The 142,106-nt window shown below is 45.0% G+C and overlaps 5 protein-coding genes and 1 long non-coding RNA gene across 40 annotated transcripts; 1 reads left to right on the top strand and 5 right to left on the bottom strand.

The window, feature by feature from the left end:
* Positions 1-8,387: 8,387 nt before the first annotated feature.
* Positions 8,388-15,351, bottom strand: LOC128342691 (zinc finger protein 813-like). 5 transcript variants are annotated; one of them, XM_053290409.1, is made up of 5 exons: positions 15,045-15,351; positions 14,384-14,693; positions 10,635-10,770; positions 10,171-10,284; positions 8,388-9,372 (listed from the first exon to the last, which is right to left on the bottom strand). In XM_053290409.1, the coding sequence occupies exons 2-5, from the start codon at positions 14,612-14,614 to the stop codon at positions 8,981-8,983; spliced, it is 873 nt and encodes a 290-aa protein (XP_053146384.1). In that variant the 5' UTR covers positions 14,615-14,693; positions 15,045-15,351; the 3' UTR covers positions 8,388-8,980. The 5 variants fall into 5 exon arrangements, with proteins under 5 accessions (XP_053146384.1, XP_053146383.1, XP_053146385.1 ...); XM_053290408.1 differs by having other exon boundaries at positions 14,384-15,351; XM_053290410.1 differs by having other exon boundaries at positions 10,183-10,284; positions 14,384-15,351.
* A 10,024-nt stretch (positions 15,352-25,375) lies between these two features.
* LOC128342681 (zinc finger protein 79-like) lies at positions 25,376-46,586 on the bottom strand. 6 transcript variants are annotated; one of them, XM_053290371.1, is made up of 7 exons: positions 46,060-46,586; positions 39,898-39,963; positions 33,658-33,807; positions 32,973-33,086; positions 32,579-32,692; positions 30,980-31,106; positions 25,376-27,252 (listed from the first exon to the last, which is right to left on the bottom strand). In XM_053290371.1, the coding sequence occupies exons 3-7, from the start codon at positions 33,715-33,717 to the stop codon at positions 26,564-26,566; spliced, it is 1,104 nt and encodes a 367-aa protein (XP_053146346.1). In that variant the 5' UTR covers positions 33,718-33,807; positions 39,898-39,963; positions 46,060-46,586; the 3' UTR covers positions 25,376-26,563. The 6 variants fall into 6 exon arrangements, with proteins under 6 accessions (XP_053146346.1, XP_053146350.1, XP_053146351.1 ...); XM_053290375.1 differs by having other exon boundaries at positions 32,579-32,689; positions 46,060-46,585; XM_053290376.1 differs by having other exon boundaries at positions 32,973-33,083; positions 46,060-46,585.
* Positions 45,601-125,731, top strand: LOC128342695 (zinc finger protein 286A-like). 10 transcript variants are annotated; one of them, XM_053290429.1, is made up of 5 exons: positions 45,601-46,137; positions 56,298-56,449; positions 56,827-56,883; positions 120,293-120,418; positions 123,974-125,731. In XM_053290429.1, exons 4-5 carry the CDS (start codon positions 120,298-120,300, stop codon positions 124,660-124,662), a joined length of 810 nt encoding a protein of 269 aa, XP_053146404.1. In that variant the 5' UTR covers positions 45,601-46,137; positions 56,298-56,449; positions 56,827-56,883; positions 120,293-120,297; the 3' UTR covers positions 124,663-125,731. The 10 variants fall into 10 exon arrangements, 8 of the variants coding, with proteins under 8 accessions (XP_053146404.1, XP_053146409.1, XP_053146408.1 ...); XM_053290434.1 differs by lacking the exons at positions 120,293-120,418; positions 123,974-125,731 and adding exons at positions 70,388-70,508; positions 78,658-80,325; XM_053290433.1 differs by lacking the exon at positions 56,298-56,449 and having other exon boundaries at positions 123,977-125,731.
* Positions 63,931-68,982, bottom strand: LOC128342694 (zinc finger protein 16-like). Of its 3 annotated transcripts, none has more exons than XM_053290423.1 (3): positions 68,763-68,982; positions 67,406-67,824; positions 63,931-65,126 (listed from the first exon to the last, which is right to left on the bottom strand). In XM_053290423.1, the coding sequence occupies exons 2-3, from the start codon at positions 67,785-67,787 to the stop codon at positions 64,690-64,692; spliced, it is 819 nt and encodes a 272-aa protein (XP_053146398.1). In that variant the 5' UTR covers positions 67,788-67,824; positions 68,763-68,982; the 3' UTR covers positions 63,931-64,689. The 3 variants fall into 3 exon arrangements, with proteins under 3 accessions (XP_053146398.1, XP_053146401.1, XP_053146399.1); XM_053290426.1 differs by lacking the exon at positions 68,763-68,982 and adding an exon at positions 68,622-68,726; XM_053290424.1 differs by lacking the exon at positions 68,763-68,982 and adding an exon at positions 68,434-68,579.
* Positions 72,828-82,746, bottom strand: LOC128342714 (uncharacterized). 2 transcript variants are annotated; one of them, XR_008315121.1, is made up of 4 exons: positions 82,614-82,746; positions 82,050-82,171; positions 78,668-78,802; positions 72,828-73,902 (listed from the first exon to the last, which is right to left on the bottom strand). It is a non-coding gene; the product is annotated as an uncharacterized LOC128342714 (long non-coding RNA). The 2 variants fall into 2 exon arrangements; XR_008315120.1 differs by having other exon boundaries at positions 82,072-82,171.
* LOC128342689 (gastrula zinc finger protein XlCGF71.1-like) lies at positions 95,279-106,778 on the bottom strand. Of its 14 annotated transcripts, none has more exons than XM_053290397.1 (6): positions 106,663-106,770; positions 106,083-106,204; positions 103,688-103,816; positions 103,162-103,296; positions 102,382-102,512; positions 95,279-96,911 (listed from the first exon to the last, which is right to left on the bottom strand). In XM_053290397.1, exons 4-6 carry the CDS (start codon positions 103,218-103,220, stop codon positions 96,208-96,210), a joined length of 894 nt encoding a protein of 297 aa, XP_053146372.1. In that variant the 5' UTR covers positions 103,221-103,296; positions 103,688-103,816; positions 106,083-106,204; positions 106,663-106,770; the 3' UTR covers positions 95,279-96,207. The 14 variants fall into 14 exon arrangements, with proteins under 14 accessions (XP_053146372.1, XP_053146373.1, XP_053146370.1 ...); XM_053290398.1 differs by having other exon boundaries at positions 103,688-103,813; positions 106,105-106,204; XM_053290395.1 differs by having other exon boundaries at positions 106,105-106,204; positions 106,647-106,753.
* Positions 125,732-142,106: the final 16,375 nt, after the last annotated feature.

The following is a 142,106-nucleotide window of genomic DNA, read 5'->3' as shown; positions in this document are numbered from 1 at the left end:
CCGTCTTATCCGGATTCAATTTCAGTTTGTTAGCCCACATCCAACCCATCACGGCCTCCAGCCCCCGATTCAGGACATCCACCGCCTCCCTAGGATCAGATGACAAGGAGAGATAGAGCTGAGTGTCATCCGCATATTGCTGACAACTCAGTCCAAATCTCCGGATGACCTCTCCCAGCGGCTTCATGTAGATGTTAAACAGCATGGGGGACAAGACCGATCCCTGCGGGACCCCACAGGCCAACGGCCACGGGGCCGAGCAGTAGTCCCCCAGCACCACCTTCTGAACCCTCCCCTCAAGAAAGGACCGAAACCACTGCAACGCAGTGCCTCCGATTCCCATACTCGAGAGGCGGCCCAGAAGGATACCATGGTCGATGGTATCGAACGCCGCCGAGAGGTCCAGCAGAACCAACAGGGACGCACTCCCCCTGTCTAGTTCCCGGCGTAGGTCATCCACTAGGGCGACCAAGGCAGTCTCAGTCCCATACCCGGGGCGGAAGCCAGATTGAAAAGGGTCCAGATAATCCGTATCATCCAAGACCCTCTGCAGCTGGGACGCCACCACACGCTCCATCACCTTGCCCAGAAAGGGGAGGTTGGACACAGGTCTATAGTTGTCCAGGCTGGAGGGATCAAGGGAGGGCTTTTTTAATAGAGGTCTTACCACCGCCTCCTTAAGGCACGATGGCATCCTGCCCTCCCTTAATGAAGCATTAACGATCACCTCCAGCCATCTACCTGTCCCCTCCCTGGCAGCTTTTATTAGCCATGAAGGGCAAGGGTCAAGAGCGCACGAAGTCGCCCGCACACTGCCCAGGATCTTGTCCACATCCTCAGGCCGCAGCAACCGAAAAGAATCCAACACAACGGGACCAGATGGTACCAAAGGCACGTCTGCCGGAACTGCCAAAACTCTGGAGTCCAGGTCAGCACGGATGCAAGCGACTTTATCTGCAAAGCGACAGGCAAACCGATCACAAAGAGCTGTAGATGGCTCCTCCCCCATTGTCCGGGGGGATGTGTGGAGCAAGGTTTTCACCACACGAAACAGCTCTGTTTGTCTGCACTGAGCAGACGCAATGGAGGCGGAGAAAAAGCATTTCTTCGCCGCCCCCACCGCCACGGCATAGTCCCTAAAATGGGCTCTAGCCCGTGTTCGGTCGGATTCGTGACGACTCTTCCTCCAGCGTCGCTCCAGCCGTCGCCCGAGTTGCTTCATCGCCCTAAGCTCCGAGGAAAACCAAGGAGCCGAACGGGCTCCACCAAGCCGGAGAGGGCGCTTGGGGGCAACCGTGTCAACAGCCCGGGCCATCTCTCCATTCCAGAGATCAACCAAGGCCTCGACAGGGTCACCAGCTCTGGACACTGGAAACTCCCCGAGGGCCGTCTGAAATCCAAGCGGATCCATAAGCCTCCGGGGGCGGACCATCTTAATCGGCCCACCACCCCTGCAGAGGGTAGACGGAGCAGTCAAACTAAACCCCACCAGGTGATGATCTGTCCATGACAAGGGAGTGGTCTCAAATTCCCCCACCTCCAGATCATTTATTTCCCGGTCGGCAAAAACCAGATCCAGAGTGTGTCCCGCCACGTGGGTAGGGCCCGATACCAATTGAGACAGGCCCATGGTTGCCATGGAGGCCATGAAATCCTGAGCCGCACCCACTAGGGGGGCCTCAGCGTGGACATTGAAATCCCCCAAAACAATAAGCCTGGGGGAACCCAAAGCCACCTCCGAGACCACCCCCGCCAGCTCAGGTAGGGAGACTGAAGTGCAGCGGGGTGGTCGGTACACCAGCAGAATCCCCAGCCTATCTCGGAGGCCCACCCTCAAGGACAAACACTCAAAATTCTGAGATTGCCTGACCGGGCACCTGGAAACGGGAAGAGTCTCACGAAAGATGACTGCAACGCCTCTTTACTCTCCTGCAACTGGTACTCAGAGGCATCCTGCTTTTGTGGCTGGAGGTGGCCTATAGACCTCCGACTAGTAGCCATTGATAGACCTCTCCTCCATGAAGTTATCCAATCCCCTCTTAAAGCCATCCAGGTTGTTGGCTGTCACCACATCTTGTGGCAGAGAATTCCACAAGTTGATTATGCGTTCTGTGAAAAAGTACTTCCGTTTGTTGGTCCTACATTTCTTGGCAATCCATTTCGTGGGATGACCCCTGGTTCTAGTGTAATGGGAGTGGGAGAAGAATTTCTCTCTGTCCACTTTCTCCACACCATGCATGATTTTTATAGACCTCTACCTAGTTCAAGCTAGGTAGCATGATGTAGAGGAGCAGAAAAACTGATCTAGAATGTCAGCCCACTATCAGGGTAGTTAAAGCCCCTCATTGCTACTAATCCTTGCTTCTCCAAAGCATCTGCACTTTGTTTCAGGAAAGCATTACCCATATTCTCTTTTTGGTAGGACTGTCTGAAGAAGACTCCAGTTACCATGTTTTTGCGTCGTCCCCCCCTCTATTTTTACACAGTGGGTTATCATTGTATTTACCCTCTTAGACTTCTGTGCAGGTTGCACATTTGACATGAAATGCTGACCTCTCCTCCCCCTCTTATTGCATCTGATCTTTTTGAACAAGTTATATCCTCCAGTTGTTACATTCCAGTCCTGAAAATCATCCCACCAAATCTAAGTTATACCTATCAAACTGTATTTATCGTTGGAGAAATCCAAAACATATGATAAATATCTGTTGATGCTGTTCTGCGTCTCCAACATAAACCATTAGGCAGTTTTAAATGCATTTAGGTGAATAAGAGTCAAATACAATCTAGACTGTAGTTAGAAAGGCTTTCCTCCTTCAATAACATATTGATCAGGCTTTTAACATTGTTTTTTCAAATCCATACAACTCATTTTGTGTAACTGGCTCCATTATATCCAATTCCATTTAAACCAAATGGTTCTTTTCTTATAGTTACTTTCAACAGTAATTGCGACCATTTGCCGATTACTCTTTTTAGATGTATCACTAAGTATTCTGCTTTCCCATGTCTCTGTACCAGAGCAATCCTAATATTTCTAATTTTAAAATATTGAAAACCTTGTGCTCCACTCCTGTTCATTCAATCATCTCTTAAGTTAGCATGTCACCAGTTTGCCAAAATTGTGAAAGAAATATTTCCCAAGATACCTGTCCAAATGAATTTTTAGGTTTAAAAGACAGACGTTAACATAACATAAGGACATAAGAACAGCCCTGCTGGATGGCCAAGGTATATCTAGTCCGGCAGCTTCCTGTTTCACAGAGTGGTCCACCAGAGAGAGCGCAGGAGCTTGCTGTTTGACTGAAGCTCATTCCTCATGGTGGATTTTTTTTTTTAATGATAAAGAATATTTATATTTGTTAATCAACAAAAAGGTTCTCAAAGTGATTTACATAGCAAAGAAATGAGAAGATAGTTACCTACAGGTGAAACTCGGAAAATTAGAATATCATGCAAAAGTCCATTAATTTCAGTAATGCAAATTAAAAGGTGAAACTGATATATGAGACAGACGCATTACATGCAAAGCGAGATAAGTCAAGCCTTAATTTGTTATAATTGTGATGATCATGGCGTACAGCTCATGAAACCCCCAAATCCACAATCCCAGAAAATTAGAATATTACATGGAACCAAGAAGACAAGGATTGAAGAATAGAACAATATCGGACCTCTGAAAAGTATACAGTGTACTATGCTTGATTGGCCAGCAAACTCGCCTGACCTGACCCTATAGAAAATCTATGGGGCATTGCCGAGAGAAGGATGAGAGACATGAGACCAAACAATGCAGAAGAGCTGAAGGCCGCTAATGAAGCATCCTGGTCTTCCATAACACCTCATCAGTGCCACAGGCTGATAGCATCCATGCCACGCCGCATTGAGGCAGTAATTGCTGCAAAAGGGGCCCAAACCAAGTACTGAATACATATGCATGCTTATACTTTTCGGAGGTCCGATATTGTTCTGTTCTACAATCCTTGTCTTCTTGGTTCCATGTAATATTCTAGTTTTCTGGGATTGTGGATTTGGGGTTTTCATGAGCTGTACGCCATGATCATCACAATTATAACAAATTAAGGCTTGACTTATCTCGCTTTGCATGTAATGCATCTGTCTCATATATCAGTTTCACCTTTTAATTTGCATTACTGAAATTAATGGACTTTTGCACGATATTCTAATTTTCTGAGTTTCACCTCTATCTTGGTGGTGTTGTACTCTATCTGATGTAATGTATGAACAGTATATTAACTGCTGGTCATTGCCTTGTAATAAAGTTCTAATCTGATCTAGTTACCTGTTCAAAAGGGTCCACAATCTAAAAAGAAACACAAAGGAGACCCCAGCAACAGCCACTGTTGGGCTAATTCAATGCGGCTGATCTCCCCCTACCCCCGGTCAATATTCCTCTAAAAAGTGCCTCCACTTAACTCATGGATTCTTTCCTGTGTGAACTCTCTAAAGTTTTTTTTTTTTTTAAGGCTTACTTTTTCACAAAAGTTTGTGCTCAAAAGTCTGAGGGTTTGTCTTTTCTCTGTGTGAATTCTTCGGTGATTGGAAAGGCTTGAGCTCTGACTGAAACTCTTTTCATACTCTGAGCATTTATATGGTTTCTCTCCTGTGTGGTTTCTTTGATGTACTTTAAGGCTTGATGTATCACAAAACATCATGCTACAGTCTGAGCATTTATATGGTCTCTCCCTTGTATGGATTATTTGATGAAGCTCTTCTCACGATTGGTGAGAAGAGCTTCTTCCGGGTCTGTGGGGAGAGCAGACTTAGCCCACTCTCCCCACAGATGATCAGAAGGAGCACACAGGGCATCCTGGTGAGACCCTCAACTGGAAGGCTGCTTGCAGCCTCCCAGTTGGGGATCTCCTCGTGTGTTGCCGCACACCGCAGCGACACACAAGCAAAAAAAAAAAATGAGGTTAATGGAGTGCTCGCTCCATTAACCTCATTTAAGGGGAGGGGGAATTAGGCGGGCTAGCCGCCTTGGGAGCACCGGGCTTGCCTGTGAGCCTGGTGGTTCCCATGATCCCTGGAAAGCAGGCTAACATAAGTTGTTATTATTATTATGTAACCACCATTTGATGTTGGGTGGAGAATGCCAGGAGGTTTCCCAGACAGTAGGCGTTACCATGGGTTTACTCCAAGGCTTTACCAGAATATGAAGTTGCCACCCAAAACAGAGGCAAAAAATTGATTTTTTAAAACCCCGGATATAAATCAGGCTACACGCATTCATGTGCAATGAAAAACCCGAATTGTGTGTGAACAATTGTGTTCTCTACCTGATAGCTTACAAGGACTTTAGGCTAGATTTGCCTGATATGTGGATGCACACCCTCCATTCTGGAGGAGATGCAAACTAAAAGCTGGGTGTGAAGAGATTTTACAGACAGGGTTTCTCTCCCCTCCACAACCCAATCCACTCCTGAATGGAGTGTGCCAGTCCCCATATCTATTTCCAGCAGCTTTTTTTTAACCCCTTCTGGGGCTTCTTTCTTTGAAGGTGTTGATGGAGGTGCTGATGGCTATGCGAATGGTCCATCTAATCCAGCCCTGCACAACATAAGGCCTGGAGGCCGGATCCTGCCCGCAAGGTCATTTTTGATGGCCCAGGTAGCCAGCAACAGCAGGAGCCCCCAAATTTTGTGCCCACTGACTTAGCAAGGACAGGGCTTATTTTCTGGCCACTATCCTTGGTTGCAACTGTGGGCCCCTGCAGGGAGGGAATGACCTACAACTAACTAGTAATTGCTTTAATATTTATCTTTTTAATTAAACTTACTGCAATTTCTCTGTGTAAACCGCCCTGAGCCATTTTTGGAAGGGCAGTATAGAAATCGAATAAATAAAATAATAATAATAATAACAACAACAACAACCCCCAGTGAGGCACTACCTTGGCGTGGTTGTGGGGCTTGTGTGCTCTGATGAAGGTGAGAGCTATGCCAGAGATCCAACCATACTGGACAGGTCTCACCAGAGGAGCCAGACAAAGAGTGCCTCTCCCATCAACAATATGGTGAGACGTAACTTTAATAAATCTATACCGGATTGGTCGTCGCCCGGGTCAACAAGGACCGCGCCAGATGCTATAGTCCCTGGACATCTGGTGGCAAGTGGGCAACAGGACTCAGGATCTTCAGTTGAGCAACCAGGGCTGGAGACAGCAAAGTTACTGGAAGAAACATCGCTTAACCGAAAAAAATATACGAAAAATGCCAACAAGGAAATAATGATCTGCTGTTACAAGTCAAGTCCAACTAGAAGAGGTTATTTAAAAAGAATGTACCAAATTTGGAAAGAGAAGCATCCAGACACAGAAATAACAGAACAAAGGCTAACAGACCAGAGAAGATTCATAATAAGAAATAAAGTATTCACAGGAGTTGAGCTGGAAGAACTGCAAAGAGCAACACAGGCTCAAGATATGGAAGAAGAATTATCACCAATTGAAGAAGTTGCTCAGGCACAGGTGGAGGAGGTGTTGGAAATAGAGGATGCCACTGTTGCTGAACTGTTTCAAAATCAAAACCAGGCAACCTCCCCTTTGCCTTCACCTCAAAAACCCAAATGCCGTTTAACAGAAAAGCAACAAGAACTAAAGCAAAAAATAACTGAGCACATGAACCAAACAACCACCAGGGTTCGACTTCCAGCTCTAAAAACAGTTGCCAAAAAACAACTTGCTCAGGCATTAAAAGATGTCAATGCTGCACTTGCAGAAATAACAACCAATAATTTGCAAGAAACAAACCAACTAATGTACAGTGCAGCAACAATAACAACACAAGAGCTCAGATATAAGATCAGTGGACCTGTCAAAAAAGAAAGCAGTACATCACCTAAATGGAAGATTAGATTAGAAAATAAAATCTCCAGGCTTAGATCAGATGCTAGTAAATTGAAAGATATGAAAGACAAGAAGCTGAAGAATGAAAACACCAAACAGTATCTGATCCAAAAATACCACCTAGATTCTAGGAAAATTAGAGAAGTCCTAGAAATAATAAAGCAGCAAATAACAGCAGTGTCAAAGAAGATTAGCAGATATGAAGCCAGAATTACACAACACAGGCAGAATCTCCAATTCCAGTCAAATCAGAGACGTTTCTACCAAACCATAGAAGGCGAAACTGCAAGAAACCTAGAAACACCAAATAAAGAAGAAACAGTGCAATTCTGGGGGAAATTATGGGACAATCCAATAGATTATAATAAAAAAGCAGGCTGGATGAAAGAGGTCAAAAAATGTAGCCAACAAATGCAAGATCTAATAATAACACCAGAATTAATAAGTGAAAGAGCAAAGAAAATTAAAAATTGGACTGCGCCAGGCGACGATGAACTGCATGGCTTTTGGCTTAAACACCTAACAAGCCTTCATAAACAACTATCAAAACAGTTCAATCACATTTTGCAAGGCGGTGATATTGAACAATGGCTAACAACTGGGAAAACTCATTTCATCATGAAAGACCCAGCAAAAGGTGCAGTTCCAAGTAATTATAGACCGATAACCTGCCTGCCAACCATGTTCAAATTATTAACTGGAATAATAGCAGATGAAGTGATGCAACACTTATTAACTAACAAACAGCTTCCAGTTGAACAGAAAGGAAATTGCCTGAACACCAGAGGCACCAAAGACCAGCTGCTGATTGACAAAATGATTTTAGAAAACTGCAAGAGAAGAAAAACAAATCTAAGTGTTGCATGGATTGACTACAAGAAAGCCTTTGATTCATTGCCTCACACATGGATACGAAAATGTTTAGAAACAACTGGTGTCAGCAAAAACATTCAGATATATGTTAAAAAAGCAATGAGCATGTGGAGTACACAGTTAAAAATCAATGGTGAGGCACTTGGACAGGTTAGCATTAGAAGAGGCATTCTCCAAGGGGACTCACTATCCCCTCTATTGTTTGTAATTGCCATGACCCCACTTTCACAAATACTAAACAAAACAGACCTCGGATACCCTCCAAGCAGGTTTTTGGGAGGATGGGGCAATTCGGCTTGGCTTTGAGGATGGTCTTTCAGGGGTGCTTGCTGGCATTTCCAAAATGTCTTTGCATCAAAGAGTCTTTGAGACATGCAATGATTTAAATAAACATTCTCTGCTATACAAACCACTTTGTGAGAAAGCAGAAAACAAATATTAGAATATTTGTTTTAATAGGTAGCTTGCCTCTGAAGGTCAAGTGCAAGAGGGACAAAGTCAGCTACCAACATCTTCAAGTTGCAACGGCTGGACCCTTTAATCATTTTATAGACCAATTTGGGCAGGGTGCATAAAGAGGGTTAACCAACTGGAGTTTGCTTACTATGTCTATCCTTGATTAGAATGGGAAATAAAAAAAGACAGATAAAATCATGCAGCTTTATTAATAAGCAGGGTGTACCTCTTCCAGAACTCACCGGTGCAAAATTACCAGCACAATTGCAGACCTGAAAAGCAGCCACAGCTACTGTTCCAGTTAGTGTACATTTTGAGTGACGGTCTTAGTCTAGTTGTGTACTGAATAAAATATGCAATTAGAACTATTCTTTGGTAGAGAGCGTCACATAGGACAGACACTAAAAATGAGGCAGAGAACGGTCGAAGAGGTGAAGAAGCACACATAGAAAGAACACCAGTCCTAGCTGCTGTCCTTTCTGTATGTGCAAGCACTAAAAAGGCCCCGCTTTACAGAAGTACCTTCCAATGCCCAGAAACCCCATCCGGCCACTGGTTTGCATGGAAGAGTCCCAATGGAAATTGTGTCCTCATATGAAACTCTGATTTAAAATAAAGATGTGTGCCATGATCGAGTCTCTTTCCATATTCCAAGCAGTTACATGGCATCTTCTCCTGCATCTCTCCTCTCATGTTTCTCACAGCTGAATTTGTCACCAAAGCTCTTGCTACACTGTGAATATTTTTACAGTCCACCCCCTAGCTTTGATGTTCTCCTATGCTTTATTGCTGTGAGGAACTCTTTTCACCTTTGAGGGGGCCATGTGGTTTAACTTCTAAATGAATTCTTCTCTGATGTTGTTGAAGATTTGATTCAAAATGGAATCTCTTTTCGCAGTCAGAGCACTGATATGGTTTCTCCCCTGTATGAGTTCTCTGGTGTAATCGAAGACCTGTTTTCGAAATGTATCTTCTCTCACACAGAGGACACCCATATGGTTTCTCCTCTGTGTGAATTCTCTTATGTTGAGTAAGGTTTCTTTTGTGAAAGAAGGTCTTTCCACACACAGAGCATTGAAATGACGGGTCCCCTGCATGAATTCGTAGATGACGAGATAACCCATACTTCGAACGGTACCACTTTCCACATACTGAGCATTTAAATTGTTTCTCCCCTGAAAGAGGAGAGAAAGAGATCCCATTAGGGCAATGTATGCTCCCTCCAGAACCCTAGGCCGAGAGTCGGGCGCGGGAGCGCTTGCAGCCGCCCACTCGGCCCGGCACTCTGTGGGGGCCATGGAGTCCTAAGCGAGAGAGGGGCAAACCTCTCTCTCGCTGCGTGGAGAGGCCGCGGCCATGGGAGAGGCGTGCTGGGGCCGCAGCTGAGGAGCGAGCTCGGTTTAGAGGAAATCAAATAAGCTAAAATAAAAAAGCCCTTGTTTTCTCTCCCCACCCTCGCTTTTTTTTGGTAGTGATTAGAGTGCTGGACTAGGACTGGGGAGTTCAAATCCCCATTCAGCCATGAGACTTGTATGTAGTACACTGCTCTGGGCTCCTTGGAGGAAGAGCGGGATATAAATGTTATATACATACATACAGGACTGAATTCAGCCTGCTGGGAGTTGGGGAGCTCTGGTTTCTATCACTTGACTGCACAGTCAGGCGTAAGCACGAACACGTTGCTAGTCTGTGCTGTGGCTGGTGGCACCTTAGAGAAGGCACCAGTGGGGGTCCTTGGCCAGTAACCCTCAGGTGTAGATTTCACCCCCCCGGATCCAAAAGGCCCAATACTGAGAAAGTTTCCCCCTCGGAGTTTGGACACAAACGGTGTGTAACTATTTCTTGGCTCCAAAACCAGGGAGCACCACGGTCAATGGGAACCTCCCCCAGAGATAGCAGAACCTGGAAGATGCAATGGCCCCATCCCAACAGGGGCAGGCAATTGCCAGAAAAGGAAGTGTCCCACCACACACCTAAGCAGCTACCTGCCAACCTCTCATCTTCCTCCTTGAAGAAAGAGGCAACTGGACCGTCTCCCTCTTCCAGGAAAGAGACCAGGTGATCGGGCTTGGGAACCAGAAGTTGTTCTGTGGAAGAAAGAAGCAGGCCAAATAGGACTTCACAAGGGCGGGAACTGCTGGCCATGTCAAGCAATTCATTGGGTTTTGTGAGTGGTTTGCTCCAGAGGTGGGATGATTCATCATAACTTGTGCAACAGTGCTGGAAAACAGCTGAGCTACTACTTTGCAGGATCAGACCTGCTAAGCCCAGTACTTGGTCTCTAATTCTAGCCACTCAAGATGCCCCTCCCAAGTTCCCTCTTTCCACTCTTTCCCCACCCCCCAAGTTTTTCTCATCACTCCACCTGCATTTAGATGCCTCAGAAATTGAGTTCTGACTTGTCCTGGATAATAACCACAGAGCTTTTATGTCTTACCAGTATCAATTTCCTTAAGTATCGATTTACCAGGGAGGTTAAGACGTTTCCCAAAGAACACGGGCATATTGGCATCCACCACTGGATGGGTTTCCTGCCGAGCTCCTGCTCTTTCCTGACTCACTGATGTGTTTTCCTGTTCAAAGAATTGCAATAAGTTATCTTCCTACACCAAATCTGCATCTGATCCTGCTTGTTCTCAATCTTCTGGTGAGAAATCCTTGAGAACAACAATTCCTACTTAAACTCAAGTTTCCTTGTATCATTTCTGGCAAAGCATATACAAGACCTAGATCATAGGCCAAGAATGAAACTTCAAAATAGATTGGATTACTAAGGGCTTCATATGAAAAATGACTTCAAAGTGCTTAATTCTAAACTCAGAGTCATTCCCACAGCTTCCCTCAAACTGCTCAGTGAGGAAAGATCTTTAAGGCTTCTTATGAAAAAAAGGTTGGGTCACTGCTTTTTTAAAAGAACGAGTGCTTGCCTGCTGAATAACTATACATGCATTCAGATCTGTATGTGCAGACATTGTACACAGATTGCTCATGTGCTGAACATGTGAGCAGGACATGGGAAAAGGGATCCAATGGCCCATTCGACTCCATTCTCCAGCGTGCAATTCATCCCTAATTCCTTTGAGTATAAATTTTTTTGAGAGAGAGGCATCTAAAGACAATGGACAACATCCAGATCAAGTTAGTCATGAATAAGTCCCATCTATATATTTAATTCTCTTAAACGTACCTGTTGCTAATCCCATGTGTGGCACCTCTCGTGAGAGTTTGTGAGCAAGCTGCCGATTAGCAACGGGGACAGGAGGAGGAGCGGCGTGCCAGGCAGCGAGGAAAAGCAGCCTGGCCACCGAGGGAGAATCAGCTGGTTGGGGTGGGGGGAGAGAAAGAAATGAAGATGGGGGAGGAGAGACAGGGAGAACTAGGGGCGCAGATGCTCTGTGCCAGGTCAGCTAGTTCAGATTAATTTGGCTTGGTGGATGGTGGTGTTTTATACACAGGGCTTTTCAACCCAATGTTCCCAAAGGGATTTCATGGCTAATTAGTCTCACTGATTTCAACGCTGCTTGCTCCTAACCAAGCAGTCTGGGTGTTGCCCACTATTCAACATTGCACGATGGATTAGTGGTGAGATGAAAAAGCGGACGGAGCTCTTGTCGCTTCAAGGGATGCCCAGAAGGGGAAATTTCAGCAGAAATTTTGTGCTGAATCTGCTAGACTTCCCGCTTCTGTCTACCTGCTAACAGTACAGGAGCCCTGTTTTCTTTCCTATCTGGCCATCCTACTCACGATGTACCTCTTAGCACTGTCTCCAGATCTCCCCAGGTCTCTAGTTTAATCAAGCAATTATATCTTTTTTGCCAGTAAGGAGCATAGCTACTGCAGATAGAGCACATGTCCTCGGAGCTGGAGGCTAGCTTTTCTCTGGCACAAGGGTAGTGTGGCCAGATGGAAGAGAGGACAGCACACCTGTATGATTAATCAACACACAGGAGCTTTTAGCAGGTGCAACTTTCCTCTTCTGTGCATCTGTTAAAGGTACAAGAGCGCTGTCCACTCTTCTATTTGGCCAGCCTACTTCAAGCTATTACGTTTCCCCTCACCTTTTATTCTTTACGAAGAGGTAGATCTCTGCAAGGATTGGTAGGTTTGTCAGGAATAAAAGAAAAGGAGGAATGGGAGAGAAGTGTTTAAGTGGAGAGCATTCACAATGGAGGGAAGTAAGAAGTGGGGTCCCCCAGGCATCTGTACGGGGACCCGGTACTTTTTAATTTATTCATAAATGATCTAGAAGTAGGGGTAAGCAGTGAGGGGGCCAAATTTGCTGATGATAGCAAACTCTTCCGGGTAGTCAAATCCAAAACGGATTATGAGGACCTCCAAAAGGATCTCTCCAAACTGGGTGACAAAATGGCAAATGCGGTTCAGTGCTGGCAAGTGTAAAGTGATGCACATTGGGACGAAAAACCCTAACATCAGGTATACGTAGATAGGAACTGAGCTGTCAGAGATTGACCAGGAGAGGGATCTTGGGGTCGTGGTGGACAGCTCGTTGAAAGTGTCGACTCAATGTGCGGCAGCTGTGAAAAAGGCCAATTCCATGCCAGGGACCATTAGGAAGGGGATTGAAAATAAAACTGCTATAATATTACAATGCCCTTATACAAAATGATGGTGCAACCACAACTGGAGTACTGCCTACAATTCTGGTCACCACATCTAAAAAAAGACTTTGTAGAACTGGAAAAGGTGCAGAAGAGGGCAACCAAGATGATCAAGGGGGATAGAACACCTTCCTTATGAGGCAAGGCTACAACACCTGGGGCTTTTGAGTTTAGAAAAAAGATGACTGCAGGGAGACATGACACAGATCTATAAATTCATGCATGGTGTGGGGAAAGCAGACAGAGAGAAATTCTTCTCCCTCTCACATAACACTAGAAACAGGGGTCATCCCATGAAAGTGATTGCTAGGAAATTTAGGACCAGTAAACGGAGGTACTTTTTCACACAATGCATAATCAGCATGTGGAATTCTCTGGCACAAGATGTGGTGACAGCCTACAACCTGGATGGCTTTAAGAAGGGTTTGGATAACTTTATGGAGGAGAAGTTTATCATCGGCTACTAGTCGGAGGGCTGTGGGCCACCTCCAGCCTCAAAGGCAGGATGCCTTTGAGTACCAGTTGCAAGGGAGTAACAGCAGGAGAGAGGGCACGCCCTCAACTCCTACCTGTGGGCTTCCAGTGGTATCTGGTGGGCCACTGTGTGAAAGAGGATGCTGGACTAGATGGGCCTTCTTGGGCCTGATCCAGCAGGGCTGTCCTCATGCTCTTAAGAAAAAGTCACCTTGCCTGAAAGGTGCTCTGGAGCCATTCACAGAGTCTCACAGCTTCTTCAGCTGTATTTAGGAATTGCTGCACGGAAGATGAATGTGCCTGGGGCTGCCTCCATGGTGCCTGCCAGCCAGCCTACCTTATTTTATTGCCTCAGGTTGCTGGCGAGAGCAAGTGCCGGGTGGAAAGTGGACGAGGACAAGGCCGGAGGAGCTGCTCAGCTGCACACAGGCAGCTCAGGGCCGAGTCGCCTTGTGGAGCAGAGCGCCAGCTTTCCGCCACCTCGGGTGCTGCTACAGCAGCAGCAGGGGCTGGCGGGCAAGCAGCACAATGAGACCTGGCTCTTTCTCCTCACAATTGTCAGTGAGACCCCATCCCCAGTCCCAGGCACTAGAAGAATCCCAGACGAGAAAAGGGCACATAGACACCGTATAGTCAGGGGCGTAACTACCATTAGGCAAGGGGAGGCGGCTGCCTGGGGGCCCCCCCGAGGCAAGTCACATGAGGCAAGTCACATGACTATATATTGTGAAGTGTGTGCACATCAGCGAGGGGCCCATTTTAAAATTTTGTCTCTGGGCCCACTCCAGCCTTGTTACGCCCCTGCGTATAGTGGAGGCACTAAGGCGCAACATTCATGATCAACACACTTGGCGGGGAAAGGTTCAGGGCTGTACAGGCAACACGAGAGTTTTCCCTTGCTCCCAGACCATGACTATGGAGTCCTGCAGACGATTAAGTTGTCTAAAGAGTCCCTCAGACGTGCCTACACGGACATGGAAGATCCCACCCACACAGCCCCTTGTGGATGTTTCCTGGGTTGGGCAGAGGACTCATTCCCTTGCCCATCAAAGATTCTGTGCCCCACAGGAAGATTGCAGTGAAATCATCTCACCTGGCTTTCCTGAAACTGGAGCAGTTGCTGTCTCGGGAGAGAATACGCGGCATTCCCTTGTAAGAGGGCTGCCTTCACTTTCTCATAGTCCTGTCTGTCACTGACCTCCAGGCTGCTCAGGAGGTGCTTGCGTTCTCCACCCAGGGTTGGCAGGAGTTGGGCCACCCATTCTTCCTTGGACCAACATTGGGCTTCAGCCATTTGCTCAAAGGAGGCCAGAAAGGCCTCCATGCCACCCAAGGGAAGGGGCTCTTCCCCAACCTGAGCAAGAGTCCACTGCTATCCTTAGGAACGCCTTCAATTGTTCTTCCTAGGGCAGAAATGAACCTTGTTCCAGTTTATCCCCGTCTGCTGGTATGAAACAGTGTTTCTTTACTTGCAGGCTGGACAATCCAATTGGCCTTTCCTGCTCCTTGCAACCTCTCCTCTGTGATCTTTCTTCTTCTCCTTTGGGGACCTCACAGGGGAGTCTCACACTACAGAAAACTAGATGACTCTCAGTGGGGGAATGCCACCTCACCTCTTGCATAACCATGGGGGTGGGGGCTGTCTTCTGTACCTTCTGCTTGCCATTCTGGCCACATATTCCCCTCCCCAGCCAGATATCTTCTTATATCTATTTCTCTTCTCTGAAAGGGCAAAGGCTTTCTTTCTCACTTACCCAGCTACCTATAGAGCCAAAGAAAAAGCACAACCATAATCCAGCCTCAGATCTAAAGAGTCCAGGTGAGGGAGAAAACACTCAAATGGGCAGCTAGGGAATTACTGTAATTTCCAAGATGGTCAGGGACAGAGAAGAAACAAGGACCCAAACTTGGAATTCCTTTCTGGAAGCTTATATTCTTAGCCTCCTTAAGTTCTTACTGGGTTCAAGTTTGGTGCTGCGAAAAAGAAAAAACAAAACAAAAAACCTCTTTCCCGGCTATGCACTTGTTTAAAGCCTCTCCTCCTGGTTTACACAAATTAAAGTCAGCTGTTGGTTATCCCTACTGGTTTTGCAAGGCCTGCTGGGAACAGTAGTTCAGAACAAAACTGCAGGGGGCAAGGCCCTCTCTTAAGAGAGAAATCAAAGAGTTTGCTTTCCACTTTGATCAACAACCTTCTAGATATGTCCCTGATGCAGTTGGTGTCTCTGTTTACACATATTTTCAGCATATGCGGTGTGTGAGTGGTCTTCTTTTGCTGGATCAAACTAGTTTGTTTGTTTGTTACATTTTATGTCCCACTCTTCCTCCAAGGAGCCCAGAGCGGTGTACTACATACTTAGTTAAGTTTCTCCTCACAACAACCCTGTGAAGTAGTTTAGGCTGAGAGAGAAGTGACTGGCCCAGAGTGATCCAGCAAGTCTCATGGCTGAACAGGGATTTGAACTCGGGTCTCCCCGGTCCTAGTCCAGCACTCTAACCACTACACCATGCTGGCTTCTGCTTCTTGCTTCCCTCTGTGACCAGATAGGTGGTCCAGGGAAGCACACAAGCAGGAGATGAGGGCAATAGCCTTGCTCTGTTGTTATTTCTCCAGGGACTAGTATTCAAAGGTACGCTGCCTTGGAAGGTGGAGGATTCACTCAGCTATCATGACTAATAGCTGTAGATAGGTCTCCATGAATCTGTTCTATCCCCTTTCAAAGACACCAGAGTTATTACATCTTCACATCTTGTGGCAGTGAATTCCATAAGTTAATTGTGTATTGCGTGAAGACGTGTTTTTTGGTGTCTCTTGAATTTACCACCAGTCTAGTCAGTTCAAGTTCTAGTCGTAGGAGAGATTTCTCCCCACCCTAATTTGTCCACAACTTGCATACATTTATAAATCACTACCACGTCCCTGCAGTGCGTAGTCATCATCTTTTTTTAAACTTGAAAGCCCCACATCAGCTTTTCCTCGTTTACTTTCGATGCTCCAATGACTTAATAATAGTCTTTATTTTTTCCATTTCTTATTATGTGAGAATCATTCGATACAAGTCCAGCAAAGTGTCATTTTAGCAACTCCTTTCTGTACCTTTCCCAGATGTGGTGACGATAACTATAAAGGTTGCATTTGATAAGCATAGTTTTCATTCGTGGCGACTACTGGAAGTCAATCCTCCCCAAGCTGAAGAGGCAACTGAATTCAGAAATTCTGGTCTCTGTACTGCTTGGTGGCCTCTATGCTAGGCTGCAGCTCCATAAATTGGATGAATTCATAGAGAAGAGGTCTCTCAGTGGCCAACAACTACAATTCCTAAATAGAGCCTCTGTATTCAATGGCAGTGTACCTCTGAATACCAGAGAGAAGACGACAACAATCAGGACAATTATTGCCTTTCAACCCTCTTCTCCTGATTTGCTCCACAGTTCTCAATAGTTTGCCTAGTGTATCTGATTCAGTCCTCCCAAAACCTTCAGTTTAAGATGAGAATCAAGATGCTTTCAGTTTTCACACATGCTCTGAAAAGCATGGAAATGGTAAGTTAAGGTGTCCCTCTTAACTTTGTACTTTAGGCTAAAAGGGGCTGTCCTATTCTTTTTGTATGTATACAATTGACTAACATCACCTGTCATGTTGATCTTATTTATATTTATATATTTTTTATTTATTTAAAATATTTCCACACTGCCCAAAACTTGCATCTCTGGGCGGTTTACATTTAAAATCATTAAAAACATTAAATCAATTAACAATTAAAATCATTAAATTTTTTTTTAAAAAACATAGAAAACATTTAAAACCCAACATTAAAAATATTAAAACTATAAATCTAATTAAAAGCCTGGGTCAATAAATGTGTCTTCAGCACCTTTTTAAAAGTGGCCAGAGATGGGGAGGCTCTTCTTTCAACAGGAAGCATATTCCAAAGTCCAGGGGCAGCAACGGAGAAGGCCCATTCCTAAGTAGCTGCCGAGCGAGTTGGCGGCAACTGCAGACGAACCTCTCCAGATGATCTTAACAGGTGGTGGGGCTCATGGCGAAGAAGACATTCTCTTCTTCTATATTTAGTTTGTCTTTGAGAATTTTTAGTAATCAAAAGTTCCCAAAGAAAACCTTTTCAGAACTACTATGAATATTTATATACTGCTTTGAAAATTTGTTGAAAGTGGTATATAAATACCCACATGGTAAAGTAAAGGTAAAGTTGTGCCGTTGAGTCGGTGTCGACTCCTGGCGACCACAAAACCATGTGGTTTTTCTTTGGTAGAATACAGGAGGGGTTGACCATTGCCTCCTCCCGTGTAGTACGAGATGATGCCTTTCAGCACCTTCCTATATTGCTGCTGCCCGATATAGGTGTTTCAGCAGGGATTCAAACCGGCAACCTCTTGCTCCCCAGGCAAGTTACTTCCACGCTGCACCATTAAGTGGCTACCCACTTGAGAGATCTCTGCTTATTCATAAGTAACGACTTTCTAGGAGTCCATTACCCAGATCAAACATTCATTTTGTTTTGATACCTCTGAACTGTTAATATCAGGAATGTAGAAGCTGAATATCAATCATGTTTATTTGCGGTCATAGACCAAAATTTAAGGCATACATAATAATACACATATAATATAATAATAATATATTCAAAGATCCAGTATTATCTCATCCTGATCAGCAGTTTCCAGTTTACATAATCTGGGTTACCATCTGTTGTCTAACATTCTTAGCTGCCTCACAGAACTTAGCAGCTTTAATTGTTACTTCCTCCTTCTGATCTGAGAGCAGATAGTTGACATAGAATACATCTGTATGTCCTCGGAAATCAGCCAATAATGGGGAAATATAACGAGATCGAAAGTCCCTATAAAAGAGGCAGCAGAGTAAAATATGAAAAATAGACTCCTGTTCTCCAGAACCGCAAGGGCATAATCTCTGCTCTTTTGGTATCCCTTTAAATGTATCTTCTAGTTCAGCTGAAGGTAGCACATTAAATCTGGCCAGTGTAAACATCCTGCGATACTTAGTAATCGTAATCTTATCCAAGTAGTTTGCAGGTTTAGTGTTATACATTTGTAATCCCAGAAAAAACTTCTTTGGAGATTAGAGATCGATCAATCTGCATTTCCATGTCATAGATCCTCTGCTTTAGTATCAGTCTTGCACGAGGGAAACCCATTTCTAATAGAACGTCCGGACTGAAGCCATATAAACTTATTTGACGGGATATTGACAGCTGCCAACTAGAATTAAAATTATCAATAAAAATTAGGTGAACAAGGCCTGTAGAGAAAAAGGACAACCTTAACCAATAGCTCAAAATGGAAAACCACATCCGGGTTTCCATTATAGGCATACCAGTTTCCACCCTCAATATTACGTTGGGAACACATCTAGGAATCTGTAAAATAGATCTCAAAAACTTCGTCTGAACTACCTATAAAGCTGCGCAGTTAGTATAAGGGCCCAACTGTGAATCATAGAGCAACTGAGGGCAGGCTTTGGCCATAAATAACTTAAGAGGAGCTGGTACAAACTGAGCCCCATCTTGATGAAAATATGATTGAATGGCCAATGCCGATTTACGTGCATTTTGGGTAACATATTGCAGATGTGCTTGGCATTTCATGGAGGCCTGGAAAACAACCGCTAGATATTTAAAGGTCTTAACCTGTTCTAATTTATGTCCAGCCAAAGACCAGTTCAAGGTCTTCGGGCCAGAATTTTGGTCTTGCTATAATTGATTTCCAGAGCATATTCGTGGCAAAAGGTAGCCAGAGATCAAAGTGCTCTACGAAGCCCAACAGGAGTGTGAGATAAAAGCTGAATAAATACAGAACCCTTTGCCCACCTCATTATATCCATGGAATGCATAAGAGTATTTATTCCTGTCATATGGAGTGGCTTTTCTTGGCATCTTTCTCTCTCTCTTTTACATTAAAATGTTAAGCCTCTTTGGAACAGGCAACCACTTTCCCAACTGTAAAAAGCCTTCTTTTCCCGATTGTAAAAGCCACTTTGTGGATTTTTGCTGCACAATGCATACCGCTATCGTAAACAAACCTGTTTGCTTGTAATATGTAACAAATCCCTGAAAATCAAGTGCAAGAGGAAGAAAACACCGTGAAAACACCGTTGATACCGTGAACGAAAATGATAGGCACATTCTTTGTTTTACACATATTGATTCAGGCAGAGTGCTTAGAGAGGGCTGGGATATAGAGGGCGGTATAGAAACTGAATTATTATTATTATTAATTATAATTATAATTATTATATAACTAGGATTAGTTTGCACATTCTGTCTAACCTTGCTTATAGCAGAAAACACAGACAAATAAAGACAAAACCTTATTAGTAATCCGAGAAAACACATTCCAGAACATACATGGAAAGAGCACTGAAGCAATTGTGTATCTAAAAGGTCGCCACAGCTACTGTTCCAGTTTGTTTGTTTGTTTGTCTGTTTGTTTGTTTGTTTATTTATTTATTTATATCTAACATATTTCTATACTGCCCAAAACCTGAGTCTCTGGGCGGTTTACAATTAAAATCCTTTAAAAAATTAAATCATTTAAACAATTAAAATCATTTAAACATTAAAATCATTTAAAACCCCACATTAAAAATATTAAAACTATAAATCTGATGAAAAGCCCAGTTTACAATGGAAGTGAGTCTTATTTTATTCAAGGTGCAACTAAGCCTGCAATTATAACTACTAATGCTTAGGCAGAGAGTTTCATATAGAGCAGCCTCTAAAAAGTGTCAGGAAAGAGATGCCTTCCAACCAGAGATGCTCTCACACCTGGACTTCTGGGTGGATGTCCAGGGCCTCCACACCCCCTGGGGACCTCCAAATCTTCTTTAGCCTGTCCGGGGTGGTGTGGCCCCGGTGTTGCACCACCCCTCTGTGCTGTGCCTGGCCGGGTGCCCATGTGTTACCTCTGCTTTAGAGATGGGAGGAGAGGGGAAAGAAATATGTGGCATGGGAATATGTTGAGTTGCGTGTTGAATAACGTTTTTGCTAATGCACGCCCCCCCTCCCCCTAAATATATCCGTTTTGTATTCTTACCTTTTTGTGAGTTCAGTGGCTGTTTGTGCCCTCAAGAACCCATGTGTTAAAAATGCTGCATGTGTGTCACTGTTGGGGGTTGTAATTTTTATCCCTCAGTTAATTAGCAGAGCACTAAAGAAGCCACCCACTCCAGTTACAGAGTAGTTGCAGAGTTCAGTTGTTGCAGCTATTTATAGAAGAGTCATGGAGATTCTTGCAGAATAAATACAAAGTATTTATTGGAGAAGTACACCTTTGGATAGGAAAGACCTAACCCTAATCTATAGAACTACATAATGAATAGGTATTGAGAGAGAGAGATGTTTCCATCTGCTCTCTAAGAGGAAAGGAAGGGATTCTGACTCGACACAGGAAATACCTGAAGAGAGAAGAGCTAGTCTTGTGGTAGCCAGCATGACTTGTCCCCTTAGCTAAGCAGGGTCTGCCCTGGTTGCATATGAATGGGAGACTTGATGTGCGAGCACTGTAACATATTCCCCTCAGGGGATGGAGCAACTTGGGGAAAGAGCAGAAGGTTTCAAGTTCCCTCCCTGGCTTCTCCAAGATAGGACAAGATTTATTTATTTTTTAAATAGGACAAGATTTTTTTATTGAACCAACAAACTACCAAAGCATACAGTATGTTGCCAAAGCACAATTATATACAAAGTGGTTGTTTGTACATCATATAGCTACAATGATTTACATACAAGGGATTGGAAACCGACACGGTTATGAGGTATATGGAGGCAGTACTATAACTAGGGGATGGGGGATTACAAGGCACATCAAGTAATCGGCGGGGGGGGGGGGGCGGTTACGTCCAACTTCCATTTCCATAATTTGTCCCATTGCTGTTTAGAAGAGATACACTTGTCTTTTTGCACATAACCATACAAACTTTTCCAGAAGAGATTTGCTGAGAGATACTCCTGCCTGCAACCTTGGAGAAGCCACTGCCAGTCTGTGAAGAAGATACTGAGCTAGATAGATTTATGGTCTGACTCAGTATATGGCAGCTTCCTATGTTCCTATGTCATAGCAGGGATCATAGAGTAGAGACAGGTAGAACAGTTAGGCCTGCTCAACTTAGGCCCCCTAGCTGGTTTTAGACTACAACTCCCATAATCCCCAGCCACAGTGGCCAATAGCCAGGGATTATGGGAATTAGAGCCCAACATCTGCAGGAGGGCCAGAGTTGAGCAGCCCTGAATGACCCTTACTCACTATCTCTACTCCCAATGTCCCTTGTGGTCATTAGGATCGTTGGTGCAAACGTAGATGCACTGGAGCTCCATCTTCAACAGTCACAGTGTGTGTGTGTGTGTGTAGGGGGGATGATGCTTAACTTGCAGGTGGGGGGGAGGGGCTCCAAAGGCCTTTAGGTCCAGGCTCCAAAATTACTTAGATGCACCGCTTCTTCCATCACAAAGAAAGGACACCAACTGGGAATTCCAATTCTTCTTGCTGCTGCTGTCTGTTCTGTGTGTGAAACCTTTAAGGTGGCCCTGCTTCACAGAGGTAGCTTGCAAGGCTCAGAAACCCAGGTCACTCAGAGCAGGTCCCATGTGGACAAGTTACAGCCAAACATTTAGTGGGAGTTTTGGCCCTGCGTTAAGTTTCTTGATGTAAAGTTAAGAGTATGTGCATGCTGTGACTGAAGCTCTTTCCATTCTCCATGCAGTTGGAGAATCACCTGTCAGTGTCCGTGTCCTCTCATGTTCCTTACGGCACAGTTTGATCTATCACTAAAGCTCTTGCCACACCAGAAGCATACAGTCCATTCCATGTATGGGAGCACTGATGTTCTCCAGTGCTTGATCTCTGATGGGAGCTCTTTCCACCAGAAGAGGATCCATGCACTTCTTCCCCTGTATGTGTTCTCCGATGTCTAATAAGGTTTCTTTTCTGATTGTCTTTCCACACACAGAGCAAACACAGGGTTTCTCCCCTACATGAACTCTTTGATGGTCAATAAAGCAGCGACTTTTGGTGAAGATTTTTCGTCCCACAGGGTCTTTTCTTTGTGTGAATTTGTTTATGACAGTCTGGGTTCAGAACTGAAGCACTTTCCACATACTGGACATGGGTATGACAGGGGCGTAACTATAATAGGGCAAGGGGAGACAGTTGTCTGGGGGGCCCACCAGAGGCAAGTCACATGACTGACTCCCCTAGCCGTGCACTCGCCCAGGCTTCCTTCAGTTGTCTTCATCCTCTGAAATAGATGTGAGTGTTAAGACCTGGAGCTACCAGAACAGCATGTCTTTCTCTAGGACCATGAAATGAGTTGCATCCTCCACGGTTTACAAAACCTTAAAAATAATAATTTAGGATGATGTTCTATTGTGGCACATAGGTTCGTGTTCTCTCTCTCTCTCTCTCTCTCTCTCTTTAAATTTTACTCTGCTTTTTGTTACCACTGTTCAGCCTCATTTAAGATTTCTTTACTTCATGAGCTGAGCTTCAGTGAGCGGAATGGATTTCAAAATCTTGTCTCTGGGCCCAATCCAACCTTGCTATGCCCCTGGGGTATGGTTTCTTCCCTGAGAGAATTACCTGGAGTAAGTCAACAGCTATGCTCTGACTGAAGCTTCCCCACAAACTCAGGGGCGGATTAACCTCTTTGCCACCGGTAGGCAAAGAGTATTCTTGCCACCGCAGGGAGCGGGGCACGTGAGTGGATCCCTGTTTTGTTTATAAAAATCGCCACTGCTGCGGTGGGATGGGGCACTGTGTTGATGGCTGTCCGCAGGGAAGGTGGAGGAGAGCGAGGAGGGGAGAGTACCCCCCTTTACCTTATAAAGTGCCACCCAGCCATTTCTTCTGGCGGCAGCCCCTCCTCTCCAGTAACATCTGTCCCTTGCAAAGGGGGCATCACCTGGCTCGCTCACTGCTTGGCTCCTCCAAAGAGAGAGGGAGAAAAATGTCTCTCTGTCCACTTTCTCCACTCCATGCAGAATTTTGTAGACCTCTATCATGTCTCCCCTTAGTTGCCTCTTTTCCAAAGTAAAGAGCTCCAGATGCTGTAGCCTTGCCTCATAAGGAAGATGCTCCAGGCCCTTGATCATCTTGGTTGCCCTCTTCTGCAACCTCTCCAGATCTGTATGCGCTACAGTGACCAGAACTGTATGCACTACTCCAGATGTGGCTGCATTATAGACTTGTATAAGGGTATTACAATATTAGCATTCCCCCCCACCATACCCTTCCTAATGATTCCTAAAATGGAATTGGCAATTTTCACAGCTGCCACGCTATGAGTTGACATTTCCAATGAAGAAGTAGAAGTTGTGGAAGGGAGACGGAGTAGAAGTTGTGGAGGGGAGTTGGCAGCCAGCCAGCTAGAAGGCCACCATATTACCTCAGCAGTCAGGGACAGCCATCTGCCTCCAAGCTATTGGTGAATCTGGAACTAACCACAGCAAAGGAAACCATGCCATATTCAAGTTGCCTAAATACCAAATTTACCCAAATAGAAGATGACTTTGAATTGAAGACGAGCCCCTTGAAAAACAAAAGTTAAATGCAGGTTGCACCTCTGAAAGGAACTGGACTCTGAATTTAAAATGACGACTCAATTCCTAGAATAAAAAAAACTTGGGAAATACCTAGTTTTGAAAATAAGAACATCCATGTTGGATCAGGCCCAAGGCCCATCTAGTCCAGCATCCTGTTTCACACAGTGGCCCACCAGATGCCTCTGGAAGCCACAGGCAGGAGTTGAGGGCATGCCCTCTCTCCTGCTGTTACTCCCCTGCAACTGGTACTCGGAGGAATCCTGCCTTTGAGGCTGGCGATGGCCTATAGCCCTCCAACTAGTAGTCCTTTCTATAGTTTTTATATCCAGGGATAACAGTGTCCCATGGGTTCTCACTGTTCCACCATGTTTCTGTTATGCCCACTATGTCTATTTCTTAATTAACAACCAAGCACTCCAGCTCACCTATCTTGACTTGGAGGCTTCTGGCATTGGCTTATAAGCCCCTATATGCTGAATCTCTTACCGGGTTTATGCTTTCTTTTGGCTCTTTGATCTGAGAATGCTATCGTGGGGTCCTGGACTGCAATATGCTACCTATCAGCCTAAATTTGGCTTCCAGGACCTCCCAACTACATTTCCCCACATCATTGGTGCCGACATGCACCCTGATAGCTGTCTCCTCCCCAGCACTGCCTAACAGCCTATCTAGATGCTGCGTGATGTCTGCAACCTTCGCACCAAGCAGGCAAGTCACCGTGCGGTCAACATGCCATCTCTCTATACCTCTGATGATCGAATTGCCCACTACAAGGAGGCTCCCATCCCCTGGAGGAGTATCTCCTGTGCGAGAGGATATGGGCTCATCATCCACGGAAGGGGTCCTCAGACTGATGTTCTCCTTGGATTCAGGTAAATATGGTAACATGAGTGTTAATGGCATGGCCCTTAATAGGCACTATTTTGAAGCATTTTTGAGCTTGAATGAAGAGAGCAAGCCCTTAACATTACCTTTTAAGATGGGAGGGATTTTTTGGTAGTTAGTTAATGGAATGTGTCAGGGATTCCCAAATTGTGGTACTCCAGATGTTGCTGAACTACAACTCTCATCATCTACATCCACAAATTGTAGCTAGTGACAATGGGAATTGTAGTTCACAAACAACAACCCCCTGCTAACTTGGTAAAGAGGCACCTTTTACCATGGTGATTCTCTGTATTTAGAAGGGGGAGAGTAACTGGCCCTATCGACCCCCAGCACAGTACTTCCAGTGACTGTTGTTGGTGTCTGTCTTATGTTTCTTTTAGATTGTGAGCCCTTTGGGGACAGGGATCCATCTTATTTTATTTATTTATTTATTATTTCTCTTTGTAAACCACCCTGAGCCATTTTTGGAAGGGCGGTATAGAAATTGAATTATTATTATTATCTGGAGGACTACAGGTTGAGAACCCCTGGGATATGGTTTACATTACTTGCAGATGGTCAGGGTGCTGAAGCAGAGGTGAGTTCTATTCTTGGTAAGAGGAACCACAAATAGGAACAGATAAAAATGCATAAGACTTTATTAGTAAGCAGAGTGAATACATTCCATATGTATGTTAAAAATCCCCAAAGCAACAACTACTTCTGTCCCAGTTTACATTTCAGATGAACATTGAAGAAAACAACCTTGTTTCCCCCAGCAAGATGATCAAATATACTAATGTGAACCATGAAGATCAAGGTTTCATCACCACAGAGAAGCCACATCAGTGAACCACTCTGATGGCTACAATGGTTCTTCCAATGGGGGAAAAATAAATCAGATTTCTCCCCATGTTTCCATCAAACAATAATGCATTTGCACCAATGAACCCAGCACATTAAAACACACACACATAATTAAAATCAACAATGATCCTCAAAAGCCTGGAAGGGGGAGGGTTCTACATAGAGGGCCCACTAAAAAAGCCTTGCTCCATGCGTTTCAAGGATCAGAAATGCACGCCCCTCAATACAGGATCTTATCTAATCACAACAGATGGGGGTTTACACAAATAATCACAATCAGATGGGCATTTTGCCCTGTGTGGATTCGTTGGTGGGTAGGGGTAGAGGTGTGTGTGTGTGTGTGTGTGAGCTGTGTCAGGTTCTATAACAAGCGGTGATGCAGTTTCCCCTCCTGTGTGTATTCTCTCATGTTCATTGAGACCTAGTTAGTCACCAACGCTTTTGCCACCGTGTGAAAATCTGTATGGTGTCTCTCCTCTTTGGCTTCTTCCATATGCCTTAAGGGTTCATCTGCAATGGAAACTCTGTATGCAAAGCATTGATACAGTTTCTCCCATGTGGATTCTGATGTGAAATGACAATTGTGTCCTGACTGAACTATTTGCATGATTTATTTCCTGTGTAGATTCCTTTATGCTGAATAAGGACTGATGCACGAGCAAAGCTCTTGCTACAGTGTGAACATATATATGGATTCTCACTTATATTATATATCTTCTTTTGTGATGGAAACCCTTTCCATAATCTGATCATTTATATTTTTTGTTCTGTGTGTTACGTGATGGGAAGTAAGATTCTGTCTTCAGCTAAAGCTTTTTCCACAGCCTAGCGTGTATGGGTTTTTTGATATGAAGAAGTAGCCTACTTTGAATGAAGGTTTCACCACCACCACCACCACCACCACCACCCTGAGCATTTATATAGTTTCTCCTCTGTGTGAATTATATGATGCCGAATGTGGTCTATGCTCTAAAGGAAACCACATTGCGAGCATTATATGGGTTCCCTGCTGTGTGGCTTCTTTGATGTGAAGTAAGCTCACTTCTCTGAATGAAGCTTTTCTTGCAGACTGAGCATTTATATGGCTTCTCTGCAGTGTGAATTATTTTATGCTTAACCAGCCCTGATGGGACACTAAAGCTTTCTCTACAATGTGTGCAGTTGTATGGCTCCTCTCCTGTGTGGGTTCTTTGATGTGAAGTGAGAACTGCATTCCGACTGAAACGCTTTCCACACTGCAAGCATTTATGTAATTTTTCCCCTGCATGGATTCTTTGATGTGAAGAAAGCTTTGAGCTCCAAAGAGATTTCTCTCCAGGCTCTGAGCTTGCATATGCTCTCCCTTCTTCATGACCTGTCTGCCATCCAGAAATATTTCTGTTTTGGCTGAAGCTTTCTCTGCTTTCAGAGCCTTTATTGAGATTCTCTTTGGTGTGGATTTTCAACTGAGCACCAGCCTGCTTCTTCGATGCCTTTTCTGTTTGTTCTTCTTGTTTCCTTTTCTCATCCCGCTTCTCCTCCGTGTGGTTTCCCTTCTTCCTCTTTCGACAATCTTGATTCCAAAGGTTCTCTTTCCACTCTTCATGCTCCGCTTCTTCTGACAAAACCACACATGGATGCTCTGCATTCTCTCTCTCATGCATCTCACCTTCTGGAATAGAGAGATAAACTTGATCAGAGCCCAAAGGAGAAACAAATCTTCACATCAGTTCCTCCTAAATGACAGGCATGTGCATTGAATCTCTTTTTAAAGGGGTATTCAATGTGCAAAGATTCCCCTCCTAATAAGCGGCTTCTCAAATCTCTTTCCTGAGCTAAGCTCCCCTCAGGAATAAGCTGTGGATTCTGCCTCTCCCTCTTTTACACACTGGGTTTCTTAGTTGAAATAAAAATACTCTTCATTCCCCAGCTCCAGGGCCTGCAGACATTAAGGGCTCATTAGAACCCAACCTCAGTCAGAGAGGCCATGTGTGCTTGGCGGACCTTTAATAAAGACAAGGGTACATAAGAACATAAGAACAGCCCTGCTGGATCGGGGCCAAGGCCCATCTAGTCCAGCATCCTGTTTCACACAGTGGCCCACCAGATGCCACAGGCAGGAGTTGAGGGCATGCCCTCCCTCCTGCTGTTACTCCCCTGCAACTGGTACTCAGAGGCATCCTGCCTTTGAGGCTGGAGGTGGCCTGTAGCCCTCCGACTAGTAGCCGATGACAGACCTCTCCTCCATGAAGTTCTCCAAACCCCTTTTAAAGCCATCCAGGTTGTTGGCTGTCACCACATCCTGTGGCAGAGAACAAGTTGATTATGCATTGTGTGAAAAAAATACTTCCGTTTGCTGGTCCTAAATTTCTCGGCAATCAATTTCCTGGCAATCAAGCATAATGTAGTGAACATAGGAAGCTGCCCGATACTGAATCAGACCATTGGGTCCATCTGGCAGCAGCTTCTCCAAGTTTGCAGGCAGGAATCTCTCTCAGCCCTATCTGGGAGATGCTGCCAGGGAGGGAACTTGAAACATTCTGCTCTTCCCAGAGCGGCTCCACTCCCTGAGGGGAATATCTTATAGTGCTCACACTTCTAGTCTCCCATTCAAATACAAACCAGGGCAGACCCTGCTTAACAGAGGTTACCGTTCATGCTTGCTACCACAAGACCAGCTCTCCTCTCATGAACATGTGTGTTTATTTGCTTCCTACTTATAGGAACATAGGAAGCTGCCTTATACCGAGTCTGACTATTTGGTCCATCTACCTCAGTATTGTCTATAGAGACTGGCAGTGGCTTCTCCAAGGTTGCAGGTGGGAGCCTCTCTCAGCCCTAATTAGAATGTTGGACTAGTACCAGGAAGACTTGAGTTCAAAAATCCCCATTGAGCCATGAAACTCACTGGGTGACTCTGGGCTAGTCATTTCTCTCCGCCTAACCTATCTCCCATCATTGTGGTGAGAATAAAAAGAACAATTTTGTGCACTGCTCTGGGCTCCTTGGACAAAGAGCAGGAGAAAAATAAAATCTCTCCAATGGTCCTAATCCTGCCAAGACTTTCTATATGGTTCCTCATCTGTGTTGGAGATGCAGCTCCTGCACGGCATAGACTGCAGCCACCCTATTGACCACTTGGGGCAGAGACAGCCAGTAAGGGCATTGCCTCTCCTTTCCCCCTTGTTAGACTGATAGGCTCAGGTTTAATTCTCCTACCTTCCTGCATGTAGCTGGCAATGAGGCATGAGAGGCCTTCTCTATCTGGTGGGCCACTGTGTGAAACAGGATGCTGGGCTAGATGGGCCTTGGGCCTGATCCAGCAGGGCTGTTCTTATGTCCCCGACGGATTTCCTAAACAAACTCTAGTCTAACTCCATGTCTCCAGACCAGGCCTGCTCAACTTAGGTCCCCCAGCTGTTTTTGGACTACAACTCCCATAATCCCCAGCCACAGTGGCAAATAGCCAGGGATTATGGGAGTTGTAGGCCAACATCTGCAGGAGGGCCAAAGTTGAGCAGGCCTGCTCCAGACAATATTTATTTATTTATTTTTTAACATTTATATCCCACTCTTCCTGGGTCTTTCCCAGCCCTACCTGGAGATGCCAGGGTTTGAATCTGGGATCTTCTGCATCTTACGCAGGGCTCTGCTACTGAGCTACAGCCACATCTATACAGTGGGGCCACTGTTCCCTCTAACTGCGATTCCCAGATGTTGTTCACTACAACTCCCAGCATCCCTAGCTGTAATGGCCTTTGGCTGGAGATTATGGGAGTTGTAGTCAAAAACATCTGGGAATCGCGGTTAGAGGGAATACTGGGTGGGGCCATGGATTGAACTCTTTCCCTCCAAACTGTGGACTTCTAAACAAGTCCCTCTAATCAAAGGCGTAACCAGACATTTTTCCTTGGAGAGGCAAACACTGGAGTGGCAGGGAGGTTGAGGGATGGATCACCATAAAGGGAGTTTCTGGCAAAAGGTTCTGACAGGTATGGTTTTAAATTTTTTAATGTTGGTTTTAAATGATTTTAATTGTTTATTGATTTTAATGGTTGATTGATTTTAATTGGTTTTATTTTGATGTAAACCGCCCCGAGCCATTTTTGGAAGGGCAGTATATAAACAACATAAATAATAAAAAATAAATAAAAATAAACTCAATTCATATCTCAATGTTTTTTAGTTGGGAGCGATGGCTTAAGTTTAAAAGAAAGCCAACCAGTTCAAACCACTATTCCAATCAGGCTATTAGAGATGTGTCCCACCGCAGTTCGGAAGCTACATGTGCTCCCATTTTTCCGATGGCTTGTGAGTAGAAAGCAAGTAGGAGAGAAAGGAAGTAATTATGTAAGGGGCTGCCGCTGTGTAGGAGGGTTCTGTCCTGCCTAACAGCTGCTTAGAAGACAAACACTTCCTCCCCCTCTGATCTTGTTTTTTATTCACAGATGATCGGAAATTGGGAGCGTGCACAGCTCCTGAACTTGGGGAGGACCTGTGTCCCACGCTAATTAGAATTGGAAGAACAGCCTTACTACTTTCCAGTGATGAAACAGTGAGCCGAAATTGCCTGATATTAAACTGCTGTGTCAGTCCTAGTTCCTGGATGAGCTATTATAATGTCATTGGGTGTTCCCCAAGAGCGGGCCTGCTCAACTTAGGCCCCCCAGCTGTTTTTGGACTACAACTCCCATAATCCCCAACCATAGTGGCCAATAGTCAGGGATTATGGGAATTGTAGGCCAACATCTGCAGGAGGGCCAAAGTTGAGCAGCCCTGCCCAAGAGTCATCTGTATGAAGCTATGCTTCCCCTTGCTGATGGAATAGGAGAAAAATTCCAAAAGGAAACTAGTTATAGGATTAGTTTCAGAACTAAGAAGACTATTCCTGCAGTAACTTGCCCTTTCCTTATAAACGATATCTTCTGGAGATACGGAAGGGCAGTGTTCCCTCTAACAGGGATTCTCAGATATTGTTGACTACAACTCCCAGAATCCCCAACTACAATGGCTTTTGCTTGGGGATTCTGGGAGTTGTACAGTGTTCACTAATTTTTCTCATCTGTGTGCAGAATGAGTTTTGTTCTGGGCGGCAGTATCAAGCCAATGTGTGCGCACATATATTCAGAGTGGGGCCTTCCTGATGCTACCTGAACGGGATCTAAAATTTACTGAGCGGACATCAAAAAACTTGTGAGTGTGTGCATGTGCGCACGCCTTAGAGGGACCACTGGTGCTGTAGTCAGCAACATCTGGGAATCTCTGTTAGAGGGAACACTGCTGAGGAGCTGCTCAGCTCTCTAAGCAGCGAGAAGGAGTCACCGCTGTGACGAGGCCCGGAAGAAGGTTCACAACCGCTGCAAGAAGTCAGGCACAAAAAGACTTTCCCTCCTCTTTACCTGGGAGGCTGGCATCATGATCAACCTCTTCCTGCCTGATATCTGTTAACAGCGGCTTCTGCTCTGCAGGAAAGGGATCCTGGGCTGCTGCTGTGGAGGAACTTGGTGACGCTTCCTCCAACTCCACCTGCAAAAATAAGAAAGAGGAGCCCTTTCAAGGAAAGGTGACAGGGCTGGGCGAGGGAAAGGACTTGTGGAAGGGCCTGCTCTCAACCCGGAGCTTGGCAACCTCATTGCCACATATGCAGAGGGAGGAGAGCTGGTTTTGTGGGAACAAGCATGCATTGTCCCCTTTGCTAAGCAGGGTCTGCCCTGGTCTGCATTTGGATGGGAGACTACATGTGTGAGCACTGTAAAGATATTCCCCTCAGGGGAATGGGGCACCTGCATGGTTCCAAGTTCCCACCCTGGCAGCATCTCCAAGACAGGGCTGAGGGAGGCCCCAGCCTGCAACCTTGGAGAAGCCGCTGCCAGTCTGGGTAGACAATACTGAGCTAGATGGACCAATGGTCTGACACGGTAGAAGGCAGCTTCCTATGTTCCTAAAGTTAAATCAAGACTGTACACCTCCTCTACAAAATCTATACACTTTTGAGGGTCTTTCTTTGAGGGTCATGCAATGGACCTCTCCAGTCATCCTGCCTCTCCTGCAGCGGCCCCAGGAGGAGCGGGTGGAGATTTGGTGGGCCACCCAGGAGGCAAAGTCACCCTGTCTTTCTCCTGGGGCAGTTGACTAACTGCAGGCCCGGAACCTGAAGGCCAGCACTGTAAATAGGCAGAGGGTTCTGTGGTGTTCTTTCCGATTCTGACCCACAGAACTTCCCAACAAACTAGACTGTGAAGGGCAGGGACCTGCCAACCATACAAGGAAGGAACATAGAACGAAACAATGGTGCAAAGATATTTGAGCTCAGACTATGAACATTCAGAGTTGCCTTATACCAAGCCGGACCACTTCAGATGGAGAAACTGGTGGATAGGGATCTGTCGTCTGTGCCAAGGGCAGGAAATATATGGGAGAGCGAGGGAGGCACAGAGCGAGTGGGCGGGGGGAGGGTGTCTGATCAATCCAGACCAATATCTTCTTCACCTAAAAGAGGTTTGAGGCCTAAACACACACACAATCCTAGGCAGTTCCTTCTTGGTTTTCATCCCAGACAATAAGGCTCACGGTTCAAAGACTGGAATTTATTGGCCCCAAGTTAAATAATTTTAGGGGACTTGGGGGCTTAAAGCACAAAGATGCAAAGCAGCTGCATTCAACTTCGACAAGGTCTGGTCAAGAACTTTAACCTGGACATTTTAGGAACATAGGGAGCTGATTTATACCACGTCAGGGGAAATAGAAGGCAGCACCCAAGATGGACGTGAAGAAAAAGGAGACCCAAAGGTCAGTAAGTGCAAAACATGGCATGGAAAAGTAACAGCTGGTAACAGAAGAATTCTTATTAGAAAAGGGCCCCAACTGGGTCATGGGAGAAACCACTTTATCCAGGCCTCACAGCCTGCAGCTTCACTTCTCAGATGGGCAGAGAACTCAGCTATGGCCCCATCTCTGGTCCTGTGGCACAGGGAAAAAAGGGACTAAAATGGCCTCACCTGGTTTTCCTGCCTCCGAGACTCCTGTAGGTTCGACGGACCCCCTGGCTGGCAGTCCATCTCCAGGCCACAAAACTTGACCACACTCCAAAACTCTGCTGGCTGGACCGCCTGCTTTTCCAGATCGTCAGGGGAAATAGAAGGCAGCACCCAAGATGGAAGTGAAGAAAAAGGAGACTCAAAGGTCAATAAGTGCAAAACATGGCATGGAAAACTAACTGCTGGTAACAGAAGAATACTTATTAGAAAAGGGCCCTAACTGGGTCATGGGAGAAACCACTTTATCCAGGCCCCCACAGCCTGCAGCTTCCCTTCTCAGATGGGCAGAGAACTCAACCATGGCTCCATCATTGGTCCTGTGGCACAGGGAAAAAAGGGACTAAAACGGTCTCACCTGGTTTTCCTGCCTCCGAGACTCCTGTAGGTTCGACGGACCCCCTGGCTGGCAGTCCATCTCCAGGCCACAAAACCTGACCACACTCCAAAACTCTGCTGGCTGGACCGCCTGCTTTTCCAGATCGTCAGGGGAAATAGAAGGCAGCATCCAAGATGGAAGTGAAGAAAAAGGAGACCCAAAGGTCAATAAGTGCAAAACATGGCATGGAAAAGTAACTGCTGGTAACAGAAGAATACTTATTGAAGGGCCCCAACTGAGTCATGGGAGAAACCACTTTATCCAGGCCAGGGGCGTAGCAAGGTTGGAGTGGGCCCAGAGACAAGATTTTAAAATGCCCCCCCCCCCCCCACCAATGTAAATTGTGGATGATGCAAGTCATGTGATGGTACTAGAGAAAGACATGCTGTTCTGGTAGCTCCAGGTCTTAAGACTCACATCAATTTCGGAGGATGAATACAACTGGAGGAAGCCTGGGTGGGTGCGCGGCATGTTATTTGCCTCTGGGGGGCCCCCCAAGGCAGGGGCCCCCCAGACAACTGTCTCCCCTTGCCCCATTACTGGTACACCCCTGATCCAGGCCCCCACAGCCTACAGCTTCCCTTCTCAGATGGGCAGAGAACTCAGCTATGGCCCCATCTCTGGTCCTGTGGCACAGGGATAAAAGGGACTAAAATGGCCTCACCTGGTTTTCCTGCCTCCGAGACTCCTGTAGGTTTGACGGACCCCCTGGCTGGCAGTCCATCTCCAGGCCACAAAACTTGACCACACTCCAAAACTCTGCTGGCTGGACCGCCTGCTTTTCCAGATCGTCAGGGGAAATAGAAGGCAGCACCTAAGATGGACGTAAGAAAAAGGAGACCCAAAGGTCAGTAACATGGCATGGAAAAGTAACTGTTGGTAACAGAAGAATACTTATTGAAGGGCCCCAACTGGGACATGGGAGAAACCACTTGATCCAGGCCCCCACAGCCTGCAGCTTCCGACACCGACTCAATGGCACCTTTAAGCTCCTTGCTTTTGAAACTGGCCTTCCAATGACCCACTTGTACTGAAACAAATCCCACTGATTTCAAGTCATTGTTCCACACGATGGAATGTATCAGTATCGGGGAAAGGGATAGCTCAGTCCCTCTCCCGATCCACGCCATTCAGTGCTTTGTTCAAGGGGCTACTTTCTCTCTAGCCTTCTGTTCAGACATTAGGGCGGTTCACAATTGGTATTTGGGTAGAAGTTACTGTCCAAGTCAGAGAAAGAAGCTCCCAGTCAGCGAGTGCTGGCTGGCAAGACACTGGCCATGCCCTCTGTGCCAACGTCAGACACATGGAGGTGTGGCCTGTATTGGGAAGAGGGGTAGCTCCGTCCCTCACCTGATCCTCGCCAGTCAGTGCTTTGTTCAAATGCTGACTGGGAGATTCGTTCTCTTCCTTGGACAGAGTAACTCCTCTCCAAGAACCAATCATGTGAACAGTCCTAATGTCTGAACAGAGGGCTAGAGAGAGTGATCAGCTCTTATTCAACCCTCAGTGGTTGCTGCTGCTGCTCCCTGGAGTGGGCGAGGGGTAGTTGCTGGCTATTTTTTAGGCCACCTCCAATTCTTATTGTTTTATGTACCTTACTTTGCTGCTATTATATCTTATTGTTATGAAGGGGTGCACTAGAAAGGATACACTAGAAATCGATGCATTTGTTCCTGTAAAGGTCAGGCAGGTAACTTGGTATTCATGGCTCCCAGCATTTCCACTGGGCCTTCAGGAAGCACCCACTGTTTCCAGAATGTTTCTTGACATTCATAGGAAGCTGCCATATACTGAGACAGACCATAGGTCCATCTAGCTCAGTATTGTCTACGCAGACTGGCAGCGGCTTCTCCAAGGCTGCAGGCAGGAATCTCTCTCAGCCCTATCTTGGGGAAGCCAGAGAGGGAACTTGAAACCTTCTGCTCTTCCCAGAGCGGCTCCATCCCCTGAGGGGAATATCTTGCAGTGCTCACACATGAAGTCTCCCATTCATATGCAACCAGGGCGGACTCTACTTAGCTAAGGGGACAAGTCATGCTTGCTACCACCAGACCAGCTCTCCACTGCTAGACCAGCTCTCCTCTCCTAATTCTAGCTATCAGTCCCTTGGGGTCTTTCCCCCCCCCACTTTCTGGGAACGTAAAGCACCGCATTCAGTGCCACTGTAAACACTTTCGCACAGCAAGCTGACCTGCACAGCTGGACAGGCTGGCAAGCCCGAGCAGGAGTGTTTTCTTATAGCAAGCACACAGCAAAATCTCCACACAGAAATATTACCAGCCAGGCAAGAGAAAGGAAAAGGGGAAAGAGCTGAGGTTGGTGGCGGCGGCGGGGGGGGGGATGTGTGTGTGTGTGTGTGTGTGTGTGCGCGCGCGCGCGCGCGCAAGGAAGGAAGAAAACTCCAGTGGGCAAGAAAGTGGGGGAAAGGAGTGGCTGGAAGCTGGGGAAAGAAAAAGAGAAAAACCCCTGGGCAAGAGAAGGGAAATGTTTATCATGGATGGGTAGGTGTGTGCATGAGCAAAGAGAAATAAGAAAACCCCACTGGGCAACAGAAAGGGAAAAGGGTAGCTAGAGTTGGGGAGGGATGGAAAAGGAGAAAAAGTAAAGAGTAAAACCCCATGGGGAAACATCATGGAAAAGGAGTTGGCGGGAGCATGCAAAGGAAAAGAAAAGAAGACCCCACTGGGCAGGAACAATCAGTCAGTAAGGGCAAAAGGGAAGGGAGCAACAAAGCAAAGAAATGTACTTAATAAGAAGGGAAGATTACAGCTTAATCAGAAGACAGAGGGTCATTTGCTCTGAGGAGAAAGGAGCTTGCTTCAACTCCTCACTGCTGCTGGAGCCTCCTCTCTCCTATGATTGGCCAGAAAAGGTGCCTGTCAATTTATCCTGTCTTCTAATTGTTTGGGGGCTCCTCTACACATTGCCCACCCTCTCAAGGAAAAAGGTTTTTTTTGTTTTGTTTTGTTTTAATTATACACAGGCTGTGGCAACAGAGGCGTAACTAGGGAAAATAGCGCCTAGGGCAAGCACTGAAATTGCACCCCTGTCCAAACAGGAATGATGGGACTTGTAGTCAACAATATCTGGAAATCCTTGTTAAAGGGAACACTGTACCATCTAGACATGGTTGTTGATCAAAACCTGAAAACATGAGCCATCTCTGTAAAAGACTTAGAACAACAGTCAGGAGTTATGCAAGGATTCCAAGTGTCATTTTTTCTGTCTCATCTCATTCTTTTTAAAAAACAGCCACTAGCAAAATAGGGGAAGAAGAAGGTGGTGGTGGGGGTCTATAAACCAGTGAATGATTCCTGCCAGCCTTTGTCTTATGATGACTGTTGGCTCATGATGGGGTATATGTGCATTCACAACACCAGTGCTTGCTTTGACACCAAGAGGGAGGAGGATACATTAGTTTGCCACACCAGACAGAGGCATTTGCAACAGGAGCAGACAGCCAAGTTCTGCCAGGGCCAAAACCAGCCCCTGCCAGACTAAGAAATCATTGTCATTTGCCCCTTCCTGTCACAAGCAGTGTGCTGTTCTTTTATTATTGACTCTAACTCTCAAATATCCCAGTCATGGATGGAAAATTCAGGGTCAATTTACAAGAGACACATTTTCTACATGGAAGTTTCTTCTGTGCAGATGTTGTGCAGAAACCCATGTGTAGTGACTGCCAGGGGCATAGCAAGGTTGGAATGGGCCAAGATGAGATTTTAAAATGGGCCCCCAGCCCCTCAAAGTCCAGGGCCTCCACACATCCCAGGCCCCCAAGGATAGGGGTGTGCATTTTGGAATTTTCTTGTTTTGATTTGTATCCGAATCAAAACATCCCCATTTTGTTTTGTACCCAAATTTTCTTAATCCGAATCAGCCCTATTTTGTAGCCAAATTTTCCAAATCGATTTGGATTTTTAAAAAGGGTCCCAGGGCAAAAAGAGTGGGTGGTGGTGGGAGTGTCCAATGGGTGGAAGCTACCACCCAAATTTCAAAGGAATTAGGCAAAGGGCTGATTTTTTTTTGTGATTTTTTTTTTAAGTTTACACATCTTTAAGAATTTTCCCATAGGGAATAATGGGGATTCCAGCAAATGTATCGCTTCAAATCAGTGCCCAATGGGGGCAAGGAAACTTCCAGAATTATTTCAAAGGAATTGGGCAAAGGGCTGATCTTTTGTGATTTGTTGAAGTTTACGTGTCTTTAAGATTTCTCCCATGGGGAATAATGGAGGTTTCAGCAGCCCCATAATTCCACTTGGGGGGCACTGGGGTTGCCCAGAGTGAGGGGTTGTGTAGTGCACATAGGGTGCCAACCACACCCACACCCACAAGCCTGTGGGGTACTGGGTTTTGTTGTTTCTGAAGTGTTCATTGTAGATTCTCTGGTAGCATATGAGATTTTCAGTGAAAAACAAGAATCCACTCTCATATTCTACCAGAGAATCTACACTCAGAACACCACAGAAACAGCAGAACCCAGCACCCCATAGCTTAGCAACCCTTCCCCTGGCCAATGTGGGGTCAATAAAGAGTGGCAAGAAGCAAAAGAGCCAATGGGGAACACGGAGGGAATTGTCAGCAGGTCAGCCTGATGTGTTTTAGAAAACCAAAGTAACTCCATTTTGCTTAGAAAACTAACCTCTAACTTAAAGTAACCCCAGCCCAATAGCTCAGGGACATAATCTGCAACACTGTCTTTAACAATTGCTGTCATTACCTCTCTCTCTAGCTAGAATAGTAACAATTTAAATGCTAACGCTAAGTTTCCCAAGGGAAAGCGGATCTAACCATATAAGGAGGGGATCACCTGATGAACAATGGAGTCAAGTTACGCATGCGCATTTGAAAGGGGTTAGGTCATCGGCTTGCTATGTGTATTGGGGCTGGGAGCTTTAGCATTCATTTTGTTGATTGTATAAAAGAACACCTCAAGCTGTAACTCATTTGTATTCAGTGCAGAGCCGAAGCCCACTGGATACCTTGCTAACTGCAGTAGCAAATAAAATGCCTCTAAGGAATTCCCACTGAGTCTGTTTGATTGGCTAAAAGGGCGGACCCAGGGACGAACCGAATACACATCAAGCCCATGAGTTAGGTCACTGATCAGAAGGCTGGAAGGGTGGGAAATTCAAAGAGATGTCAAAAACAAAATGGAGACTGACTCAGAGATCACCACAAAATGGAGGTCCGAAACAACAAAACGTTTTGTAGCTGAAACAGGGATGTTTTGTTTTGTATACAAAACTTTTGGATCTGGAAAATGGGTGTTTTGTTTTGTCTACAAAACACCTGAAACAGGCTGTTTTGGGTACAAAACGTTTTGTATCCGAAACGTTTTTGCACATCCCTAGATTTAAGTCTGATATTTCAAAGTAAGTATGCTGCCTGGAAATACATTTCACTGAATACACACTTCACAGTATATAGTGATATACATTGAGTACTATATATTTGTGCTACTTTTAATGCCTAGAACACACTACCAACGCTAATTATTAAAATGGCCCCCTCGCTGCAGATTAGCAAAGGAGACTTTCAACCATGCAGGGTGAGCCTATGTTTGTTTTCTCAGAATTCTGAACAAATTCAGTAAAGTTTAATTCCAGGAGGTTTTTCACACGAGGCTTTTAAAGCCCTTTAACACACATCTCCTCTGGAATGGAGGTGCTGCATTCACATGTTGGCCAGATTGACCCTGATGTCCCTCCAAGTTATTGCAGAGCAGTTCACACACAAGAAAAATAAAATAAAATAAAAGCACAACACATGCTTCACAGTTCTCACTCAGACCTTCTGGGTTGTAAAACAACTTGAACATAAGTGCATTTATAAATGAATGAATGAAAGAATGAATGAGTAAATAAATATTTGTTCCAGAAGCTTTTGTAATTTTCTGACATGAAACAAGCCACTTATAGGCCTTAGATAGTTTTTGTTTTTAAAGCCAGCACATTTTTCAGTCTGTTTTAAATTAAATATTCAGAGACTTCTCAGTCTCGCCCCACCACCCATATCAAAGCCCTATGGCAAGCAGATCCCTATATTGGGGGGGGGGAACCACAAAAAGGAATTCACAGCCTACCTTGCAAAAGCTGTGCTGGATGGTCTGGTCTGCTGCAGGGAGCTCTGCCAGCCTCCTTCCTGGCTTGCTGGGGCCTGCTGAGTTCAGGCTTCAGGGAGGCCTACTCGGAGGCATCTCTGGAAGCCCCGCCCACCCGCCAATCAGCTGAGAGGCGGGGAGAGAAGAGCTCTGCAGTTTGCAGGCTGCTCCGATCCTAGGCCGGAGCTGGAGGCAAGTGGCTGAGGGGCCCTGGGGCTGGGCAGGTGGGCAATGGGGTGGGGTGGTGGTGGCAGGAACTGGCGTGGTGCCCCCACCTCAGTGGCGCCTAGGGCATGTGCTCTGCCTGCCCCCCCCCCAGTTCCGCCTATATGTGGCAATCAGCCTGAGTATTTATTTTTACCATTTTTTTCATTGGGGTGGGGTGGGGGAATTCAGGGACTGCTGCAATCAGCCTGTGTATTTTTCCGGGGGGGGGGAATGCTCAGGGGAGCCCCCAAACAATCAGAAGACAGGACAGCTTGACTGGCACCTTTTCTGTCCAGTCATGGGAGAGAGAGGAGGCTCCAGCAGCAGGGAGGAGGGGTTGAAGCAAACTCCCTTCTCTTCAGAGAAAATCTCTCTCTCTCTTTCCCAATTAGGCTTTGGGTTTTCCTTCTTGATAAGCACGTTTGTGTGGGGGAGGGGGACATGGCCCACCTGCCCTTAATGACCAGCCCCCATTGTCAGACCCCTTCAGAACAACTTCTAAGGAAGAGTTGCTAAAAGATATTTGAATCTGGCTTCATTTTTCCATGGGATCTGAGAAACAAAGTAATTAGTAGAAAGAAAAAACTATTACCTCTGCTCTGTAATAGACACCGCTTCTAAGGCAAACCCTGGTCCAAAGGAGAAGGAAAGATTAAATCTAGGAAAGAAAGGAATATGAAAAGGATCAGCCAATGGTTAAAGCTGGGGAGAGTAAGTGACTCTAGCCACTAACTCAAAGGTCATTCTGGCTGGGGATGATGGGAGTTGTAGTCCAACAACATCGGGGAACCCAAGTTTGATAACCCCTGGACTAAAATTTTATGTACCACATAAAAGTGGTACATAGAAAGTCTCACAACCAACCAAACAGAAACCACAAGCATAAATGCAAACAAGTATGTCTTCCTTTTCTTTATTTGGGACCTAAAGAGCTCGTTCTTATGACACACACAATACAAGTGAAAAGGTTAACGAAGATCGCGGAGACTTGTGGTGCGTGATGTGAGAACTTTACCAGCAACTGTAGTCCTGCCAATCGTAGCCCATTGTCACCTCCATCCTCAGAGGCAAGATGCCTCCAAATCCCAGTTGCAAGGGAGCCATAGCAGGAGAGGGGACCGGCCCACACCTCTTGCCTGTGGGGGCTCCCTAGAGGCATCTGGTGGGCCCCCGTGTGAAACAGGATGCTGGACCAGACAGGCCTTGGGCCTGATCCAGCAAGGCTGTTCTTACAGGTTTAATCCTCGTTTATTGTGACAGTGGGACGACGATGGCCAGGAAAGGGCAGGTTCTTCCACCATGTTCTGCAAGAGCGCTCCCTGCTTGGCAACTGTAGTCAACTTTTTATCTACGATTGCGTGGCTCATAAAAACAAGCCCAGACAAACAACTGGGTTGTAGAACAAAATCTTTTAAATTAATTTTACCACACTAGCTAATACTGAAATTGGTCCTCTCAAACCTATATCCATCCACACCCTGCTATTCAAACAGAGATGCACAAACCAGCTAGAGATGCACACACCAGGTGGTATAAAAATATAATAAATAAATAAATGGGTTAGCCGTGGTGCCTAGAAATTTAACTGTGGTGCCCAGAGTAGAATATTCAGAGGCAGAGTTATTTTTAAAAAGTTGACCCAGACAGCCCTGTTTCTCTTCTAAGTATGCTACTTGTAGAAGAGATACTTGTAGGAGAGCCAGCGTAGTGTGGTGGTTAGAGTGCTGGACTAGGACTGGGGAGACCTGAGTTCAAATCCCCATTCAGCCATGAAATTGGTGGGTGACTCTGGGCCAGTCACGTCTCTCTCAGCCTAACCTACTTCACAGGGTTGTTGTGAGGAGAAACATAAGTATGTACTACACTACTATGGGATCCTTGGAGGAAGAGCGGGATATAAAATGTAAAAAATGAAAAAATGAAATAAATAAAGGGAAGACCATTTATCCTCCCCCTGTCCAACATCCATCATTAAGTCTGGTAATTTTGGGAAGTGTACATTATCCAACTCATAAATTTTTGGACTGACCCCTAGATCCAAAGAAAATTTGTCAGGGCTTAGGTTTGGAAGTGGAACAGAAGTAAATAGCGCTCATGAAGCGATAGCATTAAAGCAAGAATAGGCATATATGGGAGGAGAGCTGGTCTTGTGCTAGCAAACATGACTTGTCCCCTTAGCTAAGTAGGATCCACCCTGGTTGCATTTGAATGGGAGTCCGCACATAAGCACTGTAAGATATTCCCCTTAGGGGATGGAGCCACTCTGGGAAGAGCATCTAGGCCCTCCAGCTGTTGAACTACAACTCCCATCATCCTCAGCCACAATAAATTATGGCTGAGAATGATGAGAGCTGCAGTTCAACAACAGCTGGAGGGCCAAGGGTGCCTAACCTTGCACTAGAGCATGCCTGGTCAATTTAGCCCCCCCACCAGCTGTTTTTGGACTACAACTCTCATAATCCCCAGACACAGTGGCCAATAGCCAGGGATTATGGGAGTTGTAGGCCAACAACATTCCTTCCTCTACAGAAGGAATCTGTTAAAAATTAGAGGAGCAGCAATGGAACTTGGTCCCCTCACAATTACAAGCCCATCCGCAAGCAGTCAAGGTTGCCACCTTCTTTATCAGCCTCTGCTTCTGTCCCTTTAATTGAAGCCTGGCCCAGAGAAATTATTATTATTATTATTATTTTTACATTTATATCCCACTCTTCCTCCAAGGAGCCCAGAGCGGTGTACTACATACTTAAGTTTCTCTTTCACAACAACCCTGTGAAGTAGGTTAGGCTGAGAGAGACGTGACTGGCCCAGAATGACCCAGCAAGTCTCATGGCTGAATGGGGATTTGAACTCGGGTCTCTCCAGTCCTAGTCCAACACTCTAACCACTTACACCACACTAGCTCTCTATTACGAACGGTGAAGTTTTCCCAACTAAGTATGAAAACCAAGAAAAGTTTCTCCTTACTCTGGGTCAAACTGCTATATGAAGCACAGGAGCAGAAGCTGATAAGAACCCTTTATATAGGAGCCGGGGGAGGGGAGGGTCATAGATTTTATTAGCTGCTTTCTTCATTTGTACTGTGCCTTTTAGGAAACTGGTTTTGCATTAGGCCAAGATCTAGATCTAGATCCTACGTCTAGATCAGAGGTAGGCAACCCTGGCTTGCCTGGTGCTGTTGAACTACAACTCTCATCATCCGCAGTCACAAATTTGTGGCTGGGGATGATGGATTTTGTAGTTCAACAACAGCTAGTGAGCCAAGGTTGCCTGCCCTTGTTCTAGTACAGGTGAAACTCGGAAAATTAGAATATCGTGCAAAAGTCCATTAATTTCAGTAATGCAAATTAAAAGGTGAAACTGATATATGAGACAGACGCATTACATGCAAAGCGAGATAAGTCAAGCCTTAATTTGTTATAATTGTGATGATCATGGCGTACAGCTCATGAAAACCCCAAATCCACAATCTCAGAAAATTAGAATATTACATGGAACCAAGAAGACAAGGATTGAAGAATAGAACAATATCGGACCTCTGAAAAGTATAAGCATGCATAAGTATTCAGTACTTGGTTTGGGCCCCTTTTGCAGCAATTACTGCCTCAATGCGGCGTGGCATGTATGCTATCAGCCTGTGGCACTGATGAGGTATTATGGAAGACCAGGATGCTTCATTAGCGGCCTTCAGCTCTTCTGCATTGTTTGGTCTCATGTCTCTCATCCTTCTCTCGGCAATGCCCCATAGATTCTCTATGGGGTCAGGTCAGGCGAGTTTGCTGGCCAATCAAGCACAGTACACTGTATACTTTTCGGAGGTCCGATATTGTTCTATTCTTCAATCCTTGTCTTCTTGGTTCCATGTAATATTCTAATTTTCTGAGATTGTGGATTTGGGGTTTTCATGAGCTGTACGCCATGATCATCACAATTATAACAAATTAAAGCTTGACTTATCTCGCTTTGCATGTAATGCGTCTGTCTCATATATCAGTTTCACCTTTTAATTTGCATTACTGAAATTAATGGACTTTTGCACGATATTCTAATTTTCCGAGTTTCACCTGTATGTGCTCTGCCTTATTGTAGTCTTAGATGTATTAACAACCCTGAGAATTCATTGACAATTCAGATAATATTCAACAAAAACTTATAGAAGATAATTTTAAGTATCCTGGAGCAAATGTACAGTTAACCAAGCAAGCTATTAAGAGAAGGGAGTTCATTAGCACATTTGCAAATTTAAAAATATACTAATGGACCAACCAATCTCCCTCAAACTTCACACACTTAATGCAATCACTGTGGAATGCATATTCTCTGAAGTATCCTAACCAATTTCACAGTGGGATGCTGCCTGTCAGAAAAGGCAATTTCTTAAATAGAGCACCAATGGCTAGACTCTGGCTGGCAGCATCTAATATGATTGGCAATTGCTGTAGTGATGACAAGGGCCAACCTCCGTCCATCCATCTATTATATATTTTGAAGAGTTGAGTGAAATACTTCCTGATGACCTACAGATACCTAATTTTGCATACATAATCTTGCCACTTGCATTAGCTGAATGAACTACTTTTCACAACAGAATATGCTTGCTGAATGTTTTAAATATTTGTTTTTGCATTTTCAGAAGAAATTCTGAATGTATATTTATCATATTTCCATACAGCCTCATCTGTCAGTTCACAACAAACAAAACACAAAACAAAGCGGGGTATGAACCTGATCCAAAAGGTTAACCAAAGCAATACAAAAGATCAAGAACATTGTAATATGGTCCTAGGTTAATTATATATAACTACAAAAGGCAAGACTATAAATGGGTATTTTAATAATAAGGGTTAAAAATGCTGCATAAAACTATGTTTATGAAACAATCCTTGTTAAGTTTTAAGTACTTTTATGCAGCATTCTTAACCCTTATTAAAATACCCATTTATATTCTTATCTTTTGTAATTATATATTATTAACCTAGGATCATACTATATTTTTTCCTAATCTTCTGCACAACAAATAAAACACCAATTTAATTAAAAACCAGTGGACGTTAAAAACTAAAACCAATATAAGCAGTTTTAAACAATTTAAAAATACTTTTAAAACCTTGGAGATCAGACCTTCCAGTTCTGACCTATAGATGAACAATCCTGCCTTTTAAATTAGCCAAAACCATGACTTTTGATACTGGAATGTGCTGGGTGTGTGTGTGTGTGGGGAAGGATTACTTTTTTTAATAAGAAAAAATTCTGAATATAATCAACAGGTTTTAACTTTGTTCTCAACAGATTTTTAACATTTTAATCAGATCAATAATTCTAAAACAACATCATCTCCCAGAGAAGCAGAAGATCTTTGTCAGATTCCAATTTATGATTTAAAAACCATATATGGAACTTATTCAATAAAGTGAATGTTTGGTGTTGAATTTCTACACATTTGAAACAGTTCTTTTAACTTCCCTTTTGCAAGCGCATTAATAAAAAATTCTATTATATATTTAATTTCTTGAATGCATGTTCCTACAAGTGTAATCTCTGCAAAATGATTTTGCCAAGTCAATAAAGGGCCAGGCCTTACTTACTATTAAGATAGAAGTTGCAACTGACTTAGCAAAAAGTTATCAAAAGTTTCATGATTGTAGCCACCACCATTCCTTAGAAGGTAGAGCAACAGGATGGGGACATATCCAAGTCACGTGTGTCTCTCTCTCTTTACTAGCTGTAACTAGGGGCTTGCTTCTTCTGATTAACAGACTACTAGGTAGGGAGATGCCAGAAGGAATGGAGATCATCATCTTTTCTTGCTTTTGAGTTTTCTCCCAAGGAATCTGGGTGAACATTATGGTTGGGTGGGGGGGCGGCGGATGGAGAGTGCTGGATACTGCCTGTGTCTGAGATGCAGACAGAGGGAAAGATTGAGAAGACGTTCCTCACTTAATTTTTTTTTGGGGGGGGATACTTTTGAGAGGGAGAAAAAAGCTTTGGGATTGAAGATATGGGCTATTCTCTTTAGCAGCGGTGGGCAAAGCTATCAGCTACTGCAGCTCAGATAGGTTAACATTGTGCCACTGCCAAGCTGCAAATCACGTCGGTCCTTTTAGGTCTAAATATTCTTCAAAAGTGGTCAGTAACCCTACGAAGTCACACACGAAAACTTGACTAGCAGCCAGGACTCAGATAAGAGCAAACCGACGTGACACCCCCCCCCCCGCACACCCGCAACTAAGCCCCTCCCCCCCACTTCTTAGCGTTATCATCTATTCCTTTCAAGGCTCGCAGACTGGTTAAAGCAGCTCGTGTGGGGTATGGGGCGAAGGGGGAAAAACTGAGCTTGGACTGGGCTGGAAGAGACCAAGTGGTCTTGCGGTAGCAAGCAAGAATTGTCCTCCTCGCGGAGCAAGGTCCACTTGAGTTTACATTTAGATGGGTTGGGAAGAGCATCTCTAGGTCCCAGATTCCCTCCCTGCACTCCCAAGCTAGAGCTGAGAGAGACTCCTCCCGCGTATAACCTTGGAGAGCTGCTGGCTGGCAGTGCCGACAATCCTGAACGAGATGGGCCAACGACGGCCCGACTCAGGCTACAAGCCGCTTCCTATGTCCGCGCCCCCGAGATTCAGCTAGTTTCCTCCCAAAGTGGCTACCAGGCGACAAGAGCTACTTATTCTAAACATACACTGGCTGACCGGAAGAAAAGGAAACGCTACCAGCACGGACTTCGATGGAAACGCCACTGGCAAATAATCGCTCTTACCACCAGCAAGTTGCAGACGCGATGATCGACTAGCACAGGCCGACGAGGAGGGAAGGCAGCAGCAGGTCGCTCCACGAGGTAGGGAACTTCGTGCCAGCTTCAAATGCGCAGCCGGGAAGGAGTTCACTCTGCCGCCCACGAACCTGGGACTCTTATCATCACCCCTCCTTGGTAGGCGTGGCCTCAGCCTGGCGGCACTGCAGCAAACCTTCCTGCTGCTGAGAGAAGTTCGCTGCCCTGCTGTCTGATCTTGCTGGATTGAGTTTGGGTGGAGGAGGCGGGTGCGTGCTTTAAGGGGCGGGGTGGTAGGGAAGAGCAGAACTGAGACTCTAGTCTTATCTGATTTCTTTTAACACCGCCGTGATTGCAATTCATGATGCAAATGGCTGAGTCTTGTGAGGGGAAGTTTATTGTCGCCGAAGACAAAAGCCAGTTTTTTCCCCTCACCTCTTCATCATCTACTCTACAGTACATTCAGGGGCGTATCTAGGGTAAGGCAGGAAGGGCAGTGCCCCAGGTGCCACTTGAAGGGGGGCACAATTTCTTAAAATAAAAAATGGCCACCAAAAACAAAATGGTTGCCACGCATGCTCAAATGGCCTCTGTGAGGCCCTAGGGCGGCCATTTCAGGCCTTGCAGAGGCCATTTGAGCATGTGCGGTGGCCATTTTGTTTTCAGTGGCCATTTTTTTTAAACAATTATTTTTAAAAATGACCACTGCACATGCTCAAATGGTCCCTGTGAGGCCCTAGAGACCTGCGGAGGAAGGGGTAACCTTTGCAGACTCCCCCCCCGCCCACGGCCTATAGGAAGCGCCCCGAAGGGGCTACAGGTTAAAAATATTTTTAAAATTTAATATACATCACAGTACACATATTCAGTTTGGCACTATGTACAGAGAATCAGGGCTTGTGAATACTGAGCTGATGCTTATGAGCTAGGATTGTATTCATTTGCTCTTACTTTGCTTCTTATAAGTGAGTTAAATGTGGTGTCTTAATAATATGGCTCTTAATGGTGAGTTTGTCTTTGAATCAGTGTGAAATCCTTAGTATTAAGGCCCACTGGGAGTTTCTTGCTCTCTTGCTCTCATTTTAACTGTCTTTCTGAAAGACTAGAATATATTCCAAGCAGTGACACAGTTTACTCTGCATATCGTTTAATTATTTACAGAGTATCTGGGAAAAGTCAATTTCTCCATTGATTTTTAAAACTTATGTAATAGTGATGCTACAATGCATAGTAGAGAATTAGACAGGCACTTCTGTTTAATTTTCCAAGTACACCTCCACATAGTATTTGGGTATTTCATGAGCCCCCGCATACTGAAATTTGTAGTGTTCCAGCATTTTTTGGTCTGGCTACAGCCACTGCTAAATAGTTTTTGAAATTTTAAAAGATTAATGAGCTTGACTTGTATTTTTGAGCTGTTATTATGGCAAAGTTACCTGAAAGATGGGTGTCAGAAGTTTGGACAGGGGGCGCAATTTCAGTGCTTGCCCTAGGCGCTATTTTCCCTAGATAGGCCTCTGAGTACATTGATAAGCTCTGAAAGTTCAAGAATGGCTCAAGGGCTATTGCTTCTTCTACCTCAGGCCTGCACAACAAAAGGCCCGGGGGCCGGATTTGGCCTGCAGTGACTATTTTAATCCTGCAGCAATACAGCAGCTGGCAACTGTTTTATAGCGCCATCCTGTGCATGCATTGTCTCAGAAATATGCTCCATTGGTATGCTCAGTAAGGCTTAATCCCATGTAAGCATACCTAGCATTGCTGCCTGAAAGCAACAACAGTTTGGGGAAAGGAGAGGACTTGGCATTTGTTGGGGGGCTGGGCTGGCATGAACTCTAGGGGCCCCACTGATTGAGCAGGGACAGGACCGATTTTCTGGCCACTATCCTTGGTTGAAACTATGGGTCCATTGACAGGGGGGGGGATAGATCCACAAGTAACTAATAATATTTTTAATTTTAATGTAATGATGTGCTAAAAATTGACCTCGGCCCCTGCACACCAAGTTGTAGATGGTGCTGGCCCACCGGGGCATTTGAGTTGTGCAATCAGATCTCCCTCCTAATAAGGAGAAACCTATGCTCATCGGTCTCATGAGGTCTTTTTAAAATGTGCAACCCAGGGGTGAATTTAAGAACTGGATCAGGCCGAAGTCCCATCTAGTCCAGCATCCTGTTTCGCACAATGGCCCACCAGATGCCGCTGGAAGCCTACAGGCAGGAGTTGAGGGCATGCCCTCCCTCCTGCTGTTACTCCTCTGCAACTGGTACTCAGAGGCATCCTGCCTTTGAGGCTGGAGGTGGCCTATAGCCCTCCGACTAGTAGCTGTTGATAGACTTCTCCTCCATGAAGTTATCCAAACCCCTCTTAAAGCCATCCATAGGTTATTGGTATTTGAACTGTGTGGGAAGGGTTCTGTGGTGGTGTCGCTCCCCCTTGAAAATGAAAAGAAAATGTACAATTTTCTGCACCAAAGAAATGCACCAAATGCACCATATTTATTTATTTTTTAATTATTATTAATTTATTTGATTTTTATACCACCCTTCCAAAAATGGCTCAGGGTGGTTTACATTAAAAACATAGGATTCTGTGATCCAGTCAGAGGAAGGCTGGTGTTTAAGATGTGTGGAAAAAGGAGTGTGTGAATTGTATTTATTATCAGATTATCCTGCTTTTATCAAAGCATTCATATGTTATACCAATTAACATATGTAGATTTCATGCAATTGTTTAATGCGAAGTGCAGACCTTTTAGAGACTATTTTGGTGAACAGCACCATTTATTTCCACTTTTTTGATGATAGCGTTCTACTATTTTCACCAGCACCATGGACCTGGCAACCCTAGATAAGAACGTAAGAACATAAGAACAGCCCTGCTGGATCAGGCCCAAGGCCCATCTAGTCCAGCATCCTGTTTCGCACAGTGGCCCACCAGATGCCACTGGAAGCCTACAGGCAGGAGTTGAGGGCATGCCCTCCCTCCTGCTGTTACTCCCCTGCATCCTGCCTTTGAGGCTAGAGGTGGCCTATAGCCAGCGTGGTGTAGTGGTTAGAGTGCTGGACTAGGACCGGGGAGACCCGAGTTCAAATCCCCATTCAGCCATGAAACTAGCTGGGTGACTCTGGGCCAATCGCTTCTCTCTCAGCCTAACCTACTTCACAGGGTTGTTGTGAGGAGAAACCTAAGTATGTAGTACACCGCTCTGGGCTCCTTGGAGGAAGAGCGATATAAAATGTAAATAAATAAATAGTAGCCATTGATAGACCTCTCCATGAAGTTATCCAAACCCCTCTTAAAGCTAGGTGCAGCTAGGTAATTTTGGATCTTGGACTACATGTTATGTGTGCCCGATTTCAGAACACTAAGCCCAGTCATTCTGGAAATGTAAAGGGCTGGGCAAAAGGTGGAGGTGGATGCTGCATATTTTCTAAAATGAAGGCAAAGCTTAGTTAGAATCCTTCACTTGTTGTGGGGCGGGGTGGAATGTTGGTACAGGGATGGACTTCAGTGCCAGTCTTTTGTAATTTTGTAATTTTCTGCCATGAAACAAGCCATTTATAGGACTTTTTGAAGTGGTTTTTTTTAAAATTAAAAAAGCATTTTAAAAAATCACCTTCAGAATCAAATACACAGAGACTTGATAATGTGTCCTACATCTGTTCCAAATTTCAGAACTCAAGGAAAAGTTTCTGGTCACTATATTAAGAAGGATATTGTAGAACTGGGAAAGGTGCAGAAGAGGGCAACCAAGATGACCAGTAGCCTGGAGCACCTTGCTTATGAGGCAAGGCTATAGCATCTGGGGCTTTTTGGTTTGGAAAAGAGGAGACATGATAGAGGTATATAAAATTATGCATGGTGTGGAGAGAAAGAGAAAGAAAATTGTCTCCCTCTCTCACAGCACTAGAATCAAGGGGCATCCCATAAAATTGAAGGCCAGGGAATTTAGTTCCAACAAAAGGAAATACTTTTTCACACAGTGTGTAATTAATCTATGGATTTATTGGACACTGGATGTGGTGGCGGCGGCGGCCACTAGCTTGGGTAGATTTAAAAGGGTCTTAGACAAATTCATGGAGGACAGGTCTATCAAAGGCTACTAGTCTGGTGGCTGTGGGCCATCTCCTCCCTCAGAGGCACGATGCCTCTTAATACCAGTTGCAGGGGAGCAACAGCAGGAGAGAGGGCATGCCCTCACCTCTTGCTGGTGGGCTTCTCAGAGGCATCTGGTGGGCCGCTGTGTGAAACAGGATGCTGGACTAGATGGGCCATGGGCCTGATCCAGCAGAGCTGTTCTTATGTCAAGTCCTTCCAGAAATATAGACGGGTCTCTCTTTTCCCTCAGGGAACATCATGGGACTCTCTAGGGGGAATGGCACACCAACCTGGGCACCTCTGCGAACCACCCAGGGACCTGGAAGTCTTCTGTTATACCTTGTCCTACCTTCATTCCCAAGGGAGGCATGCCCTCCCTGCTGCTGCGGTGTCTACCCACCTGTCTGATCTTAGAGCAGAATACTAGTCTTATCTGCTATCTTTTAGCACCACCATAATTGGATCCACAAATGAATCTTGTGAGGGCAAGTTTGGGGAAGACAAAAGCCTCAACACTCCCCTCCCCCCCCCGCCTTATCTCTTCATCATCTATGCTGAAGGTTAATTAGGCAAGAATGACTCCAGGGCTCTCCTGCCTTCTCAGCAGAAGCCTATGAGTCATCTGGTTACCTTGGAGAGCATCTTAACAACAACAACAACAACAACAAATATTTATATACTGCTTTCCAACAAAAGTTTCCAAAGCGATTTACATAGAGAAATCATAAATACAGATAAGATAGATAAGTATCTCCTTCTGCATGATCCCCACCGCACATTAAGACTGAGAGAGGTCCATCTCCATATACACCACCAGGTCTGCCAGTGAGGACTTTCTCTGTAGTCGCTCATAAGCTGTGGAATACGCTCCCTATAGACATTTGTGATTTAACATCCTAACCAGCCTTCACAAGAGTCCTTAAGACACATTCTTTTAACCAGGCTTTTAGTAATTTCTGAGTTTTTAAATTTTTAATTGATGTTTAGGTTCTTTAATTCTTGTTTTAATAGTTAGTCTTGTTTGTCTTTGTTTATGTGAACCGCCTGGAGCCTCTGGAGTCAGGCGGTATATAGATTAAATAAATAAAAACATAAAAATTAGTCTCACCACATCTTAAAATGTGTATTGCAACCAGACGCAAAACTTGCAGGTTTTGGATGCATCCATCCAAGAGTCCTCAAAGAACTTAAATGTGAAATTGCTGACCTCCTTGCTAAAATATATAACTTATCCCAGAAATTGGGCTCTGTACTAGAGGACTGGAGAGTAGCAAATGTAACACCGATTTTCAAAAAGGGATCCAGGGGCGATCCGGGAAATTACAGGCCAGTTAGCCTAACTTGCGTTCCAGGCAAATTGATGGAAAGCATCCTCAAGGATAAAATTGTAAAGCACCTAGAAGAACAGGCCCTGCTGAGAGTGAACCAGCATGGCTTCTGCAAAGGTAAATCTTGCCTCACCAACCTTTTGGAGTTCTTTGAGAGTGTCAACAAGTGTGTGGATCAAGGTGATCCAGTTGACATAGTATACCTGGACTTCCAAAAAGCTTTTGACGAAAGTTCCTCATCAAAGATTCCTGAGGAAACTTAGCGGTCATGGGATAAGGGGACAAGTACATGTGTGGATTGCTAACTGGTTGAAAGTCAGGAAACAGAGGGTAGGTATCAATGGAGAGTTTTCACAATGGAGGGAAGTAAGAAGTGGGGTCCCCCAGGGATCTGTACTGGGACCAGTGCTTTTTAATTTATTCATAAATGATCTAGAAGCAGGAGTAAGCAGTGAGGTGGCCAAATTTGCAGATGATACCAAACTCTTTCGGGTAGTGAAATCCAAAACGGATTGTGAGGAGCTCCAAAAGGATCTCTCCAGACATTGTAGAACTGGAAAAGGTGCAGAAGAGGGCAACCAAGATGATCAGTGGCCTAGAGCACATGAGGCAAGGCTACAACACCTGGGGCTTTTTAGTTTAGAAAAAAAGACGACTGCAGGGAGACATGATAGAGGTCTATAAATTCATGCATGGTGTGGAGATTAGAAAGTGGATAGAGAGAAATTCTTCTCCCTCTCACATAACACTAGAACCAGGGATCATCCCATGAAATGGATTGCCAGGAAATTTAGGACCAACAAACTGAGGTACTTTTTCACACAATGCATAATCCACTTGTGGAATTCTCTGCCACAAGATGTGGTGCCAGCCAACAACCTGGATGTCTATCAACGGCTACTAGTCGGAGGGCTACACACCACCTCCAGCCTCAAAGGCAGGATGCCTCTGAGTACCAGTTGCAGGGGAGTAACAGCATGAGAGAGGGCATGCCCTCAACTCCTGCCTGTAGGCTTCCAGCAACATCTGGTGGGCCACTGTGTGAAACAGGATGCTGGGCTAGGTGGGTCTTGGGCCTGATCCAGCAGGGCTGTTCTTATGTTCTTAAGCACTGTTTGATCAGGCCCAGGGCTTGTCTAGTACAGCATGCTGTTTCCCACAGTGGACCATCAGCTGCCTCTAGGTAGCCCATGAGCAGCCAAGGAAGGTATACCCCTCTAGTGCGGTTGCTCCCCTGCAGTCAGTATTCAGAGGGACCTCACCTCTGAACCTGGAAGTGGCCTATAGCCATCAAACGAGTAGCTGTTAGTGTACTTGTCCCCTGTGAACGTGTCCCTGGCCTTAGCAGCCACAAGATCCGAAAAGCAGCAGCTTTGGGAGTGGATGGGAACGTTGCTCTGCTCAGACCGATTGCTCCACTCCCTTGACTTAAAGATTAGACTGGGGGAGTACAACCCAAAAGTCCCAGTGGTAACGGTTTTTGCTCTGGATATCTGCCAACACTTTCTAATATAAAAGTTCAGTTTTCCACCTTGTCTAATTAGCCATGTGTTGTGCTGTCATGGATTCCTCACGAACTGCAGACTACCACCCCATGGCATTTTCCAATACCTGAATATGCTTTTTATTGGTGAATGTGGTATTTTTTTATTAATCCATCCCGTGATCCAGGCCAGCTTTTGAATAGGGTTTTCATTACTTCATTCCATTTCATTTTTTAGATGTATATCCCACTCTTCCTCCAAGGAGCTCAGAGTACATGCTTATTTTTATCCTCACAACAACCCTGCGAGATAGGTTAGGCTGAGAGATAACTGACTGGCCCAGAGTCACCCAGTGAGTTTCACAGTTGAATGGGGATTCAAACTTGGGTCTTCCTGGTCCTAGTCCAACACTCTAACCACTATGCTATACTGGCTCTTGTATTCTAGTCCTCGAATAGAGGTGGGGGCTAAGAAACAGCACAAGAGCACAGAAAAGCAGTCTGCACTTGCCTCTCTGTACATCTGTATATATAATTCTCCTGGGTGTGCCAGGGAAAAATGCGTCCCGGCAGCCCAGCTGATTGTCTGGGCTGCGGGGTGCCTGATTGGCTGGTGCACCCAGGAGAACAGCGGCGGCGGCCATGGCTGGGGAGCCAGGCGGGCCCGGCCGCGGAGGCGAGGCGGTGGGCCTGGCCGGGCCTGGCCGCGGAGGCGAGCCGGCGGGACTGGGCGAGCCGGCGGCTGGCAGTGGCAGCCGCACTCGGCCCGGTGGCGGCACTCAGGTCAGCTAGTAATATCTATTTCATTAAAGTATTAATATTCCTAATTCCACTCCACTGCCTTGTCCTTGCATATCACAACTTTTTCTCTTGGATTCTACATAAATATAGTATTTCTTGGTGAAGGTGAGGATCCTCATGCTGAGCAGCAGTGCTGAGTGCATTTTCATTACCGCTAAGTTCTATGATTGACCCTACAAAACTGGTGCTAAGGCGTTCATTTTTTATTATTAATTATTATTATTATTTTATTATTTTACATTCTATATCCTGCTCTTCCTCCAAGGAGCCCAAAGCGGTGTACTACATACTTAGGTTTCTCCTCACAACAACCCTGTGAAGTAAGTTAGGCTGAGAGAGAAGCAACTGGCCCAGAGTCACCCAGCTAATTTCATGGCTGAATGGGGATTTGAACCCGGGTCTCCCCATCCTTTGTAAGTAATTGAACAGGAAGTCAACTTCAATGGAGAAACAAGCATTACTTGCTAAACATAGGCTAAGATATATAAGCAAGCTCTTATGCAGAGAGAGGGGGAGAACCTCTCAGTTTGAATTTAAGTCAGCAAGTAAGAAGCAGACAAACAAACTGTGACTCCACCCCCCCGCCAAGCCAGTACATAGGCAAGCATGCCCTATACAAAGAACTGAGACCATGTCCATGGCAAAATCCCAACAAGCCCCCTCCCCTGCAGGGATTACACTGTCCACCCCCCCCCAGAGATGAATCATTTCCCCCCCTCCTCAACAGAGTTAAGGAAGGTGGAATGAGAAGGTGGGAAATATATGCAAAACAGCAGCCTATGACCTGAATTGCCCAAACTCTATCTCCACACTTTGCACAAGTTAAAAGGAGACACTGTTTGGCATTTCTATGGGTGTGTGCAAAGCCTGCTTGCAATTTTAGTTCACAAAAGCAGCAGCAGCCGCCGCCTCAGGCAGGTTGGAACACTGGTTTGCAACCTGAATTCAGAATGGTCATCACCATACAGATTTTGCCTTTGAGCAATTGTCAGTTTTCTCTATTGGTTGTTGATCAAAAGCTTTCCCTGTGTCCTGTAGCTTTCTTTTCTCTATTTTAGTTTGTTTTCTAAAAAAAGTCTATGCCTAAATAAAACTCTAATGCCTAAATGAAACTACCATGTTCAGACTAGGGATGTGCATAGAACCGGTGGTTCCGCCAGTTCAAAGGCGGTGTGGGTGTGTGTCTCCCTTTAAGAGCAGGTAAGGGTGCACTTACCCCTCCCCACTGCTTCCCCACCACTGGTGTCCATGTTTATTAATGCCCATTGGGGAGGCAGCATACCTCCCTGCTGACCAGGGTGGATTTGATTTAAATCAAACTGATTTAAATCACGATTTAAATCACGATTTAAATCACTAGCAGGGTGGATAAAAATCAAAAAAATCTGATTTAAATCAAAAAAATTGGATTTTTTTGATTTAAATTGGATTTTTTTGATTTAAATTGGATTTTTTTGATTTAAATTGGATTTTTTTATTTTTATCCACCCTGCTAGTGATTTAAATCGTGATTTAAATCAGTTTGATTTAAATCAAATCCACCCTGCTGCTGACCCATTGTCCTTGTCTTCCGGATATGACCAGAAGTCGCTGACACGCCTGCACATGCCAGTACAGATGCATGCACATCACGTACGCATGCACACCCGTGCTGGCGCGTGTCGGCGCGTGAGCGACTTCTGGTCATATCCGGAAGATGAGGGCAATGGGGTGGAAGGGAGGTATGCTGCTGCCCCCAACGGCGGGGGAAAGCAGTGAGAGGGGTATGTGCATCCTCTCCCGCTCTTAAAGCGGCACCCCTGCTGCCTTCAAACCACCCTGCCATGGTTCTGTGCACATCCCTAGTTCAGACTAGTGTGCCTTGGTATTGCAGATTCTAAAGTGGTCATACAACAGGAAAGAGCTATTGCTATCATGGTGAATTTAACCGTTTAACTGGCCACAGGTGGAAACAGGATGCTGGGGTAGATGGTCATTTAGTCTGATCCTACAGATGCTTATGATATGCTTAAAAAGGACTGCCATATGGAAAAGAGAAAAGGTCTTCTTTTAACAGATGCACAGAAAAAGGAATTTCAGCAGGGGCAGCTATTCCTTCTCCTGTATGAGAAGCTGTACCTGCTGAAATTGCTTCTTCTGCGCATCTCTAAAAGGTCCAGGGGCTTTCCCACAAATAGTTTGCAGCTCTTGGGTAAATGTTGAGCGAAGCAGAGCCGTATCTAGGGTAGGGCAGACATGGCACATGCCCTGGGCGCCACTTGAAGTGGGGGGGGCGCCAGTGCCACTGTGGCCAGTTCTGCGGGCGCTGCTCACCGCCGCTTCCGGTGCCTTGTGCTGCTCACCACCAGCGCTGCCTCTGGGCGCCTGATTGGCTAATAATGCACGAGGCCTGCTGGTTTGATTTTCCCCAGCATGCCCCATCCTTTCAAAAGAAACTGCTTGGAAAACAAGACACGCATTGACGGTTCTTTGATTCCAGATGTTTCAAAACTGTATGGGTTTTTTTGGCATAGAAGAAACTGTTTTGGCGGCGACTCGGGAGGTTCAAAAGGAGACGAGCTGTCTTGCTCCCGTTCACATCCCACTGAGAGGAGGAAAAATGAGCACATCGGAAATGCTGCTGAGGAGCGTTTGCGGTTGGTTTGGAGCTGAAGCCCCGGGACCGGTGAGAAATGCGCCTCTCTCTGCACCGCTGGTGAAGAACACCTGCTAGGGGAAATATTAGGCAGAGTAGAGATCCTCCAAAGGCATGGTGGATGCAGCCCTAGGCATACCTCCACCGGAAGGAGTCCCACTGAAGTCAGTGGGTTTTACTTCTGAGTAAATGTGCATAGGATGTCATGAAGCCACTCTATATGCTGCTGCCGCAGATAGCTACAACAGCATCTGTCTTTCCCTGTGAGGAGGGGGCTCTCCCCCACCTCACTTTATCCAAAAGGAAGACTAAATCTAATCAAACTTGGTTTCTCTCTGTTCAGTGGGTATGAGGTGGTAGTTTGTAATGGCAATATTTAATTGCAAAAACTTATTTTCCCCTTTTAGGATCCACTCAGAAACAAAGCAAGCAGTTTCTTAAAAGGCTTGGAGGGTGATGATGAGGTAAGGGCTTCTATACTTTTTGTTGCTGTATGGGAGAAGGGGCGGGGGAGTATCCCAAGGGATGCTGAGTCTTTATCACAACTCCAGTATAAAACACACACTAAGAAATGGAGTTCCCAATTCCAAACTTCTTTTCTAGGCAACTAGCATTAACCAAAGGAGGACCTGGACAAGTCTAGGTTAACCATTTCGATGACCGACTTGTAGTTACCAGTTTTTGTCAACCCATCTGGGGTGGTCTCTTAAGACAGTATAGTTCTTCTATGTTCACATGGTATCCCCCCCCCTTTTTATTAGCACAACAAACCTCTTGCTTTAGAACTGCGTGGATTGCAAGTGTATGAAGAAAGTGTTTAACTGTTCCCCAGATATTTCTGTGGGGCATTCTTTGTTTTTGTGCATTTTGCTGTTCAGAAAAAACACTTTTCAGGACCCAGAAAACTTCAAATTCCCTGATAGCAGCTGGCCAAAGGAGCTTCCTTTTTGTATGAGTTCTTTTTAAAAGTGTATCGCTTCTGTGAGAATTCTTTCAGAGCAGTATAAGGATGATTCTGGATGATAACTTATTCTTCTCAGTGTCTTTCTTGCACTACCCCATCCAGTACCAAGAGTGGTGTTCTTCAGTAAAGGAAATGGGGCCGAGTAACCATGGGGAAATAGCTAGCCTCTTGCCTCTCTCTCTCTCTCTCTCTCTCTCTCTCTCTCTCTCTCTCTCTCTCTCTCTCTCTCTCTCTCTCTCGTAAATACTGGGGGCACCCCATTTATTATTATTAATTATTATTATTTTACACAGTCAGACAGGTGTTATTGACTGGTTTGTTTTATCCAGACATCGAGTCTCCCCCCACCACCACCTGGGATGGCCGAACTTCACTATCAATGTTGTTGCTGTTGTTATAGATATCGTTGCAGAATATAAGCTGTTCCCAGTAAAGCTGCTTTTTGTAATTGGCTGATGGTGATTTCTGTGGCCCCTATGGTGTTGAGGTGCTCTTCAAGGTCTTTTGGAACTGCACCCAGGGCGCCAATTACCACTGGGATTATTCTGGTCTTTTTCTGCCACAGACTTTCAATTTCAATTTGTAAATCTTTGTATTTTGTGATTTTTTCTATTTCTTTTTCTTCTATTCTGCTATCCCCTGGTATTGCTATGTCAATTATTTTAACTTGTTTTTCTTTCTTCTCAACTACAGTGATATCTGGTGTATTGTGTGGCAGATGTTTAACTGTTTGTAGTCGGAAGTCCCATAATATTTTTACATCTTCATTTTCTTCAACTTTTTCAATTTTATGGTCCCACCAATCTTTGGCTACATGTAGCTTGTATTTTTTGCAGATGTTCCAGTGTATCATCCCTGCTACTTTGTCATGCCTTTGTTTGTAGTCAGTCTGTGCGATCTTTTTACAACAGCTGATTAGGTGGTCCACGGTTTCATCTGCTTCTTTACAAAGGCGGCACTTGCTGTTTGTGGTTGATTTTTCGACTTTTGCTCTTATTGCATTTGTTCTTAGTGCCTGTTCTTGTGCAGCCAGTATTAAACCCTCTTTCTTCAAGTTGCCATTCTTAAGCCATTGCCAGGTCTTGGTGATGTCTGATTTTCCACTTATATTGTGCAAATATTGACCATGCAGTGGCTTATTTTTCCATTTTTCTGCTCGGTTCTTGACTTGTCCTTTCTTGTAGGCCTGCTTTGTTTAACTGGTGTTGAATAGTTTCGCATTATTGACCATTTGAAGTGCATCTTCTTCACTGTCCTTTATGTATTCTTCAAGGCCTCTTTTCTCCTCCTCTGCTGTTTGATGGACTTGCAGCAATCCTCTTCCACCTGAGTTGTGAGGGAGGTATAGCCTATCGACATCACTGCGGGGGTGCAGAGCATGATTGATGGTCATGATTTTCCTGGTCTTACGATCTCTAGCGTCTCTAGCTCTGCCTGGGTCCAGTCTATTATCCCTGCAGTGTATCTGATAACAGGTATAGCCCAGGTGTTGATGGCTTGTATGGTGTTCCCGCCATTGAGTTTGGACTTGAGGATTTTTCTAACTCTCCTGATGTATTCACTTCCAATTTTTCTTTTAACTTCAGTGTGTGCGATGTTATCAGCCTGGAGAATGCCCAAGTATTTGTAATGTTCTTTCTCTTCCAGGTTCTTGATCTTGCTTCCATTGGCCAGTTCTATTCCTTCTGTTTTTGTTATTTTCCCTCTGTTCATTATTAATGCAACACACTTGTCTAGTCCAAACTATTATTATTATTATTTTGATTTTTACACCGCCCTTCCAAAAATGGCTCAGGGCGGTTTACAAAGAGAAACAACAAATAAATAAGATGGCTCCCTGTCCCCAAAGCGCTCACATTCTAAAACAAAACATAAGATAGACACCAGCAACACTCACTGGAAGCACTGTATTTAACACTGCAAATTTGTTGTTGTTTGATGTGGGATAATAGAACTTGCAAAATGTAATTGATGTAATCATAGAAGATTTATGGGGGTGTTTTTGGAGGTAAAGTTATCTGAAAGATGGGTGTCAGATGTTTGGACAGGGGCACAATTTCAGTGCTTGCCCAAGGCGCTATTTTCCATAGATATTCATCTGGAGCGAAGCCACTTTGAATTACACTCACGGCATGAGGGAAGCAGCCGCTTGCCTCTGCCCTCAGGTCTTCTTTTGGTGCAGGTTCACATTGCATGTCTCCATGTTTTCCTTCTAGCCAATTGTAGGGGAGGGGGGAGAGAGAGCGCTCCATGGGTAGGAACACAATGTTGCCTTCAAAACCTTGTGTCCTAGACTGGGAGCATTTGTATACACTAACAGATTTCTTCCCTTTTTTCCAACACATGTGTGGTGTTTTAACCAGTGAAAACCTTTAACAAGCAGACTGATATTTTTCAAAATAGTCAACTTGAGCAAATGCAGAGGTTTTACTTTTGTAACTAGAACTTAAAGAGTTCACTTCCTGCAGCTAGGCAAGCCAGCTCGATTTGCATTTCTAAAGAGCTATATCTGCATTCCTAAAGAGTGTTTCCCTCTTATCATGTTAATGAATCTACCTCAGTGCTTCTCCCTGTTTGCTCAGGGTGTTTTCAGAAAAACTCTCTTAAAACCAGGATTTTAGAAACCTGGAAATACATTGAGATAAGCTAGAATTTGGAAGACAAAGCCCAATTTGTGTGTAGAGTGCTTCCGAGGATCTCAAATGGACTTCGGGGTAAGTTAGGCAAATGTGCCTAAATTCAAAGCAATCTGAAAAAAGGCCAGTCACAGCAAGTTAATGATATACCGAAAATCCGGTTCTTGTCTGGGTGGTTTCGACGCCAATAATAGATGCCACACAGCGGAAAAGTTTCAAAGTTTTACTGCTGCAGCAAAAGGCAAGAGGGGCTGCAATGCCCAGATCAAATGCAAATTCTACAGAGTTTCAAGTAACTATTTATACATTTTCCAAGTTCTTTGTTCTACATACCTATGACATAGCAATATATCGAAAGAAGACACTTTAGCAACTACATACGTAGATCAATCTCCATCAGCATCAAACCACAAGCAATGGACACCCGCATTGACATGTAACAGTCTCCAGATCTCTGTAATTCACAGTTTGTCCCACCTCCTTTTGTTTAGCTCCTTGGCCTTATCTTGCCTATGTGTCAACAGGTTTGTTATTGGTGAAGTCTTGGAGCCTCTCAGGGCCCCTTAGTTATTGCTTTTCGTTATCTCACAAGGCTAAAGCTGACTTCCTTGTAGGAGTTAAGCTAGCAATTAGGGCGATTCATCTACATTCTAAAAGATCAGGGACATTTCTGGTGTGAAAGGAAACAGAAGGGAGGGTTGGTTAGTCCATCTGCATTTCTGAAGACAGTTATGAGCTTAGTGTTTTGCTACAAAAATGGCTAAACTCTGGTTCAGGCTTTTAGGCCTATGACCAGTGTGATTCAGTGTTTAGAAACGGTTTATGGGAATTGGGATCTTGAGTTATATCATTAAAAAGTTCTGAGAATGGGACACTTTTACCCTTTTTTCTCCAATCTTTAGAACAGTGTAACATATATTTCTTTCAAATTTGGGTGAAAATGACTGGTGTGCCCCATCAGACTCTCTCCATCTAGGGAGTTTGCTTTTTGGTGGTTTGGTGAAGGTTTTTGCAGTGATGTTATTAAGGTTTTCCTGGCAAAGTTATGCCCATGGAATGCCAAGAGGTGCAGTCCTATCCAGCACTTTACCCATGCAACTATTTTGTAGTTAACTATCTCTTATAATGAACATCATAATGTGATATTGGGGAGGGTTTGGATTGTCAACACTGTAATGATAAATTTTCTTTTCACAAACCATGGAAATTAGACAGTTTAAAAACACATACACACATAACCCTGCTGGTTTAAGCACAGAGTTTTGGCTAAAGCTCCACAAAGCTGGAAAATGGGAACTTAAGGCTGATGCCTTAACAGACGTGCCATATGATCAGTAGCAATGTTGCGCAATACCACAAATTGTGCTCACTTTAAAAAAAAGTAGAAGCTGTAAGTCAGGAGATAAAAGAATTGGAAAAGGAAAAGGAAGAGTTAGCCGACCAACTTGCAATGCTGCAAATGGCACAGAGGGAAAGAATGCTCAGAATAAGGGGAATCCCAGAAAGTACAACTCAAAATTTACTAGATGTTCTGACAAGTAAATTAGCTAAACTCTTGCAGGTGGACATACCTAATATAGAAGGACTGGTTGAAAATGCCTACAGAGTAAATAACACTTTCGCAGTCTCCCATAAAGTCCCTAGAGATTGTGTAATTCAACTTAATTCCAAATCTACCCAAGATCGTATTATACAAGCCCATTTTCAAGATAAATGGGAAATTAACGGTCAAACGATAATGGTGATGAAAGAAATCCCAAAGAGATTTCTTATGAAACGAAAAGAATACAAAGATTTGACTGATATTCTAAAACAAAACAAAATCCCCTTTAGATGGGAGTTCCCTCAAGGGGTTGCCTTTACCTTTAAAAATAAGAAATATAGACTAACCGAAGACTTAAAAGTAAAACAATTTCTTTGTAGGTATAGGAATGATCTTCAGATTTCAGAGGACGTACAAAAGACACAAGGTGCTAAATAAGGGAGGAATTAGCAATATAAACAAATATTCACTATGGAAATAAAATTTTCTTTAAATGTAAATGGCTTAAATATAAAAACAAAATGCCAAAAAATATTTCATGATTTGAGAAAAAGGAAAATTGGATTTGATTTGCCTACAGGAAGTGCATATAAGAAGGAGAGAGAGAAAATATTTACAAAACAAAGTACTAGGTCAGCAATTTGAAACCCTAGATATTAAGGGAAAAAGGGGCGTAGTTTTTTTAATATAAAAGACTTCCTAGAGCCAAAATTGTTATATAAAGATGATTATGGAAGAGTATTGGTGGTAGAGATAAAGGTTGGAGATTTAAAATACATAGTAGTGGGCATATATGCCCCTAATGAGGCAAAAGCAGAATTCTATAGAAAATTGGAAAAACAACTAAAGAAAACTGGAAAAACACAGAGATAGATAGGCAATGGATTATATTAATGGGAGACTTTAATGGAATTGTCTCAACACAGGCTGACAGAGATACAACAGACTTGAGGAAAAATGATGGGAAATTACCAAGAGCTTTCTTCAATATGGTTGAGCATTTTGGTTTACACGACATAAGAAGAATTAAAAACTCAGATGCGAGGGAGTATACTTTCTTTTCGGATAGGCACAAGACGCATACGAGAATAGACATGATTTGGGCCAATGTAGCGGCGGCAGGCCAGGCGGCGGGCCAGGCGGCGGATGTGAGGCTGCGGGGGCAGCCCGGCCTGGCCCAACAGCGTGGTGGTGGTGGTGCGATAGTGGCGGGCCGCGGGTTGGCGGCGGCACTCGGCCAGGGCCGCCGGTTGGCGGCGGCACTCGGCCAGGGCCGCCGGTTGGCGGCGGCACTCGGCCAGGGCCGCCTGGGCTTGGCACTTGGCCAGGGCCGCCTGGGCTTGGCACTTGGCCTGGAGACGCAGATGTTCTGCGCCCGGGCCCACTAGTGCTCACAGATTTTCCTCATCAGGCAGCTATCAGTACTTGCCCTTCCCAGCTCTGGATTCAGAATCATCAGTAGAATGAATAACTGCCCTGCACCTTGAGCAGATTGTACCTTGTTAGTATGGGGACTTCAGAGCCTAGTAATAACTAAGGAAATATTGGGTTGATTCTCTGCCCCCGCCCCAACACAGGATTATGCTGAAGCCTATGCAGGAATTTTCATTCTTTCTTTCACACAGCTAAAAGGACATAGAAAGAAAGAAAGGTTACCTGTTGGCAAAAAACCCCACATCCAACATTTTAAAACTGCTTATCTGAGCTATTTGACAGACTTTCAACAGACTTGGAAGGATGGTGGACCTTATCACATAGTTGATATCTGCAAACAGACGTGTAGGTTTGATGCCTGGTTTCAGTGGCTAATATGATGTGCGGTTCTTAGGGGAAAGGAGTGATTTGCAGAGCTGCTGCTGCAGAGGCAGATGCAGTGAGACCATTGCACAAAGCAGGCAATAGCACTACCAGCTTGATTGTATTTCTTCTCATAGTCATGAATGAGAACATTGTGGTAGCACTACATCCCTGTCTCTGCAGTGGCCCTGCTACTTCTGTCTCTGCAACAGGGACGCTACAAGTCACTCTGTATCTCTAAGAGCTGTGTGTCATGTTGGCCAATTGTATGAATGGCCGACATGTGTGAAGCAGAATGTTGAAACAATGATACTACTGGAACTACTGTGATAGTATAAATATCGACCCTGCTACGTGAAAAAACAACAACTACTTTTCAAATTAGAAGCTCTCCTATATTAAGCAAAGGGAGAACAACTGTCCATATTCAACCCAAGATAGCATCTTTTCAGTGGCTCTTGCTGGTGTCTGCTGTAGACTGTGAGCCCCTTTGGGACAAGGAACCACCTTTTTGCTATGTAAACCACACCAATTTGTTTTCTGTTGAAAAGCAGTACATGAACAACAAAAATAAGAAGATACACAAAATTTATTATTAACCAGAGCAAATGCATTCCAATACCTATATAAAGCAATGACTAAATAAAATAGAGAAAGCTAGTGTATTGAATGTTAATTAAGCAGATCTACTGTCCATTTCAACAGAAACAGAAACTTTCAAAGTTTCTATGTGAATTCAGCTTTCCTTTACAATTTATCTGAATAATCCAGCCTAATTATCATGAACACTTCTGCTACAGTCTGAGGACTCAGACAGCTTCCTTGGTGCAAGTTCATTCTTTGGCCTACAAATATTGACTGTTCAAAGGCAGAAGCTTCACTTTAAGCTTCTTTCCATTTTTGTATCCCCTTCAAAGAATAAAGGATCACTAAAAATATTAAAACCATTGAAACCCACCAGCTAAAACATACACTTAAAATCATCAGTGAACTATAAGAGCATATACGGGGAGGTTCTCATAGGGCAACTACTAACAGGTCCCAACTCACGAAAGTACCTTCTAACATTCAAAAATTCAGGATACTCAAAGTACACCCCATTCAATCACCTCACTGCTTGTGGGTGAGGTGGGGATTTCAGATGGAAGTGTGTGTGAATTCTTGATGTAAATCATGACGTGTACTGCAGCGGAACCATTTCCCCCGCTTCAAATAGCATTGAGTTTTGAGGCATTCTCTTATTTGTGTGTTTTCTCATGTTCCTCAAGGGCTGTCTGATTACAACAGTTCTTGCTACAGCCCTGAGGTTTTGTAAGTTTGCTTCTCCCAATTAGTTTTTTTGTCTTGTTCTCTGACAGGAGTGCTTTTCAGCCTCTGAGCATTCATACAGTTTCTGTGCTGTGTGGATTCTTTTATGTTTACTAAGGTGTGCACTTTGACTGAACCTTTGTCCACACACTGAGCACACAAAAGGTTTCTCCCCTGTATGGATTCTTTGATGTGTTATCAGATGTGGCTTTTGACTGAACCTTTGTCCACACTGTGAACATACAAAAGGTCTCTCCCCTGTGTGGATCATTTCGTGTCTAGAAAGCCGTGAATTGTTACTGAAGCTCTTTCCACACACTGGGCAAATGTGTAAACGTATCTCCCAGTATGAACAAAAGGTTGTGCTCTCATGCTGGGCTCCTGATGTGCTTTCATGCCGGGCTCCTTCGGACAACATCTCATGTGGTTCCCTTTCGTTGCCACTTTCCTCCACATCATCTGCCAAAACACCAAGAAATTTGATAAAGGCCCAAGTAGTCTCAAGTCAGCCCCTCCTGAATCATAGGAAATGAAGCCAACCTCTCTCAGTTCATGGTGTCCCCAAGCAGGGCTGGGAAACGGCCAATCAAACCCTGATGAGAGTGCTTCCAGCCAGTGCAGACAACATAGAGCTTGATGGACCAAGGGCCTTACTGTGGTGTAGTGGTTAGAGTGCTGGACTTGGACCAGGGAGACCCGATTTCAAATCCCCATTCAGCCAGGATACTAGCTGGGTGACTCTGGGCCAGTCACTTCTCTCCCAGCCTAACCTGCTTCACAGGCTTGTTGTGAGGAGAAACTTAAGCATGTAATACACTGCTGTGGGCTCCTTGGAGGAAGAGTGGGATATAAATGTAAATAAATAAATAAATCAACTATAAGATTCTTTCTTGACTCATAGAGATTCCCAGATAAAATGCAAGCCTTTAAAGTGCCACGAGACTAACATGTTTACTCTAACATGAGCTTTTGAGGCACACAGTCCACCTGTGGACCTTATTCAGACACTGAGGTGATTCTCACGATCGCCAAAAAGCGGGCTAAGGGAGCCTAGCCCGCGTTTTGGCGATCGTGTGCTGCAACGGGAGCAGCATGGCTGCCGGCAGCAAACCTCGCTAATTCCCCCTTCCCTTAGCTGAGGTTAACGGAGTGAGCGCTCCGTTAACCTCAGCATTTTGCTCATGTGTTGCTGCGGCGTGTGGTGACACACAAATAGACCCCTGACTGGGAGGCTGCAAGCAGCTTCCCAAACTCAGGGGTCTCTCCAGAATGCTCCGTGCACTCACGCAGGGCATCCTGGAACTTCTGGGGTCTGCACGGCCCCCGCAGGCTCTGTGACGGAGCCGGGAGTTGTACGGGCGGTCGATCCGGCCACCCAGGGCTGCTGCCTTGCTCGGCTGTGGGGAGAGTGGGCTAAGCCCGCTCTCCCCGCAAACCCCCTTCCGGCAAGTTTCACGGATTGTGAGACTCGCCTCATTAAGTTCTACCAGCCTATTATGCTACCCATGCTCAGAAGTTCCTGTGTATATGTGTTCGTGTGAATGACTGTAATAGACAAAAGTGTACTTTATCTGAGAGGTGAACCTGGGTACAGGCCCCCTCAGATGCAGAACACAGACAATAAGTCTGCTGTTGTATGTGCGTGTGTTGTGACTCCTACCAGAGCGGGGAGGGGGGAGTGGAGGATTTCAATGGGGCGAATCCTTGACTGCAAGAGATTCTAACTGGTTTCTAACAGGGATTCCCAGATATTGTTGACTACAACTCCCAGAACCCCCAGCTACAATGGCTTTTGCTTGGGGATTCTGGGAGTTGTAGTCAACAATATCTGGGAATCCCTGTTAGAGGGAACACTGGCTGCCACCATCCACTTTATTTTAATGTGGGACAAACCACATAAGATTTTTGGGGGAGGCAAAAGTGGCAAAACCCTCCCTAGAAGGGCTGAGCAGTCCTAGGCCTCCAAAGTCATATGACTAAGGCAGATCCTAAATGAGGAGTGGAACACTTCACCAACGAGGGTTTATTAGAGTAAAAGAAAAACACAACACCTGTGGGTTTGCTGTGGCAGCTGAAACCTTTGAGAAGCCATTGGCAGGGATTCCTTGGCAATCAAATAAATAACTGGCACCCTTCTCAGATGTGTATTTTACTCACAATCTCCAAAATTTAAGAGGCCTGTTACTGGGTACATTTTCTATGTTTAATGCCAGGTTGCATTTTTAAAAACTCTTTAACTAAAGGTGTTTCATAAGGGAATTAGAATCCTAGTGGACTGGCCTATCCCAGCTATAACAAAACTTGCAGGGGGTGTCCAAAAGCTGTATTCCCTAGGAGGATATATCCAATGCCAATTACTACTAGCTGCACTGGTAAAGAATTTCCTTTGACAGGCAGAGCATTTATATGGCATTTCCTCAGTGTGGATTCTCCAATAGAAAATGAACTTCAGCCTACAAAGAAAGCATTTCCCAACAGGCTTGGGACTCTCCCTCCATTGCATACCCTCAAGAAGAACATGAATCCACATGTGGTGTATTTCCTGCACTGGATCATCGCATACAGTAGTTTTCTCATATAGCTTACAATTAATTTAAAACACGGGGATGTAAGAGGCCATCTCTGAGAGGCAAACCATGACACCTAGGAGGAGAGCAGTGGCTTCACCAGAGATCAGGTAGAAAATTCAAACCATTCCATAACTCAGGCACAAAAAATGGTTCACCACCACCACTTACCCAACAGGCTGGACTCCTCCTTGACCTCATCTTCCTGCTTGATCTCCTTCCACAGCTGCTCCTGATCAAAGAGCTCCTCCTCTTTGCCAAAGAGGATGGCACCACAATAATAATCTTCCTGCTTGATCTCCATCCAAGGCTGTCCCTGCCCAGAGAGCTCCTCCTCTTTGCCAAGGAAGGTGGCACCACAATAATAATCTTCCTGCTTGATCTCTGTCCAAGGCTGTCCCTGCCCAGAGAGCTCCTCCTCCTTACTGAACAGGCTGGCCTCCCCAGTCTCATCTTCCAGCTGGATCTCCATGTACAGTTGCCTCTGCTGAAAGAGATCCACCTCCTTACCCAAGAGGTCAGCATCACAACCATCTTCCTGTTGGATCTCCATGCCCACCTACTCTCTGCTTGGTGCAAGCTGTTGACTCCTGCATTTTGATGAGAAAGAGCAAGTGTATAAGCATAGGATAGGAGCAGAGGTGCTCTTACCCCAGGAACTTGGGGCCCCCAGAGGCCAGGGGCCCTCCAAAGGCCCAGGGGGGATCTTGCCACCACCCCACACCTGCCACCACTGCCCTGCCCCAAGGGCAAACCACCAATTTCCCCAATAATTCTAGCCACTGTGTGTGTGTGTGTGTGTGTGTTTTGAGCTGAGCAGGCTTCCCCCTGTGGTGGCCGCAGTGGGAAGAGTGGGAGCGGCCGCTGGGCCTGACCATCCGGCCCAGCGGCCCTTGAGAAATGCAAGGCACTCCAGCGTGTTGGAGCGCCTCATAGTTCTCAAGGGCCACTGGGCCGGATGGCCAGGCCCAGCGGCTGCTCCCACTCCACCCGCTGCTGCCGCCACAGGGGGAGGCCAGGGAGGACTGCTCGGCTCACTCCCCCACCAGTTAGAATTGTTGAAAAAGTCAGTGGTTCAGCCTCACGGTGGTGGGGGAAAGCTCGCAGCAGTGGTGGGGGCTCACAGCAAAGTGCAGTCCGGGCACCAAAATCACCTAGGTGCACCACTGGATAAGAGATACCTGACTTGGCAACAGTACCTGCAGGAAAGGTCTGTTCAAGCAGCTGAACTTGAGCCAGCCGTCTGATGCAGATGCTCAATTAAAACAAAAACATTTCAAGACTCGGGGTGCATCCAAAGAAGGAAAAGTGACTGTTCCATGGAGTGTGTCCTCCTCTATCTGTTGGCTTTAATAGTCACATTCCTCCTTCCCAGGCAGGGATTTACCTGTTTTTGTTTTTATCTCTTCTTCAGAGGTACAAAATCTTCCTAATCAGAAACACTGAGAACCACCCCCGAGAACCAAAGGATGAGCAATGTGCAAGATACAATCCCCAAAGCATTAACAAGAGCTATAGAATGGCTTACTGTCAGCTTCTGTAGTGAATGACTTCTTCCTCCCAGTCCTCATCTGGATGTTAATTTATTCAAAGTCTCCTTCCTTCTCAGTTTGCACAGATTCATAGAGTTCAGCTGTGGTTCATTTCCACTGGATTGGGCAGACCTGCTGGGAATTGTAGTTCAGAAACCTCCTGCAGGGGTGAAACCCTGATCTCAAAAGAGTTTCATTTTAAAAAATCAGACCCCTGGATCAATACAAGTCCCCCTGTTCATTACAGAGACATAAGAGAGCACATTATAAAGGTGCTGGTGTTTGCCAGCTCAGCTCCTACTGAGGCTGCTCTCAATTACGTGGTCAAAATGGTCATGTAATTTTTGCTCAAAAACAGCTGTGAAATTGGATGCCTTTAAGTGACATGGCCCATGATGTTGTACGATGTCACAGATTGTGTTCATGTACAACTTGCCCTCAATGCACCCACTTTTGAGGCCGAACTCAAGATGGGGAGCTGAAAGAGTTCAAGGGAAAATGGGGTTTCATGCAGCTTCATTTGTACAGTGCATGATACAAAACTCTACAAAGCCCTAAGAGCCCCAAATGGTATGGAAGTTAAGAGGGCCACCTTGCCTTGCCATTTCAATCTAATGGAAAGCATCTTCACTCTCAAAGCAAAGGTTTTTGGATTAGTGAATGTCCAGAGTTTTTGAAAAGGAAAATCTGACTGGGCACTGTTGTATTTGAAGATCCTTGCATTCTGCTGCATGGAATGCGAGTGGCACTGAGGTGGGGTGGGGCCTGAGTTAGGGTTGCTTGCCATCCCCCCTCCATAGTTGCCAAATAACCTGGTTTCCCTTTCCTCCGCACCCTCTGCCTCTGAGCACCCATGGACACACATACATCCAGACTGAGCGAAAAGACAATCGCTCTGTGCACTATACACCCTCAGTACAGTCAATGCTGTACTTGGCAAGTCTTGGTGTGGGATCCCATCTCCCTGGCTGCATATGAATGGGAGACTAGAAGTGTGAGCACTATGAGATCTTCCCTTCAGGGGATGGAGCCACGCTGGGAAGAGTATCTGAAGGTTCCATGTTCCCTCCCTGGCAGCATCTCCAAGATAGGACTGAGAGAGATTCCTGCCTGCAACCTTGGAGAAGTTGCTGCCCAGGGGCATAACTACCATTAGGCAAGGGGAGGTGGCTGCCTGGGGCCCCCCACGCCTCGAGGGGCCCCCCAGAGGCAAGTCACATGTGAAGTGAGTGTGTGTGTATCAGCGAGGGGCCCATTTTAAAATTTTGTCTCTGGGCCCACTAGAGCCTCGTTACGCCCCTGCTGCTGCCAATCTGTGAAGACAATACTGAGCTAGATGGAGCAAGGGTCTGACTCAGTATATGGCAGCTTCCTATGTTCCTATGTTCTTCCTGGCCCCATCCAACTCCCTCCCCCAAACCACCCATCGTCCTCCCTGCCACTGGCAAGGGGGATTCCATGTCATTCCCTGCATCATCCAAACTCCCCCCCCCCACTCATCAGACTTCTTCCTGGCCACTAGCAAAGGGGATCCCATATCCTCACCTTCCCTATACAAACCCCCCTCAAATGCCTGCCCCACCATGATCCTCACGCTGCTGTGCCTGTGGTTCCTCTCCAGGGCATTTCTGGGTGTGCAAAAGGGGATGACCACCCCTGGTCTCCAAAGATCACCAGCGTCACCTTTTGCCCGCCCACCTCAATGGGCACAACGTTCATCCAGATATCTCTGGAGTTTGGAGGTGAGTGGGTAGGTCCCGAAAATGGCTGTGTTGTGACTTCTGCCTGACACCCCAGTATAGACACCTAGGAACTTGCCTGTAGTGTCCACCGCACCTTGTAGGGCCATGGTGTAGTCGTAGTTCTGCCAAAAGTACTCAATTGTGGTGGGGCACTAAAATCTCCATGGGTGTCCTGTCTATACAGTCAAGGATGCCCAGGAACCCCTTCTCTTCGAACCTCAACATCACCTCCTGAGGGTTGCCCACACAGGCAGGGTCAGACTGGGGACACAGAGAGGGTGGGGGAATATATGTGGGGAGAGGCCAAATTTTGAGCAGAATGGGTAATTAAGGGTGGGAGTTGGGGCGCAGGGGTGGGGTGGGGTGCACCAGGTGGGGTGGGGTGGGGGGGCACACCGGGAATATGCCCTGTTGCTCTAAGGGCAGTCTGAGCCTACTTCTCACGACTAATCGGAAGGAGAGGAGGTGGGGCTTTATGGACAGGGAGAGGGGGGGAAAGGGAGCTGGAGCGGGGAGAGGCCAGCGAGTGCAGCAGGGCGTACCAGGCGAGGGTGCACCAGGAAAATGCCCTGCTGCTCGGTCAGCCAGTCTGAGCCTGCACACAGGTCACGACATCCGTGAACCTTTCCACCAGGAGGTCCGTCGCATCCGCGTCCATCTCGCAGACAGTGGATGTGGGAACAATGGGACAGCAGGGGACAGCAGCGGGAACAATGGAGCAGTACCCTGGTGGCGCAGTGGTAAAACTGCCGCCCTGTAACCAGAAGGTTACAAGTTCGATCCTGACCAGGGGCTCAAGGTTGACTCAGCCTTCCATCCTTCCAAGGTCGGTAAAATGAGTACCCAGAATGTTGGGGGCAATATGCTAAATCATTGTAAACTGCTTAGAGAGCTCCGGCTATAGAGCGGTATATAAATGTAAGTGCTATTGCTATTGCTACACCAGGGAGGGAGGGAGAGGGCAGGCATTCTCTGCCCCCTGCCTCTAGCCTCATTCCGGACAGCTGGTTCCTGGCCTGGCACAGCCTCCCTCCAGCTTCATGCTGATGGGGCTTGTGGGGATGTGGAAAGCATGACTTGTCCCCTTAAATAAGCAGGGTCCACCTTGGTTGCATATAATGGGAGACTAGAAGTACGAGCACTGTAAGATATTCCTCTTAGGGGATGGAGCCGCTTTGGGAAGAGCAGAAGGTTCCAAGTTCCCTCCCTGGCAGCATCTCCAAGATAGGGCTGAGAGAGATTCCTGCCTGCAACCTTGGAGAAGCTGCTGCCAGTCTGTGAAGACAATACTGAGCTAGATAGACCGATGGTCTGACTCAGTATACACATATTTTATGCTTCTTTGAATGTTATAGTTTGCTTGGATATATATTTTGCCATGCACTTACCTTTTTATGTATCTTTACCTTTACCATTCTATATGCCTTTGAATAAAACTTTTAAGCTTTCAAAAATGTAGTCATTAGGCTTGATCATATGAAAAGCCTATTGAGGCAATAAGAGAACTGGTTTTTCAGTGCCTATAAACAATCTTTGGTTCTTGAACATGAACCCTTTCAGGGCTTGCTATACCACCAAGTCAAAGTGCAGATGCACCACGTCTCAGTAAGGAGAGCTGGTCTTGTGGTAGCAAGCATGACCTGTCCCCTTAGCTAAGCAGGGTCTGCCCTGGTTGCTTATGAAAGGGAGACGAGGAGTATGAGCACTATAAGAGATTCCCCTCAGGGGATGGAGTCACTCTGGGAAGAGCACCTAGGCTCCAAGTTCCCTCCCTGGCAGCATCTCCAAGATAGGGCTGAGAGAGATTCCTGCCTGCAACCTTGGAGAAGCCACTGCCAGTCTGTGAAGACAATACTGAGCAAGATAGGCCAATGGTCTAACTCAGTATATGGCAACTTCCTATGTTCCTCCCGCTTAATAAGCGAGACTGTCCAAAGTTCTGACATCTTTTAGAGCATGCCATAGAAGATGGGCCCCTTGCTATTTCCATGACTTCTAGAGCAAAGGTGAAAATAGAAAGCATCTTAAAGGTTGAAACTGCTCATCTTACCAATAGTAGCCATACTGTCAACAAACATTGACCCTTACCAAGTACAAAAAATGGTTTCTCTTTAAAGCTGCAGTGCTCTTCTGTTGAGCAAAAGCAGAACAGATGCCTATATTCAGCCCCAAAACCACACCTGGGCAATGGTGGAATCTCTTTTTGGTGTGAGGCCCTTTGGAAGAAGGGAGCATGTATTCCTTTTCATGTTTGCTATATCAACTGCTTTGATTTTCTTTTTCTGTTGAAAAGCAGCATATAAATAATGATAACAAAAATCCAAAAATACACAATATTTTATTATTAACACCATTCTGATACCTACACAAGCTACAAAAGTTACCCCCTTTCCCATCAGATGTCTGAAAAGCCACAGCTATGGCCACTTTACATTTCAGGCACTCAATCCCACCAAAACAGAAGCCTTCGAAACATCCCTCTCCCCCCAGGTCTCTTCTCCACATGAGTTCAGGTTTCCTTTAGCCAGGTTTCCGGACAATGTCTCTGTATAATCTGGCTTTCGTTGTACGCTAAACATTCAGACAGCTTCTGTGTTATGGGAGTATCCTATCATTTTAAATAATGGTTATCAGTCAGTGGCATAAACCATCGATCGAGTTTCTACCCATGTTTCCATAAAATACAGTATTGATACCAGTGAAATGCTCTAGATAAAATATGCAATTAAAATACTCCAGTACACAGCAAATGCATATTTAGGTAAAAGACAATGCAACTATTTAAACTGCCCTGATCAGTGCAAATGCCTTCCAAAGTTCAGACACTCAAAGCTGGCTCAGCCAATCACCCAATGGTTGCATTGAGACATTCAGAGGGAAGTTCTTTCTGAGGGATTTCATCATTATAAAATGACATGCGCTAACACTTATCAAACTACAAGCAGTTAGGAGGCATCTTCTTTGTGCATTCTCTCATGTTTCTCCAGACCAAACTGATCATCAAAGGTCTGCTACAGAGTAAGCATCTGAAGTTCTTTTCCCCATATGGTTCTTTGAATTTCAGTAGGGCATCTTCACGGACGAGCTCTCCATCTTGGTTGCTCCGAATAAAACTTTTAAGCTTTAAAAGGCATAGTCATTAGGTTTGTGGCTTCTTTGGTGTTTTCAAAACCTCCCGATATCCCTAAAACTTCATCCACATGCTGTACATGCATATGGTTACTCCCCTGTGTGGTTCTTTAATGCACAGTCAATGAGCAACCTATCACTCCACACTCTGGGCAAAGGTCTGTGTTCGGGCTTAAGTGACTCCCTTGGTGTGAACTGGCAGCTGTGTACTCATGCTGGGCTCCTCCTTCTGATATCCCATGTGGCTCCATTGCATTTTCATATCCTGGAATAGATAGATAGATAGAGATTGGACAGGCAGCCAAGGGAGAAATAAATCATCCTCAAATCAGCCCCTCCTTCATGATGACAGGGAATGAAACTAACCTCCCTCAGTCCCTGGCCTCGCCATATAGGTCTTGGTGACAGAAACCCCGGAAAGCTACTGCCAACCAGTACTGGCAATGTAGTACTAGTGGGCCCCAGGGCCCAATTCTTGCTCCAGTAAACTGGTGACACACAGTATCGGAGTAGGAAATGAACATAAGATTTCTCTGAGGCCATTTCCAAACCCCTCAGTGGCTTGTCCAGCCATGTTGACAATTAGGGAAAAAAATGACTGTAGTTCAGTGAAAGGGACCCTTCTTTGCATACTGAAGGTCCCTTCCAGCAGGACTTGGAAATATCTCCCTCTGAAACTATGGAGAGGTCCTGCAAGTGGTCATCACACAAAAATTTATATACTGTTTTTCAACAACACCAGGGTTCCCAAAGCAATGTACGTAGACATAAAACATGATCAATTTGATGAGAAAAGTTTCCATGTAAGAGAGGACAACAATGAAAGAGATATCTTCATAGTTGATTCAGGGGCTACCCAAAATATTTTAAATTCCCCAGAACTGTTCATTGACAGACACAAAGTGCAAAACCTCGATAGTTACTGATAATGGTAGTATTTCTCGTGCAGAAGGGAAAGGAGCTGTTAACTATATTGCAGACAATGGAACGGAAAAATAGATATGATTTTAATTGAAAATGCTCTATTTGTCCCTTATATGGAATGTAACCTGATCTCTGTAGGACATCGAGTCAAAGTGACTTTTGAGGGGAAAGTCTGTTATATTACCAGAGATGACAACATAATGACGACAGGCCATATGTGTAAAGATGGTCTCTTTCAATTGGACTGTGTAACTGAATGAGCAAATTTTTCAACTTCATGCAGTCATAAGAATTGCATCACTCTATGGCATGAAAGGCTTGGGCATAGACAAATGGGTATGATTAGAGACCTGAGAAGGAACAGACTAATTAATTAATGCCCTGGGTATTTAAGAGAATGTCTTCTTCACCATGAGCCCTACCGCCTGATAAAAGCATTTGGAGAAGTTTGTCTGAGGTTGCCACCAACTCATTTGGTGGCTACTCGGGGACAGGCCTTCTCATTTGCTGCCCCTGGACTCTGGAATGTGCTCCTTGTTGAAATAAGAGTTTCCCCATCTCTGGCAGCTTTTAAAAAGGCTCTGGAGACACATTTATTTACCCAGGCTTTTTATTAAATTTATTGTTTTAAATTATTCTAATGTTTAAATGATTTTAATTGTAAACTGCCCAGAGATGCAAGTTTTGGGCGGTATAAAATCTCTCTCTCTGGCATTGAAATATGCAATGCAGTAAAACCACCACAAGATGTCAGTGTTGCTTACTCAATAAAGGATCGAGGCCCAGCTTTTCTGAAAGGAAACATTTAGAATTACAAGAAAATCTGGAGTTAATTCATTCTGACATTTCTGGTGCGAAGGAGATAGTATGGGAGGCAATCGCTACATACTAACATTTATAGATGATTTTTCAAGATTTACTCATGTATATCTACTGAGGCAAAAGAGTGAAGTGTTTGGAAATTTTAAAGAGTATGTTGCAGTTGTCAGTAATAAATTTGGAAAAAGGCCTCAAAGACTATGGACAGATAACCGAAGCAAATACATGTCAAAAGGGATGGAAGCATTCCTGAAGCAAAATGGAATTTTGTAAGAAGTCATTGCTGCATACTCACCGGAACTGAATGGTGTGGCAGAGAGGAAACACCACTCTCTGCTAGAGATGATGAGGTGCATGTTGCATGGTGCTGGCTTAGCAAATAAATTTTGAGGAGAAGCTGTGATGACTACAAACTACATGCAAAACAAGTTGCCTACCAAGGCAGCAGACAAGACACCATTTGAATTATGGTATGGGCACAAACATCAAAGTGTTTGGATCAAAGGCTATTATGCATATGTTCCAAAGGCCAAAATCAAAATGCAAACTGGGAGTGTTGGTTGGATATGTGCCTGGCAAAAGGGGATTAGGAATCTTTGATCCTATAATTTGTAATTTAGTGTATTTTGATGAAAGACTAGAGCCAGCTAGAAGTGACAAGCTGGAACTTGTGATGGAGATTCAGGTGAAAGAGGACCCATGCATATGGGACCCCACTGAGCCCAAGGAACATGTGCCAGAATAAGGAGGAGGTTCAGATGAGGATACAGACTCAGAGGGGGCTATACAGCCTGAGCCAGAGCTAAGGCACTCACAGAGGCCCAACAAAGGGATTCCACCCAAGAGGGTCTTGCTCATGACCAAAAGGAAGGGAGATATGGGAACCCACCACATGGCATGATGTAGAAAAGATGGCGACTGATGAAGCTGAAAAATGGAGAAAGGCAGCACTAGAAGAAATTAATACCCAGCACAAAAATCAGAGTTGGAGACTTGTGGAACTACCTGTTGAAAGGAAGACTGTAGGATGCAAGTGGGTCTTCAGAGTCAAACAAGATGCAGAAAGAGATGTGCAGTGCTATAAAGCCAGACTGATAGCCAAAGGATAATCCCAAGTCTATGGTGAGAACTACAACAAGACCTTTGTTCCAGTTGTCAAGCACACTTCAATTAGGGCATTGCTCAATGTGGCGGCAACCAGAAAGATGCACATTGACCACTTGGATGTAAAGAGCGCTTTACTTCAAGGGGAAATCGAGTAAGATACATATATGCAACAGCCACCAGGCTTTGAGGTACCTGGAAAGAAGGGGACTTGTGTGTAAACAACAAAAGAGCATCGATGGCTTGAAGCAAGCAGCCAGAGCATGGAATGAAAAGTTGAATCAACTACTACTTAAAGAAGGATTCACGCAAGGAAAGGCTGATCCTTGTCTATACTCAAGATTCAGAGACAATAAATTGACTTATGTTCTGACTTATGTAGAGGGCCTGATCTGTGCATATGAAGAAGAACGAGACAGCCATGTGATTGTGCAACACTTGAACAAGGAAATAGAAGTGAAGGAGCTTGGAAGCATCTCCTATTATCTTGGCATCCAAATAGGAAGAGAAAGGGATGGGACATTCCTTCTCAACCAAAAGCAGAAGATAATGGATCTTCTACAATGCCTAGGATTGACGGATGCCAATGAGGCCATTACGCCAATGGATACAAATTTCCGGAAACAAGATGGAGACAACGAGCCTTTGCCAGCCAACAATCTATACAAAAAGGCAATTGGAAAGTCCCTGTATATAGCCACAGTATATATTGCTTCAGCAGTAGGAATCTTGAGCAGAAAGGTGAGTGTGCCAACCCACAATGACTGGATTGAAGTCAAGACTGGGAAGATATCTGAAGGGTACTATGGACTATGCACTAGAGATTCCAGCAAACAGCAATCACAGGCTTGTGTGGTACTTGGATGCAGACTGGGGCGAGGACTGAACAGAATGTAGGTCCACAAGTGGATACCTATTCTTGTATGGAGGTGGAGTCATAACTTGGTCTAGCTGCAAGCAGTCACTTGCTGCGCTCTCATCCACAGAAGTAGAATATGCCAAGAAGTTATGTGGATACACCAACTACTATTGGACTTTGGGACTGAGGAACAAAAGCCCACAACCATGCTTGAGGATAACCAGAGTTGCATCCAGATCTACCAAAGAGATGGTGTCATACTAAGCACATTCCCATAAAGTATCACTATGTTTGGGACTTGCAAGAAAAGGGAGTGATCTAGTTAAAGTACTGCCCAACAGAATAGATGGTGACAGATGGATTGACTAAACCACTGCCTAGAGACAGATTCCAGGTGCTACGGGAGAAGATGGGAATCGTGAGCTGGTGAGACAGGTGATGAGAAGCTGTGTTGGCGATGGAGTTCCAGTGCATCGGCCTTTTGCACCAAGTATCCAAATGACCACTAGGGGCATTGGGAATAGAGGTAGTTAGTGAGGGTCCCCTTACCTGTCCCTGCTTTGCCTCTAATCTGTGACACCTGCCTTGACTCCTCAGGTATTTCCTGCAGCGAGTCAGGAAACCCGCTACTTCCTTTCTCCTTGGCGAGCAGATGGCAGCATCTCTCTCTCATCCTATTCAATATGTAAATTGAAATTCGTAATTTGAGATCATTACTCTCCTCCAGGAGAGCCTGGCCTGTTTGGCCTGGCCTTCCAGGGTTTTAAATGATTAACTACTTTTTAAAATTGTTGCCCTGATTTCCAGGGGTTTTAGCTGTTTAATTGGTTTTATTGTGTTTTAATAGTTTGAGTTTAATTGTCAACTTGTTTTAATTGTTTCTATCGTGCTGTAAACCACCCTGAGCCATTTTGGAAGGGTGGTATACAAATCGAATCAATCAATCAAACAAACAAACAAACAAAAACAAACAAATGAATAAATAAAATGTAGCTCGTTGTTAGTGTAGGTCTTTCCTATCTCAAATGTACTTAACCTAATCTTATTTACTTTATACTGCACTACAATCTCCATGCTTGTTCTTGACTAACTGCAATAATAAGGTTCCACACTACTTTGTAACTGGAGTGGGCAGCTTCCTCTTGGTGATTTGCTAAACAATCACAATTTGCAACGTGCTGTGCAAAATCCATACATGCCCCTGCTGCTCTCTCCAGAAACAGGTTCCCCTTCCCTTGATGTGTGGTAAAGGCTGTTCTCCAAGTGAAGGACTTCCCATGCTCTAAGCATTTTTGTGGTTTCCCCTCTTTGCAGGGTTCCTCACCTTCGGGAAGGTCCCAAACCAGGCTTCCGTGATCTGCTTCTTCTGCCAAGATTGCACATAATTCATCTATTACGGCCAATTCTGTTGGTGATAACGGAGATAGCCGCCCTTCATTCTCATTCTCTTGCATATCACCTTTGGGAAGAAAGAGAGAAATCCTATAAGAGTCCAAAGGAGTGGAAGAAAGCCTCAGACCAGCCCCTCCAAAGTGATCCTACAAGTTTAGTCAGGTGGGGTCTCAGAGGCCACTGCATTCCAAGTACAGTCAGGTATGCTGTACTCTGGGGACCATTCATAGAGACCAGTATTTTCCCCAAATATTTTCATCCCAAGCCATAGGTACATGAAAAAAGCATATTGATAAACACTGCTCCCCAACACAAACTTTTTTTTTTTTTTTTTGCAGTGGCAATGGCACTATACAACACTTTGAAGTTGACCTTTCGCTTGCTTCCACCTCCTTAGTTTCAGGCAGTCCTTATTCTTATTCATAGCTACGCCTTGTATCCTGCCTGAAGCTGCCTTACCCTGAAATGCAGCAAGGAGGACACGTGCCACCTGGTGAAGAAGTGAGCAAGTCAACTTCACGACTGAAATGCCCAGTTTTGCAGCAGACTCAGAGTGAGTTAGTGCGGCACACAGCTAGAGTCCACCTGCTGGGGAATGCCAATATAGTCAAAAACCTCATCCTCGCCAAAGAACCAAATCCCACCTGGATAGCTGGACGCCTCCTGTGATTCGAACTCCTGTAGTGTAGCTGTTTAGTTCATTATGAGATTTTTCTTTTAAACCATGATGTATTGATCCAGATTTCCAGAAAGAGCCAGTGTGGTGTAGTGGTTAGAGTGCTGGACTAGGACTGGGGAGACCTGAGTTCAAATCCCCATTCAGCCATACTACTTGCTGGGTGACTCTGGACCAGTCACTTCTCTCTCAGCCTAACCTCCTTCACAGGGTTGTTGTGAGGAGAAACCTAAGTATGGAGTACACTGCTCTGGGCTCCTTGGAGGAAGAGTGGGATATAAAATGTAAGAAAATAAATAATAAATAAAAATACAACTGGATGAGAAACCAGTACTAAGTTCAATAAGGCTAGAGAGAGGTATGGGCCATCTAGAGGAAGAAGGTGCTCCCTTCGCATTAAGCCAGAGATCAAAAGGAAGCTCTGTTGTTGGAGTTTCCTGCTGCTTTGGGAAGGAATTCTTTGGGCCCTAACCCCAGCATTCATACCTCCAAACCTGGACTTTGATTAGCACCTTTATGACTTCTTCCAACTTCCACTTCTACTCCTGCACTGGACAAGAATCTCTTTTCAAGGTACAGTTTCTGATCTCATCCAGGAATCAAAGCCCTGCAAATCAGGGTCAGCCCTTCCATGAGAAAGCAGGAGCCTCAACCAGAAGATGATTTTGGGCACCGCTGAGGCACCAATATACCCACCTAAACCCCATTTTTTTAAAAAGGCAAAGAAAGGGAGGAAGGTTCAAAAGTGCTCATTGAATTTGGTTCCCAAATTCAGGTACAGATGTTTCCAAAACAGCTTATTTTGGGGCTGCAAACAGCACCCTTCTATGTGATTTGGAGCTGTGGGCTCATAGCCTCCATTTTGAACACCTGAACTCCCGGGATATTTATTTATTTATTTAAAACATTTCTGTACTGCCCAAAACTTGTGTCTCTGGGCAATTTACAATTAAAATCATTTAAAACATTAAACCAATTAACAGTGAAAATCATTTGAACTCTGCACATGCCCATATTTGGCAAACGATGCTATCTGCTCACTTAGCACAAGCAAAACGTGGGGCAATGCTGCCCAAGGTCATAACCACCAAGGACTGCTAGGAGTCAGCCCCATAAAACTTCTCATTGTCCGACAGACAAAGAGAAGGGACAGCTAGCAAGTAGACCCCAAGTCAGATGCACTCTAAAAAGGGAAATAGCAAACTCCTTTCTGGCAAGGGAATTAGCTTCACTAATGTTCTCTGCAGTAACTCAGATAAGTTCGGCACACCCCTCCCCATGTTCAATAGCACTAATAAACTAGCAAGGACCAAGGAGTGAACTTATTAAAAATGTAAGAGAAACACATTTCTGCACTGGGAAGAGATGTCCTGGTTCTCATATGAGAAGTTTCCAGGATTAGAGAAACATTTCCCTCAGTGCTTGCACACAAGGGACGTTTCTTTCAGCCCTATAAGAAACGATGCCCCAAAGGTGAACTTGAATGGGTAAGGACTCTCCTCCCACCCACTTCTATGTGACTGTTCTGAAGAGCTGATTCTCCTGTGGATGAGGAGCTAGCTTTTAGGTCCAAAGCATGGGCTTTGGAATGGTTGGAATGGGCCCAGAGACAAAATTTTAAAATGGGCCCCCCTGCTCACTGAAGCTCAGCTCATGAAGTAAAGAAATCTTAAATGAGGCTGAATAGTGGTAACAAAAAGCATAGTAATGTCACACACACACACACACACACACACACACACAATGTGCCACAATAGAACATCATCCTAAATTATTTTTAAAAAGTTTTTGTCAATTGTGGACGATGCAAGTCATTTAATAGTACTAGAGAAAGACATGCTGTTCTGGTAGCTCCAGGTCTTAACATCCACATCAATTTCAGAGGATGAATACAACTGAAGGAAGCCCAGGCGGGTGCATGGCTGGGTTAGTTAGTCATGTGACTTGCCTCTGTGGGGAGGACCCAAGGCAGTGGGCCCCCAGACAACTGTCTCCCCTTTCCCTATTATAGTTGCACCCCTGGTCAAAAGGAGGTAATTCCTCAGAGGGATTCATGTGGTTTTCCTCCTGGGTGAATGCTCTTAGCTATATCGGCTGACATCTAGACTAAGTTACTGAATGAATACTACTACTCATGAGTAATTTAATAGCAAAACCACCCAATATATATTGAAGATGCTGAGAATCTTGTAAGCTTCCACAGCGGAAGGAATTTCAGAACATTCCCCTCCTTACCCAAGAGGCTGACCCCAAGACCCCCTTCCCGCTAGACTCCACACCCCCTGGGGCCCCCAAATCCACTTTAGGCCACTTTAGTGGTCACCAAAACTGCCGGATCAAGCTACACCAGCCAGCCAAGCTTGACTATGACCTGTGCCGCGGGGACCAGGTGTGGCCTCTGATTTAGAGAGGTTGTGGGTAAGAAATATGTGGGATTAATGTGTTTCAATGTTTCTGCTAATGCATAAATATACCAGTTTCACATCCTTAATTCTTGTGAATTCAGTTGCCGTTTATGCCGCAAGAACCCATGTGCTATAAATACTGCTTGTGCCACAGTCTGTGTGTGTAGGGAAATGATGCTTAGCTTGCAGCAGGGGTGTTTCCAAAGGCCTTTAGGTCCAGGCTCCAAAATTACCTTTGGGTACCTTTGGACTGACCTTCTGGTTGTCCTTTTCCTGCTTGCTTTCCGTGCCAGATGCCTCTGCTCAGTGTCAGACGGAGTCTCAGAGAATCTCACAGCTGTCTCCTCCAATCCAGCTGCAACAGCAAAGAATGACAACTTTAGGGCAGCCGGAGAGCTCCAAGAGGAAGTGATAATGGTCTACTGTTTTACAATGAAAAATCCTCAGGGCTATTGGGAGAGATACCCATCCCCTACCCCATGCACATGTTGTTAGAAGCCCTGTGAAAGCACCATCAGAATGGAAGTTTGCCTTCTCTTTGTAACAGCAGGATGCACCTCAAACATAAATCCCCAAACCATTTTGGTTTCTATGCATCTGACCTAGGAAGAAGGGTGGTGATTTGCTAGGCCCCATCCACGGTGGTCTCATGAAGCTTTCCTCTTGAAACTCTTGGCTAGACAAAGTTGAGAAACCTAAAGGCCCATTCCCATGAAAGCAAGGTATAGAAGGTGGCGGGTCATCTCCTTGGGATTGCTGGGAATCCCTGAGGCTAGAAGTCTATACTCTTTGCCTACCTCTTCAATTGCTTACTCTATGCCTTGAAGGAAGACAACAGAAGAGAAGCACAGGTCAGATGGCTTTACACAATAGAGCTGTTAGCTTTTCATGACCCAGATAAATTGAGTAGGGAAGCTTTTGCTTCCCTTTCATGACAAGAACAGCTTCACCTGACCTGCTTAAGTACTTATCTCTGCCCACTGATCAAGGAGGCACCTGTTAAATTCATGGTTCACTTCTATTTAGTGGGGCTCATGCTGATGTTTCCTACTAACTGAACAAAGAGGCATCTTTGTGAAGTCTCTTTATTTAGTGGGGGAGAGCAACTGGTCCTACCCATCTCCAATGCAGCAACTCTCCAGCTGGGTTGCCAGAACCTAAGGGATATACTCGTGGGTCAAATGGGCCGTAACCCAAAATTTGGCTTTAAAAAAGAGTCTCCAGTGGCTGTTGCTGGTGTCTATCTTATGTTTATTTTTTAGATTGTGAACCCTTTGGGGACAGGGAGTCATTTTATATATCTATATCTTTGGGAACTTTTGTTGAAGAATGATATATAAATATTCATTCATTCAGTTTCTATATTGCTCTTCCAAAAATGGCTCAGGGCAGTTTACACAGAGAAATAATAAATAAATAAGACGCATCCCTGTCCCCAAAGGGCTCACAATCTAAAAAGAAACATAAGATAGACACTAGCAACAGTCACTGGAGGTACTTTGCTGGGGGTGGACAGGGCCAGTTACTCTCCCCCTGCTAAATAAAGAGAATCTCCACGTTAAAAGGTGCCTCTTTGCCAAGTTAGCAGGGATATTATTCATTGTATTCATTGTATTCATACGTATTCCTGTGAGGGTTTTTTTAAGGTAGCGAGAGCCATAAGAATCAGTTACACTGGTAACCAGGCAAAAAGCTACCTTTTATAGTGATTAAGAGGATTAAGCAAAGTGAGAGCTCTCATCTCTAACAGCAGCCTCACAGCTTTCCATCCAAATTGTCTGCATCTCTGAAACACATTTAATAGGACTGTATATGTGAGAAAATGGAAACTCCAAAGTTGGAATTCCCCACCCCCACCCCCCAGGAGGAATCAGAGTGTGTGGCAAGTGTTCCTGGTAGTGTGCTGGTGGTGCACAGTGATGTTTGGGATTTGGAGGTGGGTGTGCAGGCAGGGAAAGATGCTGGATAGGCCAGTCAGTCCACACAGTTGCTGGGAAGATGCACAGGCTTCTGGGGATTGTAGTCCCTCTCAGAACACACTCCTGCTTGGATTGTGGGCAAAGATTCAATAGAAGAGGAACCCGGACTCAACATGAAAGTATCCACACAAGGGAGAACCCATATGTGTGCTTGGAATCACAGTCATAGGGAGCTTTGCATGGCTGGGGGACAAAGTTTGACCAGCAGCTCCCCCCCCCTTGGGTCTTCTTTCACATGCGCAAAGTGAGAGGGCAAGGGTGCACCCTGGCTGAGGCCTTCTCTCCTGCTGTTACTCCCCTGCAACTGGTATTCAGAGGCATCTTGCGTTTGAGGCTGGAGGTGGCCCATAGTTCTCAGACTAGTAGCTGTTGACAGACCTCTCCTCCATGCATTTATCCAACCCCCTCTTAAAGCCATCCCAGTTGTTGGCTATCACCACATCTTATGGTAGAGAATTCCACAAGTTGATTATGTGTTGTGTGAAAAGGTACTTCCTTTTGTTGGTCCTAAATTTCTTGGCAATTAGTTTCATGGGATGACCCTGGTTATGTGTTATGTGAGAGGGAGAAATTTTTCTCACTATCAATTTTCTCCACACTATGCATGATTTTATAGATGCAAACCATTAGGTGGTGTACAGCTCATTTAATACTTGCCAGTAGGTTGTAATCATAGACTAGTGGATTATGTAGATGCAGATTGGGCAGAAGACAGAACAGATCATAAATCCATAAGTGGATATCTATTCTTTTATGGAGATGGAGCTGGAGATGGTACAATTGACAGCAATTCATTGTTGCTCCTTTGTCTATGGAAGTGGAGCATGTCTCAGCCACTCAGGTTTGCCAGGAGGTGGCATGGATATACAAATTGTTGCAAGACGTTGGAGCTGATGAACTGAACCAACTGAATTGTTGGAGGACAATCAAAGTTGTGTTTTGCTTTCACAAATGGATAAGACAAAATCCAGAAAAAAGCATATTGAGACAAAATACTATTATGCATGAGATGTTCAGGAAAAGGTGAGGTTTAAATACTGTCCAACAGAGAAGTTGTTAGTGGATGTGCTAAGAAAACCATTGCCAAGAGATCATTTTCTAGCATTGCAAAATATGATGGGGGTTGTTGATCAGTGCTCAAGTGATGAGAAGGAATGTTTGAAGTGAGGATTCTACAGCATTGACTCTTAGCACCACAGTGACTCCTTTTGGCCACTAGAGGCATGAGGAGTTATGTTAATGGGTCTCCAAGGCTGTTAGAGTCAGTTAGAATCTGGCCACTTTGGGACATAGTGTGAAATCTCAGGTTGACGAACCCGAGGTTAATTCTTGCACCCTGGAATCACGCCACAGATAATCGTTTCCAACCACAGTCGTCCAACCACAGTCCAGCAAACTCTGGCTTCTGGGTAGAGGAACTCCTCCCTCTTCCTTGTCTGCTGAGGCCAAATCCCAGCAAGCTGCCGGCTGCTCATTTTGCCAGACTGTGGGCAAGACATCAGCACATCAGTAGGGCTGCAACCACTGGCCCCAATCTTCAAGGATGTGTGTCGAGTGCAATCGTGCCATTTCAGCATTGGTCCATCACCCTTGGGCAACAAAGGGTATTTAAACCCCTTCCTCAAACCACTTGCACCACAGCCCTTGCAAGGGCCTGGCAGTCATGCTGTCTTGCCCAAGCAGAACTACTGGCATCGGGGGATGCAGAGGGGTGCTAGTTTTCTGTTACACCGGGGAAGGGATCATGATGTCTTCCTAGGAGGAAATATGTATATGAGGGCAGGCAAAGGATCCTCGGGTGTGGTCCACCATGGTGAAGGATGCTCTTAAGAACATAAGAACAGCCCTGCTGGATCAGGCCCAAGGCCCATCTAGTCCAGCATCCTGTTTCACACAGTGGCCCGCCAGATGCCACTGGAAGCCTACAGCAGGAATTGAGGGCATGCCCTCTCTTCTGCTGTTACTTGTAGACCTGGGCCAAGCAGTCCAGGTTTGCCTGCAGAGGATTCGTTCTCTCACGAGAGGGCCAGAACCCTGGGGAGAACCAGAGGCTCCATCAGTTCCTGGTCTCCATGGGACTGTGCTCTCATGAGATAGCCCATCCAACTATAGGGCGCCCTGCTGATGTCCCCCCCCCCCGCCCAGTATCTCTGTTTAACTCATACTCCACACCTTGTCTTCTCCATTCACCCTTTATAGACTCCCGAGGGTTCTGGGCCACTCTGTGTGTCCAGGACCTCCCGGGTGGGCAGAGCTGGGTGGCATCAGGGATATCTCCTAATACACGTCCAAAATTCTCGGGTTGGAAGATTGCTGCATATGTAGATCAGCTGCCAGAGGGAATCCTGGGTGAGGGGAGCTGCTGTTTTCAGTAATATCTGCCAAGCTGCGTGAGTGTGGTGGGCAAAAAAACCCATGCATATGTGCTATGGGGCAGGGGTGCAGCAAGGTTGGAGTGGGCCCAGAGACAAGATTTTAACCCCCCCCCCAATGAAGCTCAGTTCATGAAGTAAAGAAATCTTAAATGAGGCTGAATAGTGGTAACAAAAAGCATAGTTATATATATACACACACACATGCACACATGCACACACACACACACACACCCCTATGTGCCACAATAGAACATCATCCTAAATTTTTTTTAAAGGTTTTGTAAATTGTGGACGATGCAAGTCATTTAATAGTATTAGAGAAAGACATGCTGTTCTGGTAGCTCCAGGTCTTAACACTCACATCAATTTCAGAGGATGAATACAACTGAAGGAAGCCAGGGCGGGTGTGTGGCTGGGGGAGGCAGTCATGTGACTTGCCTCTGGGGGGCCCCCAGGTCAGTGGGTCCCCAGACAACTGTCTCCCCTTGCCCTATTATAGTTACGCCCCTGCTATGGGGCGATCAGACTGCCAGAGGGAACTCTTTGACTCCAGTTGTCTGCCAGTCACTGTGACCAGGAAAGGTGTTGCTGCTGCGGTACCCTTGCCCAGGACTTGTGGGTATACTCTTTTAGTGGTGTGTTTTAATTGTAAACCACCCTGAGCCTTTTTGGAAGGGCAGTATACAAATCAAATAAATAAATAATAAATCAAGTGGCTGGGTGGCAACAGCCCTCTGGCCCGCATGTGTGTCTCCATGGCCTTTCACTCTCATGAGAGAGTGGTCCATTCTGGAGCATTATCCATCCTTATCACACGGGAAGAATCTCTCCTGTGACTGGATTGAATTATGCTACAGATGCACAGTTCTTTTCATAAGACTGCAGGGGGCAGGGCTATAGGGGCCATGGCAGCAGCAGAATCTGGGCCACCACTGGCCTCCCTCCACACCTGTGTATAATCAGTTTTGGTGAAACAACTGAGCTGCCTGGTTCCTGGTGTCACTGAACTCCATGTGCTTGTGCAAATACTTCTGCAGCCTTGCTTTGTGGACACCTCTTCCACTGTGCCCATCTTGTCATCCCATCTCATTTTTGTCCAGATTGAGAAAGGGCGGGGGACGACGACAGAAGATGCAGTGGAAAGTGCCCCCTCCCCGTGAGTACCTCCCTTTACATGCATTGTAACTGGGGATGAAGCAATGCAGCCTCCTTGTTGCCAGGCAACAGCAGGAGGAATGCAGAAACTCTGGGGCACAGGGCAACTGATCTGAGAGGTGACCAGAGAGGCAGGCATAGACCAGATACTCTGTGTTTGGGCTTGTGTGAGCCACCCTCTCTATGGTTTTGGGAGCAGGCACAGCACAAAACCCAGGAGCTTTCCCAGACAGCAGGCTTTACTGAGAGTTCAAATTTGCCCTAAAAAACCACTACAAAAAGTGGATTTTAAAATCCTGGCTATAAACTGGGTTACACTCTAACAGACAATGAAAAACCTGAATTGTGTGTGAAGTGATTCCTGACAGCTTGCCGGGACATGGGGGTAAATTTGGCCAATAAGTGAATTCACACCCTCCTTTCTGGAGGAGATGCAAACTAAAAGCTGGGTGTGAAAAACTCCCAGGTTACAGCAGTGGCAGAATTCCTGTGACATGATGCCATCTTCAAATCTGAGGTTTGGGCAGCAAAACTTTCTACAAACAAAAGCTTCAGATTATGGTTTGGGGTCGCAAACCTTGGGTCACTTTTTGGAAGATCTTTTGAGATCAGGGTTTCAGCCTACAGGAAGTTTCTGGACCGGCGTTTCCAGCAGACCTACCACAGCTGAACTCTTGAATCTGTGCAAAGTGAGGGGGAAGGAGAATTGAGCAAATACCCAGCTAGAAGCCATTTGCTGTATAAGATCGAAGCTATCCATTCCACCTTTTGCAGGTTTGGCCTAGTAAGAGCTCAAAGTGAAAGAGTCTTTATCCTCAGAAAGGGACCTTCAGATCTGTGTCCTGCTTGCTGTTCCTTCCTTCTTGCTCCAGCTAAGTGGCTTCATGTGCTCAGGGGCGTAACGAGGGTGGGGCAGGCAGGGCATGTGCCCTGGGTGCCATTGCAGGGAGTGCAAGGTGCCTACCATGCCCTGCCCCCCACCCCACCTGTGGTCCGGAGAGGTGCCCCACCCCCTGTGAGCACTTGCTGTTTATTTCAGGCAGCGTTTGCTTCCTGAAAGCATCTATTCCCCTTTCTCTCCCTCCAGAGAGGGAGAGAAAGGAAGAATAGATGCTTTCAGGCAGCAAGTGCTGCCTGAAATGATGCTGAAGAGCTTGCCCAGGCTCTTTGGAGCTCAAGGCCATGCCCCTTTTGCATGTGATGAAAAAAGGGGCGTGACCTCAAGCTCCGAGGAGCCTGAGCAAGCTCTTCAGCGTCATTTCAGGCAGTGCTTGCTGCCTGAAAGCATCTATTCTTCCTTTCCCTCCCTCTCCGGAGGGAGAGAAAGGGGAATAGATGCTTTCAGGCAGCAAACATTGCCTGAGATAAATGGCAAGTGCTTGCTGGGGGTGGGCGGGCGGATATGGATTGGGCAATCAGGTGTGGATTAGGCAATCAGGTGCTGGTGCAAGCACCTAATGTGTTGATTTTCCCCATTTATAGCCTGCTTTTACTCCAAGAAGTTCAGAGGACTGCATGGTTATGTTTATCCTTGCAACAACCCCGTGAGAGAGGTTAGGCTGAGAGCTAAGTGGCTGACACAGAGTCACCTGTAAGTTTCATGGCTTGAATGGGGATCTGAACTTGGGTCTCCCCAGCCCTAGTCCAGCCCTCTAACCACTACACGCAATTGTTTTCCTCAATCACCCTCCTCCCCCACCCCCCGCTCTTGGGTAAATCAAAAGAATTTTTTTTTCAACTGTATCAGTTGATCTGCTACAACATGGATGAGGATACTGACTGTTCATTTGCAAAAGAAATATTCCATTTCACCTTCAGTGAAAGAGAAGCCATATAATAGTGAACAGAAATTGATATTTCTTTTGGAATGGATGTACTCATGCCTGATAAGTATTTACTCTGTACTCATGGGTGTCAGATGTTTGGATGGGTGGTGTGTGCAATTTCAGTGCTTGTCCTAGGCACTATTTTCCCTAGATACGCCCTGCATGTGTTCCACATAACCTTTGTGAGTGGCTACTAATGTTTTGGGGACTGTATGTATGTGGCTCCTTCCTCTTTCTCCCTTGGTATGGGGGTGGTGGCGGTGGAAATCAGGGTGTCCACTTAAAGGAAGAATTTGTGTGCCTGAAGTGGAGATAAAAGTAGGGACTGGTGAATATCTTTCTGGGAGGGAGGAATGTGGCCAAGGAGGCCAGCAGATAGGGAAAGGCATGATCCATAGGAAAGAATTATAGCTCGGAAGAAAAGCATCTTCTTGGCAAGTAGAGAGTCCCAGGTTCTGTCCCTGGTAGCATCTGAAGGTAGGGCAGTGAAAGGGCCCCCATGTGAAATCCTAAAGAGCTGATGCTAGTCAGAGTAGACACCACTGAGCAAGGCAGACCAATGGCCTGATGCGGTATAAGGCAGCTTGATATATCTAGAGGGGAAAGAAGCAGTGCTTGTCTTCTGCATTCAAACCCACAGGTACATATAGTGGGGAGGAGGTCCTCTTAGCAGAATGTCCTCCTATGCCAGCAGAGACTGAGGAGCTGTGAATGAGAATCTCCAAATGGAGACGAAAGTATTGGGAGACAGGAGTGCCTTCATACACGTCTATCCTGCCTGCCTTTTCTCCTTTAACTCGGTGCAGCCCACACAGGGGTTTCTTCCTAAGCGGTTTCCCATCTAGCTGCTCATGACCACACCCAGTCATAGTTCGGTTCTGCCAAGCAGCTGCATCAGGTGCTTCCGGACCATAATTCTTGGCCTTTCTGCAGCCAAATGGCAGGATCCCTTGAAGGGAGTATTTGAAGGCAAAGGCATTTCAAGGGCAACTGTGAGGCTGTTGTAAGGAGCTCCCCTTCGCTTGATCCTTGGTGTGGATGAAACGGATTAACAGAGATTCTGCTTGCTGTGTCCCTTTCCCTGTCCTGGGGCAGAAACCCCTTATGGGAAAGTGACTGATGAGCTTGAGAAGTCAAATTCACATCATTCTGGCCTTCTTTATGCTGCTGTTCCCGTAACTGTGACTTGGTAGGAGAAGGTCTATTGGCTATGGAGACAAGGGATGGGGAAAGCTTCTTTGTTATCACTTTGATGATGGATGATCCTATGGGAACCATAGCCTTTCACCTAATTGAGCTTAGTATGCATGTCTGAGCATGCTCCAGTAAGAAAACTGGTTTATTTTGGGCAGTCAAGCCCTGATCTGAACGTTAAGGTTTGAAGTTGGTTTGTCTTTCGAGTGGTTTTGTGTGATGTCTGAATCCCCAATCAAGGTTTTGTCTTGGTCCATTTTAGTAGTTTCCTCCTCCCTGGACTCTTATATAGAGAATGGCAAATCTAGATCATGGTGGGGAGGAGGAGGAGTGAGATGTGATATAGTGAAACAAAACAAGATTTGGTGATAGTTTGTGGTGCCAATCCTAGCTTGTTTAATCAACTTTAAGCTAAAATAAACTCTGCTTCCACATAGTGTCTTGATCTGCCCTCAGTCAAACTGCTGTTAAAGCTCCAAAAGCTACAGGGGATAATTGGAATCAATCCCTTATTGAGCAAAGAATCCCAGTTTGATTAGGACAGAGCTTATAGAGGAGATTTGGAGACAATTGCTAAAGAGGGGGGAAAGTAGTTTTATTGGGTGGGGGAAGCTTCTCTTATCACTTTGGGTGATTTTAATTGGGGTGTGTGTTAATGTACGCCCTGAACCACTTCAGAAAGGGTGGTATATAAACTTGGAATCAATCACTTATTGAGCAAGGAAACCTATTTTGACGAGGACATAGTTCATGGAGGCAATCAGGAGATAATTGCCTAAGGACTAAATTTTAAAAAAGTAAAGGTTTATTTTGACTTACAAACTTGGATAGCAAACCTGGACTAGTTACTTCATGGTGGAAGGAAAAGAACATAGAACACAAAGGGGAGTGTCCTAAACATCAGTCTACAAATCACAAGAGACTTAGAGCAGAGTGACAGAAATGAGAACAAGGGAACAGTTCTATACACCCTACTTCTACTCCTAATGTCCCTGGTAAAGGTAAAGTGTGCCATCAAGTCAGTCTCCACAGAGCCCTGTGGTACTCTTTGGTAGAATACAGGAGGGGTTTACCATTGCCATCTCCCATACAGTACGAGATGATGCCTTTCAGCATCTTTCCTATATCACTGCTGCCAGGTATAGGTGTTCCCCATAGTCTGGGAAAGATACCAGTGGGGATTTGAACTGGCAACTTCTGGTTTGCTAGTTAAGTCATTTCCCTGCTGCACCATTAGGTGGCAATGTCCCTAGTGGTCAGTTGAAATTATAAGTGTTGAAAGTCAAAGTCAATACTTATGGAGTCACATGCCCAGAAGAAGCATGTGAACTGGAAGACCCGATGGAAGTTAAAAATTTGAGAAGGAATTTCCTCCCAAACCCTTGGGCTTTATCATATTAGCTTGTGTTTAAATCATTTTTACTACAGTCCCATGAAGAGTTGCAGACTGCTGAACATCTTGTAATCTTCAAGGGTCTCCAACCATCTGAGCTGTCTATCTCAGACTGTTTGGGAGATTGTCCTTCCAGATTCTTGACTACATCTTGCCAACTGTCTCGGGAGAAAGGTGTTATGAAAGTGGCACAGATCTGGGCTACCTGTTGGGTCACTTGGAGGGCAGCCAAGATGCGTATGTTTACCCGAGGCTCTAGTAACTTGATAGAATGTGGGTCTGATGGGGTCTGAGCTGTCTGTGATTGACCAGGAGAGAGATCTTGGGGTCATGGTGGACAGCTCATTGAAAGTGTTGACTCAGACTGTGGCAGCAGAAATTCTATGCTAGAGATCATTAGGAAATGGATTGAAAATAAAAATATTATGTCTTTATACAAATCCATGGTACAGCCACATTGGTCACCGTATCTTAAGCAGCATATTATAGAACTGGGAAAAGTGCAGAAGAGGGCAACCAAGATGATCAGGGGCCTGGAGCACTTTATGAGGCAAGGCTACAGCATCGGAGACTCTTTAGTTTGGAAAAGAGATGACAACTGGTAGAAATGACAGAGGTGTATAAAGTTATGCATGGTGTGGAGAGAGTGGACAGAAGTTTTTTCTCCCTCTCTCACATTACTAGAATTAGGGGTCATGCCATGAAACTGAAGGTTGGGAAATTTAGGACTGACAGGAGGAAGTACTTTTTCCACACAACGTGCAATTAATCTATGGAATTCTTTGCCATGGGATGTGGTGATGGTCACTAGCTTGGCTAGCTTTAAAAGGGGCTTAGACTAATTCATGGAGGGCAGGTCTATCATAGGCTACCAGTCTGGTGGTTTGGGGCCACCTCCATCCTCAGAAGCATGATGCCTCTCAATACCAGTTGCATGGGAGGTTGTACTGTGTTCAACCATGAAAAAGAGGCAGGATAGAAGTATAAATCAGGCTATTGCCAATATACGTTTGCTTCTCCATTTTGCGATTCTCATTCACAGCTCCTCTAAATCTCTGCTGCCTTGAGACATGCTGCTAGGAGGTCCTCTCTACTTCATACACCTGTGGCAATAGGCCTCACTTCCTCCCCTAGATATCAAGCTGTCTTATACCAAATCAGGTCATTGGTCCACCTGGCTCATTATCATCTAGGCCAGCTGGCACCAGCTCTATAGGATTTCACATAGGGGCCCTTTAACTTCCTTACTGAGAGATGCTGCCAGGGACTGATCTGAGGACCTTCCACATGCAAATAAGATGCTCTTCTTCTGAGGCAGTCCTTTCCCATGGATTGTGCCCTTCTCTGTCTGCTGGCTTCTTTGGCCACATTCCTCCCTCTCAGACAAGGATTTGCTAGTTCTTTCTTTTACCTCCACTTGAGGCACACACACATTTCCTCCTTCATATACACTCCCCAATTCCCCCAATACCAAAGGAGGAAGAGGAAGGAGCAAGATACAGTCCCCAAAACATTAGGAGTAGCCACGCGTAACGGTTATGGTAGAACACTTGAAGGAGATGCCACTCAGCTGAAAAACAATCTAGAAAGAACAGAACTCAGTACCAAATCTGGAAACCCCTTGCAAGAATAAGGACTGTTGAAATGACTTGACTAGCAAGCCAGAGGTTGCTGGTTCCAATCCCCACTGGTATGTTTCCCAGACTATGGGGAACACTTATATTGGGCAGCAGCAATATAGGAAGAAGATGCTGAAAGGCATCATCTCAGACTGCGCTGGAGATGGCAATGATATACCCCTTCTGTTTTCTACCAAAGGCAACCACAGGGCTCTGTGAGCACCAGGAATCGACATCGACTCAATGGCACACTTTGCCTTTTTTAGCAGTTGCTGGAACCAAGTCCAAGCCTGCAAAAAGAGTTTTTCACAGCACTACCTGGAGGTTAAGCAAGAGATTGAACCTGAGATGGGACCACCTGTATGCAAGGCAGATGCTCCTCCACCAAGCTACACCTCCATCCACATTAAAAGGATAGTGTTCTCACACACCCAAAGGGGATTTTCTGGTAGGAAAGGGCCATTGGACTATTTTATTCTACATATGATGTCTCATCTGACCAAGAAAGTAGTGAGAGCAGAACTTCAAAACACCTTTCTCTAAAAGAGGGGTATATTTTTCTGTCACTTACTGGAAGTTGGGAAGCCTCTTTGAGAAGGTTAGTTAGGAGTGGAATAACTGATTATGGACCATCATATTTCTTCCTTCCCCCACTCTCCTTTGAGTAACACAATTTGAGTTTCAAATGAGAGTTGTAGACAGAGCCTTCCAAAAAGGTAATCAAATATGTTTAACAAGAAGCCTCTCAGTTTATGGCCTTTCCATGTACATTTAAGCTCCAAAATGCCAGAAAATGGTGGGTGGGAAAGGCCACACCCTTAACAGATACATTAATTTATATACTACCTGGCACCAAAGGATCAGGGTGGTTCACAAATACAATAAAAACAGCTATAAAAACAATTTAAAACATTCAAAAATTACTAAAGGCCAGGCTTTTTAAAAAAGCATGTTAAGGACTCTAAAAGAGGGTGAACTCTCCTCTAAATGTCTGTAGGGAGTACATTCCACAACTCTGGAGCAACTACAGAGAAGGTCTACTCCTGAGTAGCCATCAGATGAGCTGGCAGCATTTGGAGACTGACCTCTCTTGATGGCTTTAATGTGTAGTGGAGATCATGCAGAAGGTGGGGGCTCTCCCAGGTAAGTTGGTCCTAAACTGTTTATTATTAAATCTAACATAAATTTAGCATGGTCTCTCATGCTGTGGTTTAATTACAGCTTCTCCACTAAGTCTGGTGCTGGATGGCCATGAGTGGCAGAATGGTCAACCTGCATCCAAGGTTTGTCCGTACACTGGAACAGTCACATGGAGTCTAGGCCACTAAAGCTACCATTACAGTTATCCAACTGGCAACCAGTACCACATCCATACAGACCAATCATGTTCAAAGGGGCTTTCAGGTTACTGCTTAGTATAGCATAACTACTGGTAACACATTTTAAAGGATCTTGCTTTTTAACCAAGTGAGAGAACGGAGAAGATGCAGGCTAACACAGGTGTAGGTCATAGTGGGCAAGTGCCCCACTGATGTAGCCAGTGTCTCTTAAACGGTGAGCCCTTAGGAACCTGCCTTCTACGATTTGCTCAGTATTGTCTACCCTGATTGGCAGTTGCTTCTCCAAGGTTACGAGCAGGAGTCTCTCTCAGCCCTATCTAGAGATGCCAGGAGGGAAACTTGGAACCTTCTTCATGCAAGCATGTTCCCAGAGCAGCCTCATCCCAGTGCTCACACATGTCTCCCATTCCAATGCAAGCCAGGGTGGACCCTGCTTAGCCAAGGGGACAATTCATGCTTGCTACCACAAGACCAGTTCACCTCCCCATCTGCAACTGGAACCACATTTCATTCTTATTTCTATGTAAAATACTTTGAGTGCCTCTTGTCTTGGTAGAGAAACTATTTAAAACCATGATATAAAAAACCCAAAAAGTTCACAAAATTTTAATAAGCAATGTAAATACAGTCCAATACAGAAGCAGTGATAAAAAGAAACTATGTTAAATATCTGAAAAGTAGCAGCTGGTATCTTCATGTACATTTCAGTTGGAACAACAGAAGTCTTTGATACATTTCCCTTCCTTCTCGGCTGCTTTTCCATGCAGATTCAGGTTTCCTTTCCCCCTGAATGGTTTCCATGTTAATCCAGCCTGATTATCACAGAATACTTTGCTACAATCTGAGTAGTCAGGCCATTTTCTTGTCATGTGAATATTCTTTGATCTAAAAATATCAGCTGACATCCAGAATAAGGAATTGTGGGCACATCTTGAGTGCACGCACACTCCCAGGCAAGCAATGTTTCTGTGTCACTCTCTTTCCCTCGGAAGCTGCCTGTGTGTCCGGAACACATGTCCCTGTGAGTTACACAGCCCTCAGGGATATGTTTTCAGAAGCTGCAGAAAGCTTTCCCCAGGAAGGCAGGTGGCCAGAAAACGTCCCTCCTGTTTAACACGTGTGTTGGTGTAATATTCTGCATGTCAACCATTGGCTGCAGTGTATGAGTCTGTAGCAAAAAGCAAGCTTCATGTATCAGGCTGCTCTCTGTGTTTCCATAAAAGAATAAAATGATTAATACTCTTGAATCTCTCAAGATAAAACATGCAATTAAAATCTTCAATGGGCTGCAGAAGTCTATGCTGGAAGATCCACGCAGACAGCAACTAATGTAAAAAGGCCCAGCGCCATGCAAATGCTTTCCAGCGTACAGAAAAGCAGGATACTCAGAGCAGGCCTCGCTTAATTTCCTAACTGCCATGTGGTGCTCCGATAATAATCTTGCATTCTCCAAGATTTCTTGATGTAAATATAACATGTGCTGCAAAGGAACCTCTTTCCAAACACGCAGTTATGAGCTGCTTTCTCCATTGTGTGTTCTCTCATGTTCCTCCAAGCCCAACGGATCAGCAAAGCTCTCATTACAGTGTGAGCATTTATAAGTCCGTGTTGCCCAGTAAGCTCTCTGATCTTCAATCGGGATTGTTCCCTGGCAGGAGCTCTTTCCACCTCCTGAGCATTCATTCCCCATGTGGCAGATTTCTTTGTGTCTAGCAAAGCTTTTGCTGTTTCTGAAACGTTTCCCACACACCTCATGTTTATATGGTTTCTCCCCTGAATGAATTCTTTGGTGGTTAATAAGGCTTTTCTTGAGTCGGAACTTTTTCTCACAGTCCAGGCATCCAAACGGTCTTTCCCCTGTGTGAATACTTTGATGGACCATAAGGTTTTCCCTACGGCTGAATCTTTGGGCACACACTGGGCATTCATATGGTTTCTCAGCTGTGTGGGTCATTCTGTGTCTAACAAGGTTGGACTTGTCCATAAATGCTCGTCCACATTCCAAGCATTCATATGGTTTTCCCCCTGTGTGGATTCTTAGATGTCTAGTAAGGCTAGAGCGAGAAGTGAAGCTTTTCCCACACACTGGGCATATATACGATTTTGTGCCTAAGCAAATCCTCTGGGGTGAACTAACAGCCGGCTTCTCATGCTGGGCTCCTCCAGGTATTGCATGTGGTTCCCCTTCGTTTTCACTCTCCGGCACAGTACCTGCTGGGATAGAGAGCGAGAAACTCGATAAGAGCTCAAGGGAGAGCTGGTCTTGTGGTAGCAAGCATGAATTGTCCCCTTGGCTAAGCAGGGCCCACTCTGTTTTGCACTTGGATGGGAGAATACATGTGAACACTAAGATATTCCCCTTAGGGAATGGGGCCGCTCTGGGAAGGGCACCTGCATGCTTGCATGAAGAAGGTTCCCCTCCCTGGCAGCATCTCTAAGATAGGACTGAGGGAGACTCCTGCCTGACACCTTGGAGAAGCCACTGCCAGCCTGTTCAGACAATACTGAGCGAGATGGACCTATGATCTGACTCAGTAGAAGGCAGCTTTCTATTTTGCTAGAAATCTCAAATAAACCCATTCTATGCAATCGGCAATGAAATCAGGTTTCCTTTGGCCATGGGCCCGGATGATGTCTCTGTATAATCTGGCTTTCGTTGTACGCTAAACATTCAGACAGCTTCTGTGTTATGGGAGTATCCTATCATTTTAAATAATGGTTATCAGTCAGTGGCAAAAACTTCATCAATCGAGTTTCTCCCCATGTTTCCATAAAATACAGTATTGATACCAGTGAAATGTTCTAGATAAAATATGCAATTAAAATACTCCAATACACAGCAAATGCATTAGGTAAAAGACAAGGCAACTATGTAAACTGCCCTGATCAGTGCAAATGCCTTCCAAAGTTCAGACACTCAAAGCTGGCTCAGCCAATCACCCAATGGTTGCATTGAGACATTCAATGGGAAGTTCTTTCTGAGGGATTTCATCATTATAAAATGACATGCGCTAACACTTATCAAACTACAAGCAGTTAGGAGGCATCTTCTTTGTGCATTCTCTCATGTTTCTCCAGACCAAACTGATCATCAAAGGTCTGCTACAGAGTAAGCATCTGAAGTTCTTTCCCCCATATGGTTCTTTGAATTTCAGTAGGGCTTCTTCTCGGACGAGCTCTCCATCTTGGTTGCTCCGAATAAAACTTTTAAGCTTTAAAAAGGCATAGTCATTAGGTTTGTGGCTTCTTTGGTGTTTTCAAAACCTCCCAATATCCCTAAAACTTCATCCACATGCTGTACATGCATATGGTTACTCCCCTGTGTGGTTCTTTAATGCACAGTCAATGAGCAACCTATCACTCCACACTCTGGGCAAAGGTCTGTGTTCGGGCTTAAGTGACTCCCTTGGTGTGAACTGGCAGCTGTGTACTCATGCTGGGCTCCTCCTGATATCCCATGTGGCTCCATTTCATTTTCATATCCTGGGGGGAGATATTATTTATTTATATATATATATATATATATATATATATATATATATATATATATATACACACACACACACACACACACACACACACACACATATACATACACATACATATACATACACACACACACACACACACACACACACACACACACACACACACACACTGGAGAGAGTGAGAGAGAGAAAGATTGGATAGGCACCCAAGGGAGAAATAAATCATCCTCAAATCAGCCCCTCCTTCATGATGACAGGGAATGAAACTAACCTCCCTCAGTCCCTGGCCTCGCCATATAGGTCTTGGTGACAGAAACCCCGGAAAGCTACTGCCAACCAGTACTGGGAATGTAGTGCTAGTGGGCCCCAGGGCCCAATTCTTGCTCCAGTAAACTGGTGACACACAGTATCGGAGTAGGAAATGAACATAAGATTTCTCTGAGGCTATTTCCAAACCCCTCAGTGGCTTGTCCAGCCATGTTGACAATTAGGGAAAAAAATGACTGTAGTTCAGTGAAAGGGACCCTGCTTTGTGTACTGGAGGTCCCTTCCAGCAGGACTTGGAAATACCTCCCTCTGAAACTATGGAGAGGTCCTGCAAGTGGTCATCACACAAATATTTATATACTGTTTTTCAACAACACCAGGGTTCCCAAAGCAATGTATGTAGATATAAAACACGATCAATCTGATGAGAAAAGTTTCAATGTAAGAGAGGACACCAGTGAAAGAAATATCTTCATAGTTGATTCAGGGGCTACCCAAAATATTTTAAACTCCCATAAACTTGTTCATTGACTTAGACACAAAGTGCAAAACCTCGATAGTTACTGATAATGGTAGTATTTCTCGTGCAGAAGGGAAAGGAGCTGCTAACTATATTGCAGACAATGGAATGGAAAAATAGATAGGATTTTAATTGAAAATGCTCTATTTGTCCCTGATATGGAATGTAACCTGATCTCTGTAGGACATCGAGTCAAAGTGACTTTTGAGGGGAAAGTCTGTTATATTACCAGAGATGACAACATAATGATGACAGGCTATATGTGTAAAGAACGTGTCTTTCAATTGGATTGTGTAACTGAATGAGCAAATTTTTCAACTTCATGCAGTCATAAGAATTGCATCACTCTATGGCATGAAAGGCTTGGGCATAGACAAATGGGTATGATTAGAGACCTGAGAAGGAACAGACTAATTAATTAATGCCCTGGGTATTTAAGAGAATGTCTTCTTCACCATGAGCCCTACCGCCTGATAAAAGCATTTGGAGAAGTTTGTCTGAGGTTGCCACCAACTCATTTGGTGGCTACTCGGGGACAGGCCTTCTCATTTGCTGCCCCTGGACTCTGGAATGTGCTCCTTGTTGAAATAAGAGTTTCCCCATCTCTGGCAGCTTTTAAAAAGGCTCTGGAGACACATTTATTTACCCAGGCTTTTTATTAAATTTATTGTTTTAAATTATTCTAATGTTTAAATGATTTTAATTGTAAACTGCCCAGAGATGCAAGTTTTGGGTGGTATAAAATCTCTCTCTCTCTCTCTCTCTCTCCCCCCCCCGGCATTGAAATATGCAATGCAATAAAACCACCACAAGATGTCAGTGTTGCTTACTCAATAAAGGAGTGAGGCCCAGCTTTTCTGAAAGGAAACATTTAGAATTACAAGAAGAAATTCTGGAGTTAATTCATTCTGACATTTCTGGTGCGAAGGAGATAGTATGGGAGGCAATCGCTACATACTAACATTTATAGATGATTTTTCAAGATTTACTCATGTATATCTACTGAGGCAAAAGAGTGAAGTGTTTGGAAATTTTAAAGAGTATGTTGCAGTTGTCAGTAATAAATTTGGAAGAAGGCCTCAAAGACTATGGACTGTTAACCGAGATGAATACATGTCGAAAGGGATGGAAGCATTCCTGAAGCAAAATGAAATTTTGCAAGAAGTCACTGCTGCATACTCACCAGAACTGAATGGTGTGGCAGAGAGGAAACACCACTCTCTGCTAGAGATGATGAGGTGCATGTTGCATGGTGCTGGCTTAGCAAATAAATTTTGGGGAGAAGCTGTGATGACTACAAACTACATGCAAAACAAGTTGCCAACCAAGGCAGCAGACAAGACACCATTTGAATTATGGTATGGGCACAAACGTCAAAGTGTTTGGATCAAAGGCTATTATGCATATGTTCCAAAGGCCAAAATCAAAATGCAAACTGGGAGTGTTGGTTGGATATGTGCCTGGCAAAAGGGGATTAGGAATCTTTGATCCTATAATTTGTAATTTAGTGTATTTTGATGAAAGACTAGAGCCAGCTAGAAGTGACAAGCTGGAACTTGTGATGGAGATTCAGGTGAAAGAGGACCCATGCATATGGGACCCCACTGAGCCCAAGGAACATGTGTCAGAATAAGGAGGAGGTTCAGATGAGGATACAGACTCAGAGCGGGCTATACAGCCTGAGCCAGAGCTAAGGCACTCACAGAGGCCCAACAAAGGGATTCCACCCAAGAGGGTCTTGCTCATGACCAAAAGGAAGGGAGATACGGGAACCCACCACATGGCATGATGTAGAAAAGATGGCGACTGATGAAGCTGAAAAATGGAGAAAGGCAGCACTAGAAGAAATTAATACCCTGCACAAAAATCAGACTTGGAGACTTGTGGAACTACCTGTTGAAAGGAAGACTGTAGGATGCAAGTGGGTCTTCAGAGTCAAACAAGATGCAGAAAGAGATGTGCAGTGCTATAAAGCCAGACTGATAGCCAAAGGATACTCCCAAGTCTATGGTGAGGACTACAACAAGACCTTTGTGCCAGTTGTCAAGCACACTTCAATTAGGGCATTGCTCAGTGTGGCAGCACCCAGAAAGATGCACATTGACCTCTTGGATGTAAAGAGCGCTTTACTTCAAGGGGAAATCGAGTAAGATACATATATACAACAGCCACCAGGCTTTGAGGTACCTGGAAAGAAGGGGACTTGTGTGTAAACAACAAAAGAGCATCGATGGCTTGAAGCAAGCAGCCAGAGCATGGAATGAAAAGTTGAATCAACTACTACTTAAAGAAGGATTCACGCAAGGAAAGGCTGATCCTTGTCTATACTCAAGATTCAGAGACAATAAATTGACTTATGTTCTGACTTATGTAGATGACCTGATCTGTGCATATGAAGAAGAAGGAGACAGCCTTGAGATTGTGCAGCACTTGAACAAGGAAATAGAAGTGAAGGAGCTCGGAAGCATCTCCTATTATCTTGGCATCCAAATAGGAAGAGAAAGGGATGGGACATTCCTTCTCAACCAAAAGCAGAAGATAATGGATCTTCTACAATGCCTGGGACTGACGGATGCCAATGAGGCCATTACACCAATGGATACAAATTTCTGGAAACAAGATGGAGACAACGAGCCTTTGCCAGCCAACAATCTATACAAAAAGGCAATTGGAAAGTCCCTGTATATAGCCACAGTAACAAGGCCAGATATTGCTTCAGCAGTAGGAATCTTGAGCAGAAAGGTGAGTGCGCCAACCCACAATGACTGGATTGAAGTCAAGACTGGGAAGATATCTGAAGGGTACTACGGACTATGCACTAGAGATTCCAGCAAACAGCAATCACAGGCTTGTGTGGTACTTGGATGCAGACTGGGGCGAGGACTGAACAGAATGTAAGTCCACAAGTGGATACCTATTCTTGTATGGAGGTGAAGTCATAACTTGGTCTAGGCGCAAGCAGTCACTTGCTATGCTCTCATCCACAGAAGTAGAATATGCCAAGAAGTTATGTGGATACACCAACTACTATTGGACTTTGGGACTGAGGAACAAAAGCCCACAACCATGCTTGAGGATAACCAGAGTTGCATCCAGATCTACCAAAGAGATGGTGTCATACTAAGCACATTCCCATAAAGTATCACTATGTTTGGGACTTGCAAGAAAAGGGAGTGATCCAGTTGAAGTACTGCCCAACAGAAGAGATGGTGACAGATGGATTGACTAAACCACTGCCTAGAGACAGATTCCAGGTGCTACGGGAGAAGATGGGAATCGTGAGCCAGTGAGACAGGCGATGAGAAGCTGTGTTGGCGATGGAATTCCAGTGCATCGACCTTTTGCACCAAGTATCCAAATGATCACTAGGGGCATTGGGAATAGAGGTAGTTAGTGAGGGTCCCATTACCTGTCCCTGCTTTGCCTCTACTCTGCGACAGCTGCCTTGACTCCTCAGGTATTTCCTGCAGCGAGTCAGGAAACCCTCTACTTCCTTGCTCCTTGGCGAGCAGATGGCAGCATCTCTTTCTCTCTCTCCTCCTATTCAATATATAAATTGAAATTCGTAATTTGAGATCATTACTGTCCTTCAGGAGAGCCTGGCCTGTATGGCCTGGTCTTCCAGGGTTTAAAATGATTGACTACTGTTTTAAATTGTTGCCCTGATTTCCAGGGGTTTTAGCTGTTTAATTGGTTTTATTGTGTTTTAATAGTTTGAGTTTAATTGTCAACTTGTTTTAATTGTTTCTATCGTGCTGTAAACCACCCTGAACCATTTTGGAAGGGTGGAATACAAATAGAATCAAACAAACGAATGAATGAATGAATAAATAAAATGTAGCTCATAGTTAGGGTAGATCTTTCCTATCTCAAATGTACTTAACCTAATAAATTTTATTTACTTTATACTGCACTACAATCATCATGCTTGTTCTTGACTAACTGCAATAATAAGGTTCCACACTACTTTGTAACTGGAGTGGGCAGCTTCCTCTTGGTGATTTGCTAAACAATCACAATTTGCAACGTGCTGTGCAAAATCCATCCATGCCCCTGCTGCTCTCTCCAGAAACAGGTTCCCCTTCCCTTGAGGGATTTCCTTGATGTGTGGTAAAGGCTGTTCTCCAAGTGAAGGACTTCCCACACTCTAAGCATTTTTGTGGTTTCCCCTCTTTGCAGGGTTCCTCACCTTCGCGAAGGTCCCAAACCAGGCTTCCGTGATCTTCTTCTTCTGACAAGATTGCACATAATTCATTTGTTACGGCCAATTCTGATGGTGATAACGGAGATAGCCGCCCTTCATTCTCATTCTCTTGCATATCACCTTTGGGGAAAAGAGAGAAATCCTATAAGAGTCCAAAGGAGTGGAAGAAAGCCTCAGACCAGCCCCTCCAAAGTGATCCTACAAGTTTAGTCAGGTGGGGTCTCAGAGGCCACTGCATTCCAAGTACAGTCAGGTATGCTGTACTCTGGGGACCATTCATAGAGACCAGTATTTTCCCCAAACATTTTCATCCCAAGCCATAGGTACATGAAAAAAGCATATTGATAAACACTGCTCCCCAACACAAACTTTTTTCTTTTTTTTTTGCAGTGGCAATGGCACTATACAACACTTTGAAGTTGACCTTTCGCTTGCTTCCACCTCCTTAGTTTCAGGCAGTCCTTATTCTTATTCATAGCTACGCCTTGTATCCCTCCTGAAGCTGCCTTACCCTGAAATGCAGCAAGGAGGACACGTGCCACCTGGTGAAGAAGTGAGCAAGTCAACTTCACGACTGAAATGCCCAGTTTTGCAGCAGACTCAGAGTGAGTTAGTGCGGCACACAGCTAGAGTCCACCTGCTGGGGAATGCCAATATAGTCAAAAACCTCATCCTCGCCAAAGAACCAAATCCCACCTGGATAGCTGGACGCCTCCTGTGATTCGAACTCCTGTAGTGTAGCTGTTTAGTTCATTATGAGATTTTTCTTTTAAACCATGATGTATTGATCCAGATTTCCAGAAAGAGCCAGTGTGGTGTAGTGGTTAGAGTGCTGGACTAGGACTGGGGAGACCCGAGTTCAAATCCCCATTCAGCCTTAATACTAGTTGGGTGACTCGGGGCCAGTCACTTCTCTCTCAGCCTAACCTCCTTCACAGGGTTGTTGTGAGGAGAAACCTAAGTATGGAGTACACTGCTCTGGGCTCCTTGGAGGAAGAGCGGGATATAAAATGTAAGAAAATTAAAAAAAAACCAAATACAACTGGTTGAGAAACCAGTACTCAGTTCAATAAGGCTAGAGAGAGGTATGGACCAACTAGAGGAAGAAGGTGCTCCCTTCGCATTAAGCCAGAGATCAAAAGGAAGCTCTGTTGTTGGAGTTTCCTGCTGCTTTGGGAAGGAATTCTTTGGGCCCTAACCCCAGCATTCATACCTCCAAACCTGGACTTTGATTAGCACCTTTATGACTTCTTCCAACTTCCACTTCCACTCCTGCACTGGACAAGAATCTCTTTTCAAGGTACAGTTTCTGATCTCATCCAGGAATCAAAGCCCTGCAAATCAGGGTCAGCCCTTCCATGAGAAAGCAGGAGCCTCAACCAGAAGATGATTTTGGGCACCGCTGAGGCACCAATATACCCACCTAAACCCCATTTTTTAAAAAAGGCAAAGAAAGGGAGGGAGGTTCAAAAGTGCTCATTGAATTTGGTTCCCAAATTCAGGTACAGATGTTTCCAAAACAGCTTATTTTGGGGCTGCAAACAGCACCCTTCTATGTGATTTGGAGCTGTGGGCTCACAGCCTCCATTTTGAACACCTGAACTCATGGGATATTTATTTATTTAAAACATTTCTGTACTGCCCAAAACTTGTGTCTCTGGGCAATTTACAATTAAAATCATTTAAAAAATTAAACCAATTAACAGTGAAAATCATTTGAACTCTGCACATGCCCATATTTGGCAAACAATACTATCTGCTCACTTAGCACAAGCAAAACATGGGGCAATGCTGCCCAAGGTCATAACCACCAAGGATTGCTAGGAGACAGCCCCGCAAAACTTCTCATTGTCCGACAGACAAAGAGAAGGGACAGCTAGCAAGTAGACCCCAAGTCAAATGCACTCTAAAAAGGGAAATAGCAAACTCCTTTCTGGCAAGGGAATTAGCTTCACTAATGTTCTCTGCAGTAACTCAGATAAGTTTGGCACACCCCTCCCCACGTTCAATAGCACTAATAAACTAGCAAGGACCAAGGAGTGAACTTACTAAAAACGTAAGAGAAACACATTTCTGCACTGGGAAGAGATGTCCTGGTTCTCATATGAGAAGTTTCCAGGATTAGAGAAACATTTCCCTCAGTGCTTGAGCACAAGGGACATTTCTTTCAGCCCTATGAGAAGCGATGCCCAAAAGGTGAACTTGAATGGGTAAGGACTCTCTTCCCACCCACTTTTATGTGACTGTTCTGAAGAGCTGATTCTCCTGTGGATGAGGAGCTAGCTTTTAGTTCCAAAGGAGGCAATTCCCCAGAGGGATTCATGTGGTTTTCCTCCTGGGTGAATGCTCTTAGCTATATTGGCTGACATCTAGACTAAGTTACTGAATGAATACTACTACTCATGAGTAATTTAATAGCAAAACCACCCAATATATATTGAAGATGCTGAGGAGCTTGTAAGCTTCCACAGTGGAAGGAACTTCAGAACATTCCCCTCCTTACCCAAGAGGCTGACCCCAAGACCCCCTTCCCCCTAGACTCCACACCCCCTGGGGCCCCCAAATCCACTTTAGGCCACTTTAGTGGTCACCAAAATTGCCGGATCAAGCTACACCAGCCAGCCAAGCTTGACTATGACCTGTGCCGCGGGGACCAGGTGTGGCCTCTGATTTAGAGAGGTTGTGGGTAAGAAATATGTGGGATTAATGTGTTTCAATATTTCTGCTAATGCATAAATATACCAGTTTTACATCCTTAATTGTTGTGAGTTCAGTTGCCACTTATGCCGCAAGAACCCATGTGCTATAAATACTGCTTGTGCCACAGTCTGTGTGTGTAGGGAAATGATGCTTAGCTTGCAGCAGGGGTGTTTCCAAAGGCCTTTAGGTCCAGGCTCCAAAATTACCTTTGGGTACCTTTGGACTGACCTTCTGGTTGTCCTTTTCCTGCTTGCTTTCCGTGCCAGATGCCTCTGCTCAGTGTCAGACGGAGTCTCAGAGAATCTCACAGCTGCCTCCTCCAATCCAGCTGCAACAGCAAAGAGTGATGACTTTAGGGCAGCCGGGGAGCTCCAAGAGGAAGTGATAATGGTCTACTGTTTTACAATGAAAAATCCTCAGGGCTATTGGGAGAGATACCCATCCCCTACCCCATGCACATGTTGTTAGAAGCCCTGTGAAAGCACCATCAGAATGGAAGTTTGCCTTCTCTTTGTAACAGCAGGATGCACCTCAAACATAAATCCCCAAACCATTTTGGTTTCTATGCATCTGACCTAGGAAGAAGGGTGGTGATTTGCTAGGCCCCATCCACGGTGGTCTCATGAAGCTTTCCTCTTGAAACTCTTGGCTAGACAAAGTTGAGAAACCTAAAGGCCCATTCCCATGAAAGCAAGGTATAGAAGGTGGCGGGTCATCTCCTTGGGATTGCTGGGAATCCCTGAGGCTAGAAGTCTATACTCTTTGCCTACCTCTTCAATTGCTTACTCTATGCCTTGAAGGAAGACAACAGAAGAGAAGCACAGGTCAGATGGCTTTACACAATAGAGCTGTTAGCTTTTCATGACCCAGATAAATTGAGTAGGGAAGCTTTTGCTTCCCTTTCATGACAAGAACAGCTTCACCTGACCTGCTTAAGTACTTATCTCTGCCCACTAATCAAGGAGGCACCTGTTAAATTCATGGTTCACTTCTATTTAGTGGGGCTCATGCTGATGTTTCCTACTAACTGAACAAAGAGGCATCTTTGTGAAGTCTCTTTATTTAGTGGGGGAGAGCAACTGGTCCTGTCCATCTCCAACACAGCAACTCTCCAGCTGGGTTGCCAGAACCTAAGGGGTATACTCGTGGGTCAAATGGGCCGTAACCCAAAATTTGGCTTTAAAAAAGAGTCTCCAGTGGCTGTTGCTGGTGTCTATCTTATGTTTATTTTTTAGATTGTGAACCCTTTGGGGACAAGAAGCCATTTTATATATCTATATCTTTGGGAACTTTTGTTGAAGAATGATATATAAATATTCATTCATTCATTCATTCATTCAATTTCTATATTGCCCTTCCAAAAATGGCTCAGGGCAGTTTACACAGAGAAATAATAAATAAATAAGATGGATCCCTGTCCCCAAAGGGCTCACAATCTAAAAAGAAACATAAGATAGACACCAGCAACAGTCACTAGAGGTACTTTGCTGGGGGTGGATAGGGTCAGTTACTCTCCCCCTGCTAAATAAAGAGAATCATCACGTTAAACGGTGCCTCTTTGCCAAGTTAGCAGGGATATTATTCGTTGTATTCATTGTAATGCTATTCCTGTGAGGGTTTTTTTAAGGTAGTGAGAGCCATAAGAATCAGTTACACTGTTAACCCGGCAAAAAGCTACCTTTAATAGTGATTAAGAGGATTAAATAAAGTAAGTGAGAGCTCTCTAACAGCAGCCTCACAGCTTTCCATCCAAATTGTCTGCATCTCTGAAACACATTTAATGGGACTGTATATGTGAGAAAATGGAAACTCCAGAGTTGGAATTCCCCACCCCCACACCCCGGGAGGAATCAGAGTGTGTGGCAAGTGTTCCTGGTAGCGTGCTGGTGGTACACAGTAATGTTTGACAGACCTCTCCTCCATGAATTTATCCAGACCCGTCTTAAAGCCCTCCCAGTTGTTGGCTGTCACCACATCTTATGGTAGAGAATTCCACAAGTTGATTATGTGTTGTGTGAAAAGGTAATTCCTTTTGTTTGTCCTAAATTTCTTGACAATTAGTTTCATGGGATGACCCTGGTTATGTGTTATGTGAGAGGGAGAAAAATTTCTCTCTATCAACTTTCTCCACACTGTGCATGATTTTATAGATGCAAACCATTAGGTGGTGTACAGCTCATTTAATACTCATTTAATACTTGCCAGTAGGTAGTAATCATAGACTAGTGGATTATATAGATGCAGATTGGGCAGAAGACAGAACAGATCATAAATCCATAAGTGGATATCTATTCTTTTATGGAGATGGAGCTATTAGATGGTACAATTGACAGCAATTCATTATTGCTCCTTTGTCTGTGGAAGTGGAGCATGTCTCAGCCACTCAGGTTTGCCAGGAGGTGGCATGGGTATACAAATTGTTGCAAGACTTTGGAGCTGATGAACTGAAACAAACTGAATTGTTGGAGGACAATCAAAGTTGTGTTTTGCTTTCACAAATGGATAAGACAAAATCCAGAAAAAAGCATATTGAAACAAATTACTATTATGTATGAGATGTTCAGGAAAAGGTGAAGTTAAAATACTGTCCAACAGAGAAGATGTTAGTGGATGTGCTAAGAAAACCATTGCCAAGAGATCATTTTCTAGCATTGCAAAATATGATGGGAGTTGTTGATCAGTGCTCAAGTGATGAGAAGGAATGTTTGAAGTGAGAATTCTACAGCATTGACTCTTAGCACCACAGTGACTCCTTTTGACCACTAGAGGCATGAGGAGCTACGTTAACAGGTCAAGGCTGTTAGATGCCAAATCCCAGCAAGCTGCAGGATGCTCATTTTGCCAGACTGTGGGCAAGACATCAGCACATCAGTAGGGATGTGTGTTGAGTGCAAACGTGCCATTTTGGCATTGGTCCATCACCCTTGGGCAAGAAAGGGTATTTAAACCCCTTCCTCAAACCACTTGCACCACAGCCCTTGCAAGGGCCTGGCAGTCATGCAGTCTTGCCCAAGCAGAACTACTGGCATCGGGGGATGCAGAGGGGTGCTAGTTTTCTGTTACACCGGGGAAGGGATCATGATGTCTTCCTAGGAGGAAATATGTATATGAGGGCAGGCAAAGGATCCTTGGGTGTGGTCCACCATGATGAAGGATGCTCTTAAGAACATAAGAACAGCCCTGCTGGATCAGGCCCAAGGCCCATCTAGTCCAGCATCCTGTTTCACACAGTGGCCCGCCAGATGCCACTGGAAGCCTACAGCAGGAATTGAGGGCATGCCCTCTCTCCTGCTGTTACTTGTAGACCTGGGCCAAGCAGTCCAGGCTTGCCTGCAGAGGATTCGTTCTCTCACGAGAGGGCCAGAACCCTGGGGAGAACCAGAGGCTCCATCAGTTCCTGGTCTCCATGGGACTGTGCTCTCATGAGATAGCCCATCCAACTATAGGGCGCCCTGCTGATGTCCCCCCCCCCCCCCGCCCAGTATCTCTGTTTAACTCATACTCCACACCTTGTCTTCTCCATTCACCCTTTATAGACTCCCGAGGGTTCTGGGCCACTCTGTGTGTCCAGGACCTCCCGGGTGGGCAGAGCTGGGTGGCATCAGGGATATCTCCTAATACACGTCCAAAATTCTCGGGTTGGGAGATTGCTGCATATGTAGATCAGCTGCCACAGGAGCTGCTGTTATCAGTAATCTCTGCCAAGCTGTGTGAGTGTGGTGGGCAAAGAAAAACATTCATATGTGCTATGGGGTAGGGGCGTAGCAAGGTCGTAGTGGGCCCAGAGACAAGATTTTAAAATGGCCCCCCCCCAATGAAGCTCAGTTCATGAAGTAAAGAAATCTTAAATGAGGCTGAATAGCGGTAACAAAAAGCATAGTTATATATATACACACACACCTATGTGCCACAATAGGACATCATCCTAATTTTTTTTTAAAGGTTTTGTAAATTGTGGACGATGCAAGTCATTTAATAGTATTAGAGAAAGACGTGCTGTTCTGGTAGCTCCAGGTCTTAACATTCACATCAATTTCAGAGGATGAATACAACTGGAGGAAGCCCAGGCGGGTGCGTGGCTGGGTTAGTCAGTCATGTGACTTGCCTCTGTGGGGGGGACCCAAGGCAGTGGGCCCCCAGACAACTGTCTCCCCTTGCCCTATTCTAGTTATGCCCCTGCTATGGGGCGATCAGAGTGCCAGAGGGAACACTTTGACTCCAGCTGTCTGCCAGTCACTGTGACTGGGAAAGGTGTTGCTGCTGGGGTACCCTTGCCCAGGACTTGTGGGTATACTCTTTTAGTGGTGTGTTTTAATTGTAAACCGCCCTGAGCCTTTTTGGAAGGGCAGTATACAAATCAAATAAATAAATAATAAATCAAGTGGCTGGGTGGCAACAGCCCTCTGGCCCGCATGTGTGTCTCCATGGCCTTTCACTCTCATGAGAGAGTGGTCCATTCTGGAGCATTATCCATCCTTATCACACGGGAAGAATCTCTCCTGTGACTGGATTGAATTATGCTACAGATGCACAGTTCTTTTCATAAGACTGCAGGAGGCAGGGCTATAGGGGCCACGGCAGCAGCAGAATCTGGGCCACCACTGGCCTCCCTCCACACCTGTGTATAATCAGTTTTGGTGGAACAACTGAGCTGCCTGGTTCCTGGTGTCACTGGACTCCATGTGCTTGTGCAAATACTTCTGCAGCCTTGCTTTGTGGACACCTCTTCCACTGTGCCCATCTTGTCATCCCATCTCATTTTTGTCCAGATTGAGAAAGGGCGGGGGACGATGACAGAAGATGCAGTGGAAAGTGCCCCCCCATGTGAGTACCTCCCTTTACATGCATTGTAACTGGGGATGCAGCAATGCAGCCTCCTTGTTGCCAGGCAACAGCAGGAGGAATGCAGAAACTCTGGGGCACAGGGCAACTGATCTGAGAGGTGACCAGAGAGGCAGGCATAGACCAGATACTCTGTGTTTGGGCTTGTGTGAGCCACCCTCTCTATGGTTTTGGGAGCAGGCACAGCACAAAACCCAGGAGCTTTCCCAGACAGCAGGCTTTACTGAGAGTTCAAATTTGCCCTAAAAAACCACTACAAAAAGTGGATTTTAAAATCCTGGCTATAAACTGGGTTACACTCTAACAGACAATGAAAAACCTGAATTGTGTGTGAAGTGATTCCTGACAGCTTGCCGGGACATGGGGGTAAATTTGGCCAATAAGTGAATTCACACCCTCCTTTCTGGAGGAGATGCAAACTAAAAGCTGGGTGTGAAAAACTCCCAGGTTACAGCAGTGGCAGAATTCCTGTGACATGATGCCATCTTCAAATCTGAGGTTTGGGCAGCAAAACTTTCTACAAACAAAAGCTTCAGATTATGGTTTGGGGTCGCAAACCTTGGGTCACTTTTTGGAAGATCTTTTGAGATCAGGGTTTCAGCCTACAGGAAGTTTCTGGACTGGCGTTTCCAGCAGACCTACCACAGCTGAATTTGAATCTGTGCAAAGTGAGGGGGAAGGAGAATTGAGCAAATACCCAGCTAGGTGAGGACTGGGAGGAAGAAGCCATTTGCTGTATAAGATTGAAGCTATCCATTCCACCTTTTGCAGGTTTGGCCTAGTAAGAGCTCAAAGTGAAAGAGTCTTTATCCTCAGAAAGGGACCTTCAGATCTGTGTCCTGCTTGCTGTTCCTTCCTTCTTGCTCCAGCTAAGTGGCTTCATGTGCTCAGGGGCGTAACGAGGGTGGGGCAGGCAGGGCATGTGCCTTGGGTGCCATTGCAGGGGGTGCAAAGTGCCTACCATGCCCCGCCCCCACCCCACCTGTGGTCCAGAGAGGTGCCCCACCCCCTGTGAGCACTTGCTGTTTATTTCAGGCAGCGTTTGCTGCCTGAAAGCATCTATTCCCCTTTCTCTCCCTCCAGAGAGTGTAAAAGATTTTCCACACCATCTATTCAGTGGTTGGCATACATAGAGCAGAAAGAAAAGACAGATATTCAGCATGCTTTGAAGGGCGGGGAATTTAAAGTTGCAATCCCCAGAAACCTTAAGTCATGTTGAAGATGAAGCCAAAGAGTATTATCTCAATGGCTATTCTGTCATAGATGGTAAGAAGAGAGCCTTTGAGTTTAATGGCTGCTTTTGGCATGGCTGTCCCCAGTGTTATGATTCACAGACCCAACACCCCCTGCTGGCCAAAACATATGAATTTCTTCACAATGGTACAGAAAGAAAAGCAGCTGTACTAAAGAAGATGGGTTTTGAAGTCAGATCTATATGGGAGCATGAGTGGGGAAAAATCTTAAGAACCTCTGAAGAAGTGCAGAGTTTCCTGGCAGAGCAGCAGTTTCCAGAGCCTGTGCAGGCCAGGGATGCATTATTTGGGGGTAGGACCAGCTGTGTTAGCTTATATTACAAAGCAAAGAGAGATGAACAGATCCATTATAGGGATTTTACCAGCCTGTACCTGATGTATAGTAAATTAGAAATGCATAGAATTGCACAGCCTGAATTAGTTTGAAATAATGGTTCTCTGCAAGAGATGTTTCTTTGCTTGTCAGTGCAAAGCACTGTCAAAACTATGTTTCTCTAGTAGTTTTCCATCCCCCATAGGTTACTGCGACCGTCTATGGAATGTACTGAAGCTGATATGTAGAAGGGGTTGATATGACTAGGAAGATGTTGGCAGTCTGCCTGCATACGTGTTTAGAGTTTGTTTTCTGGCCTTGGTTAGGCACCTTGGCATCAATATGCTGTTTCCTTGTGAGGATGACTTTTGCATTTGTCTTGTATAAGGGTATGGATGTTTGAATATTTTTTTGTCTTGCTTTGAGCTAAAGCCAAAGTAACACCTCTGTTCTTAAGGCAGATTAAAAGCTTTGATCTTTAAGTCCTCTCATCTGGGCTGGTTATTGGACTCCATCTGCCCAGAAAAGAATCTCCCCTACTGGGTCAAGTCTACCATAATACATCAAGTGGTGCCGTGTCTCGAATTTGGGGTAAAATTAAGGACCCCACTGGGCGGTGTGTCCCCTCCGGGGCTCTCGCTGGGTGAAGAGGCAAGCCAGCTGCCGGGAAGTTTCCCGGGTCCTTTTTCACAGGTGCAGCAGCCCCCAAGTGGCCACCACAAGTGAAGGAGTCCAGAGAGGCAGATCAACAGGTGTAGTCCGGCCGGCAGGACGGGTTTGAGTCCCTTAGCAGTGAAACGTTTCCTTGGTGAGTAGCCATTGCTGATTGTCGATTAGGTTGGGGTTAAAGTCCCTGTGAGTGAAAGAAGGTGGGTCTATAGCTTGGTGACCCTGATGTATAAGAGGCGTCGGCACAGACGCCTGAGCGCTTGTGATAGTGTGTGTGAGACTTGGGGTTTGAGTCCTCAAGGCCAAAGGGACAATGGGGAAAAGCCAAAGAAAGGCTTCTGGGGGTTGTACTCCACTGGAATGTGTTTTGAAACACTGGCAAGTGTTAACGGGGGGTGATTCCCTTAGGAAGAAGAATCTTCCCCTTAGGAAGAAGAAGATGGTTAATTATTGTCAGAATTGTTGGCCATATTATGAATTAGAAGGCCAAATGAAATGGCAAGCTCAAGGTTCCCTTGATTATCAAACCATATTGCAACTGTTGCTCTTTTGTACTTGTGTGGGGAAATATGAGGAGCATCAATATGCTCAGGTTTTTATGGACTTATGGTCCAGTGATGAACTATTAAAGTCCTGTGGACTGTATAAGGCTGCTAGGATTGCAGTTGGAAGGTCTCGGTCCCAACCACATCCTTATGTACATCCATGCCCTGAAGAGCCTATATCCACTATACCTAGTGCTTCACGTCCCCCGAGAGAGAGAGTGCCTCAACCTGTTCGACAGTCCCGGCTCCGTGTCGACCCCAGTTTGATCCTTAACACCCAGTTGCGTTCAGAGGATGGGGGAGGGGATAGGTTGCAGTTGCCAACAGGGGGAGCAGGCATCGGAGCTGTGGGGTTGCCACTATCAGCAGGAGCAGCTAGTCCCGAACATGTGGACATTCCCGAGGCAAGTTTAGAGGAGGAATAAATAGTCCTCTTTCAGGAGAGGGAACAGATTAATGAGGAAGACTCAAGCCCAACCATTTTAGCCCCCCTCCGTGAAGCTTTGTTGAAGAACGGAGAAAAGACTTTGGTCTATGTCCCCTTTACCTCGGCTGATCTCTTAAATTGGAGACAGAATACTCCCTCACTGAGAGAGAGGATCCTAGTAAGATGTATGGCCTGTGGGAGTCTGTTTTTGAAACTCATAGACCTACTTGGTCTGATATTCGCCAGATGGGCCGTAGTTTGCTCACAACAGAGGAGCGTCATCTGTTGGAGGAGAAGGGCTGGAAGCTGGCTAAGAAAGCCACCAAGGGGAATGAAGATGAGGCACGGGCGATTTGGCCCCAGGCTAATCCTGATTGGGATACTAGGGTACAAGGTGCACGTACTCTTCTGTCAAAGCATCAGGAGATAGTGTTAGAGGCTTTGAAGACATGTGTGCCAAGGGCCATCAATATGGCAAGGGTACACCAGATCATGCAAGGACCCACGGAAAACCCTGGAGAATTTTTTGATAGATTGGAGAAGGGGTTCAGACAATATACCAATTTGGATTTGGAGACTCCAGAAGGGGAATATGTTTTGAAGATGGCTTTTGTGAGTCAGAGTGCCCCAGATGTTAGATGAAAATTGCAGAAGTTAGAAGGTGGATTACAGGTGCCAGTGGGGCAATTGATGAACACGGCATATACTACCCATACACAGAGAGAGGAGACGGCAGACGCAAGGCAGAAGGCGAAGGTTATGTATGTGAATGAGCGTAGAGGACAGAGGAAGAGGATTTAATAGGGGACAAGGCAACAGGAGAATTCTTAACTCTCAACCAGGACAAGGACAGTGCTTTAAGTGTGGGGGAACTGGACACTGGGAGAGAGAATGCCCAAATCAGTTTGAACAAGGACCTACCCCTAGAAGACAGGGAGGAAGAGGAAACTGGAAAGGGGGACCATCAGGAACCCTATCTCCCTTAGCACAGCCTTGGCAGCCACAAAGGGACCAAACTCAGCAAAATCAGCAGCAAAATTCTTGGCCACAAGCCCCAGAGCCCTGTATGTATCAAGGAACTTATGCACAAGATCAAGGTTTTCTGCAATCGGACAGACGGGGCTGCATCTATACAGCAGGAAATAGATTTAGACCCACAAGAACCCCTTGTCTCAATGGTAGTGGGTTATGGACAGCATTCTCTTTTGGTGGACAGTGGAGCCACTCATTCAGTTTTGAAAACACCCCAGGGAGCCCCATTGTCAGGAGAAACACTTGCCAAGGCTGTGCTAAGGTAGGCGGAAAACTCATGTTCCCTCTATGCATGACCTGTGCAACTACTAAACAGTTGGAAGAATGTGCACACACTAATGAGCAGCAGTCCCTTACTGGAACATGGTGTACAGTCGAACTGATGGAGGCTATGGCCAGGGGGTATACCGTTGTGAAAATCTATGAGGTGTGGCATTTTGAAAATAAATCTGACAAACTCTTCACAGGTTATATTAATACCTTTCTCTTAAACATGCCTCATCAGGAATCAGTGGTTCTGAGGTTCCATTCATTTTTTTTAATGCAGATTGCATAATATAAGTTTTTTTTTTTTAAATGTAAACTGCCCTGAGACATTTTTGGAAGGGCAGTATATAAATCAAATAAAATTTAAATAAATCAAAGGTAGCTTTATGCCTGGTTACTAGTGTAATTGGTTCTTATGGCTCTTGCTAGCTGAAAAACAAACTTAACAGGAGACATCAGCAAGAGACACTGTGCTAGACTGAATAAGGACAGTTACTTTCTCCCTGCTAAACAGAAGTGAACCACTAATTTTAACAGGTGCCTCCTTGATCAATGGGCAGAGAGAAGTACTTAAGCAGGTCAGGTGAAGCTTTTCTTCTCATGAAGATAAAAGGCAGGAAAAGCTTCCCTGCTCAGTTTCTCTGGACCTTGAAAAAGTAAGAGCTCTGGTGTGTAAATCTTCCTGTCCTGTGCTTCTTCTCTTCTATTGTCTTTTTTCAAGGCACAGAGTAAGCAGTTGAAGAGGTAGGTGAAGAGTATAGGCTTTTAGCCCCAGGGATTCCCAGCAATCTCAATGAGACCTCATGAAGTCTGCTCTATCTTATTTTGATGGGAACAGGTCTTTGGGTTTCTCAGCTTCATTTAGTTAAGTATTTCAAGAGGAAAACTTTATGAGGTCACCTTAGATTAGATGTGGCCTACCAAATCACTACCCTTCTTCCTAGGCCAGAAGCAGAAAAAACCACAATGGTTTGGGGATTTATGTTTGTTTGTGCAACCTGCTATCACGAATCCTCCAAAACATTATGAGGGAAATCTCAACTCTCATGGGGCTTCTAACAACATGTGTGTGGCGGAGGGGAGGGGTATCTCTCCAAAGAGGCTTGAGGATTTTTCATTGCAAGGTTTATGTTGCATTGCAACTCTTCACTTTCTCCTAGAACTCTCGTTCTGCCCTAATATCTCTCTGCTGTTACAGCTGGATTTGGATGTGAGAGTCTCCTAGACTCCATGACAAAGGCAGCTGTGCACAGAAAGCAAGCAGCAAGAGGACAACAAGGAGGTCAGTCCTGGACCTAATGCTATGGGAAACCTGCCCCACCCACCCCAACGTCTGCCCATAGACTGTGACACCTGCAGTATTTCTAATACGTGGGTTCTTGAGAGCAGAAATGGCAACTACACTCACAAGAATGTTAAAATGATATACTTGTGCAAATATGCATTAACAGAAACATTTCCATCTGCAACTTAACATATCCCCATCCCACATATCTCCCCTCCCCCCCCCCCACCCTTCAGTATCTTAAGCAGAGGTCATGCTCGGCTGCCAGGTACAGCATGGGTGGGCAGTGTGGTGACCATACATCCCGGGACAAAATAAAGAGGATTTGGGGAGAGCCCAGAGGGTGTGTGAGCACCTGGACATCTGCTCAGAAGTCTCGGGGGAAGAGCACCTCTGGGTCAACCACTTGGGAAAGTCAGGGAATGTTCTGACGTTCCACTGAGGAAGCTTACAGGCTCCTCAGCATCTTCAAAATAAATGGGGTGGTTTTTTATATTACATTACTCCTGAGTAGTAGTATTCAGTAACTTCGTCTGGATGTCAGCCAACATGGCTAAGAGCATTCACTCAGGAGGAAAACCACACCAATCCCTCTGGGGAATTGCTTCCTTTAACCTTAATGCTCCTCACCCATAGGAGAAGCAGCTCTTCAGAACAGTCCTATAAATGTGGGAGGAGAGTCCTTACCCGTTCAAGTTTACCTTTTGGGCAGCAGTCCTTGTGGAGATGAAAGAAATGTTCCTTGTGCTCAAGCACTGAGGGAAATGTTTCTCTAATCCTGGAACCTTCTAGACTTGGGAGGATGTGAGGGGGAAGGTACACCTCATAGAGGTGTACATGAATCTCCTATGAGCCTTGTTTCAGCAGGGGTAAACCTGCAGGAGTAGCTGCTCAGGATCTCTCTGTGCTATTGGGACTGTTTCGCAGTGCTTGACTAAGGTTTTGGGCCATTGTGAGGAGTTGGCTTGACTCCAGGGGAACAGTCTGCCACAGTATTGATTTGAGCAATGTTTGGTCTTGATATAATGAGAATTATTTAGGGATAAATTGGGGTACAGGAAAATAAGAATAGGTTAGGCAGGCAATACAATCTTATCTAGCAGTATTACTAAGAATCTCACTTGGAGGAGTTTTAGCTTGAGGTATGAATTGTCAAGGAATCAGTTTAAGGCTCACTGGAGAAAGGACCAAACTGCAGGTTTAAAGTGGGAAGGGAAGTAGCTAATGAGGCTTAAAGGGACGGGCAGCTTGTAAATGGATGCACAAGTAAACCAAACTGGATTCTGTTGCTGTATGAGTTCTTTCAATGAATCCCTAATATGAAGAATTTCGCACATGCACATGCACACCAGAGAATCCACTCTGATAGACTGTTAAGAGGCCAGAAACTGAAAAATTCCCAGAAAAACCCCCATAAACCTCACCGACTTCAGGCTGACTGGAGGGAGTTGTGGCACAACCTGCTGTGCCCCCAAACCTGCTGTGCCCCCAAATGGGGCTGCTTCAAATGCCCATTATCCTCTATGGAAGAAATGCAAAAATTGGGAAAATCTCCAAAAAAAATCATTAACTACCACAGGAGTGTCTGATTGCTTTGGGGTTTGGGTGGTATTTGACACCTCTGGGTGCCTGCCACCCACCCAGGTTTGGTGGTCCTAGGTTCTTCTAATAGGGAATAATGGGTTGGTTTGAGTCCCCATTATACCCTATGTAGAACCTTCTAGAACTGGTTCAAATTGGGTTCAAATTTGAACCGAACCGGGTGGGGTTTTTCCCCCAAGCAAAACCAAAACTGTACCTACCCACCCTGGTTTGATGCTGGTTCAAATTCAAACCAAACAGGCCAAGCCAGTCTTGTATATGTCCTTACACACAAGTGGATTTCCTTGCAGGGACAAAACAGGACAGGAAAGAGAGGGGGCAAGTGGTGCAGAGTTACAACTCGCAAGTTTGAGAACCAGTATGGTGTCAGTGTATTTCCATGCAACGCCTTCGTCTGGTTCCAATACAGATTCTGAGACAGGTTCTTCTCTTCTGACCATGTGCTTGGATCAGAAGTACAAATGCATGCCCTGGGGGAATGCACAACTCACATCCCCTTGCTGAAGGGCTGAAAGGCATGTGGAACAATGAAATTAATGGTTACATGAATTGGTCAGTGGTGGGTGTGATCCTGAGCTTATCTGAGAAGCGAGACATCGCTTCCAGGTACAGACATGTGTTCCTCTTGAACTTTAAGGACTTAGTCCTTGCCAGCTAGTGCTATAGATGATGGGGTTGGAATGTGACAAACTTATCTGAGCTACTGCGGAGAAGATTAGCGAAGCTAATTTCCCTTTTTAGAGTGCATTTGACTTGAGGTTTACTTGCTAGCTTTCCCTTCTCTTTGTCTGTTGGACAATGAGAGATTTTTGGGGGCTGACCCCCTGCAGTCCTTGGTGGTTATGACCTTGGGCAGCATTGCCCCATGTTTTGCTTGTGCTGAGTGACCAGATGGCATTGTTTGCCAAATATAGGCATGTGCAGAGTTCATGATCCTGTTAGCTCCGGTGTCCAAAATGGAGGCTGTGATCCCACAGCTCCAAATCACATAGAAGGGTGCTGTTTGAAGCCCCAAAACAAGCTGTTTTGGCAACATCTGTGCCTGAATCTGGGAACCAAATACAATGGCCACTTTTAAACCTTCCTCCCTTTCTTTGATTTTTTTTTTTAAATTGAGGTGCAGGTGGGTATATTGGTGTCTCACTGGTGCCCCCATCTGAAGGTTGAGGCTCCTGTTTTGCTTCATGGAAGGGCTGACCCTGGATTGCAGGGTTTTGATTCTTGGATGATATCAGGAATTGTATCTTGAAAAGTGGTTTTTGTCTAGTGCAGAAGGGAAAGTTTAAATGGAAGGAGACACAAAGGTGCTCAGTCCAGTTCTGGATGTATGAATGCTGATGTTATAGCACAAAAAATTCCTTTCCAAAGCGGCAGGAAGCTCCAACAATAGATCGCGCCTTTGATCTCTGACTGAATGGAAAGGGAGCACCTTCTTCCTCTAGTTGGCCCGTACCTGTCTCTAGCCTTACTAAACTGAGTACTGGTTTCTCATCCAGGTTGGTAGAATCTTTTTGGAAATCTGGATCAATACATAATCAGTACAAAATCTCATAATGAACTAAACAGCTACACTACAGGAGAACAAATCACAGGGTGCTTCCAGCTGTCCAGGTTGGATTGGTCCTCTGGCGAGGATGAGATTTTTGACTATATCGGCATTTCCCAACAGGTGTGCTGCTGGACACTGGCTGGTGTGCTGCACTAGCTTGCTCTGAGTCTGCTGCACAACTGGGCATTTCAATCGTGAAGTTGATTTGCTCCCTTCTTCTCCAGGAGGGACGTGTCCTCCTTGCTGCATTACAGGGCAGGGCAGCTCCAAGAGGGATACAAAGCATAGCTATGAATAAAAATATGGACTGCATGAGACTAAAGAGGTGGAAGCAAGCAAAAAGTAAACTTAAAAGTGTTGTGTAGTGCCATTAGCACTGGGGGGGGGAGTATATGTTGTGGAGCAGTGTTCCCCAATTTCCCCCAATTTATGTATGGCTTGTGATGAGAAAGGTTGGAAATACTGGTCTCTACCTATGGCTGTACTCTGGGAACCTAACTGACTGTAACTGGAATCCAGTAGCCTCTGAGACCCCATCTGACCAAATTTCCAGGATCACTTTGGAGGGGCCGATCTGAGGCTCTCTTCCACTCATTTGCACTCTTATTGCATTTCTCTCTTTATTCCCAAAGGTGATATGCAGAATAATGCAAGTGGAGAGCAATTACTTCCATTATCACCAACAGAATCGGCCGTAATAGATGAAGTCTTGCCAGAAGAAGCAGATCATGTCGCCTTGGCTAGGAACCTTCCTCAAGGTCAGGAGCCTCCGCAAAGAAGAGAAATAATAGAAACTAGCTGGGCCAGGTGCACAGCATCTGCGCCTCTAGTTTGTCAGCTGTTGCCATACGCTTGCCGCCCCCCCGTTGCCGTTTTGTTGCCTGCCCACTGCCACCTCCTTCTTCCTCCGTCCCCATCTCTCCTTACCACCTCCTTCCTCCTGTCGCCAGGACTATCCTTAGGGTGGGGCAACTGGGGCAATTGCCCCATGCCCCGTACTGGCGCAGTCCCAGCCCTGGGCACACTGCAGTGCAGCCTGCACTCCTCTCTTCCCCAGTCCCAGCCACTTATCTTTCCCCACAGCCCAGCTGGAGCCGATGTTTTGAATCTGTGTGCAGCTTAAAAGGCTAATAGACAAACGGCTAGAACTCTGCCTCTCCCACCTCTCAGCTGTTTGCTGGTTCGGTGGGGCTTCCAGAGAGGCCTCCATGCAAGCCTGCCTTAAACTCAGGAAAGCAGAAGGCAGGCCGACAGTGTCCAGCACCAGAGCTCTCTGCAGGCCCTCTGCCCTGCCCAGCCCAGCCTTCGTAATGGAAGTACGATGTGATTTCCTTTTTGTGGTTATCTCCCACCACCCTTGAATATTTAGGGATTGGCTTGCCATAGGGCTTTAGTATTGAGCAGAGATGTAGGGCAGGGTGGGAGGAATACGTATATTTAAATTGAAGTGGATTAGACAAATTGTTGTTTTTAAAAAACCCATCCAAATTGTCCTTTAAGTGGCTTATTTCATGGCAGAAAATTACAATAATCTCTTGGACAAACAATATATAGTTTGTTTATGAATGCACTATGCTCAAGTTGATTTGCAACTCAGGTCTGAGATCTGTGAAGCATGTGCTGTGCTTCTTATTTTTATTTCTTTAGAAATGCATTATATGTCTAAACTGGTTGGACATGTCCAAAAACCTCACTCACACTATTGCACAGTATGTCATCAATCAGTATGATTCTGTAATTATGTGGAATGTTAAGGAGGCCCTGCACATGCTGATTCGCCTCCAGCCCCACACCCCCACTAGGTACGGCCCTGCCTGCCACTGCCACCATTTTCTTTGCACTACCCCTCCTCCGGCTGGCCAGCCAGCCAGCCACTGCCATTGCCTCCATTTCCCCATTCCCACCCGTCCTGTGGCTAGCCTATATGGCAGCTCTCCAGACTTTCGCGGGAGCTGCCACACATGGGATTGGCCACTGATATGCCTTAGAGAATTAAATATATAGATGCCTAGAGTGGGAAAGTCCATAACCTGGAGATCAGCCTTCACCACACACCAAGGAACTCGCTCCAGGGAGTTGATGGAAGGGAAGGGGAAACCTATGTCGGGAGCCACACAATGGCTGGGCTGCCACTGGGTGCGAGCCCGTGGCCACACTCACCACTGTGTCTAGCAACTGGTTGCTGCTGGGTGAAAAACAAGAGCCCCCTGCCACTTGCTCTACCTGGCAGCTGAGCACTGGCAGCTGAGCACTGCTGGGGTCCAAGAGTGGCCAATGAAAGGAATGGAATCCATTTCCTTGTGAGGAACAGTTCAAACAGACTTGGCCTTGCCTATTCACAGTATTCCATTAAAAAGGTTGGGTTTGTCCTGGTAACCTACACCTGATTGATCTCAGGTGGTGACTGAGCTTTGGCAAGCTGTTCCCAGAACCCCTCCCCAAGAAAGGAACTCAGGTACAAGTTCTCCAAGGCTTTGTTTGATCCCATCATCCATTTTATACCTCTACAGTTTGCTGTCAACAGGTGGTAACCTTTCCATAAACGGTGCCCCCAGCATGTACACATTTCATAATATATCAAGTCTACACATCACTGACAGCCTGCCTACTTCCCAGAATTATGGCCATAGATGTGCCTGTTTACAGGTACCATTGTCTGGTAACCGTGTCCACAGGATATTGCACACTCCTGTTGTTCCATTCCTTGTCCTATAGTAAAACCCTACTAATGTATGTAGCATCAGCATCTATGGACCTGCCCATTAAAAGTAGCCTCTGACCCAAAGACATCTATGCTATAGTTCAGTCTGTGCTAAGTATAAGCTTATGTATTAATATAGAAATAGCCAAACATGTAACAGCAGAGCACCACCACCCAGTGTCCCTCAATGATGCTCAACCGTTGGGTTGCTCTTGTGCTCAAGGACGCTCACTGGCCCTCCACCCCCAGCAGCTAGGTTGGCATTAGGCCCAAGGGGGCTTGGTTGCCACCACCCCTCCACCATCCCTGACAGTTGGGTGGCCACTACAGGGCTACTTTGATGCCCTCTCTATTGTGCTGAACAGCTTGGTTGCTACTAGGTAGGTGTCCTTCCTTCTCCACCAAGCCCATGGCACCTGAGTAGCTCTCGAATGGGAATGGACAGTGACGGAGGAAATGGGAGTGGGGAGGTGCTTGGCTCTGTCTGCCTTCATTACAACTGCACAGAGAGGAGAGAGGTTCCATTGGCAGAGCCAGAAGAACAGCGTCTTCTGTTCCACCCCGCTGTGTGCGCACAGCACACAAAAGTGATGCTTCTTGCACATGATGTCACCAACAAACGGGGCATGTTGTGAGAGCTCTCCGGAGATCATTTCCAGCCAGCGTTTGCTGACTGGCTGTGTTATTTCCTTTCCTCTACCTCTAGCAAAGGAGGGAAAGGAAAATAAAACAGGCAGCCAGAGGAGCTCCACTGGAGTGCTTTTGTGCTTGTGTCCTGCACCCAGGGCATCTCGCATGGCCCTCTTCACCAGCGGCCCAGGTTCTTTGAACCCTACCGCTGAATAGTGGCTCTGCCCCGGGAGGTTCAGTGACAGAGGAGTGCAAAAATGGGGCATGCCTGCAAAGTTGCAGTCCTGCTGCTCCCTACTGTTTCTTGCTTCTTCTAAACAGGGTCAGGGATGGTGCCATAAGGGTGGAGTCAGCCAGTAGCTCCAAGGCTCCCAGCTAATCAGGGGGGCCTGAACCCCAGGGCCAGGTGCAAATTATTCTGCTCCCCACCCAGTCACCACAATTATACAGAACAGTGAATGAATAAGGTTCAGAAGTGGACTATATAACACGTGAGCAGATAAATAATAAATAAATAAGATGGATCCCTGTCCCTGAAGGGCTCACAATCTAAAAAGAAACATAAGGTAGACACCAGCAACAGTCACTGGAGCTACTGTGCTGGGGGTGGAAAGGGCCAGTTACTCTCCCTCTGCTAAATAAATGAGAATCACCACATTAAAAGGTGCCTCTTTGCCAAGTTAGCAGGGGTTTAGCTCAGTATTGTCTACAGAGACCAGCAGCGGCTCCTCCGAGGTTGCAGGCAGGAGTCTCTCTCAGCCCTATCTTGGAGATGCTGCCAGGGAGGGAAACTTTCTTCATGCAAGCATGCAGGTGCTCTTCCCAGAGCGGCTCCTAAGGGGAATATCTTAGTGTTTACATGTATTCTTTCATCCAAGTGCAAAACAGAGTGGGCCCTGCTTAGCAAAGGAGACAATTCATGCTTATTACGACAAGACCAGCTCTCCCTTGAACTCTTATCCAGTCTCTCTCTTTATTCCAGCAGGTACTGTGCAGGAGAGTCAAAACGAAGGGGAACCACACGTAATACCAGCAGGAGCCCTGCATGAGAAGCCGGCTGTTAGTTTACCCCAGAGGATTCACTTAGGCCCAGGATCATATATTTGCCCAGTGTGTGGGGAAAGCTGCACTCGTCGCTCTGGCCTTACTAAACATCTCAGAATCCACACAGGGGAAAAACCATATGAATGCTTGGAATGTGGCCGAGCATTTAAGGACAGGTCCCACCTTATTAGACACAGAATGACCCACACAGCTGAGAAACCATATGAATGCCCAGTGTGTGCCCAAAGATTCAGCCGCAGGGGAAGCCTTATGGTCCATCAAAGTATTCACACAGGGGAAAGACCATATGGATGCCCGGACTGTGGGCAAAGGTTCCAACTCAGGAAAAGCCATATTAGCCATCAAAGAATCCACAGAGGGGAGAAACTGTACAAATGTGTCGTGTGTGGTAAAAGTTTCAGACACAATGAAAGCCTTGCTAGACACAAAAGAATCCACAGAGTAGAGAATGAACACTCGTCCTGCCAGAGAACGATCCCGATGGAACATCAAAGAACATATTGGGAGAAGCGGACTTCTAAATGCTCACACTGTCACGAGAGCTTTGCTGATCTGTTGGGCTTGGAGGAACATGAGAGAACACACAGTGGAGAAGGTGCCTCATAACTGCTGCTTGTTTGGAAAGAAGTTTGTTTGCAGCACGTCACCCAATTTTACATCAAGAAATTCTGGAGAATGCAGGATTACTATCTGAGCACCACAGTGCAGTTAGGAAATCAGACGATGCCTGCTCTGAGTATCTTGCTTTTCTGTACGTTGGAAAGCATTTGCACGGCCCTGGGCCCTTTTTAATTAGTTGCCATCTGCATGGAACTGCCAGCATAGATTCTTTTATGGGAACACGGAGAGCAGCCTGATAGACGAAGCTTGCTTTTTGCTATGGACAGATACACTGCAGCCAATGGTTGACATGCAGAATATTACACCAACACACGTGTTAAACAGGAGGAGAGTTTTATGGCCACCTGCTTTCCTGGGGATAGCTTTCTGTAGCTTGTGAAAGCACATCCCTGAGGGCTGTGTGACCCATGGGGACGTGTGTTTAGGACACAGAGGCAGCTTCCGAGGGAAGGAGAGAGTGACGTAGAGACATCACTTAGCCTGGGAATGTGTGCATACAGTGATGATATTGATTGATTGATTGATTGATTTGATTTCTATACTGCCCTTCCAAAAATGGCTCAGGGTGGTTTACACAGAGAAATAATAAACAAATGAGATGGCTCCCTGTCCCCAAAGGGCTCACAATCTTAAAAGAAACAAGATAGACACCAACAACTGGAGGTACTGTGCTGTGGGTGGATAGGGCCAGTTGATGTGCACACAGTGCCTGAGTCTGGGTGCCAGCTAATATTTTTAGAGCAAAGGCCATTTGCGTAACAAGGAAACTGATCAATGCTCAGATTGTAGCAAAGTATTCTGTGATAATCAGGCTGGATTAACAGGGAAACTGCTCAGGGTGCTGTAAAGGAAACCTGAATCCACAGGGGAAAGAGGCTGAGAAGGAAGGGGAATGTATCAAAGTCTTCTGTTGTTCCAACAGAAATGTACATGAAGATACCAGCTGCTACTTTTCAGATGGTTAACCTAGTTTCTTTTATCAGACTATGCTTATTTATCAGACTATGTTTGCTTTGCTTAATAAAGTTTTGTGAATTTTCTGGGTTTTAAAAAAGCATGGTTTATATAGTGTCTCAACTGAAACAAGAGGAACAACAGAAACTCAAAGTATTTTACACAGTAATAGGAATGAAATGTGGTTCCAGCTGTGGATGGGGAGGAGAGCTGGTCTTGTGGTAGCAAGCATAAATCGTCCCCTTTGGTAAGCAGGGTCTGCCCTGGCTTGCATTTGAATCTTAATATGTGAGCACTGTAAGATATTCCCGTTTGTTTGTATGTTTAACATTTATATCCCACTCTTCATCCAAGGAGCCCAGAGCAGTGTACTACATACTTAAGTTACTCCTCACAACAACCCTGTGAAGTAGGTTAGGCTGAGAGAGAGGTGACTGGCCCAGAGTGACCCAGCAAGTCTCATGGCTGAATGGGGATTTGAACTCGGGACTCCCCGGTCCTAGTCCAGCACTCTAACCCTTAGGGGGTACTTTGGGAAGAGAATTTGCCTGCTTGCATGCAGAAAGTTCCAAGTTCCCTCCCTGGCATCTCCAGTTGGGCTGAGAGAGATTGTCGGTTCTCTTCCTCAGCTAAAAAGCAAGATGTTTTCTTTGCCTCTAGTTATGCTACACTAAGCGGTAGGTTGTAGTAGGTAATCTGAAGGTCTCTTCAAAGACTATCATTCTGTGTGGATGATACTAGTTGCCAATTGTGTGTTTGTAATGGTAGCTTTAGTGGCCTAGAATCCCATGTGTCTGTTCCAGTGTACAGACAAATCTTGGACATAGGTTGACCATGCTGCTACTCTGACCATCTGGCACCACACTCGTGGTCAAGCTGAAACTAACTGCAGAATGGGATGCCACGCTAAATCTATATTGCCCAAATAATACATTTGTTAAGGGTGTGGCTCTTAGCATCCACCATTTCCTGCCATTTTGGAGCTTAGCTGAACATGGCAACGCCATAAGCTGAAAGGCTTTTTGTTAAACAGATTTGAGTACATTTTCGGAAGGCTCTGTCTACAACTCTCAATGGAAATTCAAATTGTGTTACTCAAAGGAGAGAGAAAAAAGAAGAAATATGATGATCCATAATCACTTACTCTAGTCCAGGCCTGCTCAACTTAGGCTCCCCAACTGTTTTTGGACTACAACTCCCCTAATCCCCAGCCACATTGGCCAATAGCTAGGGCTTATGGGAGTTGTAGGCCAACATCTGCAGTAGGGCCCAAGTTGAGCAGCCTTGCTCTAGTCCTTAGTTAAAAAATGGATCAAATCTGAAAACCAGAATTTAAAAGGCCTGGGTGAACAAAAAAGTCTTTACCTGGTGTCTGAAAGAACAAAGTGATGAAGCCAGGTGAAACTCACTGGGGAGGCTAGTCCATAAACGGGGGGCAGCCACTGAAAAGGGCCTCCCTGGTAGCCACCCGCTTCACCTCATCTGGCAGGGGCACCTGGAGGAGGGCCTCCGAAGAAGATCTTAAGGATTGGGTAGGGACATATGGGAAAGGTGCTCTTTCAGGCAACCCAGTCCCAATCCATTTAGGGTTTTAAAGGTTAAAGCTAGCACTTTGAATTGGGCCCAGAAATGGACTGATGAAGCATGGGCATATGATCAAAACCTCCACTCCCAGTTCATACTCTTGCAGCCCTGTTTTTTTTATCAGCTGCAGTCTCTGGATTGTTTTCAGAGGCAGCCCCACATACAAGACATTGCAGTAATCTAAGCGAGAGGTTACAGGAGCATGAGTAACTGTGGCCAAGCTCTCTCTGTCAAGGCAAGGTTGCAATGGGTGTAGCAGCCAAAGCTGTTAAAAGGTGCTCCGAGCCACAGAAGCCACACGAGCCTCTAGTGCCAGTGCTGGATCACTGAGCACCCAAAGACGGCGAACCTGGTCCTTCAGCAGGAGTGCAACCCCCTCTAGAACAGGCTGAACATCATTCACCTGGGGAGAGGAACTACCAACCAGCAGTACATCAGTAGTAGTTTATATACATACCTGGGCGGAGCCTAAATTAGGGCAAAGTGAAGCCATAGCCTAGTAAGGGCAAGCAACTATGGGCAAGGTGAAGCCAGAGCCTAGTAAGGGCAAGTTGAAGCCCCGCCCATCGAAGGGCATGACGTCACAGCAGGGAGGAGTTGAAAGCCCTCCAGAGAACATGCCCAGGCATGCCCAGAGCCTCCCTCCTCCTGTACCATGAGGCCTACCCACCTGACATGTGAGGACCTATAGGAAGTAGGTCCCAGCCTGCCGTTCAATGCTTATAGTGTTGCTGCTGCATTGAGCATCCTACAAGGCTTGTAGCATAGCCCCCATTGCATAAAAGTAACAGTTCTACTGTTTGCTTGTGGGTTTGATTATGGAATCTCCTCAGAGCCCTAATTTGGCAACAAATCAGCCAGATTCTACACCTAAGCCAAGAAAACGCTATATTAGCACCAGTTCAGATGATGAACCACAAGGACTGCCTGTCAAAACCTATGCTGAAGAACAAGCTGAGACAAGGGAAATATGGCAAGAGATCCTGGCAACCAGGGCAGCTGAGCCACAGGTAAATATATTTTACAGTCTAGGTTTTGAAGTTTTGTGTGTGTGTGTGTGTGTGTGTGAGAGAGAGAGAGAGAGAGAGATGACATTAAACTAATAGTCTTTTCTCCCTTTAGAATTCAGCAGTTGTGCAAAGTCTGAAACCCTCTCGCATAGCAATGCAGAAATTCTGGGGCCTGAATATCAATGAAGAGCCCTATATAGCACCAGCAAAGCGGAGAGCAGCTATGAAAAAACTAGTGAGGGTTGTCGTCTATGGAATTATGAAATATTGCCTGAGGTCTCACGCCTGGGACGCATGTTCTGGCTGCAGCATTCATGCCCTGGGTCCAGATGCCCATGACTGCTTACGCTACTCTGAGAAACAAATTGCAACCTTCATTAAGATTCTCTGTTCTAAACTGTGTCTTAAATCTTTCTTCCATCATTTAGTGTGTTATGGCTTTGCAATAAAATGTTTGGTTTTAACAGAAGAAATAGTCCATGAATCACTAGTTTTGTTTAGCAAACTTTATAGTTCCGATAATCCACGACATGTTTTAGAGAATATCTTGAAACTGGGGGATTTGGAAATGTTGGGGTTTGTGAACACTGTAATAGAAGCAAGAGATTATAAAACATTTCTGAAGTCTCTACCTCCTAAATAAAGATGCTTTTTGAGAGAGAAAATGTCTCTGTCTTCCTGCTTTCTTAAGTTCAAGGAAGGGTGGGTGGGGGAGCAGCCAAGCAGCCATGCTGGTTTTCAAGAACCAACAAAGTCAAAAAACCAGCAATGACCAATTTGCGCTTTCTCAGAAAAGCCTTAGCTGTCTAAGAAAATAAGGTTTGCATTTATGACCAGTTCTGTTATCCAAAAAACGTGCCTCTGCAAAAGGTTTTAAGCATGAGATAAGACCCTCGTGTGAGAAGGGGGGGGCGGGGTGGTGGTGGATGGGTTGTATTTTGTGTATTCACTAGGAAATGAGAGTTATGGTTCTTTAGCAATCAACTAACACAAACTAATTAAATGCATCAAAATTACTGACCAAGACTAAGTCCTATTGAGGATAGAGAAAGCAAGCAAGCTACAATTTGTGCTTTCTCAGAAAAGCCTTGTTTTCTAAGAAAAGAAGGCATGCATTTATGACCAGTTCTGTTATCCAAAAACTGGTAGGACTGGGCCTCTTTAAAAATGTGTAAGCATGAGATAAGACCCTCATGGTCTGTGCATGAGAAGGGGGGTGGGGGTGGGGTGGGGTGGGGGTGTTAGAGAGGGATGGGGCAATGCTGCAGGTTTACTATTGGGTAATATTCTATGGTGAGACTATGCAGGCCTATAGAAATATTGCCCCATCCTTGTTTTCTAAGAAAAACTTTGCGTTCTGAGAACCAGGACATGCGGTTCTGACCCGCTCGATAGCTATTGGTGCATATTCTATAGGGGACTATGCGGGCCAATCCAAATTGTACCCCGCCTTTCTGACGTGAACCCCAGGGGGGCTTAAATTCTTGTGCTACACAGTGCCGGCGCGTCCATTAAGGCGAACTAGGCAGTTGCCTAGGGCGCCAAAATGGAGGGGGCGCCGCGCTGGCCAGCCCGCCGCCCCGCCGCCCCCCACCGCCGCGAGCAGATTTGGGTAAAAACTACCGCTAGGTCGCCTTCCCCCGTCCCCGACTTGTTTGCTCCCTGGCTTCCCTTCCCTAGACTACCCGTTCTCTGCGTATGTGGGTTTTAGGAAGGAGAGCTGCTGGCTGAAGGTTGTCCCTTCCTGCCTGTCTCTTTGCTACATTGCGTGGCTGCGCGCCCCGAGAGACATTGGCGAGTGTGAGTGCATGGAGTTTGCTCAGGCCCCGGGATTTTTGTGTGTCCTGAAGCAATGCCCTCCCCCGGTTGCGCCGCCGCCGCCACCGTCTAGCTTGCTGCGTCCCTTTTGCTGCGACTCCTCCTAAAGGCCGGCTCAGCTGCTGTGGGCGAGCGGAGCAGCATGCCCTTCCTCCCCTCCCCCGGCTTCATAGTAAGGAGGGCCAGTCCTCGCTGCACTGTGTAGTACGGGCTGGGTGGTTGCCGGAGGGGTGAATGAAGCGAGGAGGAGGCGGAGGAGGAGGGAGGAGGAGGCGGTGCTGGGACTGGGATGTGTCCGGCAGCGGCGGCAGCAGCAGGAATGGCAGCAGCTCCCCCTCCACTATGCTCCTGCATTCAGGGCCCAGGTCGGCTGGCGACTCCACCCGGCACTTCAGCAAGGAGTCAGTGAGTGAGTGCACCTAACAGCACTTCTGTGATATCAATAGTTCAGTTTCAGTTTGAATCTAGAAGTTGCAGTTTTAAGGTTTTTTGTAGATGGTCAATAATTTTTTGAGAATTGTTTACACTGCTTTAGCAGTGAATACATTGCCAAATAAGAGAATTAGGTTAAGTTGTTGCTCCATGTTTTACTTAGTTTAGTTTTTTTGCAGACTGGAAATATTCCACCACCACCCTCTTTAGCCTTGTGAGCACTGTGGATCAACTGCTTCATTTTGTCGTTGTTGATATGCAGCTAAAGGATTTGTAACTAGCAGCTAGCATTGTCAGTCATCTACTTAAATTTGGGGGAAAATTCTTTTTACTCTAACCACAGTTCTTCACCAGTTGCTGTGCTTTTATTATATTTGGCATTTTGCTTTGAAGAAGCCCTTTGTGGCATCTCTGGAGGCGTAGGGAGCCTCCCCCCCCCTTGTGTATTCTCAGTGTGGCTACCCAAGAGTACTCAAAATGACAGCAGCTATTTAATACTTAAAATGCCAACAGTGCTTTAATAGTATAAGACCTGAACACAATGAAATATAGGATTCTTTTTTCTTTGACTGTTTTAAAAGCACTGAATTAAATGCTCATGAATTGTGTTTTCAAGTTTTTCCTCCTCCATCTTGGAAGATACCTTTTGCTTTTCCAGTGTTTCTTGAGGTTTTAACTTGCTCTTTCAGGCTATACAGAAGTGCCCTAGCAGATGCCTATGGGCCACATATAGGAACATAGGAAGCTGCCATATACTGAGTCAGACCATTGATCTATCTAGCTGAGTATTGTCTTCACAGACTGGCAGCAGCTTCTCCAAGGCTGCAGGCAGGAATCTCTCTCAGCCCTATCCTGGAGAAGCCAGGGAGGGAACTTGGAACCGTCTACTCTTCCCAGAGTGGCTCCATCCCCTGAGGGGAATATCTTACAGTGCTCACACTTCTAGTCTCCCTTTCATATGCAACCAGGGCAGACCCTGCTTAGCTAAGGGGACAAGCCATGCTTGCTCCCAAAAGACCAGTTCTCCTCTCCTAATAATATTTATTATCCAGTTGTGTTTTGTGAATTTGTAAACAGTTACCCATCTTTGCATTACAACTGTGTCTACAAATGTTCAAAATATCTAGATACTGCAGGAATTTAAGGGATCCATCCCTAAAAAAAACCTTGTAGAGGTATGAGCTTTCTGTTTCCCAGAAGGAGTCTTCTAGTCATGCTGTTCTTTGATGACTGACTGGTATATCTCAGTTTCTAAAATTTACGTCATTCTGGACAGTAGTGTACCTGCTTGTAAATTACTTGGGCTTTTGATAAAGTGCTCCTTGCTTTTGGTTGCCAATCACTGAAAAAGAAGTTAATCCTGAATCATACAATGTCAGTAGATTTCCCCCACAAATAGATTCTGTATAGGTAGTGAAATCTGCATACAAATAACATTGTGTGTGTGTGTGTGTGTGTGTGTGTGTGTGTGTGTGTGTTATTAGTGATCTAGCAAATGTCTGTTGCTTTTTAAAGCTTCTTCAGAGTTTGTCGGAAAATTTCAAATGCAATCTGGTGCTTTGGGTTGGGTGTTTAATCATAAATACAAAGCCTCTTTGTATTTATTATTGGTGGGCATGCTTGAGACTCTTAGGATCCTTCTCACACTTCCAGTGACAGTGGCAAGTGGTGAACGCAGTTTTTCAAAACTCAAACTTCTAAAAACACACATACACTCAACTATGCTCCAAAAGAGACTAGTTGGTTTGGCAACTATATCAATCGAACATGCTGAAGCATCAGCACTTGACCTGAAGGAACTGTTAACAAAATTTGCAAAGGAAAAGGCACATAAAATAAGATTTTGATTTGCTTGAAATTGAAACATTAAAGAGACTTAAATTTCAGCATCACATTTAACATTTTTCAAAGTGATTTCTGTGCTAAAACTGTGTTCTGTTTGAGAAAATAAATCAGAAATTGTTTTATGACTTGTTTTCACAATTTTTAAAAAATAAATTAACAATTTCAAATTCTGTGCTTTTCATTCTTCCTATAATACATCTGTGTTTGAAATATGATTGGCCGGGGGTGGGGGTGGGGCGCCAGAAGGTGATCTCGCCTAGGGCGCAAAAAACCCTAGCACCGGCCCTGGTGCTACACCAGAATTTTCCCTCTTTGTCTTTGGGAAGACCTCAAAGAACCAACAAGCGGTAAGTACATGGCCATTTTTCTTATCTGATCATAAGCATGTGCTGAGCCCTGATAAGCCATTACCAATGTTTTAAATTTTTTTCAGAGCTGTCTTTTTATTAAAGCATGCTATATTTAAGGATCTATTTTAAATGTTTTCTATTTTCAAATCACCTGTTGTGTCCAAACCCCCCCCCCCCCTCTTTCTCTCTCGTTTGGTTTGACTCTTTTAAACTCCCCCTCAGAGTTTATGAATAGTTCAACATGTTTTAAAAATTCTTATCTGATCATAAGCATGTGCTGCCTTTTTATTAAAGCATGCTATATTTAAGGACTGTTGTAAATGTTTTCTATTTTCAAATCACCTGTTCTGTCCAACCCCCACCCTCTCTCTCTAAAGCATGGTTTGTCTCTTCTACCTGTAAATTCCCCCCCTCATAGTTTTTGAATAGTTAAACATACTGTGTGTGTTTGTGCTTAAATAAAATACATACAATTCATAAAATTAATTACAATTTTATTCTTTTGAGTATATATACATTTATTTATTTATTTATTTATTCTGCCCACCCTTGTAGATATATGGCACAAGAACAACTGGTCTATGCATCTACACATAGAAATATGGATATGTCAGACTATGATTCAGCAGGTATTGATCATAATTAATATGTATTATTATCACATATTTATGGATCATGTGTATTAGTAAGAGAGAGATATATTAATTATTGTAATTAATTGTCTTCTACAGATGACTGTATACTTTACAAAGAGGTCTAACTCACTCCTGTATGAACCACTGACCCCACCATCTGAAGAAGAAGAAGCTCATATGGCACAATGTAAATAGTTGTAATTATATATCCTATATCTGTGAGCTAGATTTGTACACGTGTATGTGATAGACCCCCGAGTAACTGTATATTGTTCTGATTTTAGCCAAACCAAATACCTCTTCAGGAAGTGTGAAAAGAAAGCAGCTGTCTAGGGGTAAGAAACCCAAATGTTCATTATTCTTATTATGATCAAGCAGTTACAAACAGTTTAACAAAGAATCTCCCTCTCCCTCTCCACAGTCAACCATGTACCTGTTGAATTGCCAGAGATCCTTATCACAGATGAAGATCTTTCAGGTTAGAAAACAAGCCCTAACTAACACAATGATGATGAAACAAATATGTTATAGGCTCTGTGTAAATGTATATAATTTCCATCCTTTCTTCTGATTATAGGCAATCCCCAGGTCTCTGAGAACCAGGGGCAGCCGTCTGCAATGGGATGCAATGGCAAGTTACTTTTCTCTCTATGATAGTTTATGATCATGCAGTTGCAAACAGGTTAACAAAGAATCTCCCTCTCTCTCTCCCCACAGTTAGCCATGTAGCTGGGGATTCTGGTTAACAACAGCGTACAGGAGCTTCCAGGTAAGAAAATAACAACCCCTAACTAACACATTGATGATGAAACAAATATGTTATAGGCTCTATGTAACAATATTTTATTTATTTTTAATCACAGGGGAACCAAGTACCTCTGAAGGAGGAGGGGGAGTGAAAAGATCTTTGAAAAGAAGGCATCTTGGCCTGTGTAAGAGATACAAAATATTAATCCTAATAAATTCATTCACTTTGATTTCTATACTGTCCACCCATAAGTGGCTCAGGATGGTTTACACTGTGAAATAATAAATGAGATGGATCCCTGTCCCCAAAGGGCTCACAATCTAAAAAGAAACATGATAGACACATGCAACAGTCATAGACCTGTATAAATAAATATATTCATAAACTATAAGGTTTTGAGGAATACACGTATGTATCTTGTTCTTGTTTATAGCTCGTCTGTCAAAGGAGCTCCTCCCGTGAAGAAATCAAAAAAACAGGAACACGAGGAATCGGGTAATTGATCTTTGTATTAGCGCCCCAGCCCCTGTAATGCATTGGATAGCAACCTTAACACATAATTATGAGTTTGGAGATCACCAGGTGTATTAGTTTTTAAAAAGTGACTAGAATTATAGCCGTAGCCGGGGTGGGTGGGGATTAGGGCTTACTGTTTTCTAATGCCCGTGTATGTGTTCTTGACTTTAGAACTTGCTGATGAAGCAGTGCAACAGAGTCCTGATCAAGCCAAGGTGACCAAATTTGCAAAGGAAATAATTGAAGCTGGTGAACGTCTAGCTCAGTTGAGCCGCAAGATAACAGAACATGAAAACAGCATCGCAGAGAAGCAGAAAATTGTCATGAGGTTCAAGCAGTACCAATCATGCATAACAGAATTTCTTGCAGGAGATGTCAGAAGATACAATCTGCCAGGCATGGCGGACTTTCTGAAAGATATTAAAAATGAACTGATGTATCCCTATAGTGACACTACGTGTGCCACACAGTGGGGAGGGGGTAGGAAACTAAACTCTGATACACAAACTGATTCTGATTCTGTACAATCTACAGAAGCAGAAGCAGAAGCTCTCCCTGAAACACAGCACACTGATGATTCAGCTGTGAGTTTCCACTCAGACACTGATGATGGTGATGGTGGTGTGTACTTAGAGCCTATCAGGAATTGGGAAAGGATCAACAACCGTTAAAGGGCCCGTGAAATGTATTTTGAATTTCGTTTTGTGAATTTACATAGAGCATGCTCCTATCATGAAGCCATTGCAGGAATACACACAGCTATTCAGAGTCTACTAGACACTGTAAATAGGGTGATAGGCCCCAATGATTATGTTCAACTAAGATTACAGGGTGACCGCCTGAATAATCCTCTGTTTATGGTTAGAAGAAACAGGAATGAGATGACTGCTGAGGAATACTTAGCAGCCATTAGCAACTTATTCCAAAGTTATGCAGAAATCTTGGGGGATGATACTTTAAGGTTAAATGTCGTAATAGTAAACCCTCCAGAAGGGGGCTCCAGAAGGTCTATAATGACCATCCCTTTTAGTTCTATCGTAGAGAGAAAACAACAACATTTTTTTTGCCGGTGGGGTCCTGTCCCTCCTGTCTAATAGTCCTACACTTGAACAAATAATAGCTGATGCTGAGAAAATGCACACGGACCTTGGTTGGACACCTCAGAAAAAGGTTTCCCTAACTGATGTGTCAGCTGTTGAACAGTATTTACAGGTTGAGATACCCGTAGTTCACTGGAATGGCACTAAGTGGGGGATTTTAAAAACTGATGAGCAAAACTACACAGACACATGCTACATGCCGCTCTACAATGATCACTATTATGGGATTAAGAATATTGGGGGCTTCTTTGGGTCCAGAAACTTTTGTCAGATATGCAGTACTCCCTATTCTCACACACATGATTGTCTGTACACGTGTCGGCGCTGTTTGAGAAAAGAGTGCCCTAAAAAAGTAGGGGAAATTGGTGCCCCACATGCAAATTACAGTGCAGAACCAAGGCCTGTCTAACCAGACATGAAAAACTTGCATCAGAGGAAAAGGTAGATTACATAATGATCACATTTTGAACATAATATTCTCAGAGTGCAGAGTTAGACCATGAAGCTAAACAAGAATGTCAAGGTAAACAGTGCAAAACATGTTATGAACATTTTGAGGATATTGAAAATCATAACTGCTACCTAGGGAAAATTAAGCAGCCTAAACTATCCATCAGATATGTCTTTTATGATTGTGAGTGTAGACAGGAAAGTGCTATACATATACCAAATCTTATTGTAGCAAAAGCTTTTAAAGCTGAAACAGTGAAATCAGTTCCTGAAAAGAAATGGCAACCCACTGGTGAGACTTGGGAATTTAAGGGTGACACATGTCTAGAGGACTTCGTTTGGACATTTACCTCAGACTTGAATTTTAAGAAAACCCATTTCATATGCCATAATTTTTGGGGATATGATGCTTATCTAATCCTAGGGGGGATACTCAAAGAAAAGTTTGATGTTGATATGATTACTCAAGGTGGCAAGGTGATATGTATAACTATCAAAAGATTGGGTATAAAATTTTTGGACTCCCTATGTCATTTGCCAATGGCCCTGGTGAAGTGACCCAAAGCCATGGGCTTCCAAGAGGCTAAAGGATATTTCCCCCATTTCTTTAATACCAAAGAAAATTGGGAATATGTAGGGGAGATGCCTGACCCTACATATTATGGTGTTGACACCATGATGCCCAGTGAAAGGACAGCGTTCCTGGCTTGGTATGAACAGAACAAGTCAAACACCTTTGACCTGCAGAAGGAACTGACAGCTTACTGTCATCAAGATGTAAACATCTTAATGCAGGCCTGCACAAAATATAGACATGAGCTCATAGAGATGACCCTTCGAACAGTCCCTGTGCGCAAGGGTAAGAAATGGGTCTTTGAATGTGTGGGTATTGATCCTTTTCAATACCTCACCTTGGCTAGTATGTGCTTAAAAATGTATTGCTACAAGTTTCTTGTGGAGGGCAGGATTGCAATACCCTCTCCAGATAATTATCACAAGCAGTGTAAAAGATTTTCCATACCATCTATTCAGTGGTTGGCATACATAGAGCAGAAAGAAAAGATAGATATTCAGCATGCTTTGAAGGGCGGGGAATTTAAAGTTGCAATCCCCAGAAACCTTAAGTCGTGTTGAAGATGAAGCCAAAGAGTATTATCTCGATGACTATTCTGTAAGAAGACAGCCTTTGAGTTTAATGGCTGCTTTTGGCATGGCTGTCCCCAGTGTTAAGATTCACAGACCCAACACCCCCTGCTGGCCAAAACATATGAATTTCTTCACAATGGTACAGAAAGAAAAGCAGCTGTACTAAAGAAGATGGGTTTTGAAGTCAGATCTATATGAGAACATGAGTGGAAAAAAATCTTAAGAACCTCTGAAGAAGTGCAGAGTTTCTTGGCAGAGCAGCAGTTTCCAGAGCCTCTGCAGCCCAGGGATGCATTATTCAGGGGTAGGAACAGCTGTGTTAGCTTATATTACAAAGCAAAGAGGGATGAACAGATCCATTATAGGGATTTTACCAGCCTGTACCCTTTTATGATGAAACAAAGAGAGTACCCTCTTGGTCATCCCAAAATCATTTATGAGAACTTTGGGCCCCTCTCTGACTATTTTGGCTTAGCCAAAGTGAAGGTCTACACACCCCGGGGGCTTGTTTCCCCCGTACTACCCGTCAAGGTAGGCGGAAAACTCATGTTCCCTCTATGCATGACCTGTGCAACTACTAAACAGTTGGAAGAATGTGCACACACTAATGAACAGCGGTCCCTTACTGGAACATGGTGTACAGTCGAACTGATGGAGGCTATGGCCAGGGGGGTATACCGTTGAGAAAATCTATGAGGTGTGGCATTTTGAAAATAAATCTGACAAACTCTTCACAGGTTATATTAATACCTTTCTCAGGCAGAAGCAGGAAGCATCGGGGTTTCCCCAGTGGTGTGTTAGTGCGGAGGATAAAGAGAAATACATCCGCGATTACCATAAAAGAGAAGGAGTGCTCTTGCACCAGGATCAGATTGATGTCAACCCCACAAAATGTCAAATTGCCATTTAACAAAAAAAATTCTTTGTGGGGTAAGTTAGCTCAGAGAACAAACCTGCCTAACACAACCATTCTGAGGGACCCTGATAAGTTTTTTCACTATCTGTTTTCAAATAACTATGAGGTTTCAATGTGTGAGTTTATTGATGATGACACATACTTTGTTGGAAACATACCAAGACCGCATAACAACCTCAGGTACCACCAATGTTTTCCTAGCCTGTTTTACAACAGCCTATGGATGCTTAGAGTTGTACCAGCTGTTACACAAGCTACAAGGACGTTGCATATACCATGATACAGATTCTGTGATATTTGTAAGCATTGAAGGTTTGTACAACCCACCCCTCGGTGATTTTTTAGGGGAGCTGACAAACGAACTGCCCTCAGATCAACACATCACTGAGTTTGTGAGCACCGGTCCTAAATCTTACGGGTACAAGCTGTCTGGGGGTGATACCTGTGTAAAAGTCAAGGGAATAACTTTGAATTTTGCTAATAATCAAAAAATTAACTTTGACAGTCTCAAAGATCTGGTCTTTGCCTATACTGCTGGTGAGGACCCTCTGCGTGAGATTGTAGTGGAACAGAAAGGTATAGTAAGGGACAAAAAGCAGTGGAAGCTCGAAACAAAAACTCTAAGGAAAACACAGAGGGTTGTTTTTGACAAATGTGTCATTGTTGACAGGTTTAAAACTGTGCCTTACGGTTTTTAAATGGATACCCGCTGGCAGCACCCCTTCTCAGCCATTCTGGCTGGACCTAGTAACTGTGGCAAAAGTTTTTTTTTTTTTGTAAAAAATATGTTGGACAATGCTCACTCTGTCCTATCTGTTGTTCCTGATAAAATTGTATGGTGTTATGCCTGTTGGCAGCCTCTGTATAAAGAACTGTCCTGTAAATATCCAATCATTACCTTTGTGGAGGGTATACCCTTGCAGCTGACAGATGATGAGCTGTTACCCCCCAATAAAAACTGCTTTCTTGTACTGGATGACCTTATGGCTTCTTGTTCTGACAACATTCAGATTGAAAAGGGATTTACTCAATACGTTCACCACCGGAACCTGAGTATTTTTTTCATTAAACAAAATGTATTCTGTAAAGGAAAAGCCACACATACCATAAGCCTTAATGCTAAATATATGGTACTCTTCAAAAATCCTAGGGATAAGTTACAGATTGTAACTCTGGCACGTCAAATTTTCCCAGGCAATGTCAGATATTTCATGGAGGCATACGCTGATGCTACTCAAAAGCCCTATGGTTATCTGGTTGTGGATTCAAATCCTGAAACCCCAGAATCCTACAGGCTCAGAAGTGGCCTTTTCCCTCCTGACTGGCCAGTGGTGTACACCATGAAGAAAGTACAGACTGGATACAAAAGGGGAGGTCTTTAATCTTTGGTGGCACATATTACAACCAGGCCTCCTCTGAGGGACATCATTTCTAAATGCATGAAGAGAAATCTCGCCCTCTTAAAACTTCTTATTAAGGCTCCTCCAAGTCAGAGAAAATCCATTTTATGCTCAGCGTCTGATGACCTAATTGCAGCTATATCAGAGATAGCGTTGAACACCTTGAAAGGGAACATTCCTTTATCCCCAAGACAGGTGCGCGTACTAAGAAGAAGGCGCAGCTTAATTAAAAACCCGAGTAACAAACGTGTGTCTCTAAGAAAAAAGAAGCTGCTTGTAAAACAATCTGGGGGATTTCTTGCTCCTCTCTTAAGCATTGCCATTCCTCTGATAACGGGTCTTTTAACTAGACGCTAATGGAACATGCTTGGTTCCTTGGTTCCTAAAAGTCAATTAGAAGTTTTAAAGACTAATTTTCCCAAGGAGGAAAATATCAGAACTGCTGCTATCTATGCTTTAGACGCAGAAATGCAAGGGGTTCTTCAGAGGACAGGTTAAACAGAATATGAAAAAGCTAAACTCTATGAAGCTCTACTTCAAAAATATTTAACCCACGTAAGAAAGGGTGATGAAGAGAAAGGAAAACTAAACCTGTTTCTATCACAATCCAAGATGCTGCTGCTGAAGTTCCACATAGCTCGGATCCCTCCTTTCAGGAGATCTTGGACACTTTGCCTGTGCACTCTAGGAACTCAGCAAAGATTTTGTTAAACAAGCTGAGGCAGAATGCTACAGTTGCAGCGTGGGATGAGAGGGGTCGTTTCATCTATAAGGGCTGCTGTTGAGGGTTCCAACATGGTGGACCTGATCAAAGCATTTGCCCAAGTTCATGCATTGCATTCCAAATGCTTCCCTAAAGGCTGGGATCTGTTCATGAGAGGTTAGGCAGAGTTAAATGTCCCTACCTCTATTGCAGGAAACCCTACCAGCAGGGAGTTTTTGGAGCATGTGAAGAATCCTACCCCTGCAGCTAGCCCTCTACCCTTAACTCCTACACCCAGGACTTCTAAAATATCCATGAGAACTCACTGGCTCCAGTTGTAACCTGTTATATATCTCAAACAAAAGTGTCAAAAATTTTTTTCTCTGAACTATATTTTACAGGCTGGTAGTTGCTGCTTTGTGGGTAAGGAAGACACAAGCACACATACTCTTTTTTAAAAGCCTCAAGGCTTACTTTATTGTTCTGTGAAAATCAGTACAAGATCCACAGACTTGTGTGTTCTGAAAACAATTTGGGGCATGTCCAGGCATGCATTTCTTTTTCTTAACATACAGCTCAACCATTTGGTCATTTCTTTCTAAACCCTCAGAATACAATTATTGAATCTGTTTAAATGTCAACCCCTTTCTCCTCCTTTGCAGAAAACACACACAGTGGTAGCCACATGTCACGGAATCTGGAGCTTGTAGCTGACGTTGCTGAAAGATTGTCTGGTTGGCATTTTTTCTTAAGAAATACATGATAGTCTTGGGAAACAGAGGGTGATTTGGGGGGTGTCCATAAGAATAAAAAAATTCTCCCCGGGTGTCCTCTGTCAAGTAGATGGCAAGCCAATGCTCTCTGGGGAGGTTGTGGGAATGGGTGTTAACTACAAGACCAGCCGGTCTTTGTAGCAGTCTCTTTCTCGGCATCCCATCATTAGGAAAGACTCCAAAGAAGGTCTTTTGGGAGCAGGGGCTTACAGACAACACATGCGTTAACTGTATGCTATCCATTTCACATATAGTCAAACAGCACATTCCTCCTGTGCTATATCTCTATGAGATTATCGAATACTGCATACACAAGCATGTTGATTGTTGTCGGTAGGGGTCTGGCAAGACTTATTTCTGCTCTCAGGTTCCCTGTTTTAATCAGGGAATAGTGACCCCCACATTCTTGGTCTGATCAAACGCTAGCAGTGTGAAGCCCTTCCTATATTCTTCCCTGTTAATGACCAGTGCTCTATCTTCCAGTTGCTTACCAGTGGCCTGCACAAGGTCCATGTACTCGCGGACACAATTACCAGTTTGAAAGTCAGGCTGGTAAGGCTTCATGGGCACAAGGGTTCTGTCCATATAAAGACATGCAAAGTTAATTTCATAATGCTTGAAATTGAAGGGGTTTTTAGAGAATGATCCACTAAAGGAATCATTATCCACAAAACCAATTATGACAGTTTTTGGTAGTTGTCCTAAAAATAAATTTTCCTGATTGCTGACAGGACTTCCGATCGGAATGCTAAACACTTTCATACTCACATGGTCCACAGGGTATTTCGCATTGGCTGTGAGCAAAGCCTCTGCATGTGCTAACCGCACAACAGGGTTCAGGTAACATTTCTTGATAAAGAGAGAAGCTGACACTATCTGAAACTTGTATCTGGGGTTAGCCCCTTCAGACATCAAACAGAATGCATCCTTGCTGCGTGTTAGCTTAATTTTCACATCTACACCGTTTAAGAGTAGTTTTTCTTGAAAAAACAGATCTGCATGAAGACGCCCCAGCAGGTCTACCTTCCGGCTTCTAGCTGTAAAGACCA

Source organism: Hemicordylus capensis, chromosome 2 (assembly GCF_027244095.1).
Source record: "Hemicordylus capensis ecotype Gifberg chromosome 2, rHemCap1.1.pri, whole genome shotgun sequence".
Lineage (NCBI taxonomy): Eukaryota > Metazoa > Chordata > Lepidosauria > Squamata > Cordylidae > Hemicordylus > Hemicordylus capensis.
This window is presented reverse-complemented; position numbering and strand designations above follow the sequence as displayed.

Bases quoted from the DNA above. Each gene is read 5' to 3' on its own strand.
- LOC128342691 (XM_053290408.1), bottom strand. From the start codon at position 14,614: ATGGAGGCCTTTCTGGCCTCCTTTGAGCAAATGGCTGAAGCCCAATGT. The intron at 10,771-14,383 runs GTGAGATGATTT...TTCTTTGAACAG, and splicing joins TCCAGTTTCAGGAAAGCCAG to GAAAACACATCAGTGAGTCA. The intron at 9,373-10,170 runs GTGTGTGGTGGG...CTCCTCTTTCAG, and splicing joins GTTGGCAGGTAGCTGCTTAG to GGGAGAAACAATTTAAATGC.
- LOC128342681 (XM_053290371.1), bottom strand. From the start codon at position 33,717: ATGGACTGCCAGCCAGGGGGTCCGTCAAACCTACAGGAGTCTCGGAGG. The intron at 32,693-32,972 runs GTGAGACCGTTT...GATCTGGAAAAG, and splicing joins CTCGGAGGCAGGAAAACCAG to CAGGCGGTCCAGCCAGCAGA. The intron at 31,107-32,578 runs GTGAGGCCATTT...TTATTTTTGCAG, and splicing joins CTCGGAGGCAGGAAAACCAG to GTGGAGTTGGAGGAAGCGTC.
- LOC128342694 (XM_053290423.1), bottom strand. From the start codon at position 67,787: ATGGAGATCCAACAGGAAGATGGTTGTGATGCTGACCTCTTGGGTAAG. The intron at 65,127-67,405 runs GTAAGTGGTGGT...GTGTTTTGGCAG, and splicing joins GGAGGAGTCCAGCCTGTTGG to ATGATGTGGAGGAAAGTGGC.
- LOC128342689 (XM_053290393.1), bottom strand. From the start codon at position 103,220: ATGTGCAATCTTGTCAGAAGAAGAAGATCACGGAAGCCTGGTTTGGGA. The intron at 102,513-103,161 runs GTGAGGAACCCT...TATATTGAATAG, and splicing joins GGTTTGGGACCTTCGCGAAG to GAGGAGAGAGAGAAAGAGAT. The intron at 96,912-102,381 runs GTAATGGGACCC...TCTCTATCCCAG, and splicing joins TAGAGGCAAAGCAGGGACAG to CAGGTACTGTGCCGGAGAGT.
- LOC128342695 (XM_053290427.1), top strand. From the start codon at position 120,298: ATGCAGAATAATGCAAGTGGAGAGCAATTACTTCCATTATCACCAACA. The intron at 120,419-123,973 runs GTCAGGAGCCTC...TCTTTATTCCAG, and splicing joins GGCTAGGAACCTTCCTCAAG to CAGGTACTGTGCAGGAGAGT.